Raw genomic sequence first — 144,179 nt, 5'->3', positions numbered from 1 at the left:
TTTGAGGTCTAGCAAAATCAATGTGAATTAATTGCAGCCTCTCTGTTGCTCTCCGATTTGCTTGTTTCAAGGGTAATCTTGTTTGCTTGCCATATTGACATGCTTCTCAGCTTGGTAATTTAGAATCTAAGTGAGGTAAGCCACAAACTAATTCCTTTCATTGCATATTCAACACAACTGGATGATGAAAATGACCCAACCTTTTGTGTTAAACCTCTGTACTATTTTTAGTAGCTGGATATGCTGCCTTCTCCTCCTCCACGGGATCAAGTGTGAAACTTTTTCCACTCATTTTAATACTTAAAATTTCCTTGTCATTGACATCTTTAATAAAATAATGCTTATTTTCAAAGTTGAGTTTAAGTCTCTTCTCAACTAATTGTCTAACACTTAGCAAGTTTTGATCAATCTCAAGCACATACAAAACATCAAAAATTAATTTTGTACCTTTGCAACTTTCAATGGCTACGGTTCCCTTTCCTTCAATAGTAATGAAAACACCATTACAAATTCAGACTTTTGATACCTTTGATCTGTCTAGCTCTCTGAAAAGCTCTTGATCGTGGCTCATGTGGTTGGTACAACCATTATCTACTAAACAACATTCAATTGAGCTACTACTTATAAAACATGTTGTTACAAATAATTGCTTTTCCTCCTACTGGTCAACAATTAGAGCCTCATTCTTCTGTTAAAAATTGCTTTTGTAGATTCTCTCATGATGTCCTAGCTTGTTGCACTTTTCACACTTAACATTGGGTCTTCTCCAACATTTGAAAGGAAAATGACCCATTTTGTCATAATTCTTGCAAGGAGGAAACTCTTTGTTCCATTTTTCGTTATTTTTGTTGTGTTGGCGGCTGCTTCTAGACCTTTGAAGTTTTTCTTGTAATTCTTGATTTTTTTTCTTTTCTGCTTGGTTGATTTGCAATTTAGCTTGCAACGCTCCTTCCACAAAAGCTTCATCCCTCATTTTTCTTCTTTGCTCTTGGGCCTGCATAGCACTTACAAGTTCTACCAAGGTGATCTTTGACAAATCCTTAATATTTTCAAATGAGGTAATATAAGCCTCAGATTTTTCAGGAATTGTCACCAATATTTTTTGACGTATTCTTGAATTAGAAAATTCAGTACCTAGCATTCCCACCTTGTTTGCAATGCCAAGAAGTTTGTTAGAATACTCCTTGATTGTTTAAGACTCCTTCATTTTTACATCTCAACTTCTCTAACCAGATTCAGTGCTTGCATTCCCTTGATCCTTTCATCTTCTTCATATTCATCCTTGAGGAAATTCCATATTTGAAATGTTGATTTGATTGTCATGATTCTGGTGAAAATGTCTTGTGAGACAACAACAAACAAAGTAGTTCTTGCCTTTGACTTTCTTGCTTTCCTCTCCTTGTGATGTTTAATCTGAGCCATAGTTGGATTGGTTGGTAAAAGAGGAACATCGTAGTCTTCCTCAATAGCTTTCCAAAGATCATTTGCCTCTAGGTGTGCCTCCATTCTTGCTGCCCAGATGTGATAATTATCACCATCAAACAAAGGTGGTGCTAGTGTTGTGTCAGGAGTTTCAGAATCCATCTTTGATGAACTGAAACAAGGTGTATAGGCTTTTATGGTAGGTTTTATAAGGTTCACTCACAGGTCCTTCTAAGAAGAAGGCTCTTGATACCAATTTGAAGATTTTATGGTGAGAATCGTAAAGCTGAGAGAGGAAGAGAGAGACAATATGTATTGTGGAAGAAAAAGGAATAATTGATTCTCACTAATTATTAATTTAATGAGCTGGAGTACAATATATAATTTAAAATAAAACAAAAAATTAAATGCACGTAACCAGGATTTCAGCAAACTTAAAACAGTAATTTAAAATAGAACTATCTTACTCCTAAAGTTCAAGAACCACTTATTAACTCAATTAATTAACTCAATTAATGCTTAACTTGAATTGGTAAAAATAAAAATATTAATAATTAAAGTTTAGTTACAAAAGAACGATTTTAACAACATTCATACTAGAATTGTTATAATCAAAACCAAATAAAATAGGGCTAAAAACCTATTTTGGTCCCTTATAATAATTTTTTATTTCAATTTAGTCCCACTTTTATTTTTTGTCTCAATTTGGTCCCTAATAAATTAATTGGTCTTAATTTGGTCCCTAATAAATTAATTGGTTTCAATTTGGGACTTCCGTCTAAATTATTTAAACGGAGTTAATTGTGTGGCCACGTGGATGCCACGTAGATGCATAGGTGGATGCCACGTGGATGCCAATTTTTTTGAAAACACCTGGAACCAGAACGGGCCATTCTGGTTACACTTTTGGTGTTTTAATTTTGCATCCGAAACGGCCCGTTCCAGGTGCAAAATTTACACACTAAGGGGGGTGTATTGGTTTAGGATTTCGTAGGATTTTAAAAGACTTTTTTTGAGTAAAAAAATCCATTGGTATTCAATCAGCATTTTATGTCACTTAAAAACAATCTAGTGGTATTCAATCTGGATTTTCAAGATTTTTTAAAGAGTCCATTAAAATCCATTGGTATTCATTTGAGATTTTTTACAACTTAAAAACAATCCATTGGTATTCAAAAATATAAGGATTTTAAAGGATTGTTGTGTGAGAGGGATTTTGAAGGACTTTCTAGTGTTATCTATAAATACCAAATTCATAAAACAATCCCATCCAAACCCATCGGATTTTGAAGGATTGTTTGAAGTGACTTTTCAAGAATTTTCAAGTGAATTTTTCATCTTTTTTTTTTCTATGCTTCTGTCTTCTCCATTTTTTTTCTGCTAATAATACTGTACTATTGTTCATTGCTCATATATAATATTGTAGTACTGTTCTCATCCCATTCCCCTATTTTGTGAAACTCCGATATGTAAATGATAGTGTCATTGATTAGCTCTATTTTTCTGTTCGTTCTCTTTAATTGACTTGCTTTATTTTATTCTATATAGTTGAATTTGTTCCTTTATATAACACAAAAAAAATGCTTAAAATTTCAACTTTTAAGTGATAATTTTTTTTATAACACACTTCAAGAAAAGAAAAAGGTGAAAGATGAAATTGATATCATAATCTCTACAATATATATATATATATATATATATATATATATATATATAAAAGATGAATTTGTTAGGGTTTCTGTGAGTAAAATGAGATGAAAATGGATTTTAGTTAGGGGAAGAACCCCTCTCAGCATAAAATCTGCGATTTCTCTCCTTCCTTAAGTTTGTTACTCTTATCCTCCTCCTTTTACGACTCAACAATTATTTTATTTTTTTACTATGAATTTTTCTTTTTATTTTTATATTGGGAATTAGGACTTTTTTATATTTTAAAAAAATAAAATTAACATATGACATTGCAATATCTAATTTTTTAGGGTTTAGGATCTATGTCTTCATTAACTTATTTTTTAAAAGAGGAAATATTGTTAAAATATTTGTTAGAATAATTTACATTTATAAATATCGTTAAAAATTATCATATAATATATAACTAAAATAATATATAAATAAATATATATATATATATACATATATATATATATATATATATTCTATATATCTTAATGCTTATTCTTTAAATAATAATAATAATTATATATAATAATTATTATTATTATACTAATATTATATATATTGCATATGTAATTAGGTAAATATTTTTTTGGTGGATTGTAGATTTCCTAATCGACGCCAATTTTTAGCTCCATTTCGAGGTGTAAGATATCATCTACAAAATTTTGCAGGTCAGGGTAATGATCCTGAAAATGAGAAAGAATTGTTCAATCTTCGTCATGCGTCTTTAAGGAATGTCATCGAGAAAATATTTGGTATTTTTAAATCAAGGTTCACAATTTTTAAGTCAGCACCTCCATTTTTATTTAAGACACAAGTAGAACTTGTGTTAGTATGTGCAACACTACATAACTTTTTACGTAAAGAATGTCGTTCTGATGAATTTCCAATTGAAGTGGTGGATGAACCTTCATCTTCAACGTTACCAGTTAATGAAGATCATACTTTTGAACCTATTATTCAAACCCAGGAGCAAGAGCGAAAAGACGCTAATGTTTGGAGGACTAGTATAGCTATGGATATGTGGGTGAATGCTATTTAAGAGGATAAGATATTATGAAGAATTATTATTATTATTATTTATCTAGACATTATTAATTTTTATTATTTTTGTCTTTGACTCTTTTTAAATTTGAATGTACGAAATTATTTTTGAAATCTTATCAAATGTCAAAAATCCACGAAAATTCTACAAAATCCCACAAAATCCATTAAAATCCTGATTTAAAAGTCTTGTAGAATCCATTAAAATCCTGAATTTAAGTCTTGTAGAATCCTACAAAATCTTAAAAGTCATGAAAATCCTACAAAGTCTTTTAAAATCCGCAGGATTTTTTTTAACTAAAAGTCCTTTAAAATCCTAATCCAATAGACCTCCTCAAAAGTGCAACCAGAATGGGCCGTTTTGGTTTCAAAACGGGTCGTTTTGGTTTCAGAATGGGCCGTTTTGCTTTTAGAACGGGTCGTTCTGCTTTCAGAACAGGCCGTTCTGGTTCCAGACTGCTAAGCATAAACGATTAATGATTATAGTTCACGGTTGTGAATCATGGAAGGAAAAAGACCCAAGGTACAAAGCATTTCAAACACTGAATTTGGTAATATTGTCAATGGAAATTGATAACTTCAATTGCTAAACAGTTAGGCTATACAATGTATTATTAAGGACAATGCAATGTATCACTGAAGACAATGGTAGCAGATTTTATTTCATTTCAAACTGGAGTGAATCACTTACTACCAAATTGACACTATACAGTAAAGGATGAAATGACATAGTATTTTTTCTTGAAGTCATTAACGATGTACCCCAACAACAACAACCTGTTCTGAAGAGGTAGAACCTGAAGTAAAGGAAGAGGATACACAGGACTAACATTTCACCACAACCATATGCAGGGACAAATCTAAGTTAATCATAGTGGGAGCACTTGCCCCCACTAAAAATTTTTTCATTCTTTTTTTTATATATAAAATATTAATAATTTTATAAAATATATATTATTAATTATATTTTAATTATGTTGTTATATCTAATATAATAAATATATTAATATTTTGTTATATTTTATTTTATTGTTTAATTATTTTTTATTTTCTGGTAAAATTACCTTCATTTTTAATGAAGAAAAAATTTACTTACTTCAAGAGTAAGTCTTGATAGATTTATTCTATTTAATAATTAATGTTCTATATCAAATTTTTAAGAATTTAATTTTTAAATTAAAAAGTTTTTCATGTATAGATCAAATTTATAAAAAAAATTTAAAAATTAAAAATCATATGATACTTCGTTAAATTAATTCAAATTAACATATAAAATATTTTTGTTTTAAATGAATGTAAAAATTTAGAGGACACTAAAAGAAAATAAATTAATAATTTTATTATGTTTATCCTATTAATTTTTATCATTTTATTCCTCTAATTTTAAATAAGTTGCAAAAAATTATAAAGTGACACTTAAATATTTTTTCAGACAGAAAGAGAAAAAGAAAAAGTTATTACTCTATTTATAAGACAATTGTATTTTATAAAAATAAATAATTTTAAAATTTTTACCATAAAAATTATTTTTCAAAATTATTATATTTTTTAATAAAATTAATAAAGAATATTCTATTCTCAGTCTTGGAACGGACCGTTCTGAATCCGGAACGGCTCGTTCTGGTTTCAGAACGGACCGTTCTGATGTACTGGTGGTGTGTTAATTTTGCATCTAGAACGGCCGTTTCAGATGCAAAATTAACACACCAAGAGTGCATCCAGAGCGGCCCGTTCTGGTTTCAGAACGGGCTGTTCTGGTTCCAGGTGTTTTCACAAGATTTGGCGTCCAGGTGGTATCCACGTATGCATCTACGTGGCATCCACGTGGCCAACAGTTAACTCCGTTTAAATAATTTGGACGAAAGTCCCAAATTGAACCCAATTAACTTATGAAGGACTAAATTGAGACAAAAAATAAAAGTGAGACTAAATTGAAACAAACAATTATTATAAGGGATCAAAATAGATTTTTAGCCAATAAAATAGTATTACTGAATACTTAAATCAATTGGTGTGTAGTTCTCTTAGATTAACCAATTCAAGCATTGAATGTGTAATTGTTTTAAATATTTGGAGAGAATTTTGTCATTTATAATAATTTTATTTGATCAGAATAAGATTAGTTCCAATAAAAAATAGTTATGTAAGGAAAAAAACTGAAAAAGGCAACAGGAACATCTATAAATTTCACGTAATGATACATTTTGTTCATGGATTTGGGTCATTCTTCGGTCGGACATGTTATCTTTCTTGTGAATGGCACAATGGTTGGTTACTTGGCTTGTAAAAGGGGTGTGTGGCAGGGTGACCCCCTCTCTTCTATTTTGCTTAGCAGAGGACATGCTTAGTAGGGTATTTCTTACTTGGTGGAACAACGACTGTTTCATCTCATGGAAATTCCTAAAGGATTTGGCACTTCCTCTCATGTGTTGATGATATCATGATTTTTTGTTGTGGCACTTGTAGCAATCTCTGTAATTTAAAGTGGTTGCTAGATTTGTAGCAGAGGTCTCTGGACAATGCATTAGCTATGAGAAATGCAGGTTTTTCCATGGTGTCATGTCCCCTACCAAAGGTAGTACGAGTTCATGAGCTTCTGGGTGTTGCTGGCAAAGATACTCCCTTCATATATCTTGGAGTGCATATTTTTAAAGGTGTGCCACGTGCAAGATATTTTAGTTTCCATGTTTATTATTGGCTGAAAGTCTTATTAGAAATTTTATTTGATATGGGTACTGCCATATAAGCAAGTTGGTAACTGTAGCTTGGAGGAAAGTTTGCGCGTTTGTTTGCAAAAGAGGATTGGGCATTGTTGCTTTGTCCACAGTTAACCTTGTTGCAACTCTGAAGTTAGCCTAGGTCTTTGCACATTTGAATGATAAGTGGGAGATTTTCATGTGAGCTTGTATTTTACATGGGCACTTTCCTATGTCAAGTTATAGGTCTTCCTCTATATGGTCTTCTATTTATAGGCATTGGCAGACTATCAAAGAAAACACATGTTGGACTTTTGGTAGTGGTAAGGGTATATAAAATTCTGGAATGATCCATGGTGTTTGGATGAGTCCTTTTCTGATCGCTTAAATATTCCTCTGAATATATTCAAAGCAAGTTGCATGCTACGGTTGTAAATGTGGTGGTAGGTGGGAACTAGAATGTGTTTGTTGGTTTACTAGCTAAAATTCTAGAGTTGTAGGCATATTTGGTAATGATGAAGATGAACCCATATGGAAGCCTGCAACCAATGGTCTTCTTACTTTCAAGGAGGCAAAATAGTTTGTACAGTCTTCAGCTCACTAGACAGCATGGCCTACTATTATTTGGTCAAAGTGTATTCCCCTCTCCAAGACATGTGTTTTATGGTGGCTGCTATATAGGAAAATCCTTATAGATGATCAACTACAACTATGGGGTGTTAGTTTGGTCTCAAAGTGTAGTCTCTGTGGATTGACTGCAGAGACCTCTGAGCATCTCTTTCTTCGTTGCCCTTTAGCGGTCTCATTATGGGGATGGCTTCAAAATATCATGCAAAAATAATTGGTTCTTTCGAGATGTTCTCAATTCCACAATTGTCCATATATATTCTCAGTTATTTGGTTCTTACGGAATAGTGTAGGTTCATGAGTAAGTTATATATACTCTTTTCAGCAGGTTATGATGATGATTATTTCTACTATATTTTTATTTGATTCACTCTCAAATGGTCATATTTCTCATTCATGGGAAGATGTTAGAATATTGAGATATATTTTGATCAAGATTCTCCCTTCGAAGCCCTCTATTGTTAAGCAGGTTGATTGCTATGCCCTACTCAAGGATTTATTAAATGTGATATGGATGGTAGTGTTCTAAGCACTCCAAGATATGCTGCATGTGATGGTATAGTTTAACATGGTTTATAGACTTGTAATTAGGAACAGGGATGGGATCTATTTTATAAATACTTACAAGTATTCATAGATATTTATAAGTTTTTTAAAAATGAAAAACAATTATAAATAATTTTAAATTTGTATTTAATGTTAATTATATTAAAATATTAAAGATAAATAATTGATATTAGTTTTTAAATATATAATTAATATTAATTTTTTAAAATAATAAATATAAATATTTAAATAATTTTATTTAATAAATACTTACGAATATAAATATTATCATACTTATCCCACCATATTTATAAAATTATAGAAAAATTTCCGTACCCATTCCTTACATACATCTATTTAGCCTCCTCACTTATTATATAACAAATTTTATGAGATGCTTGCGTGTACAAGTTTTTTTAATCATCCTAATATTTCAAACACATGAAACTTGCAACTTGCAACTTGCCTTGCGACCATGTCATCATTATTTGCGCAAGGAATAGATAAAATGGGTCAATTTTACAATTTATTATGTGGACTTTAGGTAATGATCATTCAATAATGCAAATCAACGTCAAAACCACGTGCAATATTGACTAATTATAAAAAGGGTAAATCAAATGAAGGTTCCTTTCACCTACAATGTAAATATAAAAATATAAATACTTAAATTAATTTTTAATTTTTAAAATAATAAATTTTGATTTTAATTTTTTTTAAAAATTGTTTTTTACCTCTCTAAAAAAATTTTGTTATTAAATAATATTTACATATATTTTTAACCATGCATCCATAGTAATTAATTTTAGTCAAAAAATATGATTAATTTTGACAAAAAAAATCGTAAATACATATAAAGTGAATATTATTTTCTAAACATAATTTATTTAATATTTAAAATCAAGATTCAAGTCACAGATAATTTAATTAAATAATACAAATTACTACTATTTATAGCAATAAATAATGGTTATAATATTTAATTTATATTAATATATTTATTAGATCGATCTTCTCGAATACTGTTCCATAATTATATGTGATATTAATGTATGACTCCTTAATTTTTTTTTTATATATAATCATTAAAATAAATATTACTAATCTACTTCAAAATAATTATTAGATATAATAAAAAAATGATTTTAGCTTTTAAAGAAACAAAAATTATAAAATATTTAATTAAAGATTAAAATAAAAATTTATTTGTTTTATAAGATTAATCACAAATTTTAAAAATAAAAATTTTAAAATTACATATCAGATTTAAACTGGAAAATTATCTGTCTCACTTTGTATAAAAGTGTAAACTAATATTAAGTTGGTGTATAGGTTGTTGACATGTGTGTGGAATGGAGTCTTCACCTTGATTGATTAAAAGATGCATTTACATATTGTTGACTTCAATGTACAACGGACGAAATCTCCCACCATAATTAAAAATATGCATTTATCCACTTTCACTTTTGGGTGCTATTATATATCCTTTTTGATGTGACAAAGAGTTCCACATGCAACCACTTGACCAGAATTTTATAAAAGAAAATTTATTATAAATAATTGAAAATATATTAGAATTCTTCTTTAGGTTACTTTTATTTGAGAAGTTTGAGAAAAGAAAATATAGTATTATATTCAGGTCTCTAAAGTCCCTCATAAAAAACAATCACTCTCCTGATTTTAGTTTTCATACATAAAGTGAATTATCGAGTATTAAATATATTTTAAATATATACATAAATTTAAATTAACATATACTATTGTATGTCATAAATATATACATAAATTCAAATTTAACAAATATAGATTATTTGGATCTTATTTTTTTATAGATTCAAAAAATAATTAATAAATGAATATTTTGTCTTGTTTGATTTGTTTTCATGGTTTTTTGGTCGGCCTAAATTAAAAAGAGGAACAAAAAAAATAATTTTAAATATAATTTATCAAAATAAATAATTTTGGATTTGATGACATTATGGTGAAGAAAACATCATTGGCCCCTAACGATTTGTGCTTTATCAAATTTACACAAAATATCAATGGGTTTAGACACTTTGTGTAAGTCATGAAAGCACAAAAAGTGTCTATCTCTTGGGTGTTTTTTTGTATATTTCAACGGTGCACATAAAATGTCTATCACCTTGGGTATTTTTATGCATTTGTCGTACCCAATTTTTCAATGTATAGATAACATCTCTAGCTTGTGGTGTTTTCTCCACTTCCCTCACATTCATCGTGAGGAATTTTTTAATTACATAGTTTCCCTTGCTTTCCTAATGGAATTTGCCTATATATTTGTATCTTTAACTTTATTTCTTAATTGTCATAAGTAGCATCATGTTTTCTTTTACAAAAGTTTTTCTCATCTCCTTCATTTCTCCTTTTTTATCTCAAATTTTTTCATTTTTTCTACATTTTATCGGTATAATATTTTGGTTAAGTGTAATTTATTTTAACTTTATCTACCTCTATCCTTTTGGGCTCTACCCTTTTGATTCCTGGACTAGTTGGTGCGGTTCAAGCTACAGTGAGAAATTGATGCTCTAAATAACCTTTACCAACCCAACAATTTTTTGCAGATATTGACCGAGTAGCAAACATGATATTCAATATGAAATTATGGCATTATGCTATTTATTATATTAAAACATAAACTAGTAATAATCTTTGTTTTTAGGATTGTACGTTATTCACATGTGGTGAAATGAATGATTCATGCTTTAATTTTATTATGCATTGAAAATCATAATGTATTAATAAATAATACATTTATGTTAACAAGATAAATTATCTTAAAGACATACAACATTGAATGGATAATGTTACATAAACAAAAAGATACTTAAGCCACATCACACTTTAATTATTATTATGATTTACATTAAGTTCTTTTGCTAGCCAAGAAAAAATGGTTCGATTATATGCCCTTCAACCCTACAATGTCCACAACATTGTCTACATTGTGACTCTATCCAATCCATTTCATTGCATATATGAGTAGACGTTGGAAGTCTTTTTGCATGCAACTTTGTTTGATCAAGAACAATATGGGGTCTGATGGAGTTCTCCCTTCCATGGATGAAGAATGAGCCAAAGGGAGAGTTCCTTGTCCAAGGATCACGACACACCAAGGAATAACTAGTCTTCAATGGAGGTGGGCGTTTAAGGTGGGTGAAGTGTTTGGGCGAAAAAGGTGGATGCTCTCAATGGAAGTTGGCTCACTCCAAAGTGAAGATGGAGGCCACTCTAGGGTTTCACTCTCCAAAGGTGGAGATAGGAGAAGGTTAGCCGAAATAACCTAGTGACTAAGGATAAGATGTTGAGGTAAGAAAATGCTCGCTCAAAATCAATATAATCCAAAGTATTTACAAGGTGCATGGTTTAGGGTATTTATAGGGGAGGATGCATTTAAGGTTGCATTTGGAAGTATATGGCTGAAAATTACAATGCCAAATGCACTCCAAATGAAAATCAAATTAACCCTAGATGCTACTTGGTGGCCAAGGATGGAATCTTTGGGTTTGGCTAAATTACAACTAGGTGCATGATAAGACCATGCAACCTAGGTGCCCTCCACTTGGGCATAAGTCTTTCCAAATCCAAAAATAGATCAATGCTCACAAAAAATATGTCTAGGTCCTAAATAAATACCCTAGTCCAAAAAAATAAAAATCTTATAATCTAAGGCACCCCATAATACAAGAGTAAAATGAGAAATACAAGTAAAAATAAATCTTATGACTAAAATACCCCAAAATACAAGGGTAAAAAAATAAACCCTATACTAATGAGACTTAGGAGAGTCATTAGTACTCTATGACCATGAGGAGGGTATCTTTTGGTGGGTGAGCTCCCTCCTCCTCTTCTACTCTCCTAGCCATGGACCTTATGATGGGGCCCACATGGTTCTTCAAAGATGGTCCTCCATCAGGGTCCATGAGTAAGTCATTGTATGTTGGCACATTGCCAATTAGATATCATTGTCCTAAATACACTTGTACTATGTATTAGTTTGAATAAACTAGATCAACATAATTGTAAGAATTGGTTGGCAAGTTTGATCATTAAGCATTACTATCCAAATTTTTCCACCTCATTGAGTTACTTGATTAAATGTTTCTTCAACCTCAAACCTCGTGGCTTCAAAATCAAATATGCATACAACATGAGAGGTTGCATTGTCTTGATTTTTTTTACATAGCCTCTTATTAGTTTACAAAAATATTATTCACCTCATTCAGACGTTACCACCGCTTCACCCCATTTTTTTTATAAAAGTACTCAACTAGCCTAGAATATACGTGCATTTAGTTAGAGCAAAGATAGGCAAATTTTGAGCTCCTTTCAAAATCTTATCTACAACCTCTGATAAGTTTGTTGTCATGTGACCATATCTGCAACCATGGTCATCGTTTGCAATGTTCTATTTTTCAAGCAATATTCCATCAATCCATCGATGTACTTCAAGACTTATTTCACAAAACTTGTCTAGTCTCCCTCAGAATTGATGTTTTCAAGTATTGTACCTTGTGTGAAATTCACAATAAAGTATCTATGTTAAAGAAACTTGACTACTATTTGCATTAAAATTGCATGTAATTCAATAACAATAAAGGATGTACCTAATTTAATTAACTCTTCCTTTAGCTTAACATTTTTGAAATAGTGGTTGAAGTTGTTAACAATATAGAAAATACAATAAACATGGTATGTGTTAGGTGGCTTCCAACCTAGGTATGCATTCCCCTTGGCTGACTTAATACTTGGTTAACAACCTAGGCTTGCATTCCCCATGACTGATTTAATACTTTGATGGTGATCTAATATCAAACAAATGCCTTGTTCCTGGGTGACACATTGATGAATCTTTGTCAAAATCCCTGACCAATTGCTTAACATTTCTCCCTCAACTATTGCAAGTGCTATTTGAAGCACACAAGAATTGTCATCCTGTGTTGTGGTGATAAAAAAAATGCCTCAATATAAAATCACATTAATGCATGTGTGTCGACCACTCCATTTCTTGATGACCCATTTATTATTTATTTTACTTGACATTATTGCCCTCATTTTTCAAGGATAACCATCATTGTTGTTTGGACACTTTAAGGACAAAATTTTCAAACCAAACTCAATAACACGAAAAGTTTGATATGCATTCACTAAATAATGTTTTATAATCATTTGCACATTAGTCTTTGTGTGAAATCGTAGCCCAACATACAGGTCATCCCCCATATGTCACGTTAGACGTGGGTTGGGCCACGCTAGACGTGGAAGCTCTAGGTGCTCCCTAATGTCAATTCACCAAATGTGAATGTAGTCACACTAGGCAAGATACCACCAAAGAGTAACGTGTACTCTTTGTGGGTCTCATGCCAAGCATAAGGTGTCCTTCGTCATGCAAGAGAGAAAAGAGAAAGATGAGAGAGAGAAAGGGGAGGGAGAAAGAGAAAGAGAGTGAGAGAGATAAAAAAAAAGAGAGAGAAGCAAAAAAAAAGGTGAATGAGAAAAAAAAGAGGAAAAATAAATGAAAAAAAAGTCATGAAATCTCAATAATTTTCGTAAGATTATTGGAGAAGTAAATTATATGTAAATTCTACTAACAAGTCTCACAAAATTTATCAATCAAAATAATCTATTGAAATCTTTATATTTTTGAATACTGACATAATTTTTTAAATAAAAAGGTTTTAATTGAATATTACAATATTTTGATATAACTAGACTCAATGTTATAAATCGAGTGAATATTAAATTAAATTATTTTTCTATAGACTGTTATACTTCCTAACTTACAATCCAATATCAATGTTTTTTTTATTAAAATATTTTATAATCATTAGTAAAAAAAAAAAAATTTAAGATGTAAAAATTATCAAAGTATATTATATCCTTTTAATAATTTTTTTTTCTATATACGTGATCGAGAATCGAACATATAACAACATAGTTAAATAACTAAACTATTCATAATTATGCTAAAACTTGTTAGTATTATGTGTCTCGAGACAATTTTTTTTAATGTTTACGCTATATTAATTTATCATTTTGTGGTAGCTGAAAAACCACTTATTACCCTTTAATAATTATTTAGTCGTTATCAATTGTGTAATAATGTGTAATGTGCCAAATGTGTTAGTGTTACGGTATAATTTTATGCTTTATATTTTGTTTTTTTTAACACGGCTCATGTATATACATATATTATTAGGTCATATTAATTTATCATTTAGTTGTGGTTGAAAACATAACTTATTATTTCTTAATAACTATTTAGTCGTTATCAATTGTGTAATCATGTAATGTGCCAAATGTGTTTTTATTGCCGTATAATTTTATGTTTTATATTTTGTTTTATCCACACGAATCATTGTCAAAGCTGAACAAAAATAAAAATAAAAATAACACAAAATAATATTAGAGTATGTTTAGATAAAGGAGGATGGTTATAATTAATAACATGAGGGTAAATTTTATTAAGTATTACATCGTTTAATAACTTTATATTAATTATGAATTTTGTAAATTCAATTGTTAGATTGAAAGTACATATTACTTTATATGTGTATATCAAATTTTGTTAAAAATGAACAACAACTTAAAAGTAATCAAAATGTTCATATTTTAGTATATTTTGAAATGAATATTACGTCAATTTTGTTTTATAAGAATGAAATATCAAATTAATCATCTTAGATTAATATAAAATTTTGTATACATAATCTAAGAGATATGAACTTTCAATTTAACGGTTGAATTTTTAAAATTCACATTTAATATAAATTTATTAAGTAGTATAATACTTAATAAAAGTTATATCAGTATTATTGTAACCTTCATCTTAGATAAAGAATTTTAAATAAATTAATTATTTTTTAAGAATTTTAAATATTTTAGTGTGAAATATTTTGTTCAAACGAAAAACTTATAAAGAATTTTAAATTCAAATATTTCATAAATTTTTAAAATAATAAAATTTTAAATTCTTTTAAAATAAATAAAAATTTGAAAATTTTCATGTTTTTTCAAAAAAATTAACATAAAAAATATCAATAATTTTTTTAAATACTCAGTATTCAAAATTATTTTTTAAATTCTTAAATATTGTTTAATATTAATTTTGAAAACTTAAATATTTAAAAATTAACTAATTTTTATTTTTATAAAATTTAATCTGAAAATTACTATATATATATTAAAATTAATTTTATCCATATAAAAATTAAATTATCATATCTAAATTAAAATTTTAAAATAATAAAAATTAAAATTAAAGTAATTCAAATTAAAAAAATTTAAAATTTTTTATCCAAACACATTATTAAAAAGTTTCAATTGTCTCTCTCAAATCATATCTTGAATTTTGATGATCCAAATTCAATTGGCACGGGGTAATTATTGCCTGAAAGTATTGTACATAAGCCTAAGTTAAATAGTTTTTTTGAAACCAAGTTAAATAGTTAAGACATTAAATTAAAAATCTTATAATGAATATTGGAAGGATAATATTATATCAATTATTATAAGGTTAAAAATGGATTAAATCATTGTTTGGACTTTGGAGGCAAGTTAGACAAGTCTTATTTATTAACGAATTGAATTACGTGTAGACTTAGTACAAACTTATCTAATTAAAATGGTATTAAAAATGTTTTAAAGTCTAATTAATTAGTTAGCTTAGTTAAGTAAATAATATTAGCGGTAGGGGTTGATCCACGCTTAAGCAAGGTCAGGGATTCGAATCCTGCTTTGTGTATGCAGCCGCGTTAAATCTTAGGGCCAGCTATCTCACCTTTTGAGGTGCCTCCGACGTAACGAGGAGATTAGTCACTGCTATCGGCGGTGGATACTCCAGGGACGAACCAAAAAAAGTAAATAATATTAAAAATAATAAACCAAATATTAACTTTAATATATAACTTAAATATATTTTGAAGTATAAGTAAATATCTCTCAGTTTAATTTTAGTTATTATTTATAAAAAATAAAAAAAAATTGTTACTTCTGAGACCTAATTATTGATATTTTTTTAGTGTTTTTTTTAATTCATTTACTTTAGTGTTGAAAAAACTTAACTATAAATAATATTAATTATAAAATGAAAGATATTTGAAATTAAGATAAATATATTATTTTTAGGCATGCGTAATTCAACTTAATAATGTATTTACTATTTTCTTATATAAATAAGATAATTAATAAAACTTATTTTGATGATTTATTTTAATTATAATATATTATTAATATTTTTTTTCTTTTCAATTCACTAAGTTACTTTAAATATTTTATTTTTTATAAAAAAATAATAAATTTATTTTGATGCTCATAATATATTTTTAATATATTATTTCTTAATATTATTTTTACATTTCAATTCATCAATTTTGACTTATTGTAATATAATTTATTTAACGTAGTTAGTAGACTGGAACAGGACGTTCCCAAATTGGAATGGACAGTTCCAAACTACTAAAACAAGAGTGATTTAGTAGTCCAGAACGGGCTGTTCCCAAATTGGAACAGACCGTTCCAAACTACTAAATAGGCCTATAAATCCTAGTTAAGAACGGGTCGTTCCAAACATGGTCGTTGTGAGTTAAATGCAATCCCAGAACGGGCCGTTCTGGATATGAATTTTACATATGACAAATGAGTGCAGAACGAGCCGTTCCGAATCCAAAACGGGTCGTTCTGGCCATTCCAGACTTCTATAAATAGGCCACATGCATGCAGTTGAGGAAAAGATAAAAAGGGAACTTAGAGAGAGGTTTTAGAGAGAAGTTTTAAAGAGAAGGGCTCTAGGTCTATAAGCTCCTTTCTCTCTCAAATTTCTCTGTATGATTATTCTTCTCCTCTAGATCGCTAATCTCTTCTGTCTTCTCTTGGAATTCAGGCTAGGAAGCTTGCTTTTGGAGGATTGAAGTTCCAGGTTGAGCTTCGGAAGGAAATTCTACTTCTTCTCCGTTCTTGGCTATTCTAAGCCAATTTTCAGGTAAAGGAAGCTAGAATGTTTGTCGTTTAGTTGCATGTGAGTTTAGTGACTCAATTGATGCATGAAAGTCGAAGATCCATGGTTGGATCGGAGAATTCTCTCATTTTTTAGGGTTTTGGTAAAAATGGGATTTTTGGTGATTTTGATGCATCGAATGGGTGCATATTGATTTTGAGTTTGTTTTTGTGTTGTATGGAGCCTATGCATTGTGTTTTTGTATTTTAATTTGGCTGGATTTGCTGATATTCAGGTGTTGGAGGAGATTTTCTAAGTTTTGGAGGATGCTGTTTGAATTTGCACCGGGCGCAGTTCTTGGCACCGGGCGTGCATTCATTAGAAGTACCCATTTCTTGATCACGTAGAGTGCGAGGTTAGTCACGTCGGGCGTGATTGAAAATGAGGGGTCTCTGGATGGGTCGCGTTGGGCGAGGGAAGAACCACACCAGGCGCGATATCAGATAGTGAACCTGTTTGTGACTTTACTGGTGTGGTGCCGGGCGCAAGATTGATGCGTCGGACGCAAAGACCTCTGAAGGTCTCTGTGTGGACGATGCCGGGTGCGGGTAAGCGCACCAGGCGTGGAGAGACTCTTGATGGTCTCTATTTGGAGCAAGCCGGGCGTAGGATGGGTGCGCCGGGCGTGGAGACTCTTAGGAGTCTCTGTCTCAAGGATGCCAGACACGAGTTGAACGCGCCAGGCGTTGATGAGTTTTAGGACTCTCGGGTTGGGATTAAGCTAGGCACGCTTAGTGCGCGGGGCGTGAACATGTTTATGAATGAAATGATGATAATGCATGTTAAGTTGAAGTTTTGGATCATGTATGTATGATATATGATGTATGGTGAGGTGTAATTCATATGTATGCTTGGTAATGATATTATATATGAATGTTTAAATATGATATGGCATGAGTATATGTTCATATGAGTATGATTATTGATCATGATGGTGGGTAGACCATGTATGATGTATGATGCATTATTGCATGTGATGCCTTATGGCATGAGTATGATTATTGATCATGATGGTAGGTAGACCATGTATGATGTATAATGTATTATTGCATGTGATGCCTTATGGCATGAGTATGATTATTGATCATGATGGTGGGTAGACCATGTATGATGTGTGATGCATAGTTGCATGTGATGCCTTATGGCATGAGTCTAGCCTAGGACTTGAGGAGAGGGAAAATGTTTTCAAACTAGAAGAGCTCACATAGAGTCTCTTGAGAGTGGTGCTTGGATAGGCCACTGATATATGAGAGTGGTGCTCAGGTAGGCCACTAATTTTAGGTGAGAGTGGTGCTCAGGTAGGCCACTGGTTTGGGTGAGTCTCCTCTAAGTCCTTAGCTAGTGTTGGAGCGGAGTATGAGGTCGAGGGTTATTTCCTTAACCAAGTACTAGGGAAGGTGCGTGGTTGCTTACGGATAGTCGGTGGGCGAACTCCACAAGTGACTTGGTAATGCATGCCAAGGGCGTGGTAAGTCTGTACCTAGCTATGCTATACCTGAGGTGGAACTGGACTTCCAATTGTGAAACTGATATCATCCGAGTAAACCCGAGGGAGGATTTATATTCTGTTTAGTTGTGACCGAGCAGGCGCATTTGGTGTGAAAACGGTTAGGGTGATTTCAGTAGGATTGGGATGTCTCTTACACTACTCTGTTGTTAGGGAGATCTCCTAGGTGTATGCGTGACAACGCATTAGATGATTGATATGCACTGATATATGTCATGAATTACATGTTATTGCATGATTGTTGTTATGATGAAGTGTGTGGTGTGACTTCATGTTTGATGAATTGATGATTGATTGAGATGAGAGTTCCTTTGGGACTTGATTGGATGAATGTGTAGTATAGATTTTGTTCTATACTTGTATGATTGATTTTTGAACTCTAGCTTACCCTTTTGTTTTCATGTGGATGGACTGCGATGATCATACTTGGTATGAGAGCAGGTCAAGGCTAACTTGGAGTTGAGGTGACCGTTGCGAGATGTGGAGTTTTTTCCTCGTGTTAGAGTTACCGTATTGGGTAACTGTTTTGTTTGTGCTTGACCGACACTAGGGAGATATTGTATTTGGGATGACTTTACATATATGATGTTATATTTTGTACATAGAAACATCGTTATTATTATATTTATATCTACTTGTATGTATGAGTTATCCAACTTTAATATTTCTCTTAGTTCACTAGTTGTAGTGCGATTCCACTAAGTGTAGAGACCATGACGGGTCGTTACAATTTACTTTTTCTTAATATATGAAAGACAATATTTTTGTCTTCAAAAAATTAAAGTAATATATTAAAAATAAATTATAAGAATTTAAATAAATTGCATTTTTAAAAAATTAAAAAATTAAAATAATGAATTAAAAAGTGAAAATATATTAAAATAAATCAAAATATTTTTCCATAATATATTAATTTTTTTTATAAATAAATCGTATAAGTAAAATGATATGTAATCTTGCATGATGTGACATGTATCGCTTATACTAAACTCATATGTTCACTTTTTTTTTTAATTTATAAACATAATATGTAGTTTTCTTTATTAAATCATGTTTTCTGGTCCGACTTAAATTAAACTTTTTTTTTTACTTATAAAAAGGTCATATAAAAAATAAAATAATATTATAAAGGTTATGAATAAAAATATCATGATTATTATTTATGGGAACATGTAATAGTTCGTTAGATCACTACATTTTATAGTTCAGATACTCATAGCAAAAAAACATAAATATTACTACCTACGATTAACATGCATGTAGGATCTAAATATACATGCGATAATATATGCGTTGTAAGACTCGTAAACCCCTTCACTCTTATTTTCTCTTCAACCTCTAAACGTTCTTCCTTGTTAACCACTATCCTTCACTCTTCACCCTTTAGCTGAAGTTGATACATTATTGGTCTCATTTGCAAGTTGTTGAACCTTAAGAGTGCAAGGAAGTCTCAAAGTCGTGGTTGAAGTTCCGTTGTCATTCCTCAACCTCGAAGTCGTGCGAACACTTCTTCTTCTCCCTTCTCTTTAGCTTGGAGTTGGATTCTTCTTCCTTTGAGGTAAGGAAAACTGGAATTTTGGAGTTTTGGGTTGAACACGTAGAGTTGATGAATGGATTGAAGGTTAATGTTGGTAAATTTGTGAAATCTGCAACTGTGGGGAGGATTCAAGGGGGTTTTGTGTTGAAAATTGAGGGTTTTTGTTGTTTTTGAGGTAAGGTTTAAATGTGATGATTTTCTTGAGTTTGTTGTGGATGCATGCTGTTTTTCTTGGATTTTCTGAGTTGTATGATGTTAGTGTTGGAAGGTTTTTGAGTTGCATGCCTTGATCATTGCATAGGTTGAGAGGATTTGGAGATTTGAGTTATTCATCTATTGGTATGAGTTTACTGGGCTTGGGACACTTAGCGTGAAAATTTGAGAGTGTTGTTGGAAAGCTAGGACTGAACGTGAGATTCTACACTGAGCATGAGTAAGTTGTGCCTTTGGAAGGCTGACGCTGAGCGTGGGATTCTATGCTGAACATGAGAGCTGAGTTGTGCCTCTAGAAGGCTGAGGCTGAGCATGAGTTTCTGCACTAAGCTTGGGAACTTAGTTTAATAAAAAAAAAATTCTAATTAAGTTGGTTGCTTACATGATGGATGAGTTGTATGTTGAAAACTTGTTGTTTGAGTTGTATTATGGTTAAATGATGTTGAATAAGTTGTAGAGAATCGATATAATGAGGAACATTATGTGTTGAACATGTTGCGTGTTATTGGAGTTGTTTATATGTTGTATGTTATTTAAGTTGTTTATGAGTTGTGTGTTGATCAATTATATGTTGAAAAGATGATATTTTTGAAGCATGTTGAAATTAAGTTGTTAAAGTTCTTATATGTTGTGTGTTGACTATGTATATGTTGTGAAATATGATGAGATGATCTAGTTGAGAGTTGTGAAGTGCATGATGATAATGTTGCTAAGTTGTTAGTTGAGAGTTGTATGTTGTTATAAAGTTGTATGTCGTACTATGTGTTGAAAAGATGTTACTTTATGATGGTTGAGCTATAACTTGTGAGTTGAGTTGTCGAGTTATTGAGTTGTTTGTGTTGTTTAAAGTTGAAATGAGATGATAGTTGAGTTGATGAGATGATAACTATGTTGTTGTACTAAAAATATAATAAATTATTGTGTTGTTATTCTGAGTTGTTGAGTTGAACTGTGCTATTGAGTTGTGTGTTCATTGAGCTGTGTTGTTTAGTTGTGTTGACCACTTAGGACTAAAAGAGATATTTTTGAAAAGTTGTTCATCCCATTGTGTTGATTGAGTATGTTATGGTACTTTGAGAGCCCAATTTGTTGAAAACCCCCTTTGGGAAGTTGTCTCTTGGAGTGGATGATGTGTTGTTCTCCTATAGGACTTAGTTGATCCCGTGTGTGGGCAAGGTTGATGCACACGTGTATAAAGCAACCATGGTATAGGGGCCAAGTCAAGCTATACCAATTACAAGCGGCCAATTTGAGTAAAGTACGAAGTAGGGAACTTAGTTCCTAATCGAGTATTAAAGGGTTATATTTAGAGGATAATCAGTAGACTAATCCCATAGGTGGCTTAGTTGAGCTAACTAATGTCGTGGTAGGTCTAAACCTAGTTGTCCTATCCTATCATAGTACTATTCTACGTTGTTTAAGTGACAAAGTCTGAGAAATCGTTATCGTGTTGTGGATTTTTATCCAAATTTGTTGTTTACCTAGCAAGCTCAAAAAAGTTTTGTGTTGTCGGTTCGATAGGATCTAATCACTTAAATTGCTCACCCTATGTTGTAGGAAATCTTCGAGTTGAAATGTGTGACGACGTATATGTGTTAATGAGTTGAATATGTGTTGATGTGATGATAATGTGTTGTTATGTGATGATGTGTTGTAAGTTGTAGAAAATGTGAATAGTTTAGGAGTTGTTTGTTGTTTGCGTTGAATGTGATGATGATGAACCATAAGTTGCTATGTTGTATATATATTATGTGTTGTTTATTTTACCTAGCTTGTCCTTGTATGTTTCCATGTGGTTTGGACTGCGATGATCATATATTGTATGAGAGCAGGGTTGAGATAGACTAACATGTTGAAGATGGAGGCTACCTAGTGGCGGGAGCTAGAGATGTTTGTATTTTGTAAACTACCCATAGGGGTAGAATATTTTGTTGTTAGTTGTAAATATATATATATATATATATATTTGTGGCATGTTGGGCCACCTGTGCTGCATATATGTTTATATATTTGTATTATACTATTTTAGTATATATTTCAATTGTTTAGTTGTTGTTTCGTAGTGTACAGCCATGGTAGATCGTTACATACTCATGTTTAAAAGTTTCTTTAACAATTATAATAATAAAATAAACCCTTTCATAGGATTTCAACTATAATTATACATTGTGCATGCACACGCGCGCACATACACATATATATGAAGATGGTTCAAACAACACCAATGTAACTTTTACTAAGTATTATACTACTTAATAACTTTATATTAAATATAAATTTTGTAAATTCAACTACTAAATTGAAAGTTCTTTATCTCAACAATTATCATTAGGCTCATCTATGTAGTTGTTAAAGGTTATGGGCTCATCTATGTAGTTGTTAAAGTTTATGGTTGTAGTATCTGCTAAACATTTATCTTGTGATATGTTTCCAATTCCAACTAACTACACTCTTAAAATTCAATTAAAAAACAATAAATACAAAAGTGTGTACGAAAAGAATTTACATAGAGAAAAAGTGAAAAAGTCCCTCTTAAAATCCAAAAAAGAAAAAAAGTGTGTATGAAAGGAATTTAAAAAAAAAAAGGGTGAAGAACGCTGTTAAAACCGGATTAAAAAGGCAATGAGAAAAAAAAAAAAAAAAGGTTTGAAATGAAAATGTGATTGATCTAATTACTAAAGAAAAGAAGAAAAGGTGTATGAAAGGAATCAAAATGCTATCCTTAGACCTTTGTTTGGGTGTTTCCCCTCCAAATAAAATACCTACCTGTCCACCTCCAAGCCTCAACCAGTCAACCCCGCGGGAAACCGCCACGACCCAATCTCATCACACTCCCTTCCCCTTCTGAGTCCTACTTCCCCACGCCTCCAACCTAACCAAACACGCCCTTGCAACGCGCTTTTCCCTCTCCCTCCCAAGTCCCAACCTCCTTCGCAATGGAGCCGAAGCGCCGCACCGTCCGCAGCCTCGTCTCGAAGCTCAGCTCCGTCTCCGAAGCAGCCCGCATGGACGCCCTCTGCCAGCTCCGCCTCATGTCGAAGCAAGACCCCGAAACCCGACCCATCATCGCGGACGCAGGCGCAATCCCCTACATCGCAGAGACCCTCTACTCCTCCTCCCACCCCTCCCAAGAGAACGCCGCAGCCACACTCCTCAACCTCTCCATAACCCAAAAGGAACCCCTCATGGCGACACGTGGCGTCCTCGACGCCATCGCGCACGTGATCTCGCACCACAACACCACCTCCTCCCCCGCCGCCGTCCAGTCGGCATCCGCCGCCATTCACAGCCTCCTCTCCTCCGTGGACGAGTACCGCCCCCTCGTGGGGTCCAAGCGCGAGATCGTCTACGCGCTCGTCGACATCCTCCGCTGCCACGTGTCCTCCCCTCCGCGCACCATCAAGGACGCGCTCAAGGCTCTCTTCGCCATCGCCCTTCACCCGCTCAACCGCTCCACCATGATAAACCTCGGCGTCGTTCCCGCGCTTTTCTCCCTCCTCGTTAAGGACGGCAGGCTCGGCATCGTCGAGGACGCCACCGCCGTCGTCGCGCAGGTCGCCGCCTCCCCCGACGCCGCCGACGCCTTCCGCAAGGCCTCCGCCCTCCGCGTCCTCGCCGACCTCCTCGACCTCTCCACCGCCGCCACCATGCGCACCAAGGAGAACGCCGTCTCCGCGCTCCTCAATTTGGTGCGCTGCGGCGGCGACAAGGTCGCCGCCGACGTCCGAGACGCCGTTGCGTTCGGCGCGCTCGACGGCGTCGCCGACGTCAGGGACGGCGGGAGCAGCAAGGGGAAGAGCAAGGCCGCCGAGCTGTTGAGGCTCTTGCTCGGTGAAAGCCATGGCAATGGCGATGGCGATGGCGATGTTGCGTTGAATAGCGACACGTGTTCTTCTTTTGGTTCCTCGCGGAATCATGATTCGGAATGAGTTTGATTCTCTTGTGGTTGCCAATTTTATTATTCTTTTTGTTCTTTGCTGGCTGAAAATGGATTCTCTGCATTCACATTTCCCTGAATCAACATAGGATAGTTCACATTTCAAGTTATATTCATCAAGATAACATATAAGCCTGTACAATCTTCATTCAATGGTTCTGATTAGTTGAATGTGTGAGTGTGAAAGTTCCCTGATTGCAGGTGATCTTGCTCTTTGAAATTCACACACACACATTCATGTATTGTTGAATTGGAACCCTTGGAGGAAGATAGGACAGTTCACATTTCAGATACATAGAACCTGTTCTTGGATACTAGTTTAATAGAGTTTTTGAGAGTTTTTCTACTGAAAATAAAGTGTTTTTTTTTAGTAGGAAAGCTTTGAAAAACACTCTTTAACTTGTATTCAAAGAGACACCTATTGTGAATTATATTTATCGAGATGAAATATAACTTGTGTAATCTTCATTCAATGTTTCTGATTAGCTCAATGAGGGAATTTCGTGTGATTGTAAATGCAGGGAATTCTGGTCAATTTAGGTTTAGACAAGCGGATTTGTTGTACAAATTAGGTGATGATTTAGTTGTTGTGATTATATTCTATTGATTATTATGTTATGATATGAGCAATATCATGATGTGTTGTACATTCTTACAGTGTTGATAGCTAGCAACAACTTTCAGGTTTTCTATTCTTCTGCTGGGGAGTACTATTGTGTTATTTATTTATTTGGTAGCTTTGATAGTTTGGTAATGTTTTAAACTAATGAAGGTTGTTTTGATAGTTAATTATGCTTGCTTCAAAAACTAGTTGGTAAAGATAGTGACTTTTGTTTTACTCTGATATTTTAGATAGGATTGTGCTGCTGAATGGATGATGAATCTGTTGATGATGAAATAGTCTACCTTTGTTTCTATTGGTAAGAGAAGCCAAAGCTGGAGGTTGGTCTGTTTTTGACTTATTGCATTTGCAGCACTAGTTGTTGTGATAATCCTATATATAGATCCTCTGGTGTAAAAGAGGCACGAAGGGGCAGTTCGTGCCCCTCTTAATTTTAAAATATAAAAATAATAACAAAAATAGAAATAATAAAATAGGTTATTATTTAAGAAGTGAGGGTGGTTTAGGAGAAGAAAGTGCAAGTGAGTAAATTAGAAGTGGTTATAATTTACAAGAGTAAAACAGTTTAACAATTGTTTACACAAAAATATGGAATTGCTTTTATATAAAGATATAGATTCATTATTAGCATCATCATGGAATTGCTTTTATATAGAGATATAGATTCATTATTAGCATCATCATGGAATTGCTTTTCTATAAAGATATAGATTCATTATTAGCATCATTTCGTGAGTGCTTTTATTGAGCTGCTTTGTTCCTCTTCATCGGATCTGGAAGGTTCCTATGCTGCTGGCCTGTTTGGTGCATTATGTGATAGAAAAGAAAAATAAAGGGGGTTGGTGGGGGGCGTCTAAAGAAGAGTAACTAGATATGTAGCTACACGTACACTTGAAGGATATAGAGTTCGATTTTAGATGTATGTCTTCTTATCTTGCAAACATGAGAAAAAGTTTTGGACTCTAAATTGTTTAATATGCATCTCCATTCCTGAAGTAGCTCAAGTCATTTCTTTGTTACAAGATTTATTAGTTTTATATTTGAAAGGTTAAATTATCCTTTATAGATTAATCAATTTTATGTTTTAGTCTTTATAATTTAAAATATCTTATTTCATTTTTTTATATATACAATTTTTTTTTTTGAATTTCTATAGTTTCGGAAATCATACTTTTTAGTTTTTAGTCCATGTAAGAATAGATGATAGGGACTAAAAAGAATAAAAAATATTATGTATATTGAATAGGGACTAAAAGAAAATATCTTAACTGTAAGAACTAAAAGTAAAGTTGATGAAATTAAAAAATTAAAAAAATAATTAAACTTACTTGAAATTATAGGTGAACATCATTTGCATATTAGGAAGAGTATGAAAAGCATCTTAGTTATGATTGTCTATGTCACATATAAGAAATGCTGATTGTTTTAGAATATAGTCAACTATATTTATGTTGTTTAGGTTAGAATAATCAGTTATAATTTATTTGGCTAAAGATTCGTGAATCCACAGATTGGGTATTTTATCCAGCAAGCTTAGTTTACTAGTTTACTACGACTCTGCGTGCTGACGTGCAGACCTGTATCTGGGTTTTCATTTCTGGACTTTAAATTCTTCTGTTCTATTACAGTGGCGTGTTTTCTTTTTTTGAATAATCAAAATCTTAAGCTCAAGGAGGAAATTAAGATTGTTTAGATGTAAATTTAAAAATGATTTTAAAGATGCAAAATCTTAATTAATTTTATTTTTAAATTTATAAAAATTAAGTAATTTATTAATACACTATGTCGCTATGGCCCATAACGCCACACATTTTGTATTTTTTTTTGCAATAATGACGTTTTATTTTTAATTTTGCGTTTTTTAATTTTTAATTAAAATTACAGAAACTAAATAATTTAATTAAAATTATATTATAATATGTTAAATTTTATAAAAATTTTGGAAAAACAAGTAACTAAAATATAAAAACGAAAAAAGGAAAAATAGGTGTTGTTATGGGCAGCGACACCATTTTTGTATATTATTTATTTTTTAAATATTAACATTTCATTTTAAAAACTTAATTTTTATATTTTTAATTAAATAAGTAAAGAAATAAACAAATTTAATTAAATTTATATTTTAAGTATTGTGTTTAATATAATTAAAAATATATTTTCAGTAATTTATTAATAAATTTAATTAAAAATAATTAATTGTGTAGTTTAAAGAAAATTTATTATTTAAGTGTATTAATAATTTTTTTATATGTAAATTTTAAAAAAAAATTGGGCAAAAAATAAGTGAAGGGAAAAATGTAGAAAAATACAAAAAATAAATAAATTACAAAACAAATTTAAAAAAAAAACTGGTAGAATAAATTTGGAGAAAAAAATGACTCAATAACAAAAAAAAACAAAAATTTTGAAAAAAAAAACTGAGGTAGAAATAAACGAAAAACTAAAAAAAAAAGAGGAAAAGGCTGATGTCGCTATGGGCCATAGCGACTTTTTGCCGCTATAGCCCATAGCGACTTTAGGTAGAAAAAAAAACAAAAATTTTGGAAAAAAAAAAAAAAAAAAAGCTGATGTCGCTATGGGCCATAGCGACTTTGTGTCGCTATGGCCCATAGCGAGACCAGCCTTTTTTTTTTCTTCCAAAATTTTTGTTTTTTTTGGGTTATTGGGTCTTTTTTTTTTCTCCAGATTTATTGTACTAGTTTTTTTTTCTAAAAATTATTTTATATTTTTTTTTTGTATTTTTTTATTATTTCCATTTATATAAATAAATTCTGTCCCTAGAAGAAATTTATTTTTTTTCATTTTTTATTATTCACTATACACAATTTTTAAATAAAATATATCTGTTAAAAATTATTATATACTCAACATTCCAGTAAATTATTTTACAAAAATTTATTTAATTCCAGTAAATTACTTTTTAAATTATTAACTTAATTTCTTTTTTTTCAAATTTTAATTTATATTATCAATTTCATATAAATTTATATTTATAAATTTATTATTTATCTAATTTCTTTATTTTATACATTTTTTTTTTGTTTTTTATCTATTTAAAAATTTATAAAAAGTGGCGCTATAGCCATAATAGCGACACAGTGTCGCTATAGGCCATAGCGCCACTATTTTTGACGTTTTTTTTTAAATTATTAAAGAAATTAATTTTTCCCACATTTTAATTTATTTTATGAATATCATAAAAATATATATTTATATATTTATCTTTACTATTTTTTCTTTATTTTATATATATTTTTTTTTCTATTTCTGTTTTTTATTTTTTAAACGGGTGGCGTTATGGGCTATAGCGACACAGTGTCGCTATAGGCCATAACGCCACTTTCACAAATTCTTTTTTTTATATTATTTACTTATATTTTTTTATATTAAATATGTGGCGCTGTAGGCTATAGCGACTTTAATGAAGCTGTTTTGTGTCGCTATAGGCTGTAGCGACATTATCAATATGGCTTTCATGGCTTCGTTGGAATTACAAAAATGCCACGTGTCACTAGTGTCGCTATGGGCCATAGCGACACGGTTAAATAGTGCCCCAAAGGTGTATATTGTTTAAAAACAGTCCCATTTATGTAAATAAGTTTGAGAACTACCCCCAATATGATCAATCAGCCTTCTTAATTTGTATTCAATCAGACTGATAATTCGATTCGCAACTTGATTTATATTGGTCAGACATGTTTCAAAAATTATTGCTGAACCTAAATGGTGTTGGTTAAAAGAGAAGGATTAGCTAATATTAAATGGAAAATGATTATATGCAAAATGATTAGAATATGATTACTTGTGTCTTCCTCAACTTGCTAACCTTGATAGTTGATACTGTTTGAAATTAGATTATATTGATAATGAGAAAAAGCAATAGTCCTATGAATTCAATCTTATGTCTATGACCTTGTTTACCTTTCCAACTACTTGGTTACATCTTACTATTACAGTGGTTCTGTAAACGTTACCTTACTGCTTTTCAACATTTAGTAAACCCTCAAATTAATTCTCAAGATTGAATTATTTTAGTTTATGAAAATTTTTAAAAACATTAGTTTTTGAAATTTTTTTGAGAGCTAGTTTTTGACATTGTAAGACGTTTACTTTTGTATTTTACTAATTGATGTAAAACAACACTGAAAAATAAAATAAAATGATTAAAATAATTGATCCTTGCAAAGTCATAAACTAATAAGTTTTTAAAATTTCAAAGGCATTCTAATTTATAAATGCTCGACGATTAATTTAGAGGTTTATTTTATTTTATTTTTCTTTTCTTTTTTAATGTCCTTTTTAAAGCTCATTTAAAAGCGCATGTTGTGTCATTTTTTGTTTCGGAAAAATCTTTCTAAAATTTTGAAGACAGTTCACATAACATTTGGTTAAAATTATCCTTGATTAATCTTAATAATAATATCCTTTAAATCCCCCATATCTTTTATTTTTCTTTAAAAAAAAACCACCATATTAAAAAAAAAAAAAAAACTACGTGATAACAGGTAAAACGATTTTTTCATTCCAAATTAGGTAAGACTAATCCCATTAAAGTTCATTAGGTAAAACTTCTTCTGAATGCCAAATTAGGTAGGACTAATTCCATTACTTGAATTCTTCTATAAAGTAAACCTCCATTAATAATCATCAGAAATGGTATCTATATATACTTTAACATGTTTTTTTTTTTTCTCTTCCAACATATTCCTTATAGTCGAGTTAAACTTGTTAGAATCTATACATTTTTTTGGGGTCACTTTTCATTTAACGAATAACTTTTGATTATGTAATTTTTTATAAAATTTAACAAATAGTTGATTATTTAAAGAGTTTGTTGTCAGAACTTCCTAAAATTAATTTTAGACTATAGGAAAGGGGTTGAATTGTTTTATTATTTAAAAATTAGTTCTTTACGAAAATTTGTTCTTTAGAAAATAAGTTTTCTAAGTGTGAGAATCCAAAAAATTATAATCTTACTCACAAATGATTTGGACTTTCGTTTTGAAAATCTCATCGGTTAGGAAATGTCCAGAGACTAGACTAGTTCCTAACCAACGATTTTTGAAAAAAGTTCGAAGGAGTCGTCACTCATAATTTACTTAAAATATCGGAAAAAGAAAAGATTTTAAAATTACAATAAAGGCCTTCATAGCCATAATTGGATTCGGGAGTCAATTATGTGTAGGGGAGGTATTAAGCACCCTACAATGCCCTAAATCGGTACCCTATGATGATATTAGCATAATAATAAATAATATTTTTAATATCTTATCCCCTTTTATTATTTAATATTATTTACATGACGAAAAATATCTATTATCAACATGATTATTTATTGGCATATAAGAATTATAAATAAAATGATAAATAAAGAAATAAAATAATAAATAAAATAAATAAAACACAATAAATAAAAGAGAAGAATTTAAAACTTCTAAAGCAAGTCTTTTATAAGGGAATCTTTCCAAATACGTGCGGGGTGCGTTTTGGCAGCCCTTCACTCTACAAAAACTTCACTATCACTAAGAGATTTATATAGAGAGGAGGGAAGCTATGCAAATTTTTTTGGTCTTCTAATCCCTTAACCAAAGGGTTTCCTATATAGCCAACTAGGAGGCATAAACATAAGAGAGCTATCCGATGTGGAACTAAATTTTATAAAAATACAATCTTTTTTCTAGGCACCATCCAAGACCTTTAGAGAACTTGTTAATTGTCGGATTGTGTTGGTTTTTTTTTATGCTATCCTCACAATATATTGATCTTCAATTTCAATGGTTAGATCATTGAAATTAGGTCTATAGTGAGAGATACTATCATAATTAAATGTTGTCTGGTATAAGACTCCTGTTTTCTAGTTACAATGCGAGGCCTCTAGAGAATTCATTAACCGTTGGATCATGCAAAAAATTTAATAATATATTCTTAATAAATTGGTATTTAATTGCAACGGTCGGATTGTTAAAATTAGATCTTTAGCGAGAGATATTATCAAAACAAAAACGCTGCTCAATGTAAAATCTTCTAGAAAGGGGAACAAGCCGTTCCAACATTGGGAACGGGCTGTTCCAATTTGGGAACTGACATTCCATGCTCCAGATCAGTTTTTTTTAGTTTTATGGGCCTTTAGGGGCCGTACGTGCTGCTCTTTCTAACTGTAGTGAGAGGCCTCTAGAGAATTCGTTAACTGTTAGATCATGCTAAAATTTTGATGATATCTTGTCAATACATTGATCTTTAACATCAATGGTTGGATCGTCAAAATTAGGTCTGTAACGAGAGATATTATCATAAGAAAAATGCTTCCCAATGCATTTAGACCTCAAGGGTCGTTTGTCTCGCTCTAGTAGACTTTTGTCCTTGGTTTGGGTACCCCAGAAGAAATTGGGTGTCTACAACTACCTCTCTTTAATTGTCCTTTGGATGGTTAGATGTTGCTTTTCCAAAGGCAAGTAAAGACATAGAAATTTCGTCCGGGTCTTCTCTTTGCTTCTTTGTGCAGGTGCTTCCACATTGCTTCATTTAGATAGATGGGTTTGCCCGTATCCTTGCTCTTTGGAGTAGTTGATGTTGGGTTGCATACTCCATTGAGTAACAAGGATGAAAAACTGTACCAACTAATCTTCTATCTTTATGTAAATGCTCCACGCCATTTCTTCTAGTTGCTTCTCTGTGGTATTGAAGTGAAAATCTTGTTGTGCTTGCTACAGAGTGAGTATTATCTAAGCTTAGGCTCTCCAAGTTGGACTGATATTAAAGGCTTCAATCGGCCTCTAGTGGATACTCAGCGATGATCCTAGCTTTGACTTGAGGAACTTGGTCGTGTCCTTGATGTTGTTCACTGATTTGAGGAACTCGACGGTGTCTTCAAATTGAGAAGGATAGATGTTAATGCCCTTTGTGAAGGTGGGCATAAAAACCTTGAGCGGATACTCAATGGTGATCCTAGTTTTGACTTGAGGAACTTGGTGGTGTCCTTGATGTCGTTCACTAATTTGAGGAACCCGACGGTGTCTTCAAATCGAGATGAATAAATGTTAATGCCCTTTGTGAAGGTGGGCATAGGAACCTTGGGCAGATACTCGACGGTGATCCTAGTTTTGACTTGAGGAACTCGGTAGTGCCCTCGATGTCGTTCGTTGATTTGAGGAACTCGACGGTGTCTTCCAATCGAGATGAATAGATGTTGACGCCCTTTGTGAAGGTGGACGTAAGAACCTTTGGTGGATACTCGAGGGTGATCCTGATTTTGAATTGAGGAACTTGACGGTGCCCTCGATGTCGTTAAATGATTTGAGGAAATCGACGATGTCTTCAAATCGAGATGAGGGGTGAGTGTTCCTTGATCCAGCCTCTCTAAGCTAGACTGATATTAGGCTTCAGTTGACCTTTTGAGTATTTCTGCATGGCCTCTCCAAGCCTACAGAGTTGAGTATTTCCACGCGACCTCTCCAAGCCTATAGAATTGAGTATTTCTATGCGACCCCTTCAAGCCTACAGGGTTGAGTATTTCTACGCAGTCTCTCTAGGCCTACAAAGTTTGAATGGGATGTGTGGTAGGGATTCTGGTGTTGTTCCTACTGTGCGAGTATTGTGATGTCTCTCCAAGTGTCTTGCTTTGATGTTGAGTATTGTTGTGTCGGCCTCTCCAAGCTGTCTGCTTAGTGATGGTGACTATTATTGTGTCAACCTCTTTAGGCTGCCTGCTTTGATGATGAGTATTATTGTGCCGGCCTCTCCAGGCCGCTTTTTGTGATGATGAGTATTATTGTGCTGACCTCTCTAGGTCATCTGTTGTGATGATGAGTATTATTGTGCTAGCCTCTCCCAGCCGCCTATTGTGATGGTGAGTATTATTGTGCCGGTCTTTCCAAGTTTCTTGTTGTGATGATGAGTATTATTGTGTTAGCTTCTCCAGGTCACCTGTTGTGATGATGAGTATTATTGTGTCGGCCTCTCTAGGCCGCCTGTTGTGATGATGTAGTTTGAGGAATTTGGTGATGCCCTCGTTTGTTTGCTTGACTTGTAATGGAGACTGTCCAAAAGATGACGTACAAAAGGTGCTTAATATGCCTCTATGCTAGTGGGTGAAAGATTATCCTCTTGATGTGTGATTACTAAAGTGAATCCTTGTGGATGTAATGTGGGAGTATTGTTTGGGGTGGTGCTCATTGAAGTGATGTCTTGACCACCAAGAGGTAGGTGTGGATGTCTTGATTTTTGTGTTGGAGTTGTCGAAGTGATTGCTAGAGGACAAGTAAGCTCCTGTGGTGATGTGATATTTGCTGATGTGGCTTGAGGGTGTTGTGGTTGTCTTGCAGGCTTTTAATGATTTTGATTTTGTCGAGTTGGGAAGTTTGATTGGGTTGATGGGATCGTTGCTATAGGTAGACTCTACCCCTTGCTTGGTAGTTGAATCCTCGTGTTGAGGATTTTTCTACATCTTGATTTTATTACGATTTTTTCTTGTGTTGAAGCTTTGCCTTTTTTGTATTGTCATTTCCTATCACTATTGGTGGAAAGATCCCTTCTCCATGGTGATGGTGCTTGTTGGGTCTTTATTGATAATTATTATTTTGAAAGCCACACCTGGCTTTGGTGAGGAATTCATTCCTAGTCTTGGCATTCTCTTGAATCATGCTTGATTTAGTTGAAGAGTATAACTTGATCAAAGACATAATAAAGCGCGATGACTTCTTTGTGCTTGTAGGCTCGCGTATTCTTCTTTGGATGGTTCTACTCCATCTTGTTGTTGACGTGTCTTTCTTTGCTTGGTGGCTATATGGAACCACTTGTAGGGAGTGCCCTTGTTTGGGCTAGGATTTTGACATGATTTTGGCTCTTAAAGCCTTGTTTGGATGTTGAGCTTTTTACGAGTGCTTTGGCCTGATGATTCCCCCTGACTCGTAGCAGGTAGACACAAACAAAGAATGCAAAAGAAAATGCAAAAAAAGAATAACTTGGATTTTTTTTCAATTTTTTATTAAAAGTGAACTTATACCCTTTTGTGCATACTTGTACCATATGCATGCTATGCAATGATGCCTCTATGCTAATGCTTAAATGCATATTGATTTTACTTTTAAGAAATTAATCTATGCACATTAATTATTCGGGTGGATTATTAGCCTTTAGCCGTGTCAAACTCATTCCAGGTGTTGCCTCTTGAACCAGAGGTTTATGCAGTCTGGGCCTCTCGCCTATACCGGATATGATATATTAGCCCTTAGATCAGGTGTACCTAGACTCTATTTTAGGACACCTCCAACTTTTCCTAGTGAGTGTTCACTATGCATACTTTGCGCATCTCTCAAATTACCTTAATGCCATATAGGTCAAGAGGAAAGAATGGAAGGGGATATATACATATATATTTTTGCAAAAGTTTCATTAAAAGGGATTTTTTCAAAAATGATTTTTAGAAGAATGGCTAGCTGATGTAGGCTAGTGTTTAGGTTAATAAACAAAGCGTATCCATTGTAGGGAAGTTGTTGTACTTATCCTTTTCCTGTTTTAGAAATTGAGTGATGACTTGGGGTCGTGCTTTGATTGAATCATCCCCCCTAAGCCGCCTTTCAGTTTTCAACTCAGGTTGATGCTTTAACGTCCTAACTTTAGCCTTGGTCACCTGAGATATGTTCCCTAGCGGACATTTTTCTTTTGATCCTTACTTTTGCCTAAGTTACCCTTTTTGCTTGTGGGTCCCCTAGCAGACCTTGCCCTAGTTTTTGTGCAACCCCCTTTAGTGGGTTTCTTGCCAGGCTTATGTTTTTGTATCGTTCGTTTGAGATATGGGATTCTTTCTTTGTTTTATTAACCCCGATTAAGTTTAAGTTATGCTTTCAATTTTTATTGTTTATTGCAGGTTATTGTTTAAGTTATGCTTTCAAATTTCTTTGTTTATTGCAGGTTATTTAATAAGGCTTAAAGTAAAGAGAAAAAAAAAATGAGATAGATAAAAAAATATGGCATTAAAATAATATTTTGATCTACATGTGCCCTTTTAATGTAGCTCGAGGGGCCATACATGCCCTAAGTTTGTTACTCATACACAGAGAAATAGAAGGAAGGTGCCCCTTAGAGAGGCCTAGGTGGTCTAACTACTAGAGCTAGTCCTCCACTTGCTTGGATGTTGGCGCTTCAGAAGATCTCATGTAAGGAGAGGTACTTCATCAGCTTCTTCCCCTATGAAGGTGTTGTCGACCTATATCCTGAGCCTTTCCTAGGAAGTAGCTATAGGTAGAAGCAATAATAGAGTTTGGAGTAGAATTTCCATGGAGTCTTACTTCGCAAGAGGAACATTTAGGATGCCTTTCGATTTTTAGCTCGAATAAACATTGCTTTCTCTTTAGCCCTTTTTTGTTTTGTTTTGTTTTTGCCTAACACCCTTGTTTTAGCGAGTTCATTTTTTTTAACCTAATTTTTCCTAGAATGCCCTTTATGTGTTTTCGTTCTAGCGGGTTCTTAACAAGCAATGCTTTTAAGTATAATGTTTCCTCTCTCTATTGAAATTATCTTTGCAAGAAAGCTCTATTCATTTTGCCTTACATGTTTGAAGGATTCGTCGTCCTCCTCAGGTTCTCTTTATTAGCTTGCAACTCATCAAGAGTGTGGGTCTGTCCATTCCTAGTCATTCATCCTATCCCGCTTGGATTTCACGGTCCCACGACACGGCTTTATCTTGTCATTTAGGGAAAAAGTTGGCATCTTGATAATTAAAGGTTGTGGCGTTCTTTGCCCTTTACCCACTCGGATCATAACTAGTTTAACCATTAAGTGTGCCCCGCTCTAGAGTACAAGTTTGATTACCAACAACTTACTTTCCATTACTTCCGACTAATGCATATAGATTAATTTTCCTTTTTATTCTTATTTATTCTTTTACAAGGATGGATATGTTTTAAATGAATGTAATGTAAAATGTAGAGAAAGTTGAGAATTGATAAATATTAGTCTCATTAATTTGTTTATTGGTGAATGCTTAAATAGATTTTGACAATATCAAGCGAGAATCTAAAGAAATTTTTAAGTAGTTGATGTTTGTGTGAAACACGTCTTATTAATGCCTAAGTATGCACTATTTGTTTTTTTTTTGTATCAAAATTTTTGTCTTAGTAGACTGATAATTTGCTCCAAAAATTATATTAAAAAAACATTTTTGTCATAGTGGGTTCTTTTTTTTTCAAAATGTTTATATTAGATTCTAACAAGGTTTTCTTCAACAGACATATCAAAGCAAGGGCCCAACTATAATATTTTCAAAATTGATTTGGGTCTTTCTTTAGAGCGCAGATACTATCGTACATTAGAACATTCACTTTTCTTAACTTTCTATACATGTTGCTACCTAATCCTTCCTTAACTAATAAAATAAAATGAATGAGAATTAATGAGCTAATCTAGAATGCATGTCATTTTTTTTTGCCTGAACTTTATCATGTTTCTATTATGATGATACATGGTAAAGATAGGAATTTCTTTTATTCATTTCCTTTAAAATAAGAAACTAATTATATGATGTTAATGAGATGATAACCTAAGAATGTACAAAAGGGTATAAATTTTTTTATTTCTTCATTATCCATTTGCTTGTTTTAAAATCCAATCTACTCTTATTGAAAAAAATAATATAAACAAATGCACACACATATGCTCAATCAATGTACACCCACGAATGGTCACATTTAAATCCATGGTTTGGGGACCCTGTCAAAGAAAGTGCTTTGTATAGGAAAGTTCTAATTTTTCTCACTAGTCTTTAAAGGCTCCAAAGGTGGCCCCATTATAGGGATCTAGTACCTCTATCCTCATTACCTGACAAACTTTAAGGTCTAACGCAATATTTCGGGCAAGAGTAATCGGTTATCACCTTAAGTGTGATTTTTGACAAAGCTTGTAGGCTCTAAGTCTGTTCTTGGACCGATCGTACGTCAACCACTCCCTATATTTACACGCTCATGCCCTTGGGTGTAGAGGGAACTGTTGTGTGCAAGGGCTTGTCTACAGTTGTTTATTTCAAACATGTGCGAAATTTAAACAAACATACAAATATCAAAGCCAAACAAATAAAACAAACAAAGTAAAAGGAAAAAATATTTGAACTATTATTCTTATTTTGCTAATTTCATCATTTATTTAGGCTTGACCCTCTTTAAGCTTTCCTAGTGGAATCACCATCTGTTAAAACTTGAAAAATTTTGATCTTGCCCACAGATGGTTTGGACTTTTGTTTTGAAAATCTCATTGGTTAGGGAATGCCCAGAGACCAAACTAATCCATAACCAACAGTTTTTGAGAAAAGTTGGAAGGATTCGCCACCGATATTTTACTCAAAATATTAGAAAAAGAAAAGATTTTGAAATTATAATAACGACCTTCATAGCTAGAATTGGGATCGGGAGTTGATTACGTGTAGGGAAGGTGTTAGGAACCCTACAACGTCCTAAATCGGTACCCTATGATGATATTAGCATAATAATAAATAATATTTTAAATATCTTATCCCCTTTTGTTATTTAATATTATTTACATGACGAAAAATACCTATTATCTACATGATTTTTTATTGGCATATAAGAATTATAAATAAAATAAATAAAATGATAAGTAAAGAAATGAAATAATAAATAAAAAAATAAATAAAATAAATAAAAGAGAAAAATTTAGAAACTCCGAAGCAAGTCTTTTATAAGGGAATTCCCAAATGCGTGTGGGACGTGTTTTGGAAGCCCTACGCTATACAAAAACCTCACTATCACTTAAAGATTTATATAGAGAAGGGGGAAGCTATGCAACTTTTTTTGGTTCTCTAATCCCTTGGCTAGGGGGTTTCGTATATAGCCAACTAGGAGGGAGAAGCATAAGAGAGCTATCCAATGTGGAATTTTATAAAAATACATCTTTTTTTAGGCACCATGCAAGACCTCTAGAGAACTCGTTAACCATTGAATCGTGCTGGTGTTTTTATGGTATCCTCACAATATACTAATCTTCAATTTCAGTGGTTGGATCATTGAAACCAGGTCTATAGTGAGAGATACTATCATAACAAAAACACTGTTTGGTATAAGACTCCTGTTTTCCAGATGCAATGTGAGGCCTCTAGAGAATTCATTAACTGTTGGGTTACATCTAGTCCTCGCAAAAACTTCTGGGTTTTTCAGTATCACAACCAATTACTATTTAACACAACTCAACCACCTGCTAATACAACACCACTACACAACCACCTACTGTTATTATCAAACACTGAACCTCTTGTTGAGATTTTCTCACTTAACAATCTTTTTGAGAAAACAATCCCACAAAAACTTGCTACGAGATTACACAAAATGTATTATGATTCCTTTCTACCTTCCTACACCTCTGCACACTCATATTTGGGTAGGAATAAGGTTTACAAAATACTAAAGTGGAGATTTCTGAACGAATTAGAATATGAAGCAAAGATTGCAACTTGACAACTTGTGTTTTGATTTCTCTCTTTGATCTTGTTTGCTTCAAAACATGTCCATTGTCTTCCCTTTATAGTCTTTGAAAATAAATCCATTGAAGCTAACTTATTCTTTAAGTAGAGCTCACATCATTGTACTTTGTTTTTTTTTTTTTCAGTATCATCAACTTTTTCTTCAGATGAGGTACCTTTTGAGTAAATATTTTCTTCAAGCCTTCTAAGTAGAGTCTTTAGTACAAGTCTTCTGAAAAGCTATGTTTTAACTAAAGCCTTTTGATAGATAACTCAAAGTTCTAGTGTTTTGAGCCAAGTCTTTAAGAAATTCCTCCTGAGAAGAAATGTTTAACTTGAATCTTTTTAAACAGAGACACAAGATGCTCATTTTCTTGCTTGTGACAAACAAGAAATTATTGCTAATTGGCAGTCCAACTAGATTGATTCATATATAAAGATGTCTTGTATATCTTCTTGACTGCTTAAGCTCAAACAACCTTTAGAATAATTATAAGTATTTCTAAAACACCTGAACAAAATTATTAGCACACACATGAGAACTTTCCTGTATTAAAATTTGAAACTTACTGTTTTTCATTATTAAAAATTATATTTAGGTAGGATTCAACACTTCCTATCTAAGAAAATTTCAATAAATATCTTGATGGAGAACATTTTTAGGAGTTATTGTTTAAGAGAACATTTTTAAGAGTTTTTCTCTTCAACAAAAGTGTTTATAAAATTGTCTTTTAACATTTTATTTTCTTCGATACATCTTTTTCATCTTTATTTTTAAATTGAATTTCAATATTTTTAAAAGAACACAAATAATTAACAACAACCTTGTTTTGTAATATGATTTATTTATCATAAATCTAAATTATAATATATATGTTAAAAACATTTATTTCCTTAAGATATTACGAATTTTAATATAATTTAATTTATGTATTCAAAAAAAGACTATTTATTAAAAATTTGTAAGTATATTTTGGTTAAAAAAAACTAGCTTGTAATAGGCTTAAACTGATATTTAAGTATTTATGATATAAGTATTTTCTAAATCATTTATCTATGTTTTTTTTTAGGTTCATGGTATGAGATTCCATTAGATTTTTTTTTTCAATTTCAGTTTCTATTATTTAGGTTATATATATATATATTGAAGTTAGAGGAAAAACACATAGAAAGGGGTTGAATATGTGTGTGTGAAGGTTTAAAGAAATCCTTTTGCATAAAAGGCTTTTTCATATTTCATACTAACGTTTTCAAACTCAAGATGCATCTTACGTTTACTTTTAATATAACATTTAAAAGAGTTTTGCGTCTGCAAGTTTTATTGTCTGCACGAGAGTGTTTCTTGCAATAATAAGTTAAACAAAAGATGTTTTTCGTCTGAAAGCTGTTGTAGTGTGAAATAAGCAGTGAACAAGATTTTCAGTATGAAATACCAAAGAAATAAATTTGTGTATGAGAAGAGTAAAACAGTGCAAAGAGTTTTATACTGGTTCGCTCAGACTGAGCTACGTCTAGTCTCCTTCAATTGAAAGGTTCCATTAGATTTTCAATTAAGTACAAGTATTATCACCACTTCTAGTTTGCCGAGTATTGTCGACCACTTTTGGCCCACCAACTTCACTCGTTAGCGCTAGTATTCTTTGTTCAGCCTCTTTAGGCTCTTAGTGAGTATTCTCAACTACTCCTGGTTCACGAGTATTATCAACCAATCCTAGTTCGCCAACTTCACTCATTGGCGCTAGTATTCTTTGTTCAGCCTCTTCAAGCTCTTAGTAAGTATTCTCAACCACTCCTGGTTCCCGAGTATTATCAACCACTCTTGGTTTGCCAACTTCACTCATTGGTGCTAGTATTCTTTGTTCAGCCTCTTCAGGCTCTCAGTGAGGATTATCGACCACTCCTGGCCCGCTAACTTCACTCATTAGCGCTAGTATTCTTTGTTCAGCCTCTTCAGGCTCTTAGTGAGGATTCTTTGACAAGCCTCTCCAGGCTTATACAAGTATTCTTTCCCTAGTCTCTTCAGGCTTTACATATGATAGATAATTTGTTTTGAGTGTGTGGTTTACTCTCACAGAGAGGATACAAAGATTTACTACACTCACTAAGCTTTATGTTCCTAAGTTACACTTAGAACTCCTTAGTCTACAAAGATAAATACAATATTGTACATTTGACTATGTATGCTCTATCTCTGGTTTCGTTGCTTCTTGGGCTTGGAATCACTCTTCGCCAACCATTCCAGGTTTGGAGTCATGACATATTTATAGCCTCTATAAAATTTGCCCATTGCAAGTGTTCGTTGAAGCAGAATGTAGTCGTTCATGACTAGTTCGATCTTTCATTTAATGCACTTGATTTTGCATTAAATGTTGCTTCTTGTTTATAGACATTGCATGAAGTCTTCTAAGTTTTTGTTTGTGATGGCAAAGGTAGGAGAAGTGAAATGATGTTCTTCTCCTATTCTTCACCTCGGCTAGGATCTTCTTCAAAGGAGACTTGGATCCGAAACTTCAAGCACTTGAGAAGGAAGGATTCTCGGAATTAAAGTTCCTAAGCTATGGAGGGAAGTATCCAAGCTTAAGCATCAATGGAGAGCTCACTTCAAAGAGAAGGAATAAGGTGAAATTCCTAGGATTTTGGAGGTGAACTCTTAGAGACTTTGAGAGAGAAACTCGGCACTATGGCTCACAAATTTCATATATGATTCAAAGTGAGTACAATAGGTGAAGGAGGGAGCATATATGCATCCGAAAACTAGGAGTACACTTGGCGCCACATGAGTGGCTACCATGTTAGCGCCAAGATTTGAATTCAAATTTGAATTTGAATTCAAATCTTGTCACACATGTGTATGACCAATCCCATGAGTGCTTAATGTAATTAGATTGAATTTAGTATGCATTTAGGGTTGCATTTCGGTGTCACACTTGTGCATCCAAGGTGGTGCCAAATGTGTGACCTAAATGCAACTTAAATACATCATAAATTTAACCTAATTTACCCTAGTTCAATTAAACTACTAATCCTCCTTAAACCCTAATCTAATGACCTAAATACAATGGTCAAGAAAATACAATGAATAGGAAAAATTACAAGAAGAAGAATGAGCCTAATATTGGGTATCAAAAGCCCAAAGCTCAAGAAGCCCAAAAATAAGCCCAAATACAAAAACCCTAATCTATGGTCAAAATACAAGACCAAAAATCAAAGTAACTTCCTATACTAAGTAATGTAATAAAACATAGTGTTTATTCAAGTAAGGTCCATGTGAGAAGCACCCTAGGCCCACCAAGCCCATTGGGCCCATTAAGCTCTGAAGCAGTCAAGTCTTCAAGTAATCTTCTGGGAATAGCTCTAGTGGTTGGGCCTTTAGCCCATGCTCTTCCATCAGTTAGCTACAGTGTTTGACTTTCACTGTGACCTAGGAATTTCTTCTCCTTTTTCGGTCATCGTAGCTGCAGAGGCGTTGTCTTTATCTGAAAAAGTAATGTACTTTTTTTGACACACGCATGCTTTGACTTTTGGGCTTCCATTTCTTCTTCTTCTTCTTTTCCTTACAGCACGCGATCATATTGAGAGCTCTTTGTATGATTGTAGACGATGCCTGAATTGTCCCTTGAGACTCGATCCTTCAAATGCTTGCATGATAGTCTTTGTCTGCGTCTAGTAGTCCATGTGCATCTCAAGAGTTGATCTTTGTCTGAGCATTTGTCATCAATGCTTTGAATTCCTTTGGTCTGGTCAATATTGTAGATGGACAGACTTCATTTCTGTCTGGAATGCTTTTCAGTCTGTTATGTCCTTCGTCTGATATGTAGTTGACTTTCGTCTGATTCTTGACCAACCTTCGTCTGAATCCTTATGTTGCACTTTATGTTGTGCTTGACACACCTACGTCTGGTATTTGATCCAACATCGTCTGGTGCTCATGTCGTATTTCATCTTGCATTTGACTCTGCTTCGTTTGATCCTCGTGATGTTCTTTTCCTTGACTAATCTTCGTCTGGTAGTTGAAGAAGTTTCATCTGTGGTGTGTATGAACTTCTTCTCATTCTTGAATGTGCTTCGTCTGCAGCTTGATCATTTTCCTTCTTGTGCTAGACTTGGCTTCGTTTGACCTTTCCGTCTAATGCTTGAAGCTTTCCTTCCTTTATCTTGGTTCTAGTATAAGAAATGGCACATGCTCTGTTCTTCAACTTGCATGTACTTATGTTTTTTTGAAACACTAACACGCATGTTAGAAATAACAATATGTATTAAATTTGTCTCATTGAAAACTTTGTTGGGAATTGATTCGTTTGACTTAACACACACACACACACACATATATATATTAAATATTTTTAATTAGTTATGAATAAATAAAAATATTGACATCAAAAGTTAAAATGAAAAAAAATTAGTGGATACAAAAATTTATAAAATATTTTAAAAAGGGTAAAAAAATGCACATATAATAGAAAATGAAAATTATTTAAGTTTCTATAATATATTAAAGTTTAAATGTGTTTTAACTGTTTGTATTTTTTTCCAGGTTGTACCATTATTAAAATTTGTAAGCACAATTAGTCATTGCTGTTGTAATACCCCATTTTTCAAAATATTATTATTATTATTATTATTATTACATAGTATTTGATCAATATTATTTTATTATTATAAGGGGAATATTATTTTGTACATTTTAAATAATTATTTTGTATGTGTTAAATAGGTATTTTTATTAACATTTTTAAATAATTATTTATATATTTTAAGGGATAATTCAAGAGTTGATAAATTATATATTTTATTTTAAAATACAAAAATTTGATTTTATAAGATATTTTAATATTGAAATTATATTATTATATTTTGGATCAGAATTATATTATTATTCTTATTATTATAGAGGAAAAATATTTTATATTGTATATGTATTTATTTTATTTAATTATTTTGGGAAAAAGAGAAGCGGGTCAGAAGAGAAGGAAGATGAGTTGGACTGTCCCAGTCCAGTGAATTATTTTAAGAAAGGGGTCAGACATAGTTAACCCTATCTGCCTCGTTTGCATTCTGAAGGGTTAGCAAAGAAAGAGAGGATAAACAAAGAGCTCTAAGAAGGAGTATCCAAGAAAAGATCAAGAACGAATTCCCCTACATCAGAGTTATTTGGATTTATACAACCAGGTACGGGATAAAAAGATTATTTGTATGCAAAGTCACATGGGGTAATTAGGTAGAGGAGGAATCTTGTAGGATTATGGGTAATTTCATATTATTTCTGTCTGAGGAATTGATGATCCCATTAAATGTTGCATGTATTGAGGATTAGGAATATGCAAACAATTTGTAAAAATGATGATCTGGGAGAGAGAACGATATTGTAGAAAAGTGAGTTAGGTTTTAGAAAAATTGGAGGTTTTACTATTTGAGTTAAGATTCTATAAAATTGATGATTCAATCAGATTTTATATTAATTTATAAATGTTGTTATTATATTGTTTGGTGAAATTGATGATCTAGATGATAATTAAATTCATTGGGATGTGTTCTGTAAGTTAGGATTCTTATAGATTGATGAACACCCTTAATTATATGAATTAATGAGTAATTAAGAGATTTTACTTATAGATGTATCTTAGTATTTTTGTAGTATCTTTCTATGTGATTAACCAAATCAATTTTTGTTTGTTGGGTTAGAAAGTAGACACTTGGGGTTATAATTTAGACTCTATAATCGTGTAAAAATATTAAGAATTGATTGAGTTATGTGATTTATAAGTTTAGTCTCCATTCTAGTGCGCGAAATATTTTGTGTTGTTCACAAAAGTTGTAGTTTTGGGTGTTAGCTTTCTAATGACTTTGGAATCACTCAAAAAGGATGTGTATAACTCAAATTATGGTCCAGCTATCAGGATTTACGGTGCCCGACGCGGGTATTCTATTTTAGTTTGCATTTTTGACGTTTTGGGACCCCCTTTTTGGAATGTTTGTGATGATTTATGATTTCTTAGTGACGCTTATAATACTTATGATATGATTGAATGAGTTTGACGTGGAACTGTGAAATATGGTATTATATTGATTAATTTTGATGATGGTTGTGAATCATATGATGTTCAGTAATAACTATTGTATGAAGAGATATAAATGGTTCATGTGCTGGATGGAATGTAAATTAATTGTGAATTAAAGTTAAAGATTGATGTGTATGAGGGGGTTGTGCAATATATGTGTATGACTTATTATTTTGTGTGGAAATGTTGGTTGTGCATGTGATGTGGAATTGAATTGTGAACTGTGATGTGATGATTGGGCATAATCGTATGCGTGACACCAGGCCGCTAAGGGCGTGCACGTGATATGGTGTTATTTATGGATTGTTGTGGGCATGGTCATATGCATGATATAGTACTAGATGTGTGATGCATCAGGTACAATCGTATGCATGATATCGGTGCTAGTAATGGAATGCATTAGCACTGTGGGGTGCGTAACACAATGCTAGATGTGTGATGCATCAGTAGGGACGTGTACATGATCTGGTGTTGGATGTTTGACACGATGTATATGTGCAATTTGTTTATAAGTACATATGTGGATTGTGATGAGATGATAGAATATGTGGATTGTGATGAGATGATCGAATATGTGGATTTGAGAAATGATGTTGAACATGTTTGAATGATGAATGTTGTGTTTATGGATTATATTGCTTTGAGATTGTTTTGTGAAATTTCATGATGTGCTTTCTACATAAATATCTTCTTTTCTCACTGTACGTTTGTGGCTATTTTTAGGTAAGGAAGATGTGGACATGAGGGACATTCAAGGTGTCAATAATTGAGTCATGAGAGTGCTATGATAGTGTGACATCGAGACAAAGGACTTCTAGGACTTTAATTTTTATTGTAATTGGAGTTTTTACATTTCTTTTGAAACTATTTACGAACTTATTTTCTTTCTAAACTTTATTTTAAATTGATTAGATATTAGAAATGTATTTTCTTTTGGAGATGTGGACCATTTTACCTATGTTGGAGTAACATTCTTTATATTATTATATATTGGGGGATAATGGGTGTCACAGTTGCTGTCTCATTCGTATATATGATTTACAAGTTTTAAGTGATGTTTTAAAAATTAAACTGGTCATTAGTTTAAACATTGGTTTAAGATTCAATTGTTTAACTATATATGGTTGAACTATAATCAAATATGTATTAATAAAATAATATTAATTATTGTTAACTTAAAAAATAATATTAAATAAATATATAATATCAAAATTTTATAATACTAAAAGTTGAAATAAAATGTTATATATAAGTTTTTAACATTATGATAGAATTAGCTTCAAGGAGGATTGATTTCTCCTTTAGGCTTCTTCCTTCTCCCTTGATCTTTCATCCTTGCGATCTTTGATGAAAAAGAAACTTCAAAATGATGGAGGAGAATAGAGAATGATGGCACCACTCCATGTGTAACACCCTACATTTTCTAAAATTATTAAAAAGATATTTTAATTAATTAAAAGATTTATAAAGTATTTTAGTTGCTTTTAATAATTATGAGTATTTTAATTAAATAAGAAATATTTGTGATTTTTTTTGTATGTATAATATTCATCAGAGAAATATGTATTTTTATGATAATTTGTTATAATAAGTATTTGGAGAAAAATATGTGGTTTTATTATAATTGTTTATTGTTTATATATTTTATTTTAATTATAATGGTATTAAGAGAAATATATTTATTTTGTATATTTTATATTTTTAATTATTAATTATTTGGGTTAGAAGAAATATGTCTATTTGATATATCATTTATTTACAAGTTTTAATATTTGAGGGAAAGGAAAAAAGAACTATAGTTAAAGTATTTTTACAAAAGGTTTAAGTGTGAATTAAGTTTTTAAAAAGGGGATTACGATAGTTCTTTTATTTTTAAGTTTTTTATTTTTCATATTATGCATACGCTCTAAAGAACAGGAAGGAGAACACCTTGAAAATCCACATCCTTCATCAAACATCTTACTAGGGTTTTTATTCCATCGATAATAGTTTTAAATCTTCCAAACATCTTATGAATGGCTCCGTTCTCCTTCAAAGAGAACAACTCATAATGTCTCTAAAGAGTTATAGATTTTTTGAGCCTTACATCTTTAGTTCTCTCATGAGTTACCACTACAAAAAATATTCCATATATTGACATATAAAAAGTGTCACTATAGGTATAATATATGTAGGTATATACCTATTTGACATATAGCTACATACAATTTTAGTGTTGATTTTGAATGCGATTTAACAATATATTTTGTGTGTCACTATAGTCTATACCTACACTTTTTAACAATATACCAACATATATTATATTTATTGTGTGGGTAAAAGTAGTTTTTAGTGACACATATAGTGTTATTATAAGGTGTGTGTCACTATATGACAATTTTCTTGTAGTGTACCCTATTGGTTTGCAATATCTCTCTTGTAGTCTTGTAATTGCAAAATCTGTTGTATATTTTATTCTAGACATGTGTAATCACTTTCTGGCTTGGTTATTAGAACATCACCGCCTGTGATGATTTTCTAAAGGTGGTACTAGGTTGCCTTTATGATCATCTTCATTTTGTTCTTCTAATATAGGTAATCTTCATAAATCAATGTCAACTTATATCTAAGTCATTAATTATCATCTAGATATAAATAAAATGCTAAGTTACTTACCAAGCTCAAAGCATACAAGCAACAAGGCTTAAAACCAAACAAAACAAGATACAACTTGCACTCTTATTTATTAAGAGGCTCAAAACACAAAATAAACTACAAGTTGTACTCTTGTCTCTCAAGAGGCTCATTTGTAATCATCAAAACCAACTAGGATCATGTCTTCATCTTGAGCTTGATCAACATCCTCATGTAATCAGTTTATTTGACATTTGTTTTAGTTCTTGTTTTGATTACATGTAATTATGTGGTACCTTTATTTGAGGGGATTTATGAATTGTATTTATTCAGTAAATTTTATTTTGAAACTATTTTTTAATCTTATTTATTTTATATGTCCATGTTAGTATGTGGAATAACGTGTGTCACAATCATCTTAAACATAAAAATGTTTGAGTTTGTTAACATTAAAATAGATTTTTGAGGGATTTCAAATTTTCCTTTGATCTAACAACAATAGTGGAAGAAATTTGGCTGAAGGGTCTTATAAGTGATCTTGGGTTTCCTCATGATAAAGCTATCATTTTCTATATGTTGTCTAAATACAATTTGTTTGGCCAAGGACCAGGTACATAGTGACAGGACCAAACATATATATTGACGTCCAGTACCACTTCATTTGCATTAAGAAGAGGATTGAAATGTAGAAGATCAATACTAATGAGGATCCAATAAACATGTTCACAAAACTTGTTCCAAGAAGCAATCATGAATTAATGCTTGGAGTTAGTTAATGATTATTGTTGGAAATAACATTGTAAAGAAAGGATTCATATCAAAAGTGGAGAATATTTTATAACTTTAATCCTACCTCAATTCTATTTTCTATTTTCAGTTTTTTATGACCCCATATGTATATGATGTCTTGTAACTAATTGACACACAAAGTGAGTATATCTGTATTTGTATGAGGTAATTTTCATACAATTTGAAATCAATATAAAGTTTTTTCTTTATCATCTACATTTTTCCTTGTATCTTTGCATTAGTTTTTTTCAATCTTATTTATATATATATATATATATATATATATATATATATATATTTAGTTTAGGATTTAAAATTTAAAACTTAAGATTTAATTATGAATATTATCTTATTCATTTCTAATTACATAACTATGACCTCTGTAAAGTTTAAAGTAGTATCTAAAGTTATACTAATCTTATCAATTTGATCTTTATCTCATTTTAAAGCTAAAAAAATTATCTAAATCTTCTATTTTAACACCAAAGTTTACTTTGGCATCTCAATATTTTGGGCGGTGAGGTTCGCACGCGTGAAACTTGACTGATGGAGGAACAACTCGAACATTTACCCTCCAATGTGAAATCCATGGGTTCTAGAAAACCCCAAACCAATCTGAGTTCCAAAAATAAGTCCTAACAATCTAACCCTAATTAAATTATTTACTTAGTATAAGAGTTAATCATTCATACATTGTTAATATAAAATTTTTTATACTAATAATCAATCATATTTTTTAAATTATTTTATTTTATTTTTATTTTATTAAATAAGCAAATGATATGACACTATTAAAAGATATGATTGATTGTTAGTATAAAAAAACTTTACACTAAGAGTGTATAAGTGATTCTAACTAAATATCCACGTCTGATTTCTCCAACCACGGAGACGTAAAGTTCTCTTTAATTAATAAGGAAAAAGGTATTAGAAAAAAAAGAGTATTGAAAAATGTGTTACTATCACCTCTTTTTTTTTATATATTTTTTTTAAGAAAGCATTGAAAAAAAGTTACGGATTTCATGGTCTGTGTTAAAAATATAAGATTTAACGTAAGTTTTTATATTTACATTGATGTCAACAAATTCTGACATTTATATATATATATATATTAAAAAATACTTAGAGCAGAGAAAGATAAAATCTCGCATTTTATAAGCTTTTACATATGCCTCATTGGATTAGATAAAGGTATAAATATAAGTGCTCTATAAGATACTCTTTTGTCCATAGAGACTTTTCCCGCTTCTTTTTCCTAAAGTTTTGTCAAGAAAAGATAAAATTTTGAAGATCATTGTTTTTTATTTCAATGGTTGGAAAGCATAGAATATGAACAGATACCAAACATCCTAAGTCAATGTATTCGAGTGACGTATAAAAAAAGGATAATATCTGATTTCTTTTGATGTTGCAAAATACCTATCTTTAACCCAAGAAAGATATAGGGGAAAATAATACGTTATAAGAACCAATCTAATGGCTTAGCCTTTTGCTTTGTGGACCATTCAGAATTGGATTACCTGTTTTTCTTGATGTGGCCTACAATGATTCCTCACCACGATGGCCAATCCGAGTTGTTATTAGAAAGCCATTAGGCGTAACTTTAGGTCTAGTGGTTGTACATCATCAAAAGGCCCTTCAAAAGACACATTAAAGGGGCATAAAAGCATATGCATACGTGAGAGAGACAAAGAGAAGAAAGGACATTGGATAAAAAAAATGAACTATACAAAATTGTATAGCTATTAATTGGAGTGGATGTTGCACATTGGCCGGTGGTGATGGGAATCGTAATCTAACCCAAAATTTAATATTGTTAGTAAAAATATATTGATGGAATGATCCATTTAATCTAATAAAGACATTTAAAGGAACTAAACTGAAAACTTTAAATTTAAAGAAATCTAAAATTAAAATGAGGGACAAAAATTTTATTTTAACCTTTTTTTTAATCTAGGGTATCATATATGACAACTTATTACCGGTGGGTCAAACTATATTCAAAATTTACTTAATATTGATAACTTATTTTTTCTTTTTTAATCATGATATTTGTACGAATTATATTTATTATTAAAAGTAGTGACTAATTTTTGTTAAGGATTATGAGTACATACAAGATAAATATGCATTTCTCATTATAATCTATTTCATATCCAAAATATGCATGAATTTGAATCCTGAAAAAAACTTGTAGGATATCCTTTCATCATTTGATTTATTGGTTTGAAGTTTAGTACTTGTTTTGATATACTTCATCAAAAATACTAATAAAAGAAGAAAATAACAAAAAATGAAATTAGTTTATATACAGGTTAATTTATAAAAGTTCTTTTATATTAGTTGTTTTAAAAAAGTAAAAAATACTTTTAAATTATCTATAAACTTAACTTACAAATAAACTTATTTTATTTATTCTTATTTTCTTCTCGTCCAACTACTTATATATATATAAAAAAAGGAATAATCCATTCAGACACATACATAAGTTTTAAGTACAAAACTATCTAATTATGAATAAAAATATTAAATGAAAACACTATAAGAATGTTTCAATTTAGAGTCGGCCAAAAGTCGACTCTAAATCATAAAAGTCGACGCAATATTGTCGGTTATTCGTGGTTTTAGGTCGACGCTAAATAAGTCGACACAATTTTTTTTGTGTCGGCTAAGCTGTCACTAACAAATTTATTTATTTTAATTTTTTATTATCGGTTAAGCCGACACTATGTTGACACAAATTTTATTTTATTTTTTTATTTATCTTCTTTTTCTCGCTTATCATTTATTCGTTCGTATTTTTAACATTCCTGGGACTCGATCCGTGAACCTTGAGGTCTTAAGTGAACTTGATAACCAAGTGTACTAGAACACATTATGCGTATATAACATTGGAAAAATTATTTTTATCTCTTTAAAAGCACGTATATTATTTAAATATAGCGTCGGCTTTTCCGACGCTAAACTTAAAATAAATTTAAAATTAAATTTATTTTAAGTTTAGCGTCGGAAAAGCCGACGCTATTCTTTAAATATAGCGTCGGCTTTTCCGAAATTAAGTTAGTGTCGGAAAAGCCGACGCTATATTTAAAGAATAGCGTCGGCTTTTCCGACGCTAAACTTAAAATAAATTTAAATTAAATATTTTAAGTTTAGCGTCTGAAAAGCCGACACTATATTTAAATAATAGCGTTGGCTTTTCCGACGCTAAACTTAAAATATTTAATTTAAATTTATTTTAAGTTTAGCGTCGGAAAAGCCGACGCTAAATCTTAAAATAGCGTCAGCTTTTCCGATACTATTTGCGTTAATTATAAGCCGACGCTTATTTTTCGCCGCTTATTCAGCGTTTTCTTGTAGTGAAACAAGGTATACTTTATAATAAAAATATATTGAAAATAACAATTGATAAATTTTAATTATTTTTCACGTGTTAAAAGAATACATGACAGACATTATTTGGCTGATATACATAAATTGGGTGACGAGGATGTAATGGAAGAGGTGACAGAGCCACGTGATTGACCCACCACCACCACTCCTCCTACCATCAGTGGATGTCTTGGTTGGCTTCATGTCAACGCTAACAGCCAAACAACTCACCCCAACAATTTCCATTACTTCTCCCACAAAAGTAAAATGTTAACATCATTAACTCATTTGACAAAACTCAACCTCTTTGCCCACTATCCCTTAGTTACACTTCTAATCTCCACAATTTCACCTACAACATCACAGTTTTTAGGGTTTTTGTGATTCAAAAGTGAATGTAACTATACTCATGCCGACTTTAATTCTTTGTCCGCAAATTTTAATAACATTAAATACAACCAAGGTTTCGAAAAAATACTCTAATTGTAATTTCAGCCCTAAAGATCCGAATTTTTCTTCCAAATCTTTAACCATGAGAACACCATAATTACAACCATTTTTTTTAATTATAATATTCTTTTATCTATCAAAATTACGACAATAATTTCAAATTTCAAATTTCAAATATAAAACTCTTTTACATTCTGATCCAATTCTCACCACTAAATCAAACCTAATAATTTTAATCATAGTATTACAAGAAATATGTATCAAGGTCAGGGGTTCGAATCTTACCTTGAGTATGCAGTTACGTTAAATCTTGGGACCAGCTATCCCACCCTTTAAGGTACCTCCAACGTAGTGAGGAGATTAATCACCGCTATTGGCAGTGGATACTCCAGAAATAAAAAAAAAAATTATTATGTATAATATATGTATTTTTTTCTTTAAATATTCTATTTTATATCTAATTTTAGCATTGGAATCTTAAACCATTTGATTAAGTAACACACATAACTACTATATAGACTTTAATTTATAACCTTGATGTACCGTCTTTTATTGTGTGACATGGTAACACTATCTTAATTTGAAGCCTTTTCTTATGCTAGTGGTTTTGTAGCTCTTGTAGTTAGAGGCAAGAGGTGGGTTATCAGAAAGTGAAAAATAGTAGATGAAGAAGAGAATGATGGAGGAGAAAGAAGAGAATGATAAGAAGCAATCTTGTGGCATGAAGGAAGAGTGCGTGAGGAAAGTAGGGTTTGGAAGGGGCGAAAGAGTGAAGAGAGACGAGTGGAGTGAAGGGGCGGTGTCAAGGCTCCTTGAGGCGTACGAGGCCAAATGGGTGCTGAGAAACAGAGCCAAACTCAAGGGCCATGACTGGGAGGACGTGGCCAGGCACGTGACGTCACGTGCCAACTGCACCAAGACATCCACGCAGTGCAAGAATAAGGTGGAGTCCATGAAGAAGAGGTACAGATCAGAATCAGCAGCCGCAGATCACGGTTCCTCTTCTTGGCCGTTCTATTCAAGGCTTGATCTTCTTCTCAGGGGAACTGCCCCCCCGCCTCCGCCGCAGTCGCCGGTGGAGCCGTCACAACCGCCTCCGGCAGCTCCTTCACTTGCGAATGCACAAAACTCGCATGGATCTTATGGTTATGGGGTTCATGATAAGCTGGCCAAGGTAAATTCCAATGCACACTTTTTCTAAAAAAATTTCACTGTTATCATTTTTTTCTTTAATTTCTTTGTTTTTTTTTGGTGAAGTTCAATGGGTTAGAGAGGTTTCTTATAAAATTATGACTGGTTTATGTTGGAAATGATATTGCGGCATGAATATGAATTTTTTTTTTCTTCTCTCTTGAGGGAACAACAGAAGAACGATACTGATTTATACTTTATAGACAACCTTCCTTATCATTGTTGTAGTCGTCTCTTTTTTATATTTTAAATTTCAGCTTAGTTTCTTAAATTTATGAAAGTTTTACTTTAGTATCTTAAGTAATTTTATTAAATTAAGTTGGTCTTTCTGTTAATTTATCTCAATAATTCTGTTATAACTTAATTAGTGACATGTGACAAATTGTAAGAATGTTATGTAAATCAGAATTAATATCATTATTAGTGTAAGTATAACAATTTAATAAGTTGCTACACTTAGTATAATGTAGTTACAATGCAGTAGAAAAACATAAAGAATACACTAATATAGAATTTTCATTTAGCAGTACCTGATCATTCATGCAATAAATATATGTATAGGGTATAAAAAACATAAAACAATTTCTTCCAATTTTGACTTGAAAACATATGATAGAATCTAGGTGGTAAATGGAAGCCAAATTCATCGACCTTTGATTTCTATCTCCTTTCCAATCTTCACACATGACTCCAAGTTGAAGAAAATCAAACAAAATATGGTGGAAGACGAGATGTGGTGTGCCAACTTTCAAGGAAAGGATGATCAAGAAGAGAAGATCTTGCCACAAGGAGGATTTCCTCCACAAAAGATCATTAGGAGTAAAAACTCCAAAAAGAGAACATGACCTTTAGAAGAGAGAAATTTCTAAATCAATCTCAAATATCACTAGTGCAAAATATACAATCTACGTCAGCGTATTCTCATCGGACATAAAAACACCCGACGTTAAAAAAACGCGATGACAATTTTGAAAATAAAGCAAACTTTTTTTTACGTTGGACAACTGATAGGACGACGTAAATGTGAACATCTACGTCGGACATTATCCACACCCGACTTAGATTTTCAATTTTATGTCGGCCCTAGGTGTAGTCCGATGTAAAATAGCCTTTTAATTTCCCCAGATGCACTTCGTTTTCTTTGCGCGTGACATTTGTACAGAACAGAGATACGAAGGGCGTTTGAGGTCACTACTTTCCGGCGAGGTTTGTGGTCATTTCTGGTGACTCTGCTTTCCAGCTAGGGGTGTGGGTGTTTTCAGTCACACTGTGGGGAGTTCCCGACGTTTTGACTGATTGGATTTGGCATTTGAGGTTAGGGTTGTGGTTGCGTTTATGGTTGCATTTGTGGTTGCGTTTTTTGTTGCATTTTTTGTTGCATTTCTAGTTGCATTTTTTGTTGCATTTCTAGTTGCGTGGTTTGTTGCATTTTTTTGTTTTCTGGTTGCATTTTGCATGGTTTGTTTGGATTTGTATATAAGGTCGCGTGAGGTTGTTTCGTGCGCGTAGAGGGCCAAGAGGACGGCCTCGAAGTCGGCCTGGGGCTTCCGGTCGGCAACGCGGGAGAGGTAGATGCCGCTGATGACGGGGATGTGTGGGAAACCATTTTACGTCGGACATGGTGGATCCGACGTAAATTTACGTCTCCCGCATTAACGTCAGACTTTTTTTGACGTAAAAACCCCAAAATAACTGACGTAAAATACCTCTTTTGCACTAGTGTATACTCCAAAATTGACGGGAAAAATACAAGGAAAGACAATTATAGAGTGAGGTAGCTTAGGGAGAAAGCTAGGCAAATCAAGGTCAAAATAGAACCATTGTTGCCTAACCATGATCAAGTGGCTTGCCAAATTTGAAATTCAAATGTGGCACCTAGTTCCTTGGCTCTAGAAGTCGTGTTCCTTGTGTGCTCCAATATTATACCACCATGTGCTCTAGATCTAGATTAGTGTATAAAGATTGCCATGTCACAAACAAGGATGTGGTGTGCCTAATGGATGGCACATGTGATTAAATTGATTTAGCTAGCCTAAGGTAGGGTGTATGATACAATAAGTGGACGTCCAACCCCTATGTGGGTGGCGCCACGTCTTAAGCCCAATAACTAATCATTTAATTACATGAACTATTTAATAGTTACACCTCTTAATCTGCTAATTACACCTAAAAGAAAATACAAGAAAAAATAAATGTTATACTAATTAACCCATAATACAATGTCAAAATAAAAGACATATTTACATAAGAAGTGTTGGGCTATATGCCTTGAAGGTTGTAGCTCAAGATGAGCTTAGGCCCGATATCATCATTCTAAACCTAGTCCTTTTGTATTCTCCTAGCCATGGTCCTAGTAGTAGAACCCTTGGCCAAGGCTATTCCATTAAAATAAATCCTATAATTGGGTTATGTGGAGAAAAAAAGAGACACTAAAAGGAGGGGTTGAATAGTATCAATAAAAAAACTCAACACTTTTCAAAATAATGAACTAGTAGCAAGACCTTAAGAGAGTAGATAAAGAGTAAGATAAGAACACACAATGCTTTTATACTGATTCACCTCAACCACCGAGGCTACATCCAATTCTTGATTAACTCGATCAAGTTCCATTATCTTTTATAAAGATACAAGTATTCTTTCACAAGTCACTTATGAGTCAACCTAGGTGTTGTTTGACTAGTCTCTTATATTGCTACTTATCACCTTTAAGGTGCCAAACGAGAGGAGCCATGTCTGTATTAGTTACAAGTAGCTTTTTTTTTTGTTGAAGATTTTCGTGCTGTAAGGGATATGTTAGTCCTTTTTTTGATACAAAACATGCCTTTAGTTCCTTTAGTGAATTGTAAGAACTGAAGAAGCTTTTTCTATTCGATCTATTAAGGAATCAAGTAGACAAAGATGATTCTGTTATTGGACATATATGCCACCATGTGCTCTAGATCTAGATTAGTGTATAAAGATTGCAATGTGACAAACAAGGATATGGTGTGCCAAATGGATGGCACATGTGATTAAATTGACTTAGCTAGCCTAAGGTAAGGTGTATGATACAATAAGTGGACGTCCAACCCCCATGTGGGTGGCGCCACCTCTTAAGCCCAATAACTAATCATTTAATTACATTGACTGTTTAATAGTTACACCTCCTAATATGCTAATTACACCTAAAAGAAAATACAAGAAAAAATAAATGTTATGCTAATTAACCCATAATACAATGTCAAAATAAAAGACATATTTACATAAGAAGTGTTGGGCTATATGCCTTGAAGGTTGTAGCTCAAGATGAGCTTAGGCTCGATATCATTATTATAGGCCCAGTCCTTTTGTATTCTCCTAGTCATGGTCCTAGTAGTAGAACCCTTGGCCAAGGCTATTCCATTAAAATAAATCCTATAATTGGGTTATGTGGAGAAAAAAGAGACACTAAAAGGAGGGGTTGAATAGTATCAAAAAAAAAACTCATCACTTTTCAAAATAATGAACTAGTAGCAAGATCTTAAGAGAGTAGATGAAGAGTAAGATAAGAAGAACACACAATGCTTTTATACTGGTTCACCTCAACCACCGAGACTACATCCAATTCTTGATTAACTCGATCAATTTCCATTATCTTTTATAAAGATACAAGTATTCTTTAACAAGTCACTTATGAGTCAACATAGGTGTTCTTTGACTAGTCTCTTCAAACAACTATCCAAGTATTAGAAGATGTTTCTACTTATCACCTTTAAGGTGCTAAACGAGAGGAGCCATGTGTGTGTTAGTTTGAAGTAGCCTTTTTTACTTGAAGATTTTCGTGCTTTAAGGGATATTTTAGTCCTTTTTTTCTGATACAAAACATGCCTTTAGTTCCTTTAGTGAATTGTAAGAACCGAAGAAGCTTTTTTCATTCGATCTATTAAGGAATCAAGTAGACAAAGATGATTCTGTTATTGGACATATCATTAATGTTATACATACAAAGAATTTGTCTTACAGATGAAGTACTTTGTTTGTGAAACTTAATGTCCTAATAATTAATCATTTTATCCCTATTCGTCTTAAAGCTTGATCTAAAAAAACACTTTTCTTTCAAAATAAGATCCATTTTTTTATTATTAAAACTTAAAGTCTGAGGGATTTAAGATCATCTTTTGACCTAATAATCTCCCCCTTTTTGATGGTGACAAACACATTTTTGAGAAGAAAAAAATTTAAGCACATCAAATCTAGTCATTTTCAATTTTAGACAAAAATTATTAATCAATATATATATATATATTGAGAAAAAGTGATGTGTTTAGACGATATGTTCATTTTACTAAGTCTTCAAAGTTTAAACATTGTCATTTATTATAACAAATAACATATTCTTATTAAAGTGAAAATACTCACTCAAGAAATTTTTCATGCATGCATTTTTAGCAGAGAAAAAAAAATCCTAGCAATTTCTTCATGCATTATTCATAGAGAAAAAATTTGTTTCAAGATATCATAGCAAACGTTATTGAAATAAATCATGCATGAGTATCAACATTTATATATATATATATATATATATATATAAGAGCATGTAAGTATAGAAATAAATCATACATAAGTATCAACATATAATTATCTATACTAGGAAAATGATATATCAAGACTTTATAAACATAATAAGTATGCTCCCTTAAGATAGAGCAAATAGTTTTAATAGTGCATAGAACAAAAAGACTTAAATAAAGGTTTTCAAAAACAAAACTAATGTTGTACTCCTTTTTTTGGCACTAGCAAAAGTCGGGACCAAAGTAGAACTAGTCCAAAGACTCATCATTGGAGCTAATGTTGATGTGGAGCTTGGCGAACAACTTCTAATACTTCCTATCAAAGAGATGATGCTGACAAAATGATTCTTACAGTGTTGAGATTAGGTGGGTGACCACATTCTGAGTTCAAATATGGAGTAAAAAACAACATCAGACGACAATGGCATCCAAGAGGTGTCCTGAGCAAGTACAGAAGGGGCAAGAAAAGTAGTTACAGGGGTAGTATAAATAAATGAAATATTTATAGGCAAATAAGTAATAAAAGGAAAATGAAAAGGTGAAGAATAGACGAATGTGCAACATAGTCAGTAAAGAGCATTGCTAATATAAGGATGAGTAGTAGGAAGAGGTGGAGTTTGTTGGTAGTAAGGACCAATGGTAAAGAGAGGATAATCTTTGTCTATACTAGAGGCACCAGACTAATAGCATTTGGCATACCTCATACACCATACATCCTTAATGTAGTTGGCCTTTTTCTCCTTCCTTTTGCAAATAGAGTGTTGCACAACTTGAGTTTAGACTCAACTTGGAAGAATTTAGTCAAGGTTGGATCTGACATGGTCATTTGGCTCCACCAATCATGAAAGGAAGATTGTAAGGGGTTCCCTTATAACCTAACTCCAAAGCAACTTAAAACTGGCAAACATCTTTAAGTTCATAGTGTTTTTGATTGATGAGTGCCCTGGTTATGCATCCATACGATGTTGACCATACAAATCATAGGTTCAAACTTTAGCTACTTCAATAGTCTAAGAATGAATGGTTATGAGTTGCTCGTCACAGTAGAACATCTGGAGGTACTTCTTTATATTGAAGTGGGGTAACCTTCTCATGGAATTATAAATATGAATGTCTACATCTTTGTCGATGGTTTGCTCCTCCATAATCCTCTCCATTTTTGACTCCTCCTCAGACACAAGCTTGATGTCCCTACATTCTCACTTGGTGGCCCGAGAGAGGATAAGTCCTTTGATTGTCATGGGTCTCGTACTACCAAGGAGATGTCTACGTTCAATGGTATGGCCTTAATTGCAAAATCTTCAAGAAATAGTTGAGCAATTTCATCAGCCAGTCCACGGGTCTATTCAATTGGTGGTGAGATTGCTTCTATTTCTGCCACAGGTGCTCTAGACGATATAAGTTGGACTATTGGGGTGGCTTTAGTAGATGTTTTGTTAATTAGAGTCTTAACCTCAAACACTCTTATCTAGGTTGAACAAATACTCTCTTTTACATTAGATTCTCTTGTTTGGGTAGGATAAATACTTTCTTTAACAATAGACATGCCTATCTATGTTGGTCAAAGACTTTGGTCATTAATAGACACTCCTATCTGCATTTTACTACATTATCAGAGAGATGAATTGTCGTTTCAAGCATTTTTCTAACTTATTTAATGACCAATTCAAGTTTTTTCTTTTTCTATTCTTTTAACTCTTTCTAGGAAAGATGCTTGGCACTCTTGAAGCTCTTATCTTCTTAGTTCTTCATTTTGGGCTTTGGAAGCCCATGCACAAGGCATCTCTTTTTGGATTGTTGAAGTTAGGGAGGCTTGGTTGTTGTTTGAGGTGTTGGTGAGTAAGTTGAAATAAGGGTGAGAAAGGCAAAAAGAAGAAAAGGTTTATCATTTAAGTCAAAGGAAGAGTTAAGAATGGTGGTTTGAGGGTGAGAGGTAAGGGCTTTTTTTTTTTTTTTTCTAGTAGGAGGGGTTTTGTTTTTGGGTTAGTGTTTGGACTAGTGTTTGGGTTAGAAGAGGGTCGTGGAGAAAGCATTGGCCAGGGGCAAGTTTATTGAGCAGGAGTTTAATACCTAATTCTATTTTCACTATACCTTCTTTCCTCTTCAGACTAGAAAGAAGATGACTAATCCCCATTCTCTTGAGGGTGGTGAGGTTGATTTCTATCACTCTCTTACCTTACTCGTAGTTGGTGGTGTTGATGATGGCATTCATATTGAACTTTGTAAAAAAATCCTATATGTAAGCCCTTTTACTTCTTTCCTACTTTAGCTAAGACAGGAGTTCTAGTAGTTGAAAACCAAGATGGGAAGATTTATCGCAATCCCTAGATAAAGGTGATAAAGATAGAATCTATCAACATTTCAAATGTTATCCTTGGAGCCAGATCGAGGGATGAATATGTTGAAGAGAAAATTATGTAGCAGCATGTAGAGGGGCTTCATGTTGGCAGCATGAAGGAACCATTCAACTTCATCTAATTAGAAGGCTGCTTAGAAGGATAGAGCATAGTGTCCATCGTCCCTTTCATGATGACCTCTTCCTAGTTATCAGAGTAGACTAGTATTTCCTTCTTTCAACTTGAGAGGGTTGTAATAGAGGTTGGAGTGATCCTAACCTCTAGTGCATCAACCTTTTACACAATAGCATTGTTTTCGACCATTGTGGATGCCCAAAAGTAGGCATATGATGTGTGAAACTAGTTGCACCGAAGCTCTACAAAGTGGGACCATCCAACCTTTTCCAAGTAATACTTCATTGAATAGCTATCGTCTTGCAATTACATCAAGTCGATGTACTTCCTAGGAAGGAAATATGTGGAGGTACTTGAGAGAGATGAGAGTATGTGAGTAGTGAAAAAATGGTCAAGTGTTTGAATATAGTAGGTTAGAGTAGTTTTGTTTTTCCTAAACATGAGTGGTAAAGTGAAAGAACAAGGAGGGAGAAGATACCGGGCTTAAACGATAGTTCCTTTGATCGTCCCACTATTTCGCATAAACTTTATTTATTCCAATTTTCATAATCAATTAAAAACATTAATGAGAAATAAATACAAAATACACATTTTCAGATGAAAGACAATATGTATCAAATTAATGAGCAAGTAGATCATGGATGTACATGTCAGCATAAGATGATGTATGACAGATGAAATGTGTATGATAAAAAAACATGTAAGATGATGTACATATATGCTTAGTCTAAAATTCATTTTAAATAGATGGTCTTTAGTTAATCTAAAACATTTTTTAGCTAGAGCTTTAGTAAAGATATCATCCCATTGGTGATCAGTATCCATAAACTTTATGTCAAAACTTCTTTTTATAAATAATCACAAATGAAATGATATCTTATCTTTATGTTCTTTGCTTTGGGATGTTGTATGAGATTTTTAGAAAGATTAATGGTTCTAGTGTTGTCACAGAAAATAGGTATGTTATGTTCAAAACTAGAATAGTCTTGCAATTGATATTTCACCAAAATAATTGTGAGCAACAACTAGCAATAGAGATGAAGTTTGTTTCTATAGTGGAAAAAGCAATAGAGTTCTACTTTTTGATTGCCTATGAAATAAAATAAGGACCCAATAAGTGACATCCTTTACTTGTATTTTTTCTTTCAATCCTATCACCAACATAGTCTACATCATAAAATCTTACTAACATGGAATCATTTTTTTTCTCATGGAACAAACTTTGGTTAGCAGAACTTGCAAGATATATAAATATACGATTTACAACTTTAAGATGAAACTCTCTAGGATCATGAAAACACATAAGTATACACTATACATGATTTCAAGTCGATTAGTAGTAAGATATAAGAGTGAACCAATCATACCTTTATAGATCGTCTAATTTACTGGTTTACCTAATTCATCTTTTGACAAACCTATAGATAGAGGCATAGGTGTAGGCATAGGTTTGCGGTAATTCATCTTAAATTTTGAAAGAAACTCCTTTGTGTACTTTTATCGATGAATGAATACACTGTCATTTGTTTGCTTGATTTGCAGTCCTAGAAAGAACTTTAGCTCACTCATCATACTCATTTTAAATTTTATCTACATTATCTTATAAAAATCCTCACATAGAAATTTATTAGTAGCATTAAATATGATATCATCAACATAAATCTATACTACTATAATACATGTGCCGAACTTTTTCCTAAAATGAGTTGTGTCAACCTTGCCTCTCATAAAGCCATTGTTTTTTTAAAAATTGTTTAATCTTTCATACCAAGCTTTAGAAGCTTGTTTCAAGATACAAAAAAACTTTTTTTTAGTTTGAAAATATAATTTTTGAAATTAGGATTTTCAAAACCAAGAGGTTGTCTTACACATACTTCCTCATCAACAATACCATTTAGATGCTCTTTACATTCATTTGAAAAAGTTTGATGTCTTTGTCAGTTGCAAAAGCTAACATGATCATGATACCTTCAAGTCTGGTAGCAAGTGCAAAGGTTTAAGTAAAGTCTATATCTTCTTGGTGATTGTAGTTGGTGATTGTAGTCTTGTGTCATTAATCTAGCTTTATTTTCGACCATTTTACCTTATTCATCTAACTTATGTTTGAAGATTTAGAACAAGTGGCCAAACATCATTTCTTTCAAATTGATTGAGTTTTTCTTCTATAGCTAGAATCCAGCTGTTGTCTTTGAGTGCTTCATCCATTGCCTTTGGCTCTATATATAAGACTAGACCATAAAAAGCATTGCCTCTAAAGGAAAACCTTATTCTAACACCTTCAACCTTATCTCTAAGGATTTGATCTTATGGGTGATAGTTTATAAACATCTAATCTCTATGAGATTTGGATGTATCATCTGACTAATTTGTCTGTCCTTTAATCTTGATAACCATTACTCCTTTTCATCTGACTCATTCGCCTTCTCAGTTCAATATGAAAGTACGCAAGTTCCTTTATTTAGATCTATTAGTTTCTTATTAGTCATTAAAGCATCATTAAACTTAACATGGATTGATTCTTCAATAATAGAGGTTCTAGAGTTAAAGACTCTATAAGATGAATCATAGGTGTAGGCATAGGTTTGCGGTAATTCATCTATAAGAATTATAATAACAGTAATTTAATATATTTTTTTATAGTAAAAAAAATAAAAAACAATTTTCTCATGTTTTTTAAGAGATGATAAAAATATAAGATGTGGCAATATATATATATATATATATATATATATATATATATATATATATATATATATATATATATATATATATATATATATATATATATATATATATATATATATATAGGGAGCATATCAAGTGAGACGAAATTTATTATGAGAGATGAGAGGGTTAAAATATAACTCTTAGATTAATTTCCTCTCATTTGATTAAACTCCAAATTTTTTCTCACTTGATTAATCTAAGGGTGAAATTTTAACCCTTTCATCTCTCATAATAAATTTCCTCTCACTTGATATGTTCTCTGTATATATATGAGGAGATAGATGCTAATTGCATAAAGTAGGATATCAAATATACGGAAGACAAAACTTTGAATTTGGTTTAAGTATCAGTTTGCAGTTACAAATACTTTAATTTTAATTATATGATTTATGTGTCTTGGGTGTCTTTCTTTTATAGGAGTTTTATGAATTTATGACATCATTGGTATTGATCGTTGTCATTAAATTATTATATAAGCGAGTGAAAGTATGTACTAATATTTTAATTTAGGTCCTCTAAACTGCTCTTCTTAGTCCTAGGTCTTGGCCAGATCTTGCCTCGTAGGTGAGGGGAGGGTACCTGCAAAGGTATCCGACACTCAAGTGAGTACTCGGTACAGAGTAATAAATGCTACTATATTAAAAAATCATACCTGACTCTCTGTCCCATCACCTACGTATTTATAGTGACGTATTTGGGCCTGATGGGCCTTCTGTCTTGGGAGATGGGTAATTAGGGATTTACATCTTTTGGTTAGTCTTGATCTCAACTAATTAGATGTAGCAAGTACCGTGTAATCACTATCCTAGTTTGCCTTTGCTCAGAATGGGTTGAGTGCTCCCCTCTTCGGTCAGGCTATTAGTCGAAAAGGTATTTGGTTGTCTTCGTGGCTGAAGGGGTATTCGGTTGTCTCTGTGGCCGAAGAGGTATTCAGTTGTCTCCGTGGCCGAAGGGGTGTTCGACTTGTCCTTTGCCCGGATGCTTTTGTCATGGTGCCTATTTTTCCGGGTCGTCCCTTCGGGATCCTCTAGGGCTGAATAGGGTAATTGCCCTTCGGTTAATGACTTAGTCGAAGGGGTGTTCGGCTTTGATGAAGACTCATTGGTTTGGATGCTCTTTCGGCCTTTACCCAGGTCGATCGAGAGGTGCGATTGGCACTGGATTTAGCCGAGGTGCATGGTTCCTAGTACAAGATTTAAATATGATTTTAACATCTATAAGTGAATGAGTTTATTTTTCAGTAAATTTTTAATTAATTTTATCATAAAAATGAAAATCCATTATCTTTGATACTATTATGTAACTAGTCACTATTACTCTCTTGATTATAACTATACTAATAACAAGAATTTTAATTATAACATTAATAACAATAAGGACCGTTCAAAAGGATCATTGATCAGATATATTTCTGATGCACAAGATCCACTTTCATGGCAAGTGTAGAGCATACTCTATATCTAATTGTAGAGCAAAGTATTCTCTCACAGAATGAAGTCTAAGACATAATTACAAGAATAGAGCTTTCAGGAAAGAGAGTAGTGTTTAGAAACTCATGATAATATAAAACAAAGATTTTATTTATGGTTGAGGTTCTCTGCCTCTCAACATTACAAGGGTCTTGCTTATATAGAGGAGTCGGGCTGCGGACTTGAAATCCCCATGAAGCAAGTTTAAGACCATTAGAGTAATGGCCGACATCATTACAATGATTCATACTTTATAGTACAATGACTCATACTTTATAGTACAATGACTCATACTTTATAGTACAATGACTCATACTGATGTTGGCTAAAGATGTTAGATTACATCTGCCGACACAAAACAACAAACTAATACACACATCTGGTTGCACCATACAGTTTTGCTTTTTATCAAGATAAGATTCCTTCAGACTTATAATTTCACACGCTTTAATCAGTCAGTCCTTGAACATAGGCTTATGACTTGGTGACAGATTTGGGTCTGTATTACTAGAATCAGAGGCTGAGCTGTAGACTTGGGATAAGGTTGGACTGTCAAGGTGATATGCATTATCTTCATACATAATAATTTGCCCACGAGTATCAACATTTTGAAGAATGAATTGTTCTCCTGGAACTGTATTGACTGGTGGACAAACTTTCTTAGCAACACTGTAATAATTTGTATCTAGCTCAGGAGGACAAATGATATCTAGTGGCTTTAGGTTGGCACATGTAGAGCTTCTGTTAACAACCTCAGCAAAAGTTCCATTTAACCTGTGAAGTTCAATGATCAATTCACTCTGATAAAAAGGTGGTTGATCTGCCTGAGTAAATATTTGAAAATTTGGATATGTAGACCACATTTGAACTTGGTTTTGTGTCCATAATAATTTTGTTCTTGGATGTTTAAAATATGGACGATGAATAATGGCAATGGTAACCATTTTTTCTAAATCCCATTGGTTAGGCTCATGATGTTGTTGGATCCTACTTGTCTCAGCTTCAAGGTCTTCAATCCATTTTTGTATGGGTTCATACCAGGACAGAAATTCCCATAATAATGAACCTTTATTTTCTATGTTCTGTAGAAAATCAATCATTTCCTGGGTAGGAAAGATTAATGGATATTGATGGAGTAAAGAGACGCTCCATAAATACCACATATCATCTTCGAGAAATGTTTTTCCCAATAAAATGCCAAAGATGTTTAGAAAAGGTGTGTCAGGATTAAACCAATTTGGTTTGGGTGGAATATGGTGTTTGTGCAAAGAGGCTTCCAGATAAGAAAACATATGTTGTCTAGTAAATTGTTGCAAGATTGCACGAGAAATAGGGAAGTTTGGTGTAAATTTTTGAGGAAATTGTTTCTTCCAAGGATTAGGTTTAGAAGATGAAGATGATGGTTCATTCATTAGAATCATTGGATAAGTATAATCCGAAGATATTATACTTATTTGATGCTGTTCAGGCTTTTTTGGTCTAGAGAGGTAGTCTGGAATAACATTATCTTTTCCTTCGATATGTTTGAATGTAAAATCATACCTGGAAAACCATTCTTTTAGCCTGAGTATTTGTGCATTGGGAGGAACCCTGTTTTTGAATTCTAACATTCGTGGAAATGCATAATTATCTAGTTGGATTTCAAAATGGTGTCCTCTGAGATGGAAGTCAAATTTTTGAATTCCATATTTGACTGCTAGGGTTTCTTTAAAGATAGTGTGGTAATGAAGTTCTGAATCTTTAAACTTTCCACTAGCAAATCCACAGAAAAATTGTTGTCCTTGGACATCTTCAATCAGAATTGCACTCCAATAATGGTCACTTGCATCTGTTTGTAAAATTAATTTTCCTTCGCCAGGAATCTTTAGCGGAGGAGGATTTTGAGCAATCTTTTTCAAAATTTTTACTGCTTCTGTTTGGGCTGATCCCCATGGAAGGGGATTCTTTTTTAATAGTTTTGACAATTGTGAAATGTGAAGAGCAATGTTGGGAATAAAGTTTCTGACATAATTGATAATTCCCAAAAATTGTTGAACTTCTTTGACTGTCATATCTCTTTCTGAAAATTTTGGGAGTCTTTCTACAATGTGAGGTTATGGAACATATTTGCCATAAGCAAAATGCATACCAAGAAAATTAACCTCTTTAACTCCGATCTCTGATTTCTTTGATGAAAGCATCACTCCATACTGGTTACAGATTTGATAAAACTATTGTAGGAGCTTCTTATGACTGTCTTCACTGGGAGAGAAGAGTAATATATCATCAATATAGATCAAAGCACTATGCAAAATTGGTTCAAAGATTCGAACCATGGTTTTCTGAAACAATGAAGGAGAAACTTTCAGACCAAATGGAAGGACTGTCCATTGGTAATGAGCATTTGGGATGTAGAAAGCTGTTTTAGGTCGATCTTTAGGATCTAGGCCAATCTGCCAAAATCCAGATTTAAGATCAAACTTTGAGAAATAGTATGCATCTTTTATGTAGGCATGAAGTGAATATATCTTTGGAAGAGGAAATTTGTCATCCTTTAGAAATATGTTCAAAGAATGAGAAGTCGCCTTTTGTTTCTGACTTGTTCAACTCTTTTATTCACATAAAATGCCGTACATGCCCAACTTGAGTTAGTGGGCTCAATGAGTCCTTGTTTCAGCAATTCTTGGCATTCTTCTTTGGCTGCTTGGTATTCACTTGGTGACATTCCAGGGTGACTAGCTTTGGTTGGATTGATATCTTCATTCATTTTGAAAGGAAGTTGAACAAAGAATTCTTTTCTTGTCCACAAAGGTTGTGGATGTTTGAAAAGATCATGAATATCAGCACATAGTTTCTTGAGTTGATTTCCAATATCTTCAAATCCTGGAGGGATTTCTGCTAGTGAGAACATATTTGAAAGTTTGCAAAAAGGTTTAAATTCTCTTCTATATTTCAATCCATGAGCAAGAATTTGTAACTTGGTGCTCTAGACTAAAACATCTCTGCCAACGGGAATATCCTTTCCATGAAGACTATCTCCAATAACTTTCATCCAAACTGTACAGTCTAGAAAGAGTTTAATTCTAATCTTGGAGGATGTGACTAAATCTTTCTGATAAGTTTTTCCATCTGCGGCTATAAATTTATGAACTTGAGTTGTCCATAATTTTGAGGGTAATATTGCAGGATTGAGCATTGTTCTGGATGCAACAGTATCAATGAATGTAATGACTTTGATAGGCACATGATATTTTGTTGGCACGATGAGTGCTTCAACATTTGGTAATAATGGAATTTCTTTTTCTTTTTGAAAACATACCTCTTCTGTTTCCAGTATTGGAAAATGATTGTACTCATCATCAGTGTAGTCAGATTGTTCTGAGGAGCCATCAGTATCTCCTGCTGAATGTGTGATGCCAAAAACTGTTGATTTATCTGGACTCTCTTGTTCATCAAACAGAGATTCTACATCTTCATCTTCCAATTTGAGTGTGCTTATCAACTTTGTGGCTTTTTTCTTGTTAGGATAATTTTTTGAAAAGTGTCCTCTTCGTCCACAAATAAAACATCTGTTGTTAGAACCCTTTCCTCTGAAGGGTTTTCTTTTGAAGAATTTGAAATTTTTCCTTCTTTTTTTCTTGAAAGTTTTAAACTTCTTCTTCTTGATGGATTTATTTTTGCAGTGGAAAGTGGAGTCTTTGCACTTGATTTGTAAATATCCCTTCTTGCATACTTGCTTGTACTTGGGTTGTTCGTCAATCATCTTTTTGAACATTCTTTGCTGATTGCAGATTTTGTCCAAAGCAGCATTGTTGGTCTGATAAATTTCTCCCACAGTCATTTGGAGAACATCCTTATTTGATTGTTGCAATATTCTCCACATCTCTTCTTGTAATTCTTCTGGAAGGGAACTGACATATGTATTTTTCAGACTGGCATCATTCATACCATTGAGCTGGTAAAATCTGTGGGACATTCTTTGATAATGTCGATCAAGATCTTCTTTTTCCAAAGAGCAACATCTCATTTCAAAATATTCTCTTCGGGAAATTTGATCAAGGACAGCTGATTCTCCAAGAAAATGATATTGGAGTCCTCCAAGAATTTCATCAATGGAGGTTCTATGGAGATTATCTTAATTTACTTGTCCCAAACTCATGTTCCATTCTTTCAAGGTACCTGTCATATTGGCACAAAATTCTTCAATAACTTTATATTGATCTGCACCAGGATGAACCATCTTTGCATCTAACCATGCTTTGAAATCTAAGAACTTCTTTCTCCATTGAGATGGTGGTATATGATCAAGAGAAAATAGTGGAGAACTTGTTGGGGCAGGAGTATCGATTTCTTTGTTATGCAAACCACCTCTTTCTGTTTTGGTTGCCATCAATGTTCCAAGAATATGGCTAGTATCCTCTTCAGAATTTAGGTCTGCTTCAACCCTAGTCTCTGTTGGCCCAAAAGAATTTTCTGAAGAAGTGTCTTCTGTTATAGAGAAGTTTTTCTCAGATTCTTCTTCTATATATGAAATTTTTTCTGTATCATCTCCTTCTGTGTTTATCATTAATGAATGAATAGGAAATTCTTCTGTACATTCTGGGGAATTCTTTGATGAAGATGTTTCTACTTCAGTTTTCTTTGACGATGGTTCTGGTGGAGGTGTCTTTTTAGGAGATTTTGCCTTTCTTTTTTCTGCTCTACTCAAATCAAAAGGATTAGTGATAATTGGTGTCTTCTTTGGTGGAAACAGAGGAGTGTCGCCACCCGCCGAAACGGACCTTGGCATTCGCGACGATGGTCGGACTCTTTTTAAGAGTTTGAAAAATGATGGATTGTTAGAACGACTTATTCTCAAACTGAGACCTTGTCGAACTAACAATTTTATTAAAATGGTTCACCAATCCATGTTAATCCCAAGCGGGACCCTCCATGGATTAGTGGTTTTCGCAAAGTAGGGTTCTTGGAGTCGCCACCAATGTTTTACTCAAAACATTGGAAAAAGATTTGAGGCAATTGATTTTATAAATCAACCTTGGCCATTACAACCAGAGTTGGGTAAGGGAGTCGGTTACGTGCGGGGAAGGTGTTAGCACCCCACAACGCCCCTTTCGGGTTCCCTATGACAGATTCTTTTATTAATAATAGTGTAAAATTACTAAATTACCCCTATTTATTATAAACCATTATGAACAAGATATCTACATGGCGAATAAATTAGATATGCAATGCAACAATCAGAAAGCAGTAAAAGGAAGGATTTTGAAGAAGAAACCTTTGAAGCGTGCTTTTATATATTTCGATGAAGTCTAGGAGGCTTTTTGGCACTCCCTCCCTCTACAAGCTCGCTCGCTCCTTCCTAAAAAATAATTTTTACTATCGACTAGTTCGAATCTCCAAGCTAAATGCTCGGAATTCCAGAACTTCGTCGGATCAACTCTCAGAGTGAATTCTAGGGCAGAACACTGCTCAAAAACCCCAGAATACTCAAGGAGAGGGTTAAAACTGTGTGTCAAAGTGTCAAATGACGTCCAAATGACGTCTTATTTATAGGGATGAGGCGCAGTACGGCCCCTGGGTCCAATACGGCCCGTATTGAAGTTTTGAACTTCAATACGGCCGTATTGAATTCAGTACGGCCGTATTGAAGTTCAAAGACTTCAATACGGGCGTACTGAGTTCGCTGCGGCCGTATTGTAGTTCGAAATGCTCAATACGGCCGTACTGAACCTCTGGGAGGCCGTATTGGGCTTCATTCCTCCCACTTTTCTTATTTTAGCTATCCTAAGACCTCTAGACCTATAGAGAACCCTCCTTGGGCCTTCTGGAAGTCCTTCTGGCTGATCTTCCTTCAGTCTTCGAGAGTCTTCAAGCTTTATTTCCGACCCGGACAATTTTAGGGGTCTACAGCTGCCCCCCCTTTACTTAGTCGGACGGCCTTTTGGTGTACCGGCTGACAAGTAAAGGAGTTGACCCAATTTTCTGGGTGATGTGCCAACCTTCTGACTTGTAGCGTCTTCCGGTGGAAAATTGTTGAGTAGCCTCTCCAGGTTGAGTTTGCCCTCTCCAGGGTGAGTATTAGTCGTCGCCTCTCCAGGCTCATTGCATACCTCGGTGCTCTGGACATCTGGGTAGCTGAGTATTGCCTCTCCAGGCTTGTGTATACCTCGGTGCTCTGGACATCTGGGTAGCTGAGTATTGCCTCTCCAGGCTTGTGCATACCTCGGTGCTCTGGACATCTGGGTAGCTGAGTATTGCCTCTCCAGGCTTGTGCATACCTCGATGCTCTGGACATCTGGGTAGCTGAGTATTGCCTCTCCAGGCTTGTGCATACCTCGGTGTTCTGGACATCTGGGTAGCTGAGTATTGCCTCTCCAGGCTTGTGCATACCTCGGTGCTCTGGACATCTGGGTAGCTGAGTATTGCCTCTCCAGGCTTGTGCATACCTCGGTGCTCTGGACATCTGGGTAGCTGAGTATTGCCTCTCCAGGCTTGTGCATACCTCGATGCTCTGGACATCTGGGTAGCTGAGTATTGCCTCTCCAGGCTTGTGCATACCTCGGTGCTCTGGACATCTGGGTAGCTGAGTATTGCCTCTCTAGGCTTGTGCATACCTCGGTGCTCTGGACATCTGGGTAGCTGAGTATTGCCTCTCCAGGCTTGTGCATACCTCGGTGCTCTGGACATCTGGGTAGCTGAGTATTGCCTCTCCAGGCTTGTGCATACCTCGACGCTCTGGACATCTGGGTAGCTGAGTATTGCCTCTCCAGGGATTTGTGATAGTTTTGTCTCCACAGTCCACGATGCTGCTTCGACGATTATTTTTGATTTTTGTGCCACTGAGGGCTGGATAACGCAGGGATCCGTCTAGGGGATGTGCAGTCATTCATAGGTTCTTGTGCCCCAACTTTCCATTGCGTAGTTGGTGTCCACTGGGAAATTCTGATTCCGTGGGGATGCAGACACAAAGATGCTCTTGCTGAGGTGAGCGATGCCTTATGTTTGGCTGACGTCCTTTTGACGTAAGTGGAGTATCCCGGTTGTCCTTATTCGGGTGACTCTTTTTGATTTTTCTGATTTTGTTGCCTCTGCGTAGGCTGTTATCCGCTGGGGATTCTGTTGTGATGATTTTGTCTCCACAGTCCACGATGCTGCTTCGACGGTTTGTTTTTTGATTTTTGTGCCGCTGAGGGCTGGATAACGCAGGGATCCGTCTAGGGGATGTGCAGTTACTCATAGGTTCTTGTGCCCCAACTTTCCATTGCGTAGTTGGTGCCCGCTGGGGAATTTCTGATCCCGTGGGGATGTAAACACAAAGATGCTCTTCCTGAGGTGAGCGATGCCTTATGATTGGCTGACGTCCTTTCGACGTTGGTGGAGTATCCCGGTTATCCTTATTCGGGTGACTCTTTTGATTTTCTGATTTTTGTAGCCTCTTGTGTAGGCTGTTATCCGCTGGGGGATTCTGTCATTCAATTCTTGACTGGCCTCTTCTGTTGGGCAAATCATCTTGATGTTCGGTGTTTGGCTGGATGCCGAATTCCGCTTGGGGAATATTTATTGATATATTTTTTATTTTTCTCCTTTTGTAGGGGTGCCTCTTGAGTAGGCGACTGGGGATTTGGGGATCTTATGTATCCCAGAGTATTATTTAGGAAGCCTCTGCAGGCTTAGCCTCACTCAGCGCTTGAGTCAGAGAGCTATCTTCCACTGAGGAAGTTTCAAGTCCTTTGACTGAATATTTTGCTTGGATGATCGCGCTTCCATTGGGGATTTTGACGATCTTGCTTTGATAGCTCTCGCTGGGGATTTGTTCCATGAGCTTAAGCTGAGGTTTCTCTGGGGAGTATTATTTCTGCGAGCCTCTCCAGGCTCAGTTATTCTGAGAGAGTATTATTTCGGCGAGCCTCTCCAGGCTCAATTATTCTAAGAGGGAGTATTGTTTCGGCAAGCCTCTCCAGGCTCAATTATTCTGAGAGAGTATTATTTCAGCAAGCCTCTCCAGGCTCAATTATTCTGAGTAATTTTTGGATTTTCTGTTCAGCCCAAGAGTGCAAGTTGAGATGTCTCTTGGGGAGTATTATTTCGGCAAGCCTCTCCAGGCTCAATTATTCTGTGTGATGAGGGAGTATTATTTCCGCAAGCCTCTCCAGGCTCAATTATTCTGTGGGAGTATTATTTCGGCAAGCCTCTCCAGGCTCAGTTATTCTGTACAATTGGGGAGTATTATTTCGGCAAGCCTCTCCAGGCTCAGTTATTCTGTACAATTTTGCTGGATTTTCTGCCTCTTTATTGATTTCGGCTTTTTCTATATTTTTGCCTTTTTTGATTTTGGCTTTTTCTATATTTTTGCCTTTTTTGATTGATTTCGGCTTTTTCTGTTGGAGGGATCTCAAACACACTCACAGATGAAGTATGCAGAGGAATGAAGATGTTGTGATGAATGAGAATGGGCCAATACGGGCCGTATTGAATTCAATACGCCCGTATTGGTGTGGACGTTATGGCCAATGCTGCCGTATTCATTTCGGTACGCCCGTATTGAGTTGAAAATTTGTTCATAACCCTGATTTTAGTACGGGTGTACTGAACATGGTACGGGCGCATTGTTTTTTCTGAAGTTTATATTTTTTGTTTTTTTTTGTTTTTTTGTTTTTTTGTTTTTTTTGTTTTTTTGTTTGTTTTTTCAATAAACAGAGAATAAGTGATCTTCCAGTACACCTATCATCTGTATGCATGTATGCGGTATGATGCACCTAATTCTATTTGATTCATTTTTCAAAAGAATTAACCGATGCGTTTCTCTGTTTGGATTTTTGCCATTCCTCTAGACGGGCTGTGCGTTGCCGATTTCTGTAACTGAGGAATGATGCGTGTTATATTGAGATGGGCGTCATCAACCCAGTGATCCTCCCCTTCCTTTAGAAGACGTGTCAACCCTCCTATTGACCACTATATCTCCATGTTTCCACTAGATTATCCTAAAATCGTTTGGGACAAGAGAGAAGAAAGGAAAGATATTTTTGTTCTGAAGTTTGTGTTTTAGAGGGGATTTATTTTTCAAAAATGGTTTTTGTAAGAATGGTTGGCCAAGGTAGGCTTATGTGTTTAGGCTTGTTTGATTAAACACTTATGAAGTTAAGAAAGTCTTGTTATTTGATGTTGTGATTTGACAACTTAGATAGCTTTCCTTTGAACCTTTCTTTTTGAATTCGGTTCATGGTACCATCATGGATTTATTTTCGCTTTTTGATTGTCCTCATTTTTGCCTAAAACACCCTTTTGTGGTGTCTTAGTGGACCTTTGTTTTTGTTTATTTTTGCAACCCTAACTTTTGCCTAGGTTACCCTTTCGTGGGATTCCTAGCGGGTCTTTTGCTCTTATTTTTGCGCAGCCCCCTTTTTGGGTTTCCTGCCGAGCTTCTTTTATTTTAAAGGATTTCTTTTTATCCATGATGGCACTTGTCGAGGCCAAGGGAAGGTGCTCCAAGTTGTCACACACTCTTCCACATAAAAATGATGCGGGTTTATTATTATTAAGACAATTTAAACCTCATTCATGCTTATTCAAACAGGGTTAAAATAATGTGGTTTAGAATTTTATTATAAGCAAGAAGAGAAGCAATGAGAAATAATAAAGAATGATTTTATTATAATCATAGTGGAAACATGTGCCCTATCGAGGCTCGGGGGTCGGGCTGTCCCCGAGGAGTAATCTCTAATAGTCATCAGGTCTATACATCCCTATCGGAAGGAGAAGAGCACTTGATGACGACGACCGGCCTTGACGCTTGTGAACCGGCCTTCCTAAAGATCTGGCTTAAAGAACGTCGAGAAGGATCTTGATTCCTCTTCGTCCTTTGATCTTTATTAGGGTTGTATCCTAACCCTTGTTTCCCCGGATTATCCTTGATAATGGGTAGCTCGGGAATCCCTTGGGAATCCTTGCCAAGTCCTTGTCCAGGCAAGTATCCATTCTTGGTGAGCATGTAGGCTACCTTCTTCATTTCTCGGGGAAACGTTTCAACATTGGCAATTTCCAATACTTGGAAGGCGGTTTCTAGAGCTTCCTCCGCTGCATCCACGTAAGGTATGGTGGATGGCTTACTGATGAGTATGTCATCTTCAGCTTGTACAGTCACCAGCTTGTCACCCACTGTGAATTTGACTTTCTGGTGGAGCGTAGAAGGAACAGCTTTCGCATCATGAATCCAAGGTCGGCCGAGGAGACAGCTGTATGCGGGAGTAATGTCCATCACTTGAAATTCGACGTTGAAGATGGTGGGTCCAATTTGGATTGGGAGATTGACTTCTCCCACCACTTCTCTTTTAGAACCATCGAAGGCTCGAACGATCATGTTGCTCGGGCGCATTTGGACTCCCTTGATTGCCACTTGATCAAGAGTTCTTTTAGGCATCACATTCAAGGAAGATCCATTATCCACCAAGACTTTTGCGATGTGATACTCCTTGCACTTTACAGAGATGTGCAAGGGCTTGTTGTGATTCGGTCCCTCAGCGGGGATCTCTTCATCGGTGAAAGAGAGGTGATCATTAGCCGTGATGTGACTAACAATCCCCTCAAATTTGTCTTGGGAGATAGTATGCGACACATATGCCTCGTTCAAGACTTTCAACAGAGCTTGCCGATGCGGTTCGGAGCTTAGGATCAACGACAACAAAGTGATCTTTGCTGGTGTCTTGTGAAGTTGATCCACAATGGAGTACTCGCTTTGTTTGATGAATTTTAACAGCTCATCAATCTCCTCCTCGGATTCTCTATCTTCCTCGGTTTTCTTCTTTTTCTTTCCCTTTATTCTTGGGAGCTTTATCGTGAAGATCTTCGGGAGTGTAGATCCTGCCACTCCTAGTCATGCCCCCAAGTCCAGCGATGTTGGAGATATCGCTGTCGGCAGAAGAATGGATGTCGTATATCCATGGCACAGCCTTATTTGATTCGTAGGGAAAAGGTCTTGGAGCAGTGATCCTCAATGGTATCGGACCTTCCCCTTTGTTTGTCTTTGATTACCAACAACGGAATTGACGTGTGTTCGCTTGACGCGGTTGTTGGTTTGCATTTAATAACGAACGGCGTGCGATCCATTCTTTGAACATACGCATCGATTAATTCTTTCTTTTTATTAATGTTTATTAATGAATTACTAGGAGGGATGTATGAAATGCAAACCTAGATCCCTCCATGATCTTTGATAATGATGCATGATATGAGATGATGGCGATGAATATGCATGCATTGTGTTTATTCAACTAAGCATTATCATGTTTTCGGAATGTTCCTAAGATGATGCATGATATTGCTTGGTTTGGATAAATATCTTTTTTTTTTTTTTTTTTTTTTTTTTTTTTTGGATATTTTTTCTTTGAGTATTTTTTTTTGTATTTTTTGGGTGAAAAGGGAAACTACCTATATGAATGTGATGAAGGTAGATGTTAACACCATGTAATGGAAGATTCTTATTCCTATTTATTCTTATTTTAAAAAGGAATGTTGTATGTTTAAAGAAATGCAATGTATGCTCAAACAATTTCACATAATCAATGCACAAACAATTCACTCATCCACGAACAGTCACGAGCGAATCACGAGGTAGGGGTATCCTGCAGAAAAGTGCATATTCAAGGTGGTTCTAACTGTTCTCACCGGTCTGAGGCCCCCAAGGTGCCCCCATTATAGGGACCCAATTCCTCTCGTCGTAAGCCGATGGAAAGTTCCAACGCACTGTCGGACTTGAGTTCATGGTTATCACCTTGAGTGATGTTTTCCGACAACGGTCTGCGGGCACCTATAGACCCATTCGACAACCGGCCGTACTAACATCCACTCCCTATGGATTACCACTCATGCCCCCGGGTATAGAGGGAACTGTTGTGTGCAAAGGTTTGTGTGCAGTTTTTATTTCAAACAATTGCAAAAATTTAAACATTCAACAGTTATTAAAGCCAAATAGATAAACATGTTATCATACAAGTGAGGGGTAATAAAGTAATTTTAAACTATTATTTTGAAAAGAATCCATCACTAAATGGGATTGACTCTCGAGGCTTCCCCAGCGGAGTCGCCATCTGTCGCCACCCGCCGAAACGGACCTTGGCATTCGCGACGATGGTCGGACTCTTTTTAAGAGTTTGAAAAATGATGGATTGTTAGAACGACTTATTCTCAAACTGAGACCTTGTCGAACTAACAATTTTATTAAAATGGTTCACCAATCCATGTTAATCCCAAGCGGGACCCTCCATGGATTAGTGGTTTTCGCAAAGTAGGGTTCTTGGAGTCGCCACCAATTTTTTACTCAAAACATTGGAAAAAGATTTGAGGCAATTGATTTTATAAATCAACCTTGGCCATTACAACCAGAGTTGGGTAAGGGAGTCGGTTACGTGCGGGGAAGGTGTTAGCACCCCACAACGCCCCTTTCGGGTTCCCTATGACAGATTCTTTTATTAATAATAGTGTAAAATTACTAAATTACCCCTATTTATTATAAACGATTATGAACAAGATATCTACATGGCGAATAAATTAGATATGCAATGCAACAATCAGAAAGCAGTAAAAGGAAGGATTTTGAAGAAGAAACCTTTGAAGCGTGCTTTTATATATTTCGATGAAGTCTAGGAGGCTTTTTGGCACTCCCTCCCTCTACAAGCTCGCTCGCTCCTTCCTAAAAAATAATTTTTACTATCGACTAGTTCGAATCTCCAAGCTAAATGCTCGGAATTCCAGAACTTCGTCGGATCAACTCTCAGAGTGAATTCTAGGGCAGAACACTGCTCAAAAACCCCAGAATACTCAAGGAGAGGGTTAAAACTGTGTGTCAAAGTGTCAAATGACGTCCAAATGACGTCTTATTTATAGGGATGAGGCGCAGTACGGCCCCTGGGTCCAATACGGCCCGTATTGAAGTTTTGAACTTCAATACGGCCGTATTGAATTCAGTACGGCCGTATTGAAGTTCAAAGACTTCAATACGGGCGTACTGAGTTCGCTGCGGCCGTATTGTAGTTCGAAATGCTCAATACGGCCGTACTGAACCTCTGGGAGGCCGTATTGGGCTTCATTCCTCCCACTTTTCTTATTTTAGCTATCCTAAGACCTCTAGACCTATAGAGAACCCTCCTTGGGCCTTCTGGAAGTCCTTCTGGCTGATCTTCCTTCAGTCTTCGAGAGTCTTCAAGCTTTATTTCCGACCCGGACAATTTTAGGGGTCTACAAGGAGTAGACATGGCTGGACCTGAACTAGTTCTTGGGAAAATTCTTGTTGGTCTAATATAGTATGGATCATTCTCTAAGATAGGAGGATGTTTCTTTTCTTCAACAAGCCGAACAAGCTCTTCATATTGTTCTTTAGCTTTGTCTAGGCTTCGTTGTTTGTTGATAATATCCATACTAAGTTTATGGATTCCCTTGACTTCTGAAATTTATTTCTCCAGTCGTCCAATCTTTGTCTTTAATTCTTGATGTTAGGTCTGTAACTTGGTAGACAGAAGCTTGATGCCTTGATCCATAGATATATGCGTCTTTTTTATCTTTTGATTTATTTCCTTTAGCCATGTATTTTGGGCTAAAGCATTTTCTATCTGTCAATTTAGAACTTCCTCTGCTTGAGAAAGAGCTTTCATCCTTCCATCAGTGGTAACTTCCGTCTTTGTCACAAAGGGCTTAATGTCTACTCTAGTTGTTGGAGTAGATCTTCTCTCCAGTGGTGGAAATTCTTCTTGAGAAGTCATCATGCAAAATTCTGTTCTTTGTACAGGAGGAATTATACTGTAATGATTTTGACTTGGATTACACTTTTCAGGAGGAGGCCAAGTGATTAGTGAGGGTTCTTTAGGAGGTGGCGGAGAAGACTTTCTTTTCTCTTTTCTGAGAATTTCTAGAACCTGATCGTAAATTGGTAAGGGCCTTGGAGGTGTTGTAAAAGCCACCCATGGTTGTCTTCTGGGAAGAGGCTTTCTATGCTGTGGTGGAGGTTTACATTTATCCTTTTTGTTAGGATCAGAATCATCAAAATCTGAGTCGTTATCTGAATCATTATTCCATTCCATCCAACAATCACAGTCAGGGTCGCACATCTCTGGTGCTGTATCCCACATAAAGTGTCAATTTATTTTATCAGAATAAATGGAACTTCCATCTGTTTTAACAGTATAGATGGGAATAGTGGTTTCTTTTTCTCCAAGGGAAATCATCATAGTGCTGAAAATAACATCGCTTGTAAAGGCTCCAGTGGAATCCTTTTTCTTAAAGATAGTTGACAGAACGATCTTTCAATCTTTGATAAGAATATTTTGTAGCAACTACATGTTTCTGATCATTCCTGTAGCTTTCATAACTACAAATCCACTCTCGTGGAATCAATTGTTCTATATCTCCTCGAGAGATCTGCTAGGGGATTTGGACAATAGTGGGTACTTGGTCTTCTGAGTTGGCAATAACCATCAACGCATTTTCCTTAAACTGTGTTTCTGTGGGAAGATCATAACAGTGATCTTGCACTCTGAAGATTAGTTGATGATGTAGAGAGGCTGCCAATGCTTCTTCTTCTTGAGGTGCTCCTACAATCTGTACTTGCACCTTGAATCTCTTAGGAAGAGTTGGATCTTTTAATTGAACATTAAAGTTTGGAAATATTGTTCGTAAATTGGTAAGGGCCTTGGAGGTGTTGTAAAAGCCACCCATGGTTGTCTTCTGGGAAGAGGCTTTCTATGCTGTGGTGGAGGTTTACATTTATCCTTTCTATTAGGATCAGAATCTGAGTTGTTATCTGAATCATTATTCCAGTCCATCCAATAGTCACAGTCAGGGTCGCACATCTCTGGTGCTGTATCCCACATAAAGTGTCCATTCATTTTATCAGAATAAATGGAACTTCCATCTGTTTTAAAAGCATAGATGGGAATAGTGGTTTCTTTTTCTCCAAGGGAAATCATCATAGTGCTGAAAACAACATCGCCTGTAGAGGCTCCAGTGGAATCCTTTTTCTTAAAGATAGTTTTGACATAACCATCTTTCAATCTTTGATAAGAATATTCTGTAGCAACTACAGGTTTCTGATCATTCCTGTAGCTTTCATAACTACTGATCCACTCTCGTGGAATCAATTGTTCTAAATCTCCTCGAGAGATCTGCTAGGGGATTTGGACAATAGTGGGTACTTGGTCTTCTGAGTTGGCAATAACCATCAACGCATTTTCCTTAAACTGTGCTTCTGTGGGAAGATCATAACAGTGATCTTGCACTCTGAAGATTAGTTGATGATGTAGAGTGGCTGCGAATACTGCTTCTTAATGTTTAATTAAAAGATCCAACTCTTCCTAAGAGATTCAAGGTGCAAGTACAGATTGTAGGAGCACCTCAAGAAGAAGCAGCATTGGCAGCCTCTCTACATCATCAACTAATCTTCAGAGTGCAAGATCACTGTTATGATCTTCCCACAGAAACACAGTTTAAGGAAAATGCGTTGATGGTTATTGCCAACTCAGAAGACGAAGTACCCACTATTGTCAAATCCCCAAGCAGATCTCTCGAGGAGATCTAGAACAATTGATTCCACGAGAGTGGATCAGTAGTTATGAAAGCTACAGGAATGATCAGAAACATGTAGTTGCTACAGAATATTCTTATCAAAGATTGAAAGATCGTTCTGTCAACTATCTTTAAGAAAAAGGATTCCACTAGAGCCTTTATAAGCGATGTTATTTTCAGCACTATGATGATTTCCCTTGGAGAAAAAGAAACCACTGTTCCCATCTATACTTTTAAAACAGATGGAAGTTCCATTTATTCTGATAAAATAAATGGACACTTTATGTGGGATACAGCACCAGAGATGTGCGACCCTGACTGTGACTGTTGGATGGACTGGAATAATGATTCAGATAACAACTCAGATTTTGATGATTCTGATCCTAACAAAAAGGATAAATGTAAACCTCCACCACAGCATAGAAAGCCTCTTCCCAGAAGACAACCATGGGTGGCTTTTACAACACCTCCAAGGCCCTTACCAATTTACGATCAGGTTCTAGAAATTCTCAGAAAAGAGAAAAGAAAGTCTTCTCCGCCACCTCCTAAAGAACCCTCACTAATCACTTGGCCTCCTCCTGAAAAGTGTAATCCAAGTCAAAATCATTACAGTATAATTCCTCCTGTACAAAGAACAGAATTTTGCATGATGACTTCTCAAGAAGAATTTCCACCACTGGAGAGAAGATCTACTCCAACAACCAGAGTAGACATTAAGCCCTTTGTGACAAAGACGGAAGTTACCACTGATGGAAGGATGAAAGCTCTTTCTCAAGCAGAGGAAGTTCTAAATTGACAGACAGAAAATGCTTTAGCCCAAAATACATGGCTAAAGGAAATAAATCAAAAGATAAAAAAGACGCATATATCTATGGATCAAGGCATCAAGCTTCTGTCTACCAAGTTACAGACCTAACATCAAGAATTAAAGACAAAGATTGGACGACTGGAGAAATAAATTTCAGAAGTCAAGGGAATCCATAAACTTAGTATGGATATTATCAACAAACAACGAAGCCTAGACAAAGCTAAAGAACAATATGAAGAGCTTGTTCGATTTGTTGAAGAAAAGAAACATCCTCCTATCTTAGAGAATGATCCATACTATATTAGACCAACAAGAATTTTCCCAAGAACTAGTTCAGGTCCAGCCATGTCTACTCCTCTGTTTCCACCAAAGAAGACACCAATTATCACTAATCCTTTTGATTTGAGTAGAGCAGAAAAAAGAAAGGCAAAATCTCCTAAAAAGACACCTCCACCAGAACCATCGTCAAAGAAAACTGAAGTAGAAACATCTTCATCAAAGAATTCCCCAGAATGTACAGAAGAATTTCCTATTCATTCATTAATGATAAACACAGAAGGAGATGATACAGAAAAAATTTCATATATAGAAGAAGAATCTGAGAAAAACTTCTCTATAACAGAAGACACTTCTTCAGAAAATTCTTTTGGGCCAACAGAGACTAGGGTTGAAGCAGACCTAAATTCTGAAGAGGATACTAGCCATATTCTTGGAACATTGATGGCAACCAAAACAGAAAGAGGTGGTTTGCATAGCAAAGAAAACAATACTTCTGCCCCAACAAGTTCTCCACTATTTTCTCTTGATCATATACCACCATCTCAATGGAGAAAGAAGTTCTTAGATTTCAAAGCATGGTTAGATGCAAAGATGGTTCATCCTGGTGCAGATCAATATAAAGTTATTGAAGAATTTTGTGCCAATATGACAAGTACCTTGAAAGAGTGGTACATGAGTTTGGGACAAGTAAATTAAGATAATCTCCATAGAACCTCCATTGATGAATTTATTGGAGGACTCCAATATCATTTTCTTGGAGAATCAACTCTCCTTGATCAAATTGCCCGAAGAGAATATTTTGAAATGAGATGTTTCTCTTTGGAAAAAGAAGATCTTGATCGACATTATCAAAGAATGTCCCACAGATTTTACTAGCTCAATGGTATGAATGATGCCAGTCTGAAAAATACATATGTCAGTTCCCTTCCAGAAGAATTACAAGAAGAGATGTCGAGAATATTGCAAGAATCAAATAAAGATGTTCTCCAAATGACTATGGGAGAAATTTATCAGACTAGCATTGCTGCTTTGGACAAAATCTGCAACCAGCAGAGAATGTTCAAAAAGATGATTGACGAACAACCCAAGTACAAGCAAGTATGCAAGAAGGGATATTTACAAATCAAGTGCAAAGACTCCACTTGCCACTGCAAAAATAAATCCAGCAAGAAGAAGAAGTTTAAACCTTTCAAGAAAAAATGAAGGAAAATTTTCAAATTCTTCAAAAGAAAACCCTTCAGAGGAAAGGGTTCTAACAACAGATGTTTTATCTGTGGACGAAGAGGACACTTTTCAAAAAATTGTCCTAACAAGAAAAAAAGCCACAAAGCTGATAAGCACACTCAAATTGGAAGATGAAGATGTAGAATCTCTGTTTGATGAACAAGAGAGTCCAGAATATTGATACTGGTGCATCCAGAACAATGCTCAATCCTGAAATATTACCCTCAAAATTATGGACAACTCAAGTTTATAAATTTATAGCCGCAGATGAAAAAACTTATCAGACAGATTTAGTCACATCCTCCAAGATTGGAATTAAACTCTTTCCAGACTGTACAGTTTGGATGAAAGTTATTGGAGATAGTCTTCATGAAAAGGATATTCTCATTCTATTTATAAAAATTAATATATATATATACATATATATATATATATATGATTTTTGTCACGTATCTTGTATTATTTCAGTAAATCTACTGGTTTTTGTTGCTGATTTTATTAAAATTTGGATTTTGGTATGTGTCCTAACTTATTATTTTGTCCTGTTCCCCACATATCTTTTCTAAACAGAGTTCACCGGAAACGTGAAGGTGAATTCAGAGTTCTAAACCATTCCTCTTCCAACTTCAGAAAAGAACGTAACATGTGAGTTTTCAGCCCTATAGTCCAATGTACACATGGCCAAATTTGCCAACCCCACTTTTAATTATGCTCACAAACCAACCTCCTGAATTGTCCACTTCATTGATCTACATGTTTCACTTTTAATATATATATATATATATATATATATATATATATATATATATATATATAAGATTTTAAATTTTAATACTATATTGACTAATAATATTTATATACAATTTTTTTAAAATTATACGTACTAATTATTTATTATCTAAAATCATCTACCTTCAAGAATAAATTAAATGAAATATATTGTCATGTTGGAAATACTTAATTATAATTAACCAAAAAAGTAAAATCGATAAATTTTAATAAATAAAATTCGGATATACATTTCATCTCAGTTCTTATAATTTCTAGCCACCAACCTGATTCCAAACACATTCCAAATTAATAATATATGAGTTTAATAATGATGCACCAGTAATGTAAAGAAATTATATATTATTATTCAATGATAATTTATGTAGATAATAAATATATTAACTATTATAATAACCAATTTAAAAATTATATAAATCATAATTTCTAATAATCGATTGAATATAATTTTTTTTATACCGAGAATATTATACCCATAATTTATTCATGTTCAACAGGAGGATGGTGTAGCAACAAAGTCGAGTGAGCATGTATCTAGCAAGAATCCATTGGAGACGGATAGTAGCACGCCAGCACTTTACAACAAGGAGGAGCTGAGAGGTAACAAAAGGAAGAAGAAAATAGTGGACAACATGGGGCGAAGAAGGAAAGAGTGTGTGGAGATAGCAGAAAGCTTACGATGGCTAGCAGAAGCTATGGTAAGGTCAGAACAAGCGAGAATGGAGACAGTGAAGGAGATAGAGAGGATGAGAGTCGAAGCTGAGGCCAAACGAGGGGAAATGGATCTTAAGAGAACTGAAATAATTGCCAATACACAGTTAGAGATTGCTAGGATCATTGCTAGTGTCAACAACAATAAAGGTGTTGATTCTTCCTTGAGAATTGGAACAAGTTAGGGTTGGTTGTTGAGGCTGCTTAATAAAATGTTGTTGTTGTAAGTGCACATAAAGTTAGAGAATAATATTATTAATATATTAATTGGTAATATAAAAAAGCAAGTTTAGTTTTTAGAACAAGTTAAGTTGACGCATGTAAGAGTAGAAAAAAAAAAATAGTTAAAGGATGTTTGTGTAACTTACTCATTGTTGGTATAAAATTAATCAATAAAAATTAATATCTTTTTTTGGTACAAAGTATCTAATGATTTCTTTGATGATTAATTTTTTTCAGAAAATTTATCTAATTATTTTTAGTAGGACCTCTCCATCCAATAATATTTTTTTTATACATGATTCAAACTTAAGAAGATCAAATTTATTATCACTTAGACTAATGATTTATTGGTATATAAAATCACCATCCTTATAATTATAAGGCAACTATTCTAAAAGTTAACAAATTTACTATATAAGTTAGTTTATAATTGAATGATAATATGAAAATTATTTATACCATGAGTGCTTACACTATTTAGTTAAATAAAATTTGAGCAGAAAATTTATTAACGGAGAAAATTTTTAAATAATTTATGGACCGAGAGTTAAAGCTACGTTGTTATGTAAAATAAGTTTATTAGTTATTATAATAATAACTTTAAAATTTATGTTACAACTTTTTATTGGTTGATGGTATAAAATTTTGCACTAATTAAAATCATAAAATTTTAAAATAATTTACATTTATTTATTTTTTTATCTCTCTATTACATTTTATTTTACATATTTCTCTTTTTTCTCTTCTTATATCTCTCTAAAACATAATTTGTTATAAAAAAAAATTGATGCATAAATAATGCCACATAAAATTAATCACTTTAATATTTTGAAAAAGAAGACTTTCAATGGAAGGGAGATGGAGATTTTTTTTGCAATAGGTATTTCTAATTCATTAGACTAGAGACTAATTTCACTTTCGATAATGTAATTGATGTTGGCCCGTCAAGTTTCATAATGATGAAGATGGAACATGGATTTTCTACTATTAAATAAATTGTTCATGTAACATGTGAGCACATAATACCTCATCGTTGTGCAAAGCAGACTAGGGACATAAAGCTTTACGACTTTATAAGTGACCATGCTAATGAAGAAAGTAGCATATGGTATAATAATATCTCCTAACGCATTTTAGACTTTGAATGTGTTTGGAAAAACTGTAAAAATTAAATTATTTCAAAAATTGATTATATATATTATTACTATAATTGATTATAATCCAAATAAAAAGTTGTTTGGATATGTTTGCTAAAAATGATTTTGAAATGTTTAATTTTGTTTGTGTGACACTTTTAAATCTCAAATCTATTTAACTTATATAATAATAAATATGTGACAAATAAATATGATTAAGCTTTTTTTCGTGGTAGAAGGATTCACACCTCAAAATTTCATTGAATAAAACTTTTATAAAAACAATTAAAGTGCTGTATGAAGCTACTAAAGAGATTTGATATGATGAACTATAAGGAAGAAACTACTCCAATGATTACCTCAACCTACTTAGATGCAGATGATGAAGGTAAATCAGTGGATGTCACAAAGTATAGAGGTATAATTAGATCGCTTCTTTACCTAACTACTAGTTGGCCAGATACAATGTTTAGTGTATGCATGTGTTAGGTTTCAAGCAAATCTAAAAGAATCCCATTATACTATTGTTAAAAGAATAATGAAATACCTAAAGGGAACAATGAATGTAGATTTTTAATTTCCTAAGGGTCTAATAGTAAATCTAGTAAAAAATTCTAATTCAGACTTTGTAGGGTGTAAATTAATTGGATGGGAAAATCACCAGTGAATCATGTCTTTTACTAGGTAGTCCACTAGTCACATGGTTTAGTAAAAAATCAAGCATGTGTTGCCTTATCCACTACTGAGGTTGAATACATAGCAGCTGGGAGTTGTTGTGCACAAATCCTATGGATGAAACAACAATTACTATAGACTTTAGAGTAATCTAAAAGCACATACTTCTACTTTGTAATAATACTAGTGTTATTAATATAAGCAAGAATCTCATCTTTCATTCTAGGACTAAACATATAGAAATTAGGCATCACTTCCTTGGGGATCATGTTCAAAAGAGTGATTGTGAAATTAAGTTTATAGAGACTAATAAACTACTAGTTGGCGTATTCACAAAACCTTTTTCAAGAGATTAATTTTATTTCATTAGAAATGAGTTAGGAATTCTAAATGAATCTAATTTTTGTTAAGTTGTTTTGAGTTTTTTTTATGATGTATATATGTATGTGTTACATGCCTCATTAAAATATTATCTAATCTTGAAAATGCATGTAACTAGAATTTTAAAAAAGGAAACTTGTATGGAAAGATTAATCATGATAGGAAGTTTTTCACATAATGTGTTGATGTAACCAATTAAACATTGATTATAATTGGTTAAATGTGTGAAAAAAGGGAGAATATAAATAATTTGGGATAATTGATTAAAAGATATTCGTAATCTGTGACACCCTTACTACCCCAACATATATATTGTAATAATAAAAACTTATAAATAAATTTTTCAATTTCGGTAAAAGGGTACACATGAGAATCTTCAAAACTATCCTTCAATAACCACAATAATAAAAATGAAACGCAAGAGTTTTCAAATTGTTTTCAAAAATAACATTTACAATTTCATATCCATATAAAAATCTATCACTACAAAAAATTATGTAATTAGTTGCGGTTTTTTTCTGGCAGTTTCCATAAACCGCCACAAAATATTATTATTCTGGCCACAAACGAACAATATTTTCAGCGGTTGAAAACCGCCACAATCTTTAAATACCTATTTTCCCATCCTATGTCACACGTGACAACCATTTTTTTATATTATTTAAAAAAAATTCAAAAAACAAAAAATTATTCTTAAATAATTTAATATGAGCATTTCCCATTTTTCATTTTTAATATTTTTAATCAAAAATACTATTTTACTACTCTTTTTCTCTCCACTTTTTAGGGTTCACTCATTCATTCTCTGTTTTTTTTAAGTCAAAGAAGTTGCTCCTGAAGAAGAAATGCCAAGCTCTCATTCTCTTTTGTCTTCCCGGACAAACAATTGTTTCAAAGTCCAAGAGGTAATGTAATTCTTCTCTCTACTCAGTGTTCAATTATAGTTTCCTCGCGATTATGGAAAATTGCAGAGAAATGTGACTTCTACGGCTACAATTGTGGTGGCGAAGGCATAACTTCAAAAAAAAGTTGGAACCCTAAAATTTCTTGAATGTTCGAGAAGGTAGATTTGGAAGGGAACGGAGGCGGTGCAATTTGGCGATGGCGGTGATGGAGATTACCGCGGTGGCGGAGAAAGACATGGAGTTGAGGAAATCGGCGTTCAAGCCAAACTCACCCGCTTGCAAGGCTGTTGTGGATCAAGAAAGCGGATTCATTGCATAAAGACGATTGGGAATTTGGCCAGAACGTTCAAGGCGACGGAGTCGGATGATTGGGCCCTTGGTGAGGCTTCTGAACAAGAGGGAACCGGAGGTGCTGAAGGAGGCGGCGATTGCGCTCACGAAATTCGCGTGCACGGAGAATTACCTCCACGTGGATCACTCCAAGGCCATCATAAGCGCTAGTGGCGCCAAGCACTTGATTCAGCTTGTGTATTTTATGGATATATTGGACAATTTTATATGGTATAGATGGTTCTGATTATGTTAAAAGTTTTGATTATAACTTGTTTGTTGAGTTTGGTTGATATTGATTTTTACATGTTCATTTTAGGATGCTCCCATGACAACGAAGGTCATAATTGTTTGAAGTAGTCCATAAACACACGTGTAAGGAATTCAAATGATTGGATATCTCTTATTTGCATGTGAGTTTCTCTCTATCTCTGATTATATATGTGTGTGTGAATCTAGTTATGGATTTTATTCTGATGTTTCAGAGCATTGGGAAATATATGATCATCTTCAATGTATAAGTGTCTAAGATCAACAGAATGAAGAAAATTGAGTTTCATTTCAGATCGACAGAATAGTTCATTTCCTCCCTTTTCAATAATTTTTCAGCTGATTTCAGGATTACAAAAGCTAGCTTTGTTAAATTTGGAAGGGTGCCATGTAACAGCTGCATGTTTGGATTCTCTTGCAAGTTGAATTACTTGATGGATTTTTCATATTGATTCTGTTAATTTTGTCATTACTCATTATAATATTGGATTCCTTTGCAGGTTGAATTACTTTATTTACTTTTTATGCCGACTCTGTTAACTTTTTCATGATTAGATTATATTCAAATATTTATGTGGATTTATTTGTTTATTTTAAACTTCACAATGTCAGTATAGTATTCACTTCTTTGCTTTCTTCAACAGCTTTGTTTTTCATATTGAAGTTGAGTGAATGTTTTTCCTATGCAGCCACATATGCATTCTAAACACATTCACATGCTGAAAAATATGACAACCCCAACTTCGTTGTGAAACTTTTAACTTTTACAAAATGGCACGATGAGATTTAGCAATATGAAAGTAGGTTTTGTACTTTTCCACCAACACTTTAGTTATACTTCCAGCCTATGCTTAAATATGCTGCGATAATTTATATGAAAGTTTATATCTCTACTTTACCTGTTAGTTTTCTTCCATCTTATTGTGCTTCAAAATTTGACTTTGTTATTTAACATAATTTAATGCAGTGATCGTGGTGTCAATAATCAAGACATGACAGCACATAGTTTCTTAGAAATAGGTGCAGCAGCTCTACTTGTAGGAGACATTGAATCTAAGATGAAGGGGCAACCATGGAAATTTTTTGGAACTGATGATATGTTTTACCTAGATCAGCTATTGCAGTCTTCCCCTGTAATACCAATTACTGATTTCGACTCTGCTCGTCCTCATATATGAGAGCAATAAGAACATCTAAACGCACCAAGCCAGGCTCTCATCAAATATGGCATGTTCTTTTATCGACTTGCATTGATATTTTTCTATTTCTATTTTTTGTTTAAATTTTTTTATCAAAGTTCATGACAGGATAAAAAATCTTACAAAAATTGTTGTGTTGAGCCAAATATTATATAAAAAATTGAGCTATCACCTTCAATATAGTTTAGAGTTATTGTGAAATTGAAGTACTTAGGATTAAAAGGCAATGGTTCATAAAATTTTAGATTAGCCTGCAAAACACAAATGCATTAATATAAGAATCATAATTATACATTTCTGTTGTGTAGGCTTCTATGAAAATAAATCTTAATATAAGAATTATAATTATGCATTTCTGTTCATGAATGGAAATTTCTTATTGATTACTTGATCGGTTGGGGGTGGGGGGGTGATGAATTGATTTTATAAATTCAGGTTTTCTCTTTGTACTCTTTTCTGTACTCATTTTGTTTCATGTAATCTTGTTCTTTTGCCCTGCATAGTGTCTTTTTATTCTTAAAAGAAATTGAAATTGTAATCTTTATGCAGTACTTTGGGGTTCTGTTTGTTTTGTTAACCACTCATTTCCATAAAGATTGTAATGTTCCATGAATATCAAGTTGTTTATATGGGCAAAATTACGTGATAAATATTTGAATTGGTTGCCAACTGTTTGATACTTTCTCTCTCTGGGGATAAATGTTTAGGGCAAAACCTAGGTACAGTTCTTTAGAACAGAGTTTCTATTCCTACTTTTTCTCACTTTGTAATAGTTTTCTGGTATACTTGTTTATATTTTATTTATGCATAGAATTGATCTCTTTATAAAGGTTAAATGAATCTGGGTTTGATGCGCTCTGTTGTTACTTTGTAGATATTTTTTAGGTATTTTGAACATAAGTTATTTTTAAAATCTAGACACAAGTGGTAAACAAAATAGATTATATTTTTTGGGTCATCAAAAAGATTGATTCTATGAACAATTAAAATATAAATAAGTGAAACAGCAATATATGGGAGTCAGTTATGATGTCACCACTGTTCTTGATTATCCTGTTGAAAAATAGAATCTAAAATTTCATAGGATTTTGGTATTGTTAAACCATATTAATTTCAAATGATTACTTTAAAAGGAAATGATATTTTCTACCATATTTTTCCAGACTCACCTTGTTTCTTAAATATCAGGATTCACTAGATACTGTGAGACTTCTGTCAGTTGCTGTTTCAATATTTGGACCACGGATGATTGTTAAAGAAGTCTTTATTAAGAGCAAAAGTCACATTTCTAGTCAGCTTTCATATGATGAGGATAAAGTAGGGGAAACAAATATTCAAGAATATATTTGTTCCTTGGTGTTTGCAATCAAATAGTTGCTCAACCAGTGCTAGGCTAGAGTTATTGTTGGCACTGCTGGATGATGAGTATTTCTCAAAACAATGGTCTTTCAATATCAACTATGTGATTGGCCAACATTATGCCTTAATTAGTAAATGAAAGTAAATTAAAATAGCCTGGTTGATCTTTCAGCTAATAACATGATGATTTTGGGATTAATCTAACTAACTAACCCCTTAATTATTAGGAATTTAAATCTGATCCTTAATGAATTGTACTTCACATATTTTAAATTACATCTTTTTCCACCAGCTTTAGATTTTATTCTCATTGATACCTCAAGTTATCCCAGGGCACATTATTTGCCTGCATGCGGGGACAAAAATTGCATTTCTATTCATTTTGTGGCGGTGTAAAACCGCCAAAACATGACAAACAAGTCAAACAGAATTGCGTATTTGTGGAGGTTTCGGACCGCCAGAACATGCCAAACAAGTAAAAAAAACAGCATTTTGTGGCGGTTTAAACCGCCACAAAGAGATTGAATTTTCTAGCGCTCAAAACCAGCGTTTACAAAATGTACGCCACAAATCACACATTTTTTTGTAGTGTATGTTCTAAAAATCCTTTGCCCCGATGTCACAATATCAGAGCATCCCGACAATTCAACCGTTGGCATTCTAGATACCACTCGTAGCCAGATCTTCCTCACCTAAAACATCCACAATTTGTACGGTGAGAAAAGAAAACATTCATATGTAAAATACATAAAAACACACAATAATGTAATCTCATTACATAAGGAAATATTTACAAGCATTTTTATATATATCATAACTCTATCAATCTTGCATCGTTTTCACTTCATAATTCGCAATCACACCCATTCATCTCAAATCTTGTAATTAATATTATCATTTTCACATTCATAATTCACACAATTTTACAATTAACACTATGCCAAGGCCACGCCACAACTGACATAAGTGATACGGGTTAATTGCCTCACTCATCCCACACCATGTCAGGGTCACGCCCTCCTTGTAGCATCACCTACCTAGGGGCCGTGCCATCCCTGGTCATTGATGTGAGGAACGACAATCACATCACAATCCACACAATCTCTTACAATTAACCTTATGCCAGGGCTGCCATATTTGACATAAGTGATATGTGTTAACTGTCTTACTCATCCCACACCATGCTAGGGTCACGCCCTCCATGTAGCATCACTTACCCAGAGGCCGTGCCATCCCTAGTCATTAGTGTGAGGAACCACAACCATAATCATATTCACATCCATACAACATCTCATAGCTCAATTCCATACACACATCAAATAGGTCCAAAATAATGGGTTTCATACATATCAAGCAATTCATATCTAAATCACCAATTTTTATCAAGTAATATAGCAACAACATTCATAAATTAATATGATACTCAACGGAATTATCAATTTAATATAATTTCAACATAAACAGTAAAACCCCTAATTGTTCCAAAACCTAGCTCACAGACACTTTTCTACAATTTCGTTCTCTCTCCTAGATCATCATTCTTACAAATTATTAGCATATTTATAATCCTCAACACATACAGAATCTAATGGGATCATCAATTCCTCAAACAGAAATCATCCAATTTTTCACAACCTAACTAACAAGCACTTTTCTATAATTTCGTTCTCTCTCTCAAAGCATCATTTTTACAAATAAATCATATATTCATAGTCCTAAATATATACAGAATCAAATAAGACGAATAATTCTCCAAACAGAAATAATTATAAAATTACTCATAATCCTAAGAGATTCTTCCTCTACCCAATTCCCTCATGTAACTCTACATATAAATAATTCCCTTTTCTCCCGTACCTGGATATGTAGAAGCTGAATCTACACTAGATCTGGTTGGTCTCCCTCGCTAGGTTCCCCTCGGTCTGAAGCAGAAAGTAGAGGAAAGAAGAGACAGAGCAGAAGAAAAGAAATCAGAAAATGAGATGTGTGTTTTTTGGGAGTGGCAAACAACTCTATTTATAGGCATTCTACGCCAGAACGGCCCGTTCCAAATCCAGAACGGCCCGTTCCGGACCCTTAAACCATGGGTAAAAATCGCATCCAGAACGGCCCGTTCCCAAACCAGAACGGCCCGTTCTGGTGTGCATTAATTACTCACAACGGCCATAATTTTGGGAACGCCCCGTTCCAAGCCCGTTCCCATTCAGGGTTAAAGGCAAATTTAATAGTCCAGAACGACCCATTCCAACTTGAGAACGGCCCGTTCTGGGCTACTAACTCACACTTTCTCTGGTAGTTTGGAACGGCCCGTTTCAATTCCGGAACAGCCCGTTCCAAGCTACTAAATCACATACCTTTTGGTAGTTTGGAACGGCCCGTTTTAATTCCGGAACAGCCCATTCCAAGCTACTAAATCACCCCTATCACCTTTATAAAATTACCAAAATACCCTCAATTAAAATAAAATAAAATTGAAATAAGAAAAATGGGGTGTTACAATTCTCCACTCCTTTAAGAAATTTCGTCCTCGAAATTACCTGAAGCAAATAAAAATGGATATGACGCTTTCATCTTCTCCTCTAACTCCCAAGTAGCTCTTTCAGGTGTAGCTCCTCCCCAAATAACTTTCACCAAAGGAATTTCCTTACCCCTAAGTTGCTTCACCATTCGATCCTCGACTCTCACCGGGGTAGCTTCCACAGTTAGGTTCTCCTTAAGCTCAAGATGATTCGACTCAATCACATGCGAAGGATCATGGATGTATTTCCGAAGTTGGGAAATATGGAAAAAATCATGGAGATTTGATAGATTAGGAGGCAAAGCAATTTGGTAGGCAACACTACCGACTCTTTTTAGAATTTGGAAAGGACCAATAAATCGAGGAGTAAGTTTTCTGGATTTCAATGCCCTACCAACCCCAGTCGATGGAGTGACTTTCAAGAACACAAGGTCACCTTCTTGAAATTCCAAGTCCTTCCTTCTCCTGTCAGCATAACTTTTCTGTCTACTCTGAGCTGCTCTCATCCTCTCTTGTATCAATCTAACCTTATCAGTGGTTTGTTGCACAATCTCGGGTCCTAAAATAACATTATCACCAGGCTCGCACCAACACAAAGGAGTTCTACATCTCCAACCATACAAGGCTTCATAAGGTGCCATACCTATACTAGAGTGGTAACTATTATTATAGGTAAACTCTATCAAAGGTAAAAGACTATCCCAACTACCCCCTTAGTCCAACACACAGGCTCTAAGCAAATCCTCTAAAGATTGAATAGTCCTCTCAGTCTGACCATCAGTTTGAGGGTGGTAAGCTGAACTAAGTCTAAGTTGGGTCCCCAAAGCTCGTTGTAGGCTCTCCCAAAACCTAGAGGTGAATCTAGGGTCTCTGTCTGAAACTATGCTAGATGGTATCCCATGCAATCTCACAATCTCATCAATATACAGTCCAACCAATCTCTCAAGAGAATACCTAATGTTAATAGGTAAGAAATGTGCACTCTTAGTCAACCTATCAACTATAACCCAAATGGAATCATGCCCTCTCCTAGTCCTAGGCAAAGCAACTACAAAATCCATAGAAATGCTATCCCACTTCCACTCGAGTATACTTAAAGGCTGAAATAGTCCTGAAGGTTTCTGATGTTCTATCTTAGCCTTCTGACACACTAAACAGGCACTCACAAATTCAGCTATATCTTTCTTCATCCTAGGCCACCAAAATATCTTCCTAAGGTCTTGATACATCTTAGATGCTCCTGGGTGAAAACTAAGCTTGCTCCTATGACCTTCCTCTAGGATCAAACGTCTAAGTGTAGGGTCACTAGGCACGCACACTCGGTCTTTAAATCTTAACACTCCATCTACACCCAAGGTAAATTCTCCTCCAACACCTTGTCCTATAACATCACGTCTAGCCACTAGAAATGATTCCACTAACTGTGCTTCTCCAATTTCCCTCAACAACTCACTAGTCACCCGAGTCATACCTAATCTCACATTGCTAGGGGTCACCTCACAAGTCAAACTCAAGTCTCTAAATTGAGCCAAAAGGTCCATCTCCCTAATCATAAGAGAAGAAAAATGCAAAGATTTCCTACTTAAAGCATCAGCCACCACATTGGCTTTGCCCGGATGATAACTAAGATTAAAATCATAATCCTTAAGGAACTCTAACCATCTCCTTTGCCTCATATTTAATTCCTTTTGGTCAAATAAATACCTAAGACTCTTATGATCACTAAACACCTCAAATTTTGAACCATACAAATAATGTCTCCAAATCTTAAGTGTGAATACCACAGCTGCTAATTCAAGATCATGGGTGGGGTAATTCTTCTCATGTATTTTCAATTGCCTAGATGCATAAGATACGACATTTCCCTCTTGCATTAACACTCCACCCAAACCCATCTTAGAAGCGTCACAATAAACCACAAAAGTCTTACTAAGGTCAGGCAACACTAAAACAGGTGCACTAGTCAACTTCTCCTTAAGGGCTCGGAAACTATTCTCACATTTACTATCCAATACAAACACAACTCCTTTCCTAGTTAAACTTGTCAAGGGTAATGCTAACTTAGAGAATCCCTCTATGAATCTTCTATAGTATCTAGCCAATCCAAGGAAGCTCCTAATCTCACTAACTGACTTAGGTGTCTCCCATTTAAGCACCGCCTCAACTTTAGATGGATCTACTGCTATACGCCCACTTGAAATCACATGTCCTAAGAAACTCACCTCCTCTAGCCAAAAGTCACACTTAGACAACTTGGCATAAAGTTGTCTCTCCCTGAGGGTTTGAAGTACTACCTTTAAGTGTTCCTTATGCTCCTCTTTAGTCTTGGAATAAACTAGTATGTCATCTATGAAGACAACTACAAATTTATCCAAATACGGATGAAAAATTCGGTTCATGTAATCCATAAAAATTGCAGGAGCATTTTTCACACCAAAAGGCATTACTAGATACTCATAGTGTCCATAACGAGTCCGAAATGCTGTCTTAGGTACATCCTCACTCTTAACTCTAATCTGATGGTACCCCGATCTAAGATCAATTTTACTAAATACACAAGCACCCACCAACTGGTCCATAAGATCATCTATCCTAGGCAAAGGATATTTATCCTTAATGGTCACCTTATTCAACTGGCGATAATCTACACACAATCTCATGCAACCATCTTTCTTCTTAACTAATAGTACGGGTGCTCCCAAAGGTGATACACTAGGCCTCACAAAGCCCTTCTCCAACAAGTCTTCTATTTGTTTCTTAAGCTCCACTAACTCTACGGGTAACATCCTATAAGGTGCAATTGAAATAGGTTCGGTTCCTGGTACTAAGTCAATGGAAAACTCTACTTCTCTTGTAGGCGGTAAGCTAGACATATCATCAGAGAAGACATCCGAAAAGTCACACACAACAGGTAGTTCATTCACCAAAATATTACTCTCAAAATTCAAAGAAGCTAACAACATGTACACTTGGGCATCCTCTTGCAAAGATACCTTAACTTGGTTGGCAATCAAATAATCCTTACTCACTTTTTCAGCAGTCTCACCAAAAACAATAGATTTTTCAGCCCAATTCAAAAGGACATGATTGGAAGATAACCACTCCATACCCAGAATAACATCTAGCTGACTTAGAGGCAAACAAATTAAGTCCACCATGAAATCTCTACCATCAATAATCAAAGGACACTTTAAACAGACATCAGAAGTAGACACTGTACCACTAGTTCGTGTCTCTACTATTAATTCAAAAGACAAGGAAGAAACAGGTAATTTTAATTTGGACACACACACATGTGATATAAAAGAGTGAGTCGCACCAGAGTCATACAAAACAATTAGAGGAGTTCCATTGATGAAACACATACCCTGGATTAATTCTTTGGTTTGCGTAGCTTCAGCACCACTAAAGGCAAACACCCTTCCTGTCGCTCTAGGATTGCTAGCACTCCCTCCAACGTCTGTTGTTTCTTTCCTATTCTGGGGGCATTCACTAGCTTTGTGTCCCATCGCTTGACATTTGAAGCATGTTATAACTCTTTGCATCCGACACTCCACTGCCCTATGACCTGGCTGCCCACATTTGAAGCAGTGGTTGTGTGGAACAGAACCCACACTTCCCCCTCTTGAAGTTTGGCTAGCCGTTGGAGCTTGACTCCTTTGTTGCACAAAATCTTGATTATTCACTTTAGTACTCGAATTCTCAGAAGACTTGGTGTAAGGTTTACCCTTACTAGATGACCCAAACTTATTATTTCTCATGGGTCCTCCACTCTTATAATGAGTTACCCTAGCACGGTTGTCCTCATCATATACTCGGCACTTGTTTACCAATTCATGATAGTGAGTGATCCCTTGATAATTGAAAACTGTTGGTCCCTATGGTCAGAATCTAGAAGGGGGGGGGGGGGGGGTTGAATAGATTCTGTGTTATTTATGGCTGCTTTTTCTTCTTTCAAAATCTTTACTAAACAAATCTTGATTTTAATCAAACCTTTAAACACAAAAGGTAATTCAGAGTTATATATGCACAGCTTATCCAAAAAGATTTGATTAACACAATTAATACAAAATTCGTAAAGATTGTTTTTATCAATTACCAAGAATTTATTTAAGTTCAGTTTTTGCAGATAATGTTTTTCTTCATACAACATTAATCAAGAAACTTATACAGAATGTAAAGAGTGTAAGGGTTAAGAAAATCATGCACCAAGATATATACTGGTTCAGCCATACAAAGGCCTACATCCAGTTTCAGATTTAGATACACCTCTAAATCCAGTCAAATCCACTATTGATATTCTTTACATGCACCCTGCACAAGCAATATCCAATCAATGAATTTAACAAACAAATCTTGTCACCCGCAAGACTAACAAACCATTTCTTGAAACCACAAGAAACATATAACCCAAGAATATTGATCCCACAATATCCTACTTGAGAAAAACCTATCTCAAGATTTCTCTTTACACAACTCTTCCAGAGATTCTCAAATCTCAAGAATTAAAAACCATTCAAATAAAAACTAAAGATCAGAAAAGAGTACACCTGTTTGTGTAGATATGATCTTCAACGACTTAAACCAGTTTGAAACGAATTTTCTATAAGAACTTCATCTTCTTGAATTGATCTTGCACAATTTTTCTCAAAAGTTGATTTTCAGCAGTTGATACTTTCTTTCTTTCTTCAGAAAATCTTTTTCTCTTTTGCAGTCACGTGTATTCTGAAAAGTCTCTTTTTTTCTGTCTGTAATAATAATTTTTAAAGCTTCTGTTTTAATCTTAAAAACAATTATTGTGTGCAAGGAAACAGTTATTTCAGTTAATTTCGTAACAGAGATAATCTATTACCTGTTTAGGTAATCTATTACCACGAATCAGAATAACTGAATTAATTGTTTCAGAAACTGTTTTAATCTATTACCAAATAAAGTAATCGATTAATACGAGTCACAAAATAACACAAAACTCACATAGGATCAGAGGTAATCAATTACTGTAAGAGATAATCGATTAACACGATTCTTTTTCCTCTTGAAATCATCAGAATCAGTTTGGAAATCTATTACCACATATGGTAATCGATTATTCCAGATTCAATTAGTTTTTCAGCATGAGTCAGGTAATCTATTCCATAACTCAGAAAATTTCTGATGTTTTCAAGTTTTCATTTAAAGTTTCAAACACTCAGTAATATATTACTTCATGTTCTCAACAATGAATGAAATAAGAAAGTGAGTATTATGGTATTTTTGCCTACACGTTAATTACTAAATTTTAACTCACCACAAACAAACACATACAAGCCTAATCTTTTAAACAATCAATACATTATCCTTTTGACATAGGCTTAAAAATAAAGAACAACATGAACAAAACATCAAAACAAAAACTTCCAGAGAACATCTTCCAGATGTAGATTCTTCAATCTTCAACAAAAACTTGTTTAATCTCAGGACGAAGACCACTCACAAACTTCACACATTTGTCCTCCTCATTTTCCAGACCATCATACATAGGACAAAATCTGACCAAGTCTTCAAACTTAGTCACATACTCAGCCACAGAATCCTCTCCTTGCTTCAATTCAAGGAATTCCACCTGTTTCTTATGTCTCACATCTCGGGGAAAGTATTTCTCCAAGAATAGCCGCTTGAAATTCTCCCAGTTCACTTGGGTACCTGCAACTATCATTCTTTGTAAAGCACCTTGCCACCAGATGCCAGCCTCTCCAGAAAGCATGAAGGCAGCCAAAGTCACCTTCTGTATCAAAGGACATCCCATAGCTTGAAATATCTTTTCAACTTCAAAAATCTAGTCAGCAGCTCCATTAGGATTATAACCCCCACGGAAGCTTGGCGGATTATTTCGCTTGAATCTCTCTAACCAATCTATCTCTGGTCGTTGGTTCAAATTACCAAGAGCCTGAGCCATCGCTTGTAGAGCAACAGCGATTGCACGATCGTTCCTACCTCCTGCCATTACTTTTCTGATCTCCAGAAAAGTTAACAATTATACTATAAGTAAACAACAAACTTAATCAATCATAACACTAACATATCAACAAATTCCACAATCAAATCATTCCATCAATTATCTACCAAACAAGCATAGTAGACTCATAACTCACGGCCGATTGGATCGACCTGCTCTAATACCACTAAATGTAACACCCTTACTACCCCAACATATATATTGTAATAATAAAAACTTATAAATAAATTTTTCAATTTCGGTAAAAGGGTACACATGAGAATCTTCAAAACTATCCTTCAATAACCACAATAATAAAAATGAAACACAAGAGTTTTCAAAAATAACATTTACAATTCCAAATCCATATAAAAATCTATGTTCAAAAATCCTTTGCCCCGATGTCACAATATCAGAGCATCCTGACAATTCAACCGTTGGCATTCTAGATACCACTCGTAGCCAGATCTTCCTCACCTAAAACATCCACAATTTGTACGGTGAGAAAAGAAAACATTCATATGTAAAATACATAAAAACACACAATAATGTAATCTTATTACATAAGGAAATATTTACAAGCATTTTTATATATATCATAACTCTATCAATCTTGCATCGTTTTCACTTCATAATTCGCAATCAAACCCATTCATCTCAAATCTTGTAATTAATATTATCATTTTCACATTCATAATTCACACAATTTTACAATTAACACTATGTCAAGGCCACGCCACAACTGACATAAGTGATACAGGTTAATTGCCTCACTCATCCCACACCATGTCAGGGTCACGCCCACCCTGTAGCATCACTTACCTAGGGGTCGTGCCATCCCTGGTCATTGATGTGAGGAACCACAATCACATCACAATCCACACAATCTCTTATAATTAACCCTATGCCAGGGCTGCCATATTTGACATAAGTGATGTGTTAACTGTCTTACTCATCCCACACCATGCTAGGGTCACGCCCTCCATGTAGCATCACTTACCCAGGGGCCGTGCCATCCCTAGCCATTAGTGTGAGGAACCACAACCATAATCATATTCACATCCATACAACATCTCATAGCTCAATTCCATACACACATCAAATAGGTCCAAAATAATGGGTTCCATAGATATCAAGCAATTCATATCTAAATCACCAATTTTTATCAAGTAGTATAGCAATAACATTCATAAATTAATATGATAATCAACCGAATTACCAATTTAATATAATTTCAACATAAACAATAAAACCCCTAATTGTTCTAAAACCTAGCTCACAAGCACTTTTCTACAATTTTGTTCTCTCTCCCAGATCATCATTCTTACAAATTATTACCATATTTATAATCCTCAACACATACAGAATCTAATGGGATCATCAATTCCTCAAACAGAAATCATCCGATTTTTCACAACCTAACTAACAGGCATTTTTCTATAATTTTGTTCTCTCTCAGAGCATCATTTTTACAAATAAATCATATATTCATAGTCCTAAATATATACAGAATCAAATGAGACCAATAATTCTCCAAACAGAAATAATTATAAAATTATTCATAATCCTAAGAGATTCTTCCTCTACCCAATTCCCTCATGTAGCTCTACATATAAATAATTCCCTTTTCCCCCGTACCTGGATATGTAGAAGCTGAATCTAGATATGTAGAAGCTGAATCTACACTAGATCTGGTTGGTCTCCCTCGCTAGGTTCCCCTCGGTCTGAAGCAAAAAGTAGAGGAAAGAAGAGAGAGAGCAGAAGAAAAGAAATCAAAAAATGAGATGTGTGTTTTTTGGGAGTGGCAAACAGCTCTATTTATAGGCATTCTACGCCGGAACGGCCCGTTCCAAATCCAGAATGGCCCGTTCCGGACCCTTAAACCATGGGTAAAAATCGCATCCAGAACGGCCCGTTCCCAAACCAGAACGGCCCGTTCTGGTGTGCATTAATTACTCACAACGGCCATAATTTTGGGAACGCCCCGTTCCAAGCCCGTTCCCATTTAGGGTTAAAGGCAAATTTAATAGTCCAGAACGGCTCGTTCCAACTTGAGAACGGCCCGTTCTGGGCTACTAACTCACACTTTCTCTGGTAGTTTGGAACAGCCCGTTCTAATTCTGGAACAGCCCGTTCCAAGCTACTAAATCACATACCTTTTGGTAGTTTGGAACGACCCGTTCTAATTCCAGAACAGCCCATTCCAAGCTACTAAATCACCACTATCACCTTTATAAAATTACCAAAATACCCTCAATTAAAATAAAATAAAATTGAAATAAGAAAAATGGCGTGTTACAATTCTCCCCTCCTTTAAGAAATTTCGTCCTCGAAATTACCTGAAGCAAATAAAAATGGATATGACGCTTTCATCTTCTCCTCTAACTCCCAAGTAGCACTTTCAGGTGTAGCTCCTCCCCAAATAACTTTCACCAAAGGAATTTCCTTACCCCTAAGTTGCTTCACCATTCGATCCTCGACTCTCACCGGGGTAGCTTCCACAGTTAGGTTCTCCTTAAGCTCAAGATGATCCGACTCAATCACATGCGAAAGATCATGTATGTATTTCCGAAGTTGGGAAATGTGGAAAACATCATGGAGATTTGATAGATTAGGAGGCAAAGCAATTTGGTAGGCAACACTACCGACTCTTTTTAGAATTTGGAAAGGACCAATAAATCGAGGAGTAAGTTTTCTGGATTTCAATGCCCTACCAACCCCAATCCATGGAGTGACTTTCAAGAACACATGGTCACCTTCTTGAAATTCCAAGTCCTTCCTTCTCCTGTCAGCATAACTTTTCTGTCTACTCTGAGCTGCTCTCATCCTCTCTTGTATCAATCTAACCTTATGAGTGGTTTGTTGCACAATCTCGGGTCCTAAAATAACATTATCACCAGGGTCGCACCAACACAAAGGGGTCCTACATCTCCTACCATACAAGGCTTCATAAGGTGCCATACCTATACTAGAGTGGTAACTATTATTATAGGTAAACTCTATCAAAGGTAAAAGACTATCCCAACTACCCCCTTGGTCTAACACACAGGCTCTAAGCAAATCTTCTAAAGATTGAATAGTCCTCTCAGTCTGACCATCAGTTTGAGGGTGGTAAGCTGAACTAAGTCTAAGTTGGGTCCCCAAAGCTCGTTGTAGGCTCTCCCAAAACCTAGAGGTGAATCTAGGGTCTCTGTCTGAAACTATGCTAGATGGTAACCCATGCAATCTCACAATCTCATCAATATACAGTCCAACCAATCTCTCAAGAGAATACCTAATGTTAATAGGTAAGAAATGTGCACTCTTAGTCAACCTATCAACTATAACCCAAATGGAATCATGCCTTCTCCTAGTCCTAGGCAAAGCAACTACAAAATCCATAGAAATGCTATCCCACTTCCACTCGGGTATACTCAAAGGCTGAAGTAGTCCTGAAGGTTTCTGATGTTCTATCTTAGCCTTGTGACACACTAAACAGGCACTCACAAATTAAGCTATATCTTTCTTCATCCTAGGCCACCAAAATATCTTCCTAAGGTCTTGATACATCTTAGTTGCTCCTGGGTGAAAACTAAGCTTGCTCCTATGGCCTTCCTCTAGGATCAAACATCTAAGTGTAGGGTCACTAGGCACGCACACTTGGTCTTTAAATCTTAACACTCCATCTACACCCAAGGTAAATTCTCCTCCAACACCTTGTCCTATAACATCACGTCTAGCCACTAGAAATGAATCCACTAACTGTGCTTCTCCAATTTCCCTCAACAACTCACTAGTCACCCGAGTCATACCTAATCTCACACTGCTAGGGGTCACCTCACAAGTCAAACTCAAGTCTCTAAATTGAGCCAAAAGGTCCATCTCCCTAATCATAAGAGAAGACAAATGCAAAGATTTCCTACTTAAAGCATCAGCCACCACATTGGCTTTGCCCGGATGATAACTAAGATTAAAATCATAATCCTTAAGGAACTCTAACCATCTCATTTGCCTCATATTTAATTCCTTTTGGTCAAATAAATACCTAAGACTCTTGTGATCACTAAACTCCTCAAATTTTGAACCATACAAATAATGTCTCCAAATCTTAAGTGTGAATACCAGAGCTGCTAATTCAAGATCATGGGTTGGGTAATTCTTCTCATGTATTTTCAATTGCCTAGATGCATAAGATACGACCTTTCCCTCTTGCATTAACACTCCACCCAAACCCATCTTAGAAGCGTCACAATAAACTACAAAAGTCTTACTAAGGTCAGGAAACACTAAAACAGGTGCACTAGTCAATTTCTCCTTAAGGGCTCGGAAACTATTCTCACATTTACTATCCCATACAAACACAACTCCTTTCCTAGTTAAACTTGTCAAGGGTAATGCTAACTTAGAGAATCCCTCTATGAATCTTCTATAGTATCCAGCCAATCCAAGGAAGCTCCTAATCTCACTAACTGAGTTAGGTGTCTCCCATTTAAGCACCGCCTCAACTTTAGATGGATCTACTGCTATACCCCCACTTGAAATCACATGTCCTAAGAAACTCACTTCCTCTAGCCAAAAGTCACACTTAGACAACTTGGCATAAAGTTGTCTCTCCCTGAGGGTTTGAAGTACTACCTTTAAGTGTTCCTTATGCTCCTCTTTAGTCTTGGAATAAACTAGTATGTCATCTATGAAGACAACTACAAATTTATCCAAATATAGATGAAAAATTTGGTTCATGTAATCCATAAAAATTGCAGGAGCATTTGTCACACCAAAAGGCATTACTAGATACTCATAGTGTCCATAACGAGTCCTAAATGCTATCTTAGGTACATCCTCACTATTAACTCTAATCTGATGGTACCCCGATCTTAGATCAATTTTTCTAAATACACAAGCACCCACTAACTGGTCCATAAGATCATCTATCCTAGGCAAAGGATATTTATCCTTAATGGTCACCTTATTCAACTGGCGATAATCTACACACAATCTCATGCTACCATCCTTCTTCTTAACTAATAGTACGGGTGCTCCCCAAGGTGATACACTAGGCCTCACCAACCCCTTCTCCAACAAGTCTTCTATTTGTTTCTTAAGCTCCACTAACTCTACGGGTGACATCCTATAAGGTGCAATAGAAATAGGTCCGGTTCCTGGTACTAAGTCAATGGAAAACTCTACTTCTCTTGTAGGCGGTAAGTTAGACATATCATCAGAGAAGACATCCGAAAAGTCACACACAACAGGCAGTTCATTCACCAAAATATTACTCTCAGAATTCAAAGAAGCTAACAACATGTACACTTGGGCATCCTCTTGCAAAGATACCTTAACTTGGTTGGCAGTCAAATAATCCTTACTCACTTTTTTAGCAGTCTCACCAAAAACAATAGATTTATCAGCACAATTCAAAAGGACATGATTGGAAGATAACCAATCCATACCCAGAATAACATCTAGCTGACTTAGAGGCAAACAAATTAAGTCCACCATGAAATCTCTACCATCAATAATCAAAGGACACTTTAAACAGACATCGGAAGTAGACATTGAACCACTAGTTGGTGTCTCTATTATTAATTCAAAAGACAAGGAAGAAACATGTAATTTTAATTTGGACACCCACGCATGTGATATAAAAGAGTGAGTCGCACCAGAGTCATACAAAACAATTAGAGGAGTTCCATTGATGAAACACATACCCTGGATTAATTCTTTGGTTTGCGTAGCTTCAGCACCACTCAAGGCAAACACCCTTCCTGTCGCTCTAGGTTTGCTAGCACTCCCTCCAACGTCTGTTGTTTCTTTCCTATTCTGGGGGCATTCACTAGCTTTGTGTCCCATCGCTTGACATTTGAAGCATGTTATAACTCTTTGCATCCGACACTCCACTACCCTATGACCTGGCTGCCCACATTTGAAGCAGTGGTTGTGTGGAACAGAACCCACACTTCCCCCTCTTGAAGTTTGGCTAGCCGTTGGAGCTTGGCTCCTTTGTTGCACAGAATCTTGATTATTCACTTTAGAACTCGAATTCTCGGAAGACTTGGTGTAAGGTTTACCCTTACTAGATGACCCAAACTTATTATTTCTCATGGGTCCTCCACTCTTATAATGAGTTACCCTAGCACGGTTGTCCTCATCATATACTCAGCACTTGTTTACCAATTCATGATAGTGAGTGATCCCTTGATAATTGAAAACTTGTTTAATCTCAGGACGAAGACCACTCATAAACTTCACACATTTGTCCTCCTCATTGTCCACACCATCATACATAGGACAAAATCTGACCAAGTCTTCAAACTTAGTCACATACTCAGCCACAGAATCCTCTCCTTGCTTCAATTCAAGGAATTCCACCTGTTTCTTATGTCTCACATCTCGGGGAAAGTATTTCTCCAAGAATAGTCGCTTGAAATTCTCCCAGTTCACTTGGGTACCTGCAGCTATCATTCTTTGTAAAGCACCTTGCCACCAGATGCCAGCCTCTCCAGAAAGCATGAAGGCAGCCAAAGTCACCTTCTGTATCAAAGGACATCCCATAGCTTGGAATATCTTTTCAACTTGAAAAATCTAGTCAGCAGCTCCATTAGGATTATAACCCCCACGGAAGCTTGGCAGATTATTTCGCTGGAATCTCTCTAACCAATCTATCTCTGGTCGTTGGTTCAAATTACCAAGAGCCTGAGCCATCGCTTGTAGAGCATCAGCGATTGCACGATCGTTCCTACCTCCTGCCATTACTTTTCTGATCTCCAGAAAAGTTAACAATTATACTATAAGTAAACAACAAACTTAATCAATCATAACACTAACATATCAACAAATTCCACAATCAAATTATTCCATCAATTATCTACCAAACAAGCATAGTAGACTCATAACTCACGACCGATTGGATCGACCTGCTCTGATACCACTAAATGTGACACCCTTACTACCCCAACATATATATTGTAATAATAAAAACTTATAAATAAATTTTTCAATTTCGGTAAAAGGGTACACATGAGAATCTTCAAAACTATCCTTCAATAACCACAATAATAAAAATGAAACGCAAGAGTTTTCAAATTGTTTTCAAAAATAACATTTACAATTCCAAATCCATATAAAAATCTATGTTCTAAAAATCCTTTGCCCCGATGTCACAAAATCAGAGCATCCCGACAATTCAACCGTTGGCATTCTAGATACCACTCGTAGCCAGATCTTCCTCACCTAAAACATCCACAATTTGTACGGTGAGAAAAGAAAACATTCATATGTAAAATACATAAAAACACACAATAATGTAATCTCATTACATAAGGAAATATTTACAAGAATTTTTATATATATCATAACTCTATCAATCTTGCATCGTTTTCACTTCATAATTCGCAATCACACCCATTCATCTCAAATCTTGTAATTAATATTATCATTTTCACATTCATAATTCACACAATTTTACAATTAACACTATGCCAAGGCCACACCACAACTGACATAAGTGATACGGGTTAATTGCCTCACTCATCCCACACCATGCCAGGGTCTCGCCCTCCCTGTAGCATCACTTACCCAGGGGTCGTGCCATCCCTGGTCATTGATGTGAGGAACCACAATCACATCACAATCCACACAATCTCTTACAATTAACCCTATGCCAGGGCTGCCATATTTGACATAAGTGATATGTGTTAACTGTCTTACTCATCCCACACCATGCTAGGGTCACGCCCTCCATGTAGCATTACTTACCCAGGGGCCGTGCCATCCCTAGTCATTAGTGTGAGGAACCACAACCATAATCATATTCACATCCATACAACATCTCATAGCTCAATTCCATACACACATCAAATAGGTCCAAAATAATGGGTTTCATACATATCAAGCAATTCACATCTAAATCAGCAATTTTTATCAAGTAATATAGCAATAACATTCAGAAATTAATATGATACTCAACGAAATTACCAATTTAATATAATTTTAACATAAACAGTAAAACCCCTAATTGTTCCAAAACCTAGCTCATAGGCACTTTTCTACAATTTCGTTCTCTCTCCCAGATCATCATTCTTACAAATTATTAGCATATTTATAATCCTCAACACATACAGAATCTAATGGGATCATCAATTTCTCAAATAGAAATCATCCAATTTTTCACAACCTAACTAACAGGCACTTTTCTATAATTTCGTTCTCTCTCTCAGAGCATCATTTTTACAAATAAATCATATATTCATAGTCCTAAATATATACAAAATCAAATAAGACCAATAATTCTCCAAACAGAAATAATTATAAAATTACTCATAATCCTAAGAGATTCTTCTTCTACCCAATTCCCTTATGTAACTCTACATATAAATAATTCCCTTTTCCCCTGTACCTGGATATGTAGAAGCTGAATCTAGATATGTAGAAGCTGAATCTACACTAGATCTGGTTGGTCTCCCTCGTTGGGTTCCCCTCGGTCTGAAGCAGAAAGTGGAGGAAAGAAGAGAGAGAAGAAGAAAAGAAATCATAAAATGAGATGTGTGTTTTTTGGGAGTGGCAAACAACTCTATTTATAGGCATTCTATGTCGGAACGACCCGTTTCAAATCCAGAAAAGCCCGTTCCGGACCCTTAAACCATGGGTAAAAATCGCATCCAGAACGGCCCGTTCCCAAACCAGAACGGCTCGTTCTGGTGTGCATTAATTACTCACAACGGCCATAATTTTGGGAATGTCCCGTTCCAAGCCCGTTCCTGTCGCCACCCGCCGAAACGAACCTTGGCATTCGCGACGATGGTCGGACTCTTTTTATAGTTTTGAAAAGTGGTGGATTGTTAGAATGACTTATTCTCAAACTGAGACCTCATCGAACTAACAATTTTATTAAATGATTCACCAATCCATGTTAATCCCAAGCGGGACCCTCCATGGATTAGTGGTTTTCGCAAAGTAGTAGGGTTCTTGGAGTCGCCACCAATGTTTTACTCAAAACATTGGAAAAAGATATAAGGCAATTGATTTCATAAATCAACTTTGGCCATTACAACCAGAGTCGGGTAAGGGAGTCGGTTACGTGCGGGGAAGGTGTTAGCACCCCACAACGCCCCTTTCGGGTTCCCTATGACGGATTATTTCATAAATAACAGTGTAAAATTGCTAAATTACCCCTATTTATTATAAACGACTATGAATAAGATATCTACATGATGAATAAATTGAACATGCGATGCAACAATCAGAAAGCAGTAAAAGAAAGGATTTTGAAGAAGAAACCTTTGAAGCGTGCTTTTATATATTCAAATGTTAGGAGGCTTTTTGGCGCTCCCTCCCACTACACGCTCGCTCGCTCCTTCCCTAAAAATTAATCTTTACTATGGAAATCAAAAAGATTTCCCTTCGACTAGTTCGAATTCTCAAGCTAAATGCTCAGAACTCAAGAACTTCGTCGGATCGGCTCTCAGAGAGAATTCTAGGGCAGAACACTGCTCAAAAACCCCAGAATACTCAGCAAGAGGGTCCAGAAGTCTGGAAAAGTGTGGAATGACGTCCAAATGACGTCCTATATATAGGAGTGAGGCGCAGTACGGCCTCTGACATCAATACGGCCCGTACTGAAGTTTTGAACTACAGTACGGCCGTATTGAATTCAGTACGGCCGTACTGAAGTTTCAAAAACTTCAGTACGGCCGTATTGGTCTCAGTACGGCCGCACTGAAGTTCAAAAACTTCAGTATGGCCGTATTGGGTTCAGTACGGCCGTATTGTAGTGCAAATTGTTCAGTACGGCCGTACTGAACTTCCAGGAGGCCGTATTGAGCTTCAATTCTCCCACATCCTTATTTTAAGCTACTCTAAGACCTCTAAACCTACAGATAATCATCCTAGGGTCTTCCAGGGGTCCTTCTGGCTGACTTTCCTTCGGTCTTTGAGAGTCTTCGAGTCTTATTTCCGACCCGGACAATTTTAGGGGTCTACAGCTGCCCCCCCTTTACTTAGTCAAACGGCTTTTTGGTGTACCGGTTGACAAGTAAAGGAGTTGACCCAATTGTCCGGGGAATAAGCCATCCTTCCGACTTGTAGTGTCTTCCGGTGGAAAATTGTTGAGTAGCCTCTCCAGGTTGAGTATTAGTCGTCGCCTCTCCAGGCTCGTGCATACCTCGGTGCTTCTGACAACCTCGGTAGCTGAGTACCGCCTCTCCAGGCTTAGCTTCGCTCGGCCTTCGAGCCGGAAGCTGCCTACCTCCGTGTTTGTGACGACGGGGTAGCGTGAGTACCGCCTCTCCAGGCTTAGCTTCGCTCGGCCTTCGAGCCGGAAGCTGCATACCTCCGTGTTTGTGACGACGGGGTAGCGTGAGTACCGCCTCTCCAGGCTTAGCTTCGCTCGGCCTTCGAGCCGGAAGCTGCATACCTCCGTGTTTGTGACAATGGGGTAGTGTGAGTTTGCCCTCTCCAGGGATTTGTGATGATTTTGTCTCCACAGTCCACGATGCTGCTTCGACGATTGTTTTTGATTTTTGTGCCACTGAGGGCTGGATAACGCAGGGATCCGTCTAGGGGATGTGCAGTTACTCATAGGTTCTTGTGTCCCAACTTTCCATTGCGTAGTTGGTGCCCACTGGGGAATTTCTGATTCCTTGGGGGTGCAGACACAAAGATTCTCTTTCTGATGTGAGCGGTGCCTTATGGTTGGCTGACGTCCTTTCGACGGTGGTGGAGTATCCCGGTTATCCTTATTCGGGTGACTCTTTTTGATTTTCTGATTTTGTTGCCTCTGTGTAGGCTGTTATCCGCTGGGGGATTCTGTCGTTTTGATCTTGATTGGCCTCTTCTGTTAGGCGGATCATCTTGACGTACAATGATTGGCTCAATGCCGAATTCCGCTTGGGGAATGATTATTGATCTTTTTTTTTTTTTTATTTTTTATTTTTTTTTATTTTCTCTTTTTGAAGGAGTGCCTCTGAGTAGGCGAATGATCTTGATGTTCAGTGTTCGGCTGAGTGCCGGATTCCGCTTGGGGAATGGTTATTGATCTTTTTGATTTTTTCTCTTTTTGAAGGGGTGCCTCTGAGTAGGCGAATGATCTTGATGTTCGGTGTTCGGCTGAGTGCCGGATTCCGCTTGGGGAATGGTTATTGATGTTTTTGATTTTTTGCTTTTTGAAGGGGTGCCTCTGAGTAGGCGAATGGGGATTGAAGATCTTATGTATCCCAGAGTATTATTTAGAAAGCCTCTTCAGGCTTAGCTTCACTCGTTGCTCGAGTTGGAAAGCTATCTTCCAATGAGGAAGTCAAAGTCCTTTGACTCGGATATTTCGTGTTTGGGCGACCATGCTTCCATTGGGGAATTTTACTGGTCTTGCTTTGATAGCTCTTACTGGGGATTTTGATCCACGAGAGTGAGCTGATAAGTCTCTGGGGAGTATTATTTCGACAAGCCTCTCCAGGCTCAATTATTCTGTGTGATGAGGGAGTATTATTTCGGCAAGCCTCTCCAGGCTTAATTATTCTGTGGGAGTATTATTTCGGCAAGCCTCTCCAGGCTCAGTTATTCTGTGGGAGTATTATTTCGACAAGCCTCTCCAGGCTCAGTTATTCTGTATGATTTTTGGATTTTCTGTTTTTTGCCTTTTTTTGTTGTTTTTTGGCTTTTTCTGTTGACTGCTGTCATACACAAGCAATTTTTTCTATTTTTCTATTTTATGTGATTGCCTCATGATAAGGTCTTTGAATGTGCAACTAATGTGTGTGTGATGCACAAAATGCAAGTTTAATTATTTTGTTAATGTTTTTAGAAAATGAATGGCTCTCCCTATCCTCCTTTTCTTGGAGGAATTTCTGTCGTCGACGTGAGGGAAGATTTTTTTGTGAGCCTTTTTCGCAGGAGATTACGGATTTTATAGGAACCCCTCCAACTTTCTTTATTGACCGATTATTAAAGGAATTTCATACAATTTTTAAGAAACACCAATTTAGAGGCATAATCACATGGTCAAGAGAGAAGAGAAATGAATAGATATATTATTGATATTCACAAATGTTTTTACAGAAAGATATACAAAAGGAATTTCTGAAGAATGGCTGGCCAGGGTAGGCTTATATACATCAGGCTTAACAATTATATCTGTAATCGTTGCTCTTACGTTCCCCTAATTGCTTCGGGTGAGATGTCTGAGCCAGGAGTGTAGATACTGCAAGACCCTTGCTTCTAGAAGATAATCACCTGAACCGCCTTTCGGTTTTCGATTCAAGTGATCGTTGCTTGCTTTGTTTTTGTATCTTATTCTTTTGCCCCTAATTTTTGCCTAGGACGTATCCTAGCGGGGATAAATTCGCCTTTGTTTTGCCTAATACCCTTGTACTGGCGGATTTTTTATTTTGCCCTAACTTTTGCCTAGGACGCCCTTTTCGGGTTTTCATCCTAGCGGGCCTATGCAAGCAACGTCTTCAAGCATAGCACTTCTTTACCACGTCAGCGTTGACTGGGTATCGAAGTTCTTCTCCATCCATGTCTGTGAGGATCAATGCTCCTCCTGAGAAGGCTCGCTTCACCACGTATGGTCCTTCGTAATTCGGGGCCCACTTTCCGATTTTTTCCTTTTGAACTGGTAGCAACTTCTTCATTACCAACTTTCCCTCATGGTTGACTCGAGGGTGGACTTTCTTGTCAAAAGCCCTTTTTTTTTTTTTTTTTTTTTTTTTTTTTTTTTGATAGGCTTGACCATGGCATATGGCGTTCAGCCGTTTCTCTTTGATAAGGTTCAACTGGTCGTATCGGCTTTGAACCCATTCTGCCTCGGAAAGTTTTGCTTCCATGATTACCCTTAGAGAAGGTATTTCGACCTCGACGGGTAGAACTGCGTACTGAAGTCCTATAACCATGAAGAGCGAAGGGTAACATCTCGTGCTATTCTTTAAATGAGACAACCATCTTTTGCACTATTTTCCTGATGTTCTTATTGGTTGCCTCGACTGCCCCATTTATCTTCGGCCGATATGGGGAAGAGTTGTGGTGTTGGATCTTGAATTCTTGGCACAGTTCTTCCACCATTTTATTATTCAGATTAGATCCATTTTCAGTGATGATTTATTTCTCCATGCTTCCACCAGATTATTCTAAAATCGTTTGGGACAAGAGAGAAAAGAAAGGAAAGATATTTTTGTCCTGAGGTTTGTGTTTTAGAGGGGATTTATTTTTCAAAAATGGTTTTTGTAAGAATGGTTGGCCAAGGTAGGCTTATGTGTTTAGGCTTGTTTAATTAAACACTTATGAAGTTAAGAAAATCTTTGTTTATTGACGTTGTGATTTGACAACTTAGATAGCTTCCCTTGAACCTTTCTTGAATTCGGCTCGTGGTACCATCATGGATTTTGTTTTTTTTCATTTTTGCAACCCTAACTTTTGCCTAGGTCACCCTTTTGTGAGATTCCTAGCGGGTCTTTTGCTCTTATTTTTGCGCAGCCCCTTTTTTGGGTTTCCTGCCAAGCTTCTTTTATTTTAAAAGATTTCTTTTTACCCATGATGGCACTTGTCGAGGCCAAGGGAAGGTGCTCCAAGTTGCCACACACACTTCCACATAAAAATGATGCGGGTTTATTATTATTAAGATGATTTTAACCTCATTCATGTTTATTCAAACAGGGTTAAAAATAATGTGGTTTAGAATTTTATTATAAGCAAGAAAAGAAGCAATGAGAAAGAATAAAGAATGATTTTATTATAATCATAGCGGAAACATGTGTCCTTATTTCATCACTGATATGGGTCCCAATGTTGACCTCTTTTATCTCTTGGCCCTGCCCCAAATTTACGGTCTCCAATTTCTCTTGATACGGTTGGAGTGGGTGAGCTTCTTGATCTAGCAGTCTTTGCAGATCCGGAGAGATGGTTTCCTTATCACTGTCTTACTCAACCCATTCATCCTCAACTTTCGGATCCCGGTCGGAGCGAACAATTACAGACATAATTATTTTATTGGTTCTGTTTAGGTTTAGAATTATTAATGTTAATGAGAGAAAAAGAGAAAAGAATAAATGAGAGAATGATGCGTGAAAAATGCCTCTTTATTGATATGTATAAAAACTGTACAAAAAACCTTTATTTACATGAAAAGGATCTCATGATCTCGGGTACTGATCATGAGTCCCAAAAGAAAAGAAAAATGTGGAGGGGCCCTATCATGGCTTGTTCTTCTCTCTATTCCTGCTTTGGCCGAGGATTCTTACTCACATCGGGCGCTGTCGAATCAAAGGTGATCCACCCAGCATCGATAAGGTCTTGGACCTTATATTTGAGAGCTTTACAGTTCTCCGTTGAATGCCCCGGTGCCCCCGAATGGTATAGACATTTGTCTTGCGGATTGTACCAATCGGGGTAAGGTGTATCAATTTTCCTTGGTGGAATGTAAGCTAGAAGATGATCTTGCACTAGCTTCGGTAGGAGGTCGCTATATGTGGTCGGAAGTTTATCAAACTTCTTCACAGGGTTGTACTGCGACTTTTCCGACTTCGAAGCAGAGGAAGATGAGGAAATGGTTATGGCGCTGACTCCTCTCTCCTTCTTCTTCCCAAAGGTCTTCTTAGCTTTAAATGATTGGGAAGGCTTAGCTAGCTTCCCACTTTTCAGCCCTTGTTCCACTCTTCCTCCAACATGCCCCTCCATAGCCCTCATCCAGTCCTCGAGAGCGTGGTCTTGATCTTTTGAAATCTCGGGCTCTCTAATCGTAATCCCCGCCCCAAGGGGTACAGCTCGCGGAGGGTCTTGCTCTTCCTCATGATCCTCCTCATGATGGGACTCATGGTTACTGTGGTGAGCCCCGTTCATGTTTTGGTGACGCATGAGTTCCACCATTTGCGCCATCTGCTCCTTGAGCTGTGAGAGCTCGGCTGTAAGCTTCTTATTTTGTTCCTCCAACGCGTCCATCTTCTTGATTTTCTGCGCGCGCGTGAGGACAGAGAGATGACCAGCCACTTTCTAAAATGAATGTTTAATCTAATTTTATTTATGGAGTGAATACACACTTGACATGAGCTTGGTAACCCTCCATCTTTAAGGCGCTGCCTTTTTTAAGACGAAGTTTTACCACCCTCCTTGACTTATGATCTCTCCCCAACGGAGAATCTCAATAGTCATGGGTTTCTTTTACTCATGTCAAGGGGTATTGGTGAGCCTAAAATGAATGGTTATGAGGATGCATGATGTCTTATTGGTAATGATGCACATGCTCCTCACTTTTATTATATTTTCACACATGGTCTTTCCTCTCATGTCATGATATTTTTCATGCATGGGGGTTATTCTTAGACCTTATCACGAGGTTTATTATTAATGCACAAACAATGTCACATAGACCTATACACAAACAATTCACTCATCCACGAACAGTCACGAGCGAATCACGAGGTAGGGGTATCCTGCAGAAAAGTGCATATTCAAGGAGGTTCTAACTGTTCTCACTGGTCTGAGGCCCCCAAGGTGCCCCCATTATAGGGACCCAATTCCTCTCGTCGTAAGTCGATGGAAAGTTCCAACGCACTGTCGGACTTGAGTTCATGGTTATCACCTTGAGTGATGCTTTCCGACAACGGTCTACGGGCACCTATAGACCCATTCGACAACCGGCCGTACTAACATCCACTCCCTATGGCTTTCCACTCATGCCCCCGGGTATAGAGGGAACTGTTGTGTGCAAAGGTTTGTGTGCAGTTTTTATTTCAAACAATTGCAAAAATTTAAACATTCAACAGTTATTAAAAGCCAATTAGATAAAACATATTATCATACAAGCGAGGGGTAATGAAGTAATTTTAGACTATCATTTTAGAAATAATCCATCACTAAATGGGACTGACTCTCGAGGCTTCCCCAGTGGAGTCGCCATCTGTCGCCACCCGCCGAAACGGACCTTGGCATTCGCGACGATGGTCGGACTCTTTTTATAGTTTTGAAAAGTGGTGGATTGTTAGAATGACTTATTCTCAAACTGAGACCTCATCGAACTAACAATTTTATTAAATGATTCACCAATCCATGTTAATCCCAAGCGGGACCCTCCATGGATTAGTGGTTTTCGCAAAGTAGTAGGGTTCTTGGAGTCGCCACCAATGTTTTACTCAAAACATTGGAAAAAGATATAAGGCAATTGATTTCATAAATCAACTTTGGCCATTACAACTAGAGTCGGGTAAGGGAGTCGGTTACGTGCGGGGAAGGTGTTAGCACCCCACAACGCCCCTTTCGGGTTCCCTATGACGGATTATTTCATAAATAACAGTGTAAAATTACTAAATTACCCCTATTTATTATAAACGACTATGAATAAGATATCTACATGATGAATAAATTGAACATGCGATGCAACAATCAGAAAGCAGTAAAAGAAAGGATTTTGAAAAAGAAACCTTTGAAGCGTGCTTTTATATATTCAAATGTTAGGAGGCTTTTTGGCGCTCCCTCCCACTACACGCTCGCTCGCTCCTTCCCTAAAAATTAATCTTTACTATGGAAATCAAAAAGATTTCCCTTCGACTAGTTCGAATTCTCAAGCTAAATGCTCAGAACTCAAGAACTTCGTCGGATCGGCTCTCAGAGAGAATTCTAGGGCAGAACACTGCTCAAAAACCCCAGAATACTCAGCAAGAGGGTCCAGAAGTCTGGAAAAGTGTGGAATGACGTCCAAATGACGTCCTATATATAGGAGTGAGGCGCAGTACGGCCTCTAACATCAATACGGCCCGTACTGAAGTTTTGAACTACAGTACGGCCGTATTGAATTCAGTACGGCCGTACTGAAGTTTCAAAAACTTCAGTACGGCCGTATTGGTTTCAGTACGGTCGCACTGAAGTTCAAAAATTTCAGTATGGCCGTATTGGGTTCAGTACGGCCGTATTGTAGTGCAAATTGTTCAGTACGGCCGTACTGAACTTCCAGGAGGCCGTATTGAGCTTCAATTCTCCCACATCCTTATTTTAAGCTACTCTAAGACCTCTAAACCTACAGATAATCATCCTAGGGTCTTCCAGGGGTCCTTCTGGCTGACTTTCCTTCGGTCTTTGAGAGTCTTCGAGTCTTATTTCCGACCCGGACAATTTTAGGGGTCTACAGTTCCCATTTAGGGTTAAAGGCAAATTTAATAGTCCGGAACGGCCCGTTCCAACTTGAGAATGGCCCGTTCTGGGCTACTAACTCACACTTTATCTGGTAGTTTGGAACGACCCGTTCCAATTCCGGAACAGCCCGTTCCAAGCTACTAAATCATCCCTATCACCTTTATAAAATTACCAAAATACCCTCAATTAAAATAAAATAAAATTGAAATAAGAAAAATGGGGTGTTACATAATCAATCACATACGGTTAAAAGGTAGCCTAAGTAGGTAAAATCTACTGTTCTAATCGATTACACCTCAAGATAATCAATTACAAGAAGTTCAAAGTGTTTCTTAGAATCCAAAATCTCATGTTGTAATCATTTACGAGTGATTTTAATCAATTACAAATAGTTAATTATTAACCAGTCTTGGTGCAAGTATTTGTATGCAAAAGATGTTTTTAAGATCAACATGACCAAATAGCTTAGAAGATCTCAAGAATACCACTCTACAATGCTCTTAAACACTATAATGGAAATAATTGTTACAAATAAATATTTGACATGGTTTTTGTCATGTTCAAAACTAGAAAAAGGGAGATTATTATAATTAAAAGTAGAGGAAGATGTTAGAGAAAGATGTCTAGTGTTTTGAGTTTTCGCATGATGATGCAAGGAGTTAAAATGATCAAGAAAAAGTCATTTTGCAATAGCATAAGTCATTTTCTTATTTATGTAAGTCTTGATTAATCCATAATCTTAAAGTTTCTATGACAGACTAAAATAAGTTAAAAATATGAAGTTTTCATAAACTAAAAACAACAATGGCACAAAATATAAACAATGAATTAAGTATAAATAATAAGATCAAAATACTCTAAAGTAATCAATTACAAGAGTAGGGTAATCAATTACTTGAACACTTGGCCTTTCCATAAAGCTTAAAATGGTCTTATGTAATAGTTAACATGAATGAAGTAATCAATTACATGAGTTTCTAGAAAATCAAAATACTCTAATATAACCAATTAGGTTACAATGTAATCGATTCTATAAGAGCTATGGTGTTTTGTTATTGAGTTATAAATATGATGCTCTGTCAATGGTTTTTTAGTGATGAATCACATTTTTAAAGATTGTACCAAGTTATATAACTAACTGAATATGAAATTTCAGTAATCAATTACATAAGGAATAAAGGTTAATATGAAAAATAAAAACTTTTGTTTTAAATGATTACATGATGATGTATCCGATTACATTAAACATACTTTATTTCTAGTTTGCAACTATAAGCAATGTAATAGATTGCATGATCAATATAATCCATTACTTAACATGATTTTTTGTTCATATAAACAACAAACCTTTCATATTTTCAAAATAATTCAAAATTTGTTTGAAACACATGTAAAAGTTTTCAAGAGAGAGAAAAATATGTTTTTCCCAAGAAAGTTCAAGAGAGAAATACATGTGAGAAAAATGATTTGAAAAAAAGTGAATTCTTCATGATAATGTTTTCGAGCTTTCATTTTTTCTAGAAGAAATTTCTTTAGAGTCAAGAAATCTTTATGATCAAAGGAGATAAGTTTGCAACAATGGGTGACTTTTTTCTTTACTTTTACTTTTAGTTTTCTTGTACTCCATATAGAGGAAATGTATCTCAAGATAAAGTTTCTTGAGTTTACAAGGTAGAGAATGGTTCTTTTGTTAGTGGTTTAGCAAAGGGTTTTTGTAGGGGTTATAAGAATGCCTTAAATCAAGGGTTGATTAGCTAGCTCATTTGTAATTACCCTTTGGCTTATAGTGGATAACCTATGATCATAAAAAACTAAATGTAGCTTTTTGTAGATAGTGAACTAATATGGATTATTGTGTGAGTCCTTCTCTTTATTATCATTATCTAGAAGACTTCTTAGCATTCTTGAAAATATTTTACAAGTTATTGTTGGTCTAAATTGAAGGATTTGATCTTTGTATTTTCTTATGAAATAACTTTCCAAAGTATCGATAAATTCTTTTCAAAAATAAGATTTCAAGTTGTACTTTATGAATTCAAGAATAAGGGCTAAAACATTTTTTTTATGCATTAAAAGTTAATAAATACCAATTTAACTCCCTCGTTTTAGTTGAGCCTTGGGTTTTACAATAGCATGTACGCACCACAACTTAGGAAATTCAATAACTTTGAACAACAATCTTCCTAAACCTTTCTATGTTACAACTAAACATCATACAACTTTATAAGAACTCAACATAACAACTTCAACTTAGAAACATCTTAATATAACATGATAACTCAGAGTTTCATAACACAAGGGATTTTCTAAGTGTGGCATACTCATTGAGTGAATCAAATCCCAAAGGGCCGAACGATTTTCTTAACATGAAATTTGTAGAGACCAATTATAATAACTTCGTAGGTCACTAAACTTGACATGACACAACTACAAGGCATAAAAAACATAAAATGTATTCTAACCTAGGATTATTCCACGTCTTTGAGCGAGATAACTCATTCCCCCTTACCTCAAAAGACGCTAGACGAAGGATGGAGATCTCTAGAATGCATTCCTATGACGTCATTCTCCTCACGAGTTACTTTGGGGTTTAAAGAGAAAAGAAATGTAAGTTTCAAAAAGTGTAGAAATAAAAATTGATGGTAAACCCCTTAGAAAACTCCCTTTAAGCCAATCTTAATTCCTCAAGTTAAAAGATTAACCACAATCACACTTGATGGAAACTTGCTTGGAGAATCCGGATTGATGTGAATCCTCTTCAAGTTCCTCCCTAGATCTTTGGCTCCTTGATTCTTCCTAGGCTTGGCTAAGGTCTCCAAGGGAGGAGGAGACCTTAGAACCACCACGGTTTGGTGGAGAAACTCTCCCAAGAGGCGCCACTCCTTGATGAAGAGATAAGCCCCTTCAATTCTCACCACACTCTTCTATGAAGGGATAAGAGAATTGGATGCTATCAAAGAGGTTTAGGGACTTTTAGAAGAGAGAAATCTGAACTCAATTTCAGAAATGAAATCTCAATACATCCAAAAGTGTTTTACAAAGAGGGAAAAACGAAAATATAGGAGTAGGAAGCTTGGAGAGTAAGCTAGTCTTAACCATGGTTCTCTAGGAACCATGGTAAGGTCTAGCTAACCACCCATGGTCTAGAGGCTTGGAGAGCAAGCTCCTCACTTAGCTTGCTTGGTAAGCTAGCTAAGGAGAAGCTTGTGCTTCAAGCTTCCAAGCTTGAGAAGAACCAAGCTATTTGGCCAAGTGTGAACACATCTAGGTGGGCGGCTCTTTGGACTTAATTTACTCCAACCGGTTTTGAAATTGATAATTTGGTTTAGTTAGGTTCATCCAATGTGAATGGAACCTAGCTAAATCAAATCTATGAAAAATTAGGAGTAAAATGAGTCCAATATGTTAATTTTAGCCTAGGACCACCTTTTGGCTAAATTGCTAGTAACACTCTCTAGCTTGCTAATGGCACTCTCTAGCTTGCTAATGCCACTCCCAATCCTACTACTAGAAAACTAAGAAAAGAATGTATTTCTAGGTTAGGTTAAATGGAGTCAAAGTGCCCAAGTAACCTACCCTAGAAAAAATATACAATAGCTACTAAAAAGGAAATAAAGTGCCTCACAAATACAAAGGCAAAAATACACCTATACAAGTATCTACTATATACAAGGTACAAGAAATCAAACTATACAATGTATTTACAATAGAGACTATGAGACTAACAAGAGGAATCATACTCAATACTCATATTGAGCATAGGTCTAAGAAGCACCTCCTCTCTAGAAGCCTCCTCTAGCCTCCTAACCATGAACCTAGTTAAAGGCCCAATGGTCTTCAAGTGTGAGCATCCTTGGATCACCCTTCACCCTTCTTGGTCTTACCTCTTCCAAAGGGATCCTTGGGGATTAGATTTCCATCAACACTTCTCTTCCCTTATTTACTTAAAACAATTATTTAAAAGTAAAACACTTAAATATATATAAAGATGGCCTAGGAGCCATGAAACGGAATCACCACATATTAGATAACCCCCTCAATCCACTCTTAATTAAGGGATGTCTACTAGGATCCAGTCAAAACATTACAATTAGCTATGATTACCTCACACCCACATTAGAGACTACCTACCATAACATTCCCAAGGTCTAAGGAGATGACAATATAGACCCTTTTATATAGACTCATGCTACCTTGCAAATAAAGCATGAATGCATAGACTCTATAAACCACAAAAACACATCAAAAGCATATGCAATGACCATTTGGTGATACTTGTCATACAATAAACTTGGACTTCTCCACAACACACCAAGCCCTACTTAGATCTCATCATTGTCAGCTGCAACCTAGACTTATACATCTTATCAACATCACCACAATCAACATCACCTCATATTTCACGTTATCATCAACGCCATTTATACACGTATCATGACTATACATCCTCACTGTTCATTCATCACATATTATAACATTCATCATTATTAAATCATTCACCAATGTCTCAAACGTTTCACACATTATTCTCAAGTCAAGTATCCATATTTCATATCACATATAGGTGCAAAGTCTCAAGAACAAAGTCTTATAAATATAATTTCACACCTTCATCATAACTCAGTCATCACTCATCCAAAATTATCCTCTTCCACACTTTCTCTTTCTTAACTATAATTATCAAGATTAAGCTCTTAAAGGATAAAACAACTCACTTATACAACTCATAAGCTATCTATTCTTATCTTAAACTTCTATGACATCATGTGGTCTAAACGTGATATATAGAGTTTTACTTATGCTATCAAGTTGATCTTAAGTTTTGTTAGAAAGCTAAGACAATTATCAACAACTTATATGTTGATCTCTAGAATTGATTTTTCCATCTACTTTTTTTTTTAAATAACAAAATTGCATCATTTCAGGCTAAATATGATAGCTTGACCTTCGTTCACTAGTTTGATCATAACATGATTTATAGACCTCTTTTTTTGGGGGTGATTATAGTGCCATTGGAAAGATAACATCTAGGGATACAAAATTTATGAATACCATTAAACCTAATTTGGTCATTTATGGGCCCTCATAAGGCTTACAATTTACAGACATTACTTTTCGCTCACAATACACGAGACTCATTGTCTAACTCACATAATGATTTTTTTTAATATTTTTATGTGATTCTCAAGTTTAAAGTGTAGCCCCAAACACTAAAAAAAAGATTTAACGGGGGTTAATTTTGAATTTAACCAAGGTTATAACCCCCGCTAAACACATTTCCAGGGGTTGTGCAAACCCCCGGTAAATCATTCGTAGGGAACGTGTTAGCGGGGGGTTTTAGCAACCCCAAAAATTGCAAATTTCCATGCGGTTTTAAACCCCAACTAATTAGTTGAGGTTTATAACCCCCAGTAATTAATAAAGGTTTCTAACCCTGACTATGTAGTTGCAATTTCTAAATCCCAATAATTAACAAGGGTTTCTAACCCTAACTATGTAATTGCGATTTTTAACCCTTAGTAATTAACCAAGATTATGTAACCTCCATTAAGTAATGTGTATTTATAACCCCTGTTAAATAACATGTGTTTATAACCCCTGTAGATTAGCGGGGCTATAACCCCAGGAATGTGTTGGGGATTATACAACCCCTATTAATACAATCAAAATTTTCCCTAGGTTATCTACTTTTCGATAATACCTATTTTTAAAAGAATATTTTCTTATACTTGCACATATAATACTATACAAGATATTCATTACAAAATGACCTTTTTGTTACATAATTATATAAAATAAATCAAGTAATAAAGATGCAAAATTCAAATTATAAAAGTAACACAAATTTATATTAGTTTCACGACAAAACACAAAGTACATAAATAACAAGCACAATGTATGAAACTTGTATTGTGTGATTAATCCTACAAAATAATAAATATAAAATACTACAATATGTTCCTCAAAACAAACTAGTACAATATGTTCTATAAAATTTATGAAAATAAAAGAAAATATTCTGCAAGTTAGTATGCCCATCATCAACTATCAAATATGCTCATATGCATGTTGAGAATTTGTTTCATTAGTTTGTATGCTTCCTTGATCAGAAACTTGAAATATAAATGTAAATAATAATTAAAACTTAGAAAATTATATGAAATATATTAAAAAAAGTTATTTCACTTTTAAAAAGTACCGGTGAAGGATGAAACATTGCCAAGTTGGGGGGCAATTGACCTTGATAATTTTGCGCAAAAAAGTTAAACATTGCCTCGAATTTTTTATTTTGTTCATGCAATTGTGATTTCAAGGCAGTGACCTATTTTAAAAAAATTAATTAACTTAGTCAAACCAATAAAATAAAAAATCACAATGCATTAGGACTAGCACCACCAATTCTGGCCCATTTACAAGGAATTAATAGCAATGAAAGAAAAAGAAACACATACTAACCTCATTTTTTAATTGTCTATAAGAAGTAGATGAAGCCATCTCATTATGAGAATGCCTAGTGGATCCAACAAAGCGAGATGGGCAAGGTCCCAATCCCATCCCTTGAACACGTCCACAATGTTCTTGACTTCCTAGAGCATGTGGTAGGGAATCTTGAGTTGATATGTCTTGTGAAAATGATGGTGCATTTGATTCATATGCTTTAATTTTTTTCTACAATATAAGTAACCATATAAGTTGACATATACTTGTTTGAGCACTATAATATTTACCAAAAATACACTTACACTAATTTCTCTTGCTTCATCATTTACAAATTCTCCACTAGCATGTTTATGTGTTGTTATTCATACTTTTCCCCTATGAACTTTATAACCACACTCTTGTTCCTATAAAATGTAAAAAAAATTATATTATTATATACACTAGAAGAAAAAGTATAATTTTATTATTGAAAGTTTTAAGTTACCATCTCATGTCTCTTTCTTACAATGCTCTTGGATCTACCGGTGTGAGGAAATGTTTGCCTCTTTCTATTATCCTTATTTTTTTTGTGAAATTTCCTATTCACGATAAAAACTTAACAAGTCAATGTGCATAAATATTAAGGATAAAAAAAATTAGTTTATAGTATCTTCATTTTTGAAGTTGGATGATAATCAACATAAGAAGCCCAATGGTCTATATTTGATCCTGTTGGAACCACTGTAATCAATTCATCTCTAATACGTGTTCCATCATTCCGTTGGTTCCATAATTGTTGCCTATAGTCACTCCATTTTGTGTTGAGTGATTTGAAGACATATTGTACATGAGCTTGAGAGTGAACTTCAAACTTAGCCTTCAAATTATTAAATAATTAAAGTTAACAATAAATTGAATATAATTGAAATTACAAATAAGTGAAATGCATACATCACTTACTTCAATGGTATTCTTAAGAACATTTTCTTTATAACCTTTTGGAATCTTTCTCCAACTTTGATAGAAAATAGGAAATGCATTGACATTTCTTGCAACTCGACCTAAGAACCTATTCAACAATGCTCCAATATTGTCAATCGGTTAGTCCTCACTATTCCAATGCACAAAAATCTTTTCAGTATGAGGTAAAAACCAAACATCATTGACTATCAAATGTTTTGTACTTTTATTGCCTTGATCATCTGTTAAAGTATCACATAAATATGAGAAACAAGAATTTAATTTAATTATATACTAGTAAATTAAATCTAACCTATGAAGTCAACAAGACTTGATCTCTTACACAAGGAACAAATTTTCTGATATATGTAATTTAAATAATATTAATTAAAGCTTACCTATCACATCAACAACCCATGCTCTCTTATGTGATGCAACCTTTGATTTCTTTGCTTGCATGCCAATTTCCTCATTTCCTTCCTCGTCACTATCAGATTGTAACTCAGATGTAGCTACAAGTATAAATTCATATAGAAAATCATGTGCAGGTTAAGAATCAAAATGAGATGCAATTGGAGGTTGAATATTTTAGTTGAGGTGCAGAGTTACTATTGCTAGTGGAAAACGTCCTCTTCTTCAAAGATCCTATAAAACAATTAGAATAATACAAATGAAATAAGAAATATAGTCTATACAACTAATGCAATTGATGTATGAGTTCCAAATTGAAATGAAAGTTGAGGCATCTTACTAAGGAAGTTTGTTCATTACGTTGTTCAAACAACAAATTAACTAATTTTCTTAAAACAACCATAGATTTAATAATCAACAGATTAATGATCATGAAAAATATCATGAAGAAGCCAATTTCAAATCATAACGTCAAAAACAAATAAGACATAATTTCAAAAAGCAAATAAAACTTGTAATTTCAAATAAAAACATTAAGAAGTAAGTACTGAACATTTGTATTCACTTACCTCAAATTGATTATCTTTGAAAAATTTGTTCCACCTAAAACCTCTGAACAAAAAAGTATTAATCAAATATTATACATAGCAAAAATAGGGAATCAAAATGGATATGAATTGAAAACTCACCTTAAATGGAAACAATTGATCGAATAACAATGTAGAAAGAGAGAGCTTAAAGAAGCACTTGCGAAATCACTATCCCCAAATTCGATACTTTGCAAAATGGTTTCATCACAAATTGGCTCACGAACAATTATGGTTTCAATTAAGTTGAGCATGAAGTGAAGTAGAAGGTTTGAGTGAAGAAGAAGTTTGAGCGTGAAGTGAAGCAGAAGCTTGAGCATGCCCTAGTTAGGATTTTTTTAATTTTGAATTTAAGTTCTGTAACTCTTTTTATTTTTATTCTTTTAATAAGAATTAAAACATGTTTTAATTAAGTTTTCCACGTGGTGACACAAAGAGTTGACAAAGGGATAAACGGATATTTAAACATTGTGGCAATTTAAAACTGTTGAAAATTTAATTATTTTGTGACGGTTAGAATAACCCATAGAATTATGACATTTTTTTGGCAGTTTATTAAAAATGCTAGAAAAAATTGCTACTAATTAACTAATTTTTTTGTAGTGATATATGCTTAACATCTTGTTTTTCACAATAAAATAAAATAAGTATTTAATAAAATAATTATATTTTCTGACTTAATTAATTTGATTATTTGGGTTAGTAATATAATTAAAATATATTTATAAAATAAAATAAAAAAATAAAAGGGCTTTAGGGAGAAGAGAAGAGATTTGGGTTGGACTCTTGAGCTCAACTTGAAGGATTTTGAAACAAAAAAGAAATAAGGGGTAGGTCATTTTGACGTATTTGTTACGAATCCTTAAAGCATGATTGGTGATCAATTGTTGTTTTCTTTTAAATTTCTGTATTGAATTTAAATGAATTGATATTTGTGGATTAGTATGGCTGATGGTTAAGGTATTATGCATAAATTGGGGTTTCATATGAAATTAGATGAAGTTGTGCGAATTGATGATATCTAATTGTTCTATATTTGTTGTAAAGTCATTTTGTCAATGTATTATAAAAACAGACAATATGATGTGTATAGATAGGTTTAGGAGAACCCAAATCTTGTAGCTTGCGATTTTACGAAGTGTAAAATCTGTGGCAATGCTGGGCACACCTACATGGAAATGGGTGCAATTTAGGCAAAAAGATTGATGACTCCTACGTGCCAAGCATGAGCATTACCATGTCAGGCATGAATTTTTCAGTAAGATCCTCGACCTCTGCACACTTAGCGCAAGTTCGACCTCGTTGGACGCCATGCCTTTGTCAAATTAATTAAGGTTATAAGGTAATTAATAATAGAATATCCCATGAGGAGTGATTGATGTTAGATTAGAAGAGAATAAATAAATTATCATTTGTGATAAAATCAATAAACAAAGAAAGATATAAGGAAGGATTATAAGGGTGTAAATTCAATTATGATGTGTTGGGAATAAATGATGATGACATTTTGATGATGCATGATAATGAAAAGGTATGGTGATGTTGATGAGTTATGTAACTCTAGGTCGATGATGGTATTAATGAAATCCAAGCAGGGTTTGGCATGTTCTGGAGAAGTTCAGACTCTACAGTTTGGAAAGATCACCAAGTGCCATTGCATTTGTTTTGGTGTTGTATTATTGTATGTAAAGTCCACGTATTCATATTTTATTTTGTAAGGTGGTGTGAATTTATGTAAGAGGGTCTTTATGGTCATCTACATAGACCTTGAAGGTGTTATGGTATAGAACTTCTAATGGGGGTGTGAGGTAACCAAGACTGGCTGTAACACTTCAATTAGAGCTTGTAGATATCCCTTAGTTGAGAGTGGATTGAGAGGGTCACTCAGTGCATGGTGATTTGGTCCATGACCCTAAGTTACGTTGAGTTGGTGGTGATTAAGAGATTAGTACCACATGCATATAAGTTAAGAAAATGCATTTGCATGAGTCTTAGTTTATAATTGAGATATCTTGAGTAGAATGAATGGTTGTCATTGATAATGTGTGTAAATGATTTTTGATGTGAACATGTCTTGAGATGTTTAACATGAATGTACCTATACAGATGATGTTAAAGTTATTGTATATTTTGTTAGAACTATCCTATGTCTTATATTGCACGAGTTTTATATATTATAATCGATATTGATTGGATTAATTACATGAATGATTGTTGTAGATGATGAATGAATATTGAGTGATTGGTGTTATTAAAATGAGTATGCCTTGGATGTTGGATATAAATGTACTTGTATGAATGATATTTAATAATGATGAATTTCTTTTCAATTCTATCCTTATGCCTTATATATGTTGTACATGGATGATATAATGTTCACTCCCTATGTTTGTCTGTGTTGGTTTGGGTTAATCACCATTGCAGGAGTGGGTATAAAAAAGATGAGTTTGATGGAGGTAAAGTCTAGTGCTTTGATGGTTGTTTGGGATCTTGCTCTAATAATGTGACATTAGGGCTAGGCAAATTCCTCTTCCTACTTGAGAGTGGTTTAGGAGGGTTACCTAGTGTGTGGTGATTTGATCCATGACCCTTAGGCTGCCTTGAGTTGATGTTGATGAGGAGATTGGTACAACATGCATATGAGTCTAGTACATGTCTTTGCATGAGTTTTAGTTTATAATTGAGATTTATTGACTGGAAGGAATGGTTGTTATTGATGATGGGTTTATGTGAATTTTTTATGAGAACATGTCATGAGATGTTGAACATGAACGTACCTATACGAATGATGTTAAAGTTATTGTATATTTTGTTAGTGTTATCCTATATCTTATATTGCACAAGTCTTTATATTATAATTTAGATTGTTTGGATTACATGAATGCTTGTTGTTGATGATGAATGAATGTAGTGTGATTTGTGTTATTGACATGAGTATGCCTTGTGTGTTGGATATGAATGTACATGTATAAATGATATTTAATTGTGATGAATGTCTTTTCAGTTCAATCCTTATGCCTTATATGTGTTGCACATGGATGAGATATATTTTCACTCCCCATGTTTGTCATTGTGTTTAGTATGGGCTGATTGTCATTGTAGTAGTAGGCCAGGTACAAGAAGATGAGTTTGGTGGAGGCAAAGTCTAGTGCTTTGATTGTTGTTCGGGATCTTATTATAATAGTGTGACATCAGGGCTCAAGAGATTTATGCATTTGTTATTTATTGTTGGATTTTTTTTTCTTTTTAGCACTTGATGTTTTCTCTAATAGTTGTTATAGTTCTGTCACCTCCTCAAAATCTATACTCTCATATTCCAATTTGTCAATTGGGGGTATAGATGATAAGAGACCTTCTATTTCTCAAGGTTTTGGCCCCACCAATGACATGTTTACATATAAGGGAATTGCCTCGATTATGACCTTAGTAGATAGAGGTGCAATGTCATCGGCAAGGCGGGATGGTTCCAACAACATGGGGAATATGGGCACAACAAGTTCAATAGGCCTTATTGATAGATCAAAAAGAGAGGCAACATAGGTAGCTAGTGCTACAACTCAAACTAGTTCTGGGGTAGCCTCTATGTGGATTGTTGGAGTAGGAGTATCATCTGAAAGCTTTGTATGAACAACAAGCTCATCAATTTATATTATTTGTAGACCCTCATCTACATTAGATTATGGTTGTGAAAATGTAGACTAGAGTCTACGTCCAACATAGTTCGATGAAACTATTATGGTAGTGAGGTCTTCCATAGATAGACGCAATATTTCTTCAAACATTTTGGCTTCTTTAGTGGCCAAATTTTCATCTTTTGTCTTTGCTCTTTTACCTCTAGCTAAGACAAAGTTTTGGCCCACTTGAAGAGCCTTTGCTCTTCCTTCATGGTTTGAGTCTTAACAAGACCTTGAACCAACCATCATTTCTTAGATTGTTTTGGAAGAATAGTTGTAGTGGTGATGGTGGTGGTGACTTAGGTTAGGGTGTAGGGCGAGAAAGACGAAAGGATAATAGTTTTTCATTTGAGTTAGATGAAGACTCATCAACATCGATTCATAGTGCTTTAGGTACACATGCTTTTGTTTTCATTTTTGGTAGTGGTGAAGAGGTTAGTATTTGGGTATGAGGGAGAGTTGGTGGTTCGGAAAATAATTGTGGTTGAGGGTGGCTTCTAGTGGTTCTAAAGCTAGTTGGGTGACTTCACCGCCCTTCTTCCCTATTTCTAAGTTGGTGGTGTCCATGCTAGCCTTTGGGATGATCTTTGTGAAAAACATCTCATAGAGAATAGGTGCTCACTTGCTCTATTCCTGGTGTCGTTGTCCAAGACATGACTTCTAATGGTTGTAGATAAAATTAGGCAAGTTGATCTTTACACCTAGGCACAAATGATATAGGCAGAATCTGTCCACATTAGAGACATTATCCTTGGACCCAAACCAAGAGATAAATGTGTTGAACAACAGATTATGGGACAATCTATCCAAAGAATTTAGGTTTGCTGCAAAGAGATATTTCTTCAACTTTGTCTTCTCTGTAGGGCGAGGGGTACAATATAGCATCACATCAATAATTCATGCCATAATGGTCACCTCCCAATCTCCAAAATAGGATAGCTCTTCTTCTTTAGAGCCAAAGATGATTGTTATGATGAGAGGATTGATCCTCATAGTGGTTCGATCCACCTCTTCGACGAAAACATGCACCTCTTATCTTGTTAATGCTCAAAAGTATGCTTGAGTAACATGGAACAGATCACACTACATCTTTGCAATCATGGTCTATCCAACCCTATCCACATTGTACATTAAAGGATACCCTTCATCCTAAAGCTTCTGTACCACAATGATCTTCCTAGGAAGAAAGGTAGACTTAGGGTGTTCTTCCATGGGAACCTTGTTGCCACTACGAGTTGCTTGCATCTTACGTTCCATTTGTGATTTCAAAGGTTGAAGTTGGGAGAGTCAAGGTTATGAGTACATAGGGATGAAAGTGTAAGTGTAATAGTAGTCAAGATGATTAAGTTTTTGAAAATATGGGAGAGATAGAGTTTATGAGTCAGGGGGTTGGTAAGGTGAAAATACAAAAAATAAAAACTATTGTTGATGTCACATGCCTCTATCAATTCCTTTTCCCTACACCACACTTTACCAAATCATTTTCCTTAATCATTTCAACATATTGAATGACATTTAATATAAAGATATCCTTTTAGAATAAGTGATGGAAACCTACTTTCCAAGGATCTTTTGGGAAGAAAAAATCCAAGAAGGGTGAAGGATGATAAAAATGGTATAAAGAATTGTTAGGCATTTACCCTTATTTTGTAGGGAACCCTACGTTTGGAGGTTTATCCTACCTTAAGGGAACTTATTGTTGTTTTACATTTTTAGAAGTGATTGTATAGGATATTTTTGACCATGTATTTTGGATCAAGTAGTATAGGAATTTTTATCCTTGTACTTTTCTTTAATGGTGAAATTAGTAATTTAGGAGAGGTGTAACTAGCCTATGACATAAAATTATTTGCGCTTGGATGGTCCAAATATTTTTCTATTCCATTAAGATTGGACGTCCACTTGCCTAAGCAAGTGGTTTGGACGTCCAAGATTAATGAATAAGCCACCCAAGCTCGTTAAATAAGTCATATGACCTTGATAGTGACATCTCAATAAACTAGTCAAAGTAATCATTAGCTTAGTTGTTGTAATAACTAGTTTAGGTAGTTGGAGTTAACTTAAGCTAACCTAGGTTACTCTTAAAATAGAATTAGCTTAACTTGCTCCATAAGCTTCTAGACAACTAACTAGACTTGTAGAAAGTTAACTAGGATTGGTTAGCTTAAGTACAAGATAGCTAACCATGGTTACACTTGACAATTGTTAGTCTAGCTTGCACCATAAGCCAACCAAACTCCTATATATAGGATTTCTTTGTATTGGCTGAACTTTTAACATTTAGTATTAATGAATTAGATGTATCTTTCCTTATTCTCTTTTAAATATTGTTCTCTCCTTGAAACTTGTTCCATTTCTCTTATCCTCTCTTGAGTGTGGCAAGATTTGGAGGGACTTATCATTCCATGAGTGTGGCGGATCCAAGGGGGCTCTTTACCTTACCATGTGTGTTTAAAGATGGCTTCTAACACCTTTGGAAGCCATTGAAAAAACTAGGAGCATACCAAGAAGGAAAAGATCCGTTCAAAGAACTTGGAGTCTCTCCAAAGGGTTTTCCATCAATAAGACAATACATTAGTGTGCATATATGAATATAAAATTTGCACAGACTAATGTTGTATGCATAAGATGATGCATATTAGATGAAGCATGGTAAGACGATGCAACATTTTACTATTATGAAATACATTTTATGCTAATACGGTCTCTATTGAATTTAAAACATTCCTCAACCAAAGCCTTTGTAAAAATATCAGCCTATTGGTGATTAATGTCTATAAATTTTATGTCAAAAACTCATTTTTAGACATAATCATAAATGAAATTATATCTTATTTTAATGTGCTTAGCCTTGGAATATTGTATGGAATTTTTAGAAATATTTATAGCACTTGTGTTATCACAGAAAATGGGTATATGGTTTTTAAGACTAAAATAGTCTTCTAATTGATACTTCACCTATAGGAGCTATGAGCAACACCCTATCGCAAAAAATGTACTCTGTCTCTGCAATGGAGAAAGCTATTGATTTTTATTTCTTACTGGCCCATGAATTGAGATAGTTGCCCAAGAATTGACATCTTCAACTTGTGATTTTTCTTTCAATCCTAAAACTAAAATCATTATTTTTCTCATAAAACAAAATGAGGTTAGTAGAATTTGCAAGATATATAAGGATATGCTTTACAACTTTAAGATAAGTCTCTTTGGGATCAAATTGAAATGTAGCGCATAGGCATACATTAGATATGATGTCAGGTTTGCTTATAATGAAGTAAAGAATAGATCCAATCATACCTCTATAGATCGTCTGATCTACTAGTTTACCTGATTTGTCTTTTGATAAACCCATAGATAGATGCATAGGTGTAGTGATGGAAACCATAGGATAAATAAGATTCATGTAGCTTTTATTTTAAGCGTCTATGAATGGATCTTCATTTCTTAAACTCCTCAAAGCTTCTTTAATGACTTCCATGGATGCTAGAAGCCATTTTCACCATAAAAGATCATGTAGAGATTCTCCTTGGTGGTGCCACATTCTTGAAGAGTGATGCGCCTCTTAAATTTCTCACCACACTCAAAAAAGGACAAGAGAAAAGGAAGAATTTCAAATAGAGAAACAAACTCTGAGAGAGAGAATTCAATGAGTAATTTTTGTCCAAATCATGAATAAATCTCAAAATTTTCAACCATATACAAGGAGAAACAATATATCGAGTTTAGTTGGCTTATGATGCAAGCTATACTAACCATGGTTAAATGTAACAAAAGTTAGCTATTTTGTAGTTAAGCAAAACAACTCTAGTTAAATGTCTAAAGTTAATTGTCTAGAAGCTTATGGAACAACCTATGCTAATCCTAGTTTAATAATAACCTAGGTTAGCTTAAGTTAAATCTAACTACCTAGCCTAATCATTACAAAGACTAAACTAATGATTACTTTTAACAAATTGTTAAGATGTCACTATCAAAGTCATATGACTTATTTTGTAACTTGGATTGCAAGCTTGGCTTGGTTTGAACATCCAAACTACTTGCATAAGCAAGTGGATGTCCAAATCTATAGGTCATAAAAAGATTTGGGTCATCCAAGCCAATAAGCCTATCATGACTTTAGCTAGTTACACCTTTCCTAAAATACTAACTATACCCTTAAGTAAAAATAATACAAGGACAAAATTACCTACACTACTTGACCCAAAAGACAAGGCTGAAAATATCTTAATACAACCACTAAAAAATTGAATTACATGCAATAAAAATGTATGAAAACTATAGGATTCCACTAAGGTAGGGTAGGCCTCTAAAGGTAAGGTACTTTACAAAATAAGGGTAAGTGCCCTACAATTCTTCATATCAAGTTTATCAACTTTCACCATTCTTGGACTTATCTATTCTAAAGAGATTCTAGGGAAATAGGTTTCCTTCATGTAGGCATTGGTTTATTGTCATTCATCTTAAACTTTGAGGACATCTCTTTTGTATACTTTTGTTGTTGAATGAAGATGCCTATGTCTATTTGTTTGATCTAAAGCCCTAGGAAGAACTTCAACTCAACCATCATTCAATTATCAAACTCATTATTTATTAACTCAAAAAAATAATTATACAAAGATTCATTAGTAGCACCGAAGATCATATCATCAAAAAAATTTCACAACTATAAAATTTGTATAAGATTCTTTTCTAAATAAAGTTGTATCAACTTTGTCTCTCACAAAATCATTATTTAAAATAAATATGATTAATCTTTAATACCAAGCTCTAGGAGCTTTTTTGATGGAGGACCATTAGAGGAGACCACACATTTGAAGACCATTGGGCCTTTAACTAGGTCCATGGTTAGGAGGCTAGAAAAGGCTTCTATAGAGGTGTTTCTTAGAATTATGCTATTCATGAGTATTAAGTATGATTCCTCTTATTAGTCTCTTAGCTTTCTTTGTATATATATTGTATAATATTTGTACATAGTAGTACTTGTATAGGTATATTTTGTCGTTGTATTTGTGAGACACTTTTTTCCTTTTCTTCCAGGTCATCCCTTAGGATTTTAGGGTATGCTCGTTGGAGACTTTCACTTCATTTGACCTCATATTAAGGGTCATTGATTTTCATATTTTTAGTAGTAGAAGTGGGGTGACATATAGTAAAGTGTGTAGGTGAAGCTAGTAATTGGGCTTGTAGTGGGCCTAGGCTAATTTTTATATATTAGGCTTGTTTTGCTCCATTTAATCCAAGGAATTGACTTAGCTAGGTCTCACCTTCATTAGGTGAACCTAACTAAGCCAATTCCAATATTTTTGGATTGGTTTAAATGGAGGAAAACAACCATGGCCGCCTAAGCTCACTATGGTCGGATTTCTTGTCTTAGCTTTTCCCACACACTTGGTTAGCTTGTTCTACAAGCTTCTAGCTTGGCTTGCTCCACAAGCTTCGAAACCAAACTTGTTCCAGAAGCTTCCAAGTAACTAGGATGGTTAGCTTGAGTGCAGAGAGGCTAACCATGGTTCTCCTTGAACTATGGTTACTCTAACTTTCACCACAAGCCACCTCCTCCGTATATAAGGCTTTATTTACATTTTGTAAACAATTTGGGATGTTAATTGTGAGAGTTGACGAGTTCTATTCAGGTATTTAGAATTCTCTCTCCCTAAAAGTCTCAAACTTTTTTTGATTTCAATCCAATTCTCTTACCCTCCTCATACAAGAGTGTGGTGAGTTTTGAAGTGATTCATCTTCTTCCAAGAAGTGGCATCAGTTGAAGAGTGTTCTTCACCTTTCAAGGTGAAATCTGAAGTCTCATCTACCTTTGGAGGCTCTGGAAAAGCTTGAGGAGATCCAAGGAGCCAAAGATCTAGGGAGGATCTTGGAGAAGAAGCCACATCAATCCGGTTCTTCAACAAGTTGTCCATCATTTGATATCAAGAGCTAGATCTCCTTGGTAAGCTCTTTCTTAAACTTTTTGTTGTTTTTGGTTTGGTCAAAACATGTTGTGTGGAGTCTAATTTGTTCCACTTGTTTGTTCCTTTATTGTCTTGTATGTTGTCTGCCTTAGAATTGTTCTTGTACAACTATAAATCTATAGAACAATTCACTATGTCTTGCTTGTTTTGATTCATACATCAACCTTTGTGAATTAATCTTTGTATGCGCCTTTAGGAATCCTTTGTAGGTTCTATTTAATGTTTTAGGCTTGCTTTAATCTTGTTTGGACTCCTATACAATTCGATCAAAATAAAATCCTAAAAATAAACTAGAATAGTAAGCATTTTTCATTTCTTAATCTCATAGTTTTGTCTTAGAGTCTTGTGTAGTTGATTTACTTGTCATAACATCCCTTGTGTGCCTTTTTATTTTTGAATCTATATACTTGTGTCTCTATTTTGTTGTGGTATTATTGTTGTCTGGACATGTGTTAATTCTAGATGTGCTCATTGAATGATTCATATGCATGTTATTAGACCTAACATGTTCTATAGTCAATTTTTTATGAACCTCAATTGCTAACTCTTTCTTAGCAATTTAAGGCCAAAAATTTTGTGTGTCTTGTGTTCTTATTTTGAAAAACAAAAATAGAGTAAGAAATGTAAAAACAAAAATCAAGAAGTGTACAAAAACAAAAGAAGAAAACATACTAGTAACCAAAACTAGTAACTAGTAGCATTGAAATTTGTACTTGTACACTTACACTTCTTTTTCTTTTTCTCTCCCACTTGGATACATTTTATATCATTCTTTGGCCTCTGTGTGAAGTGCTCATATATTGTATTTAAAAAAAGAGTCAAGAAGGCAACAAAAGAAAAAGAAAACAAAAGAACAAAAGCTAGAAAAACAAAGTGTTGAATAAACAAATACTAGGAGCACTTGGCCTTAAATTTTTGTGAAACTTTTTATTTGATTTGATCTCTGTCCAGTGGCTGGAAAAAATTTGGAAATACTCAAAATAATAGCACAGATTTTTTTTTTTTTAAATTTTGTAATCAACTCTAGAGCCATTCCTCAGACTATTCTTTTGAGTGTTAGTGTTGAAATTGTCCCTTAATTGTTGATTTGTGTCTTTCTTGGCATTCTTTGAGTTTGTCACATTAATTCCTATTTGAGTTTAGCCTATTCTAATTGTGCCTTTTTAGTTTTGATTTTATTGGCCTCTACACTCTCTTGATGGTTGTTAAGTCTTGGTGAAGATAGTTCCATTTTCAAGTCATTACACTTAAAAATGATTAGATAATTGAGACATATTTGATTCATCTCAAAGAGGCTACAACTTAAGGGAGATTGAGGTACTAAAATCTTTGAGTGAAACACATTGAAAAGGCTCACTTGTTTGTTCATTTTGCAGCCAAGAAAAGTTTTGTTTTAGGTGGCACAGTTAGAGTCAGACTTAGAGACGAATTTCAACAAAACAAAATTTGGAACCAGTGTGTGAGAAGAAATTAGCGACCACTTTTGTGACAGAATTCGTGACCACCGTTCCAGCAAGGTAAAACTGCACCTTAGAGACTGATTTTTGCGACACATTTATAGGAATCACTACAAGGTCTTCAAATCAGTCTCTAAATCAGTCACCAAAGCTGTCACTAAAATTCAGTTTGCTATTTTGTGAATTTTTTTTCAATTTCTTTGTATGACATTTCACTTTTGTTGTAACTCATTAACCCTATCCTTGGGTTAAATTTCTTGCTTTCTTTTATTAACTCAAACTCACATTTAGGAGTGGTTGTTTTGGGAAAACTTTTGATTTATCCCACCAATTTCTAAATAGTTTTAAATAGAGATTAGTAACGGCTTAGCACTTATGGAAGTGTCCCTAAAGGGCTCTAAGTGTCATTTGGGCTTCAACTAGGATTCGACAAGTTTACATGCTTTCATAGAATGTGTAGTACTTGTGAAAATGGTCTAAGGGGCTCTTAGTGTCACTTGTACTTCCACCCTAGGGAATCTAACTAGTATATGCTTTACTTGTTTTCCTTCATTAGCTTACTTTCAATTTGTATTAGGGACGTTCCAAGTTCGTTTAGAAGGCTTCATTTGCCTACTAGGGGTTTCATGCACACACTTACACTTTACTTGACTTTGTGTGAAAAAAAATTATGTGAGACAAGTATAAGGGGGTTTAGTAATTTCTACTTGAAAAGGCTTGTTATTAAGTGGCTCCTTGTAGCTCACCTCCCTTGATAGTAAAACTTGTATACTTAGACCTCCAAGTACTTAGTCTTGCACCAAAAAGAAAATTGTTTTGTGAAAACCTTTATCGCTCAATTTTTTTCAATTCTTTAAAAAAAAAACTTGTGAAAATCTTTTCCCGCAAAAATGAGTGATCATTCTCATGATAGTAGTGTGCATGGTCATCATTCTCCTAAAAGTCATAGAAGTAGTAAAGAAGAACTTAGGGACTATATTAGAAAGAAAGAAATAGAAAATGAAAAAAAAAACAATGAAACAATAAGAGAGTTGTTAAACAAGCTAGTAGTGGGTGGTGAGACTAGCAAACCCAAAGTCCATGAGGACAATGGGCTTTCAAAGCCCAAAAGACAAGAAGGTGAGGGACCTTCCAAGCCTTCTAGAGGCAAAAATGTGGAAGGAGGATCATGGCCCAAGAGCCATCATTCAGACACTCACTCAACTTCTAGTGAAGGGTTTTATAGTAGTCATCATAATGATGGCTACTATCAAAGACCCCTTAGGCAACATAGGCCTAGGCATGAATCACACTCTCATAGGGGACCTAGAATTGATCTTCCTCTCTTCCATGGAAAAGACAATGTGGATGATTATTTGGATTGGGAGATGAAGGTGGAACAACTCTTCATTTACCAAAATGTGAGTGGAGAGAGAAGAGTTCCCATGGCTACCCTTAGCTTTCAAGGGTATGGCATGTATTGGTAGACTTCCCTTGAAAGGGAAAGAAGAACTCATCATGATCCTCCAATTAAATATTGGAATGAGCTTAGGTGTGCCTTAAGGAGAAGGTAAATTCCTCCTTATTATGAGAGGGAGTTAATGGATAAGCCCTAAAGACTCCAACAAAGAAACCAAAGTGTGGAGGAATATAGGCAACAAATGGAGTTGCTTATGATGAGGCTGGAATAAGAGAAAAGGAAAGGACCACCATTGCAAGGTTCCAAAGTGATCTTAACATAGAGATTAGGGACAAGGTTTAACTATTGTCCTATAGAGACCTTAATGAACTAGTTTAACTTTATGTGAGGGTAGAGCACAACTTCGGAGAAAGCCTAGTTTTAGGAAGGAATCTACCTCCTACCCTAAGAAGGACTTCAAGAAGGAGGTGAGGTTAGCGAAAAAAACACATAGAAAGGGGGCTTGAATATGTGTGTGTGTGAACAAAGGTGAGGCTCTTCGTCCACTGCACTTTTGAATATCAGACGTTTATGCAGAGTTTTCTTAACATACGATCAATGCGTCTGAAGGGTTTATCATCCACTAGGGAAAATGTTTCGTAAAAATATTAATTGAAGTTCTTACATTTTCCTTTTCAAGATAGTTTCGTTTAAGGATAAGTAGCAGAGGAAACTTTCAGTGTAATAAGTTTGTCAAGCAAAGTTGGCGTCTTCGTCTAAAAGTTATTTTAAAGATATATAAACATCGGACGAAGTCTTTCACAAATGTTTAATTAGTAAGGAAGATTTGCGTCTAAGTAAATAAAAGGATGCAATCATTTTATACTGGTTCTCTAAACAGAGCTACATCCAGTTTCCTTCAACTTGAAGGGTTCCACTAGATATGAAATGAAGAACATTGAGTATTATCGTCCACTCCTGGACCTAAGTATTCTCGACCACTACTGGCCTTGAGTATTCTCGACCACTCCTGGCTCGTCAGCTTCACTCACCAACGCTAGTATTCTTAAACCACTTCTGGTTCTCCAAGTATTCTCAACCACTCCTGGCCCGTTGGCTTCACTCACCAACGCTAGAATATTCTTCTCAGCCACTTTTGGCTAGTAGTGAGTATTCTTTGACAAGCCCCTCCAGGCTTTAGAAGTATTCTTTTCCTAGTCTCTCCAGGCTTTACAATGTTGGGTAGATAGTTTTGGTTGAGTGCATACATTACTCTCACAGAGAGGATTGGGAATTTCCTACACTTACTAAGGTTTGCTACCTTAGTTTTACAGAGACTTGTGTTTGAGTGTTTGGGTTACTCTCATGGAGAGGATACATAGGTTTACAACACTTACTAAGGTTTAGTCCATTACTGACATTTCGAACACCATAGTCTACAGAGATACAAATACAATATTACATTGTACATATGACTATGTATGCTCATCTTTGGTCTCTGTCTCGCGGGTTTGATATCACTCTTTTTCTTCCAATCAAAAAGCCCAGGGCAAGGCATATAATCATTCTTCCATTGCTTCTTGCCTTACCTTTTTTTTAAGGTTTGAGGTAGTGATATATATATATATATATATATTATTGTAGAATCTTCCCGTTGCTTGATTTTGAATATGTTCGTTGACGCGGAGCTTCCCGTTGCATATGTCCGTTGAAGCTAATATAGTCGTCCATGACTAGTTTGATCCTTTAATTTAATGCATTTGGCCTTGCATTAAATGTTGCTTCCTGTTCTTAGACATTGCGTGTATTATTCTTTGTCCTGTTGCAGCAGTGTTTGACTTTATATGAGACCAAGAAATTATTTGTTTTTTTCTGGTCATGCAGCAATATAGCCGTTGTCCTTTTCTAAAAAAGTAATGCACTTTTTCTGACACATGCATGTTCTGCTTTTGCGTGCTTCTTTTCTTCTTTGTTTCTTCACTTAGATCATGCGTTTTACGTTGAAAGCTTTTGTGTGGTCATAGACGATGTCTTGGCTTGTTTCTTGAGACGTGATTCTTTATTTGCTTGCGTGCTAGTCTTCATCTTCATCTATTGGTCTTGTGTATTTTAATCTTTGAATTTTGCTTCAGCGTCTGAGTTTTTGACTTTTCTTTGGTATATTAACAATGTGAATAAACAAACATTGTTTCCATCTGGAGTGTCTCTCAGTCTTTGCTTTCTTTCGTCTGATGCACAGTTGGTTTTCTTTTTGACCTTAGTCATATGCCTCGTCTGATTTGCGCTTTGGGATAGTTGTACTAGACACATTTTTGTCTGAGTATTTTATGATCAACTAGCGCATATACGTGTTCTAATTATTCTTCACTTGATGCTCGATTTCCTACATTACTTGCTTCATCTGTCTCAACTTGCCTGTTCGTGTCTTGCCTTGACTATTCCTCATAAGCTTCATCTTATATTTCAATGTCTCATTCTTATGGTAGCCCTCTTTCGTCTGTGAGAATACTTTGTTTTTATGCTTGATAACCCATCATCTGATTCTTTCATCTGGTTTGTACAATCTTCATGGATTGTGACATTTAATGCTTCTGACATTGCATTTAATGTTTGCTTGCTGAATCACGCTTCTTGAGATCTTTTGTACCATTTGTGTGCTTCTATGACTGGCATTAAGATATCTCTGTACTTTGTTCGTATTGTAGCGACAGAGGCATTGTGCTTTCCTGATTGGTAGGTGTACTTGCTCTGACACACCCTGTTTTGATTTGTGGATAAGCGCTCGTCCATTTTTCTTATCTTCCTTCTTCTATTTTGATTTCTTCATGTTCTTCTGGAAGTGTGGATGCTAGATAGTTCGTCTCGTTGTGTCTTCAGATGCAATATAGCTTTCTTGACCATCATCTGTGTATTCAAGTCTCCGTCTAGTTGGCTGTTGTAAGTACTTGACTCCGTCTAGGGTGCTCTTGCTAGGATTTTCCCATCGTCCAGGGTCTTGTATCATCTGAGTCTTCATCTGTTGTATTCCTTTTGTTTGCTTAGCCTTTATCCAACGCTTGCCTCACATCTCCTTGATTCTGGTATGGATGTATTTTCTATTCAACAGTTTACTTGTACTTGTATCTAAAACACTAACACACTTGTTAGTAATAACAATATGTATTATATTTGTCTCATTCAAAACCTTGTTAGGAATTGCTTTCGTCTTCATCTCACTTAATAGGAGGGTCACTCCTCTTATTCAAAGGATAAACCAATTGAAAAACAAAAAGAAAAATCTTCCAATGAATCAAGGACTAGTTTCATTAAGCGCTTTAAGTGCTTAGGAAGGGGACACACAACTTCCTAATGCCCAAGAAAGAAAACCATGATCATTAGGGGCAATGAAATCCTAAGTGAGGAAAACACTTCATCTTCTTCATCATCCTTAAGTGAAGAAGATGCAAGCCTTATGATGGAAATCTAATCCCCAAGGATCCCTTTGGAAGAAGTAAGACCAAGAAGGGTGAAGGGTGATCCAAGGATGCTCACACATGAAGACCATTAGGCCTCTAACTAGGTCTATGGTTAGGAGGCTAGAGGAGGCTTCTATAGAGGAGGTGCTTCTTAGACCTATGCTCAATATGAGTATTGAGTATGATTCCTCTTTTTAGTCTTATAGTCTCTACTGTAAATATATTGTATAGTTTGATTTCTTGTACCTTGTATATAGTAGATACTTGTATAGGTGTATTTTTGCCTTTGTATTTGTGAGGCACCTTATTTCCTTTTTAGTAGCTATTGTATATTGTTTCTAGGGTAGGTTACTTGGGCACTTTGACTCCATTTAACCTAACCTAGAAATACACTCTTTTCTTAGTTTTCTAGTAGTAGGATTGGGAGTGGCATTAGCAAGCTAGAGAGTGGCATTAGCAAGCTAGAGAGTGTTACTAGCAATTTAGCCAAGAGGTGGTCCTAGGCTAAAATTTACATATTGGACTCATTTTACTCCTAATTTTTCATAGATTTGATTTAGCTAGGTTCCATTCACATTGGATGAACCTAACTAAACCAAATTAACAATTTTCAAAATCGGTTGGAGTAAATTAATTCCAAAGAGCCACCCACCTAGATGTGTTCACACTTGTGTTCACACTTGTGTTCACACTTGGCTAAATTGCTTGGTTCTTCTCAAGCTTAGAAGCTTGAAGCACAAGCTTCTCCTTAGCTTGCTTACTAAGCAAGCTAAGTGAGTAGCTTGCTCTCCAAGCCTCTAGACCATGGATGGTTAGCTAGACCTTACCATGGTTCCTAGTGAACCATGGTTAAGACTAGCTTGCTCTCCAAGCTTCCTACTCCTATATTTTCGTTTTTCCTTCATTGTAAAACACTTTTGATGTAATTGAGATTGTATATTCTGAATAGAGTTCAGATTTCTCTCTTCCAAAAGTCCCTAAACATCTTTGAGTTCATCCAATTCTCTTATCCCTTCATAGAAGAGTGTGGTGAGAATTGAAGGGGCTTATCTCTTCAACAAGGAGTGGCGCCTCTTGGGAGAGTTTCTCCACCAACCGTGGTGGTCTTAAGGCCTCCTCCTCCATAGGAGACCTTAACCAAGCCTAGGAAGAATCAAGGAGTTCAAGATCTAGGGAGGAGCTTGAAGGAAACTCAACATCAATCCGGGTTTCTCAACAAGTCTTCCATCACCTTAGTTCTAGTGAGGAAGCACCATGTATGGTGGTGACCTATTGGTTTTCCAAAGGTTACTTACCAACCAACCTAATGAACAAGACCAATCACAAAGAGAGAACCTTTTCCATTCTAGATGTAAAATTAAAAAAAAAACATGTTTTCTCATTATTGATAGTGGATCTTGTAATACCTTTGTAAGCCAAAGGTTGGTTGATAAGCTTCACTTAACTACTATAGCCCATCCCAAATATTATAAACTTCAATGGCTTAATGAGGACTAAGTAAATGTTCCTTTCTCCATTGGAAAATATAAAGATGAAGTTTTATGTGATGTGATTCCAATGGATGCAAGCCACATTTTACTTGGAAGACCTTGGCAATATGATAGGAAAGCCATCCATGATGGTGTTATAAACAAAATTTGCCTAGTCCACCTAGGCAAGAAACATACCTTGACTCCTCTTTCACCTTCCCAAGTGTTGGAGGATAAAGTATTTATGAAAAAAAATTAGATGAGAAAAAGAAAAGGTTAAAAAAAAACCTCCTAAGTCTTGAAAAGGAGGAAGAGAAGGTGATAGAGTTGGAAGGTAAGGTCCCTTCCAAGAAAGTTGTTCCTAGAAGCCAATTTTCAATAAATCATTCAATTAAACAATGTCTTCTAGTTGAACATCCTCTTTACCTTCTCTATGTTAAAGAGACACTTGTTGTCACAAGTTGTGAACTTGGGTTTTTTCTTAAGGGGGTTCAAACTCTTTTAAAGGAATTTGATGATCTATTTCCCAAGGAAGTTCCAAGTGGACTTCCCCCTTTAAAGGGAATAGAAAATTAAATTGACTTGGTCCCCAGGGCTAGCCTACCCAATAGGCCAGCTTATAGGACCAATCCCTAAGAAACAAAGGAAATAGAGACCCAAGTTGAAAGCTTGATGAAGAGGGCATGGGTTCAAAAGAGCCTAAGCCCTTGTGTTGTGTCTATTCTTCTAGTTCCAAAGACTGATGGAACTTGGAGGATGTGCACAGATTGTAGAGCAATTAACAATATTACTATAAAATATAGGCATTCAATTCCTAGACTAGATGACATGCTAGATGAGTTGCATGGAGAACTCATATTTTCTAAAATTGATCTTAAAAGTGGTTATCGCCAAATAAGGATTAAAGAAGGAGATGAATGGAAAACCTCTTTTAAGATCAAGTTTGGATTATATGAGTGGTTAGTCATGCCTTTTGGCTGGACAAATGCTCCTAGCAAATTTATGAGATTAATGAATCATGTCTTAAGGGATTGTATAGGTAGGTATGTAGTTGTTTATTTTGATGATATCTTTATCTATAGTAAAAGCCTTAAAGACCATATAGGACACCTTAGAAATGCACCTTAGAGAAGTGCACCTTTTGTCAAGAAAATGTGAACTTCTTAGGTTTTATAGTTGGCAAAGAGGGAATCAAAGTTGACCCCAAAAAGGCCAAGGCCATCCAAGAGTGGTCCATCCCTAAGAATGTAGGAGACATTGGGAGTTTCCATGGCTTAGCAAGCTTTTATAGGAGGTTTTTTAAGGACTTCTCCACCATAGCATCTCCTCTTAATGAGTTGGTCAAGAAGGATGTGCCTTTTATATGGGGGACAAGAAAGAAAATGCTTTTCATAACTTAAAGAACCAACTCACCCATGCATCTGTTCTAGCTCTTCCAAATTTTTCCCAAACTTTTGAGCTAGAATGTGATGCAAGTAGTATAGGCATAGGTGCGGTTTTACTTCAAGGTGGCTATCCCATTGTATATTTTAGTGAAAAACTTAGTGGTCCAACCTTGAATTATCCCACCTATGATAAAGATCTATATGCTCTAATTAGGGCCCTCAAAACTTGGGAACATTACTTAGTGACTAAGGACGTCATTATACACACTGATCATGAGTCACTTAAGTATTTGAAGGGCCAAGTTAAATTAAACAAAAGGCATGCTAAGTGGGTAGATTATTTAGAGCAATTCCCATATTTTATTAAATATAAGAAGGGACAAAGTAATGTGGTAGCTGATGCACTTTCAAGAAGATACACATTACTTACTTCTTTGAGTTTCCAAATTCTTGGATTTGATAACATTAAGGAATTGTATGAACAAGATCTAGATTTTCAATCCACTTATGCAAAATGTCTTAAGAAAGCCTTTAATGGATTCTATATTTTTGATGGGTATCTATTTAAGATGGGTAAGGTATGCATACCCAAAGGATCCATTTGAAAGCTTTTAATTAAAGATAGTCAAGAGGGAGGTCTCATGGGTCATTTTGGAGTTGATAAAACTCTAAGATTTATAAAAGAAAGATTTTATTGGCCACACATTAGAGTAGATGTCCAAAGGTATTGCTCTAAATGCATAACTTATTTACAAGCTAAATCTAAAGTTATGCCTCATGGAATCTACACACCTCTACCAATAGTTAGCAACCTTTGGATTGACATAAGCATGGATTTTGTACTTGGTCTCCCAAGAACCCAAAGGGTACATGATTCTATCTTTGTGGTAGTGGATCGATTTTCAATGATGGCTCACTTTATACCATGCTACAAAGTGGATGATGCTAGCCACATCCCAAGGCTCTTCTTCAAAGAAGTTGTTAGATTATACAGAATCCCTAAAACAATAGTTTCAGATAGGGATGTTAAGTTCCTTAGTTATTTTTGGAAAACATTTTGGGAAAGACTAGGAACTCAACTTCTATTTTTTACTACTTGTCACCCACTTACAGATTGAAAACAAAAGTAGTAAATAGATCCCTATCCACACCATTAAGGTTAATTTTGAAAAATAACAAGAAGTCTTGGGATGAACATCTTCCTCACATAGAATTTTCATATAATAGGGTAGTCAACAAGACTACGAATCTTTCTTATTTTTAGGTTGTTTATGGATTTAACCCTCTCACTCCATTTGATATACTTCCATTGCCTAGTACTTCTTATTATTTACATAAAAAATGAGTATTTAAGGCTAATTTTATAAAGAAACTATATGAGAAGGTTAAAATCCAAATTGAAAAACAAACTCAAAAATATGTTGAATACAACAACAAAGGGAGAAAGAAACTTATACTTGAGGAATGAGACATAATTTGGCTTCATTTAAGAGAAGAAAGATTTCCTACACAAAGGAAGTCCAAACTAAGTCCAAAAGGAGATGGTCCATTTCAAGTTCTCCAAAAGGATTAATGATAATGCATATAAGATAGATCTACCTTCTGATTATAGTGTTAGCAATACATTTAATGTTTGTGATCTTAT

The 144,179-nt window shown here is 34.9% G+C and overlaps 3 protein-coding genes and 1 long non-coding RNA gene across 6 annotated transcripts in view; 3 read left to right on the top strand and 1 right to left on the bottom strand.

The window, feature by feature from the left end:
- The window catches only part of LOC145950541 (uncharacterized), a 3,664-nt gene extending 2,080 nt beyond the window's left edge, over positions 1–1,584 (bottom strand). The window contains exons 1-3 of the mRNA XM_083061635.1: positions 1,231–1,584; positions 790–1,039; positions 215–480 (exon numbers count right to left, since the gene is read on the bottom strand). Of these exons, the coding sequence (XP_082917761.1) occupies positions 215–480; positions 790–1,039; positions 1,231–1,584 (870 nt within the window). The remainder of the gene's footprint in view (positions 1–214; positions 481–789; positions 1,040–1,230) is intronic.
- Positions 1,585–22,982: 21,398 nt separating this feature from the next.
- LOC109791049 (ARM repeat superfamily protein) lies at positions 22,983–24,917 on the top strand. Its single transcript, XM_020350301.3, has one exon. It carries the CDS (start codon positions 23,219–23,221, stop codon positions 24,209–24,211), a length of 993 nt encoding a protein of 330 aa, XP_020205890.2. The 5' UTR covers positions 22,983–23,218; the 3' UTR covers positions 24,212–24,917.
- Positions 24,918–52,135: 27,218 nt separating this feature from the next.
- On the top strand, positions 52,136–83,737 carry LOC109792241 (uncharacterized). Its single transcript, XM_020351635.3, has 2 exons — positions 52,136–52,763; positions 83,102–83,737. Exons 1-2 carry the CDS (start codon positions 52,254–52,256, stop codon positions 83,498–83,500), a joined length of 909 nt encoding a protein of 302 aa, XP_020207224.2. The 5' UTR covers positions 52,136–52,253; the 3' UTR covers positions 83,501–83,737.
- Positions 83,738–86,553: 2,816 nt separating this feature from the next.
- On the top strand, positions 86,554–89,141 carry LOC145950870 (uncharacterized). Of its 3 annotated transcripts, none has more exons than XR_014428701.1 (3): positions 86,554–86,634; positions 86,740–87,195; positions 87,284–88,178. It is a non-coding gene; the product is annotated as an uncharacterized LOC145950870 (long non-coding RNA). The 3 variants fall into 3 exon arrangements; XR_014428703.1 differs by lacking the exon at positions 86,554–86,634 and adding an exon at positions 88,202–89,141 and having other exon boundaries at positions 86,644–87,195; positions 87,284–87,655; XR_014428702.1 differs by lacking the exon at positions 86,554–86,634 and having other exon boundaries at positions 86,644–87,195; positions 87,284–87,655; positions 87,735–88,181.
- The last annotated feature ends 55,038 nt before the right edge of the window (positions 89,142–144,179 follow it).

This window comes from Cajanus cajan, chromosome 8 (genome assembly GCF_000230855.2).
Source record: "Cajanus cajan strain Asha chromosome 8, NIPB_CcT2T_4, whole genome shotgun sequence".
In the NCBI taxonomy this organism is placed as follows: domain Eukaryota; kingdom Viridiplantae; phylum Streptophyta; class Magnoliopsida; order Fabales; family Fabaceae; genus Cajanus; species Cajanus cajan.
The sequence above is the reverse complement of the archived record's forward strand: the minus strand, read 5'-3'. Positions and strand labels throughout refer to the sequence as shown.

Coding starts and splice junctions, on each gene's coding strand:
- LOC109791049 (XM_020350301.3), top strand. CDS start 23,219: ATGGAGCCGAAGCGCCGCACCGTCCGCAGCCTCGTCTCGAAGCTCAGC.
- LOC109792241 (XM_020351635.3), top strand. CDS start 52,254: ATGAAGAAGAGAATGATGGAGGAGAAAGAAGAGAATGATAAGAAGCAA. Junction 52,764..83,101: donor TTCATGATAAGCTGGCCAAG/GTAAATTCCAAT, acceptor CATGTTCAACAG/GAGGATGGTGTAGCAACAAA.